At 43.5% G+C, this 144179-nt stretch overlaps 5 protein-coding genes and 2 pseudogenes across 13 annotated transcripts; 3 read left to right on the forward strand and 4 right to left on the reverse strand.

Moving 5' to 3' along the window:
• Positions 1-12436: 12436 nt before the first annotated feature.
• LOC129838147 (protein piccolo-like) lies at positions 12437-21733 on the reverse strand (annotated as a pseudogene).
• A 1691-nt stretch (positions 21734-23424) lies between these two features.
• On the forward strand, positions 23425-39517 carry LOC129838145 (dyslexia-associated protein KIAA0319-like). 7 transcript variants are annotated; one of them, XM_055904897.1, is made up of 18 exons: positions 23428-23871; positions 24885-24962; positions 25672-26330; positions 26993-27164; positions 27329-27391; positions 27521-27613; positions 32787-32919; positions 33292-33503; positions 33691-33856; positions 33966-34114; positions 34397-34548; positions 34681-34819; positions 34949-35108; positions 35273-35409; positions 35634-35756; positions 35865-35955; positions 37715-37806; positions 37896-39517. In XM_055904897.1, the coding sequence occupies exons 2-18, from the start codon at positions 24911-24913 to the stop codon at positions 38051-38053; spliced, it is 2751 nt and encodes a 916-aa protein (XP_055760872.1). In that variant the 5' UTR covers positions 23428-23871; positions 24885-24910; the 3' UTR covers positions 38054-39517. The 7 variants fall into 7 exon arrangements, with proteins under 7 accessions (XP_055760869.1, XP_055760870.1, XP_055760871.1 ...); XM_055904895.1 differs by having other exon boundaries at positions 23427-23871; positions 27329-27613; XM_055904896.1 differs by having other exon boundaries at positions 23427-23871; positions 34681-35108.
• A 302-nt stretch (positions 39518-39819) lies between these two features.
• Positions 39820-51278, reverse strand: LOC129838148 (succinate-semialdehyde dehydrogenase, mitochondrial-like). Of its 2 annotated transcripts, none has more exons than XM_055904899.1 (10): positions 50722-51278; positions 45553-45636; positions 45283-45453; positions 45036-45152; positions 44782-44925; positions 44487-44630; positions 44165-44323; positions 43876-44039; positions 43714-43772; positions 39820-43535 (listed from the first exon to the last, which is right to left on the reverse strand). In XM_055904899.1, exons 1-10 carry the CDS (start codon positions 51001-51003, stop codon positions 43324-43326), a joined length of 1536 nt encoding a protein of 511 aa, XP_055760874.1. In that variant the 5' UTR covers positions 51004-51278; the 3' UTR covers positions 39820-43323. The 2 variants fall into 2 exon arrangements, with proteins under 2 accessions (XP_055760874.1, XP_055760875.1); XM_055904900.1 differs by having other exon boundaries at positions 43390-43535; positions 43727-43772.
• A 10481-nt stretch (positions 51279-61759) lies between these two features.
• On the reverse strand, positions 61760-68779 carry LOC129838150 (protein DEK-like). The gene is made up of 12 exons (XM_055904903.1): positions 68582-68779; positions 67584-67752; positions 67258-67356; positions 66890-66999; positions 66672-66766; positions 64586-64706; positions 64089-64391; positions 63721-63903; positions 63402-63513; positions 63153-63295; positions 62993-63061; positions 61760-62810 (listed from the first exon to the last, which is right to left on the reverse strand). The coding sequence occupies exons 2-12, from the start codon at positions 67747-67749 to the stop codon at positions 62799-62801; spliced, it is 1413 nt and encodes a 470-aa protein (XP_055760878.1). The 5' UTR covers positions 67750-67752; positions 68582-68779; the 3' UTR covers positions 61760-62798.
• Positions 68780-71446: 2667 nt separating this feature from the next.
• LOC129837166 (solute carrier family 22 member 6-A-like) lies at positions 71447-76682 on the forward strand (annotated as a pseudogene).
• A 1493-nt stretch (positions 76683-78175) lies between these two features.
• On the forward strand, positions 78176-93736 carry LOC129838149 (potassium voltage-gated channel subfamily V member 1-like). 2 transcript variants are annotated; one of them, XM_055904902.1, is made up of 4 exons: positions 78176-78639; positions 81637-82660; positions 90156-90377; positions 91265-93736. In XM_055904902.1, the coding sequence occupies exons 2-4, from the start codon at positions 81673-81675 to the stop codon at positions 91273-91275; spliced, it is 1221 nt and encodes a 406-aa protein (XP_055760877.1). In that variant the 5' UTR covers positions 78176-78639; positions 81637-81672; the 3' UTR covers positions 91276-93736. The 2 variants fall into 2 exon arrangements, with proteins under 2 accessions (XP_055760877.1, XP_055760876.1); XM_055904901.1 differs by lacking the exon at positions 91265-93736 and having other exon boundaries at positions 78180-78639; positions 90156-91242.
• A 23739-nt stretch (positions 93737-117475) lies between these two features.
• LOC129838151 (GSK-3-binding protein-like) lies at positions 117476-118833 on the reverse strand. Its single transcript, XM_055904904.1, has one exon. It carries the CDS (start codon positions 118725-118727, stop codon positions 118245-118247), a length of 483 nt encoding a protein of 160 aa, XP_055760879.1. The 5' UTR covers positions 118728-118833; the 3' UTR covers positions 117476-118244.
• Positions 118834-144179: the final 25346 nt, after the last annotated feature.

Below are 144179 nucleotides of genomic sequence, written 5' to 3' on the forward strand. Positions count from 1 at the left end.
ACTGGAAGTCTACAGGAACAGTTAACATGCTAGCTGTTCCTGTTCATCTGACTCAGGAGAAGTAGACAAATGGCTTCATTGTCAAAATCTTGAACTATCCCTTTACTATGGAGTGAATTACAGTAATTGGAGCTAATTACCGTTTTTTCTGTATAGAAAATTCCACTTTGGAATGTATAAACAGTTCCAGTTTAACTTAAACAACCAAAAGATAGAAAGCATGCAGAAAAGATATTGAACTGGATATATTTTTTAAATAACACCAGAATTGAAAACTCCAAAAACTGGGCATTCAGGGCACATGCCTATTGATTTTGTCGTAATATTTGATCAAGGGAACACAGCATTAGCCATGGAAAAATGCATAGAATTTCAGGAAATTAGCTTTAAGACCGCAAAATTGTCTCTCAGCTCCAGGGATGGGGTCAATTCTAAAAATCATATTCTAATTAAATTCTCTCCCCCTGTAAATTCTATTTAATTCAATTCAAATTCCAGGTCAGTCTTTTAATTCAGAAATAATTCAATTAATCTGAATTCCAATGTTAGGTCAATTACAAGAATTCACTTCCCAATTCAGTATTATCCCGCAAAATTCCACAAATTTAAATGTAATTCCCTATGGCTTTCAGGTTGATCATGTCACTGTTCAGACAGCCTAGCTATACTGAACATATAGGAATACAGGTTGAAAATATTAAAAACAAATGATTGATACTATGTGCATAAAATCCATTAACTGGGAAATGTACAAATATAGAATTCCAATTCAGTTCAATTCCAAAGATGAAATGTTTCTACAATTCCAACTCAAAAAGTCCAAAGAGCCTAATTCCAATTCAATTCCATAACCTGAAGATTTTTTTAAAATGTTAATTTAATTTGGGGCAGCAGGTAGGCTAGTGGTTAGAGCATTGGGCCAGTAAGTGAAAGGTTGATGGATCAAATCCCCGAGCTGACAAGGTAAAAATCTGTCAATCTCCCCAGTTTCACCATATAGGCTGTCATTGTAAATAAGAATTTGTTCTTAACTGACTTGCCTAGTTAAATTAAATAATTTATATATACTTCGATTCTCCACTTCATGAGTGAATTGAATTTGAATTCCATTTTAAAGTTGAATTGACCTCAACCCTGCTCAGCTCCATGCCAAATTAATGTACATTTACTTCAAAAAGGCACATTTTCTCTCAGCTCATGGAAATGTGTAGAGTTGCAGAAAATGTGCCTTACGACAGCAACATTTTTTCTACACTGCCAAGATACCTTTCTTCCAATGAACTGTGGGGAGGTCAAAATAATGGAACTGTCCACCAAATGTTTTTATGTTGATTACTTCTACTTATCACGCATATGATGATAAGGCACCCTGCTCTTTGTGAACCCCTTACACACGTTATTTTAGTCACAGTTACATTGATTTCTGAAGACAATGATACTAAATTGTAGCCTTGAGACAGAACTCCAGTGCCTTTTCGCCGTATTAAAATAACCACATAAAGATTGTGCCTGGTGTGAGGGTGTTGCTTTCTCTGACTACTTTGTCGAACTAGTCTAGCTAACGATTGGTCCAATGGTCCAATTTATAGAAGGGGTAGAAGTTAGGAAGGAAGGACACTTTTAAACTATATTTTATGACGTCCTAAACCAGGCCTCATTCCTGAATAATCCAGTATAAGTCAGTAAGTATTAGGCCTGTTATGCTATAGCCGTCTCCACGATTTACGATGGAGCTGAGCGGCGACTAGTGTGGGCAGACTGGAGCTCCGACGTCACATGAAATAAAAAATGATTGATGTCAGCACACAAAGAATAGCCCGCAATTACAAATATCATCGTTAATTTTTTATAGAATGTTGTGTGACATAGGAGCTCCAGTCCGCTCACAGTAGTCGCCACTCAACCTCATCATAAATCGTGGAGTTGAGTTTAATCGGCTAGTTATACCGTGCATTTGGCAAATAGTAAAATCTCATTAATCAAATGTTCAGGGCAGAACAATGACAGCTGTTGCCTCTGTCATCATTAGTTCAGGAATTAACAGAGGTCCCTCCAAGGACAGGGCCATATACATATAAATCCTAGGTTTCTCTTCTGTTATCCTGCTCTCCTCTACCTCTTCTTTCCCCTCAGCTCTTCACTCCTTTATCACCTATCTCTTCATCCTCTTTCTTTCCTCTGCTCTCCTCATGGCTCTCATGTTCTCTCCTCTTTTCTCCCCTCTCTTCTAGACTCTCTCTTCCCATTCTCACTCAGGCAGTTCAGCTAACACTGTCCATGGTGCTGAAATCAACCTTGCCAACCATCTCAGTGCACTGCTCCCTAAGCGTGTGCGTGTGTGCAAGTGAGTGTACTCTCTGTCCGTGTCTGTACTGATGAAAAAACAAGTCAATGGCCATGTCTTCTTGACTATACTTATGCTACTATAATATACAACATGGGATAATAACACAATTAAGTTTATGATAATGACAGTCCATTGAAAGAACACAGTTTAACCTGTTAGCTAAATGTTCAGATTAGGAAAACATTTCATACACATTTTGGTGGGACATAGAATGTGCTATACAGCTCAAATGTATAGCTCTGTATTGTTGCATGGTTGTACAGTAAGCAAGGTCGCACTTAAGAATATACTTTTATATACTCTTCATTTTAAAGGGACTTCCTGGATAAAGAATCAAAGAAATCCAATCAAATACTGTTTAATACAGCAGGAAGTTTAATACAGTGTACATCAGCTAAGGGATGTGTCTATTGTCCCTGTTCTCAGCATTTATGGAGAGTGAACATCGCCTGACAAACCATCAGGAACTCATTATCATTGACTCCCTAAATACATTTACATAATGTGTCGCTAAACTAGGGCAATCTCATTTTAAGATGGATTGCATAATCCTACCCATTATACTGTCCACCCTAATCTAATGATCTTGTACCTGGGCCGTCTGGATTAGCTCAAATCAAAATGCAACATGATGTCCAGAGAGGTATCCTTAAATGTCCCCAGAGGGTCAGACTGTTTACCAACTCAGGACACATACTGGAATACCCTGTACAAGAAAACAGGTGACTGTCTTTGCAATCATGGCCATATAATCATTCTTATCTCGAAATTGACTAAATCACTTCTCACCTGACCTCTGTCTTTACTGTTTAAACCAATGTGTAGTGAGCATTTAGTTCAAAATTGAAGTCTAACTTACTTATGGAGTTCAATCCATTCATTTCAAAATGAGCCCACCATGTCAAACAAATACCACTATTTATTCAAGATAGTTGAATGTTTTATTTAATGATGACAGCCTTGGTAATAACATCAGACTTGGTGATAGGTAGATGGTTCAGTGCATTATATGACAAATCGTTTTCATTTATGGTAATTTACCATTTTCAAAAATAAGGAAATATGGGCAGCCATTTGTCTACGGTACATTTGACTGCTGGTGCCATTGACTGCCAGCATGGGTCCGATATCAACTTGCTAATGTAAGGACCACAATGGAAATAAGTTGCAAACTTGTTTGTGGTGATCTTTTTACATTACATTTAAGTCATTTAGCAGACGCTCTTATCCAGAGCGACTTACAAATGTTGTGTATCCACTTACACGGCTCAGTTGTGTTTTAAAATGGTCAATTAAATGAAACCAAATCAAAATGTGCTGCCTTAGAGCCACCAGATAAGTTTTTAGCTAGCTGAGAACCAGAACTAAAGTAATGACACTGCCCTGTACTGAGAAAATCCAAAGTTGCTTATCTGTCTACGACTAGCTGACCTCTGCTACACCTTTGACACAGAGAGAGATGAAATACCAGCTACAAGCATCTTTGGTGGAAGGATTAAATCAAATCCCACATTTCATATAAAATCCTTACCTAAGCTTTAGGGTGGGTGTGTTGCAATTCTATCTACTTTCTGATCTTTCAGTCCATCCTAAACCTCCTCTCTTCAAAGTTGTTATCTTGGCACCTCTAAACAATTATCCTTATTGACAGGTCCTGCTTATCAGGCCAAAATATGTCAGCTGGAAGATTAGATCTGCCTTCAACAGCTGATGGTGGGCAAATGTGGAAGGATCTACTGAGTATGTCTTAACATGTCAAGGTAGGCATGACAAGGAAGGGTAGGCAAGCAAGCCCCAACAATAAGACAGATATGTATGGTAGACTGAGGATAACATCAAAGGGGCCAGCTACCCCAACAAAAAGCCTTTATATTAGGAAGTGGGGCCTCTCTGAAATGAGATGTGTGTGTGAAGTCGTTTCAGCATTTCTGCTGCTGGCAACAATTTGCCCTTTGTTGATCCTTCTAGCTCTGATCACTCACACCTACAGTTCCAAAACATTTCCTCCCCCATTCCGCCAGTGTTTTGCCACTGCCACACCACTATAGCAGAGGGAAAAGCAAGGCCACTCTCCTCCTGCAGCTAGCCAGTGGTGCAATCTAATACAACCCCTTTATGACCCCAGTTCATTTTACACATATGCTCACTGACAAGGACTGAGCTCCAACAGGGGGGTTGAAAAGTCCCTTAATAACCTCTTAGGGTCTTCTATCACCTCTTTTGAAACTAAAATGTGATTACTATCGATCAGATACTTTTACACAGCATTCCCCTGAGAACAATATTACAGTCATATTAGTATGATTGACTGTGCATTAAAACAGGTCACAGAAGGTTACACTATCTTACAGTGTGCCCTAGGGCCATTACCTTCTGATTACAGCCTAGACTGGATGGATTGACTCAATTATACTGTACAGTAAGAACAGAGAAAGGTATGTCACCTCTTCTCATGTCTATGTTTCCAAATAAAACTCAGAATACTTCACAACTGTATCTGTTTCTCGAGTCCAAAAACACATCAGACATATTTATTGACACTTGTTAGCTTTAAGGGTGCAGAAATGTGCTCTACATGCACCCACTGAATGAGAGGCTGCCAGTGGTAGGAGAGGAAGTGCTTATGTGACCTCTTCCTGTGTACCCTTCCTGTGAATCAGCTACCCCTGGCCAAATCAGTAGGCTGGGTCAGAGAGGTTAACCAATGGGGCGCAAAGCTGCTGAGACAGGCACTTAAAAAAAAAGAAGATTTGACAGGATCAGTGGAAGGGGACAGAGGGGAGGTTATGGTTTGCTGTTACTGTAGAGCGGGGATTTAGGGGCGATTAATTATGAAAATCAGTTGGAGCGAGGGGGGAGAAAAGAGAAAAAGTGAGAGAGGAGGAAGAGGATGTGGACTACAATGAAAGGACAAAGAGGTGGTGACAGAGACATATTACAGGCATTTGTTTCTTCATTAGAGGCCTGTCTTTAGACTGCTGCAGTGGACAGGAATTAGAACTACATTTCTTCACAGCACTACATGAAGGAGGGAGGGACTGCTGAGTCCTGAAAGGAACAACCCAGTGCCTCATGAGACTGACCTTGAGAATGATGTTAAAGTAACAGCGAATATCAATTTATGATAACATATTACCAATATTAACCATTATAAGGCCCTAATCTCTGAAAAGGTGACACTATTTTTTTGCACTGAAACATGCAAAAAATCCCTGCTAGGGGGAAATGCAGGTTTGAACTAATTAAACAAATAATATGATCTAAACTGTAACGGCTGTCTAATGCCTCCTCCTCGGATCAGGAAAAGGAGTAAGGGTCGGACCAAAATGCAGCGTTTTATGTAGACATAATGAATTTAATAAATGAAAGACGAAACACGAAGAACACTTGAATTGATTACATAATAACAAACGACGTAGACTGACCTGAACAAGAACTTACATAAACATGAAGAACGCATGAAACAGGAACAGACTACCTAAACGAACGAACAAACGAAACAGTCCCGTGTGGTGCAAACAGACACAGACACAGGAACAATCACCCATAAACAAACAGTGAGAACAGCCTACCTTAATATGGTTCTCAATCAGAGGAAACGTCAAACACCTGCCTCTAATTGAGAACCATATCAGGCAACACATTTAACCCAACATAGAAACACATAGCATAGACTACCCACCCAGCTCACGTCCTGACCAACTAAACAAAGTAAAACAAAGGCAAATAAGGTCAGGAACGTGAAGGCTCTGGCTGCTCCTGTCTGGCGGAAGGCTCTGGCTGCTCCTGTCTGGCGGAAGGCTCTGGCTGCTCCTGTCTGGCGGAAGGCTCTGGCTGCTCCTGTCTGGCGGAAGGCTCTGGCTGCTCCTGTCTGGCGGACGGCTCTGGCTGCTCCTGTCTGGCGGACGGCTCTGGCTGCTCCTGTCTGGCGGACGGCTCTGGCTGCTCCTGTCTGGCGGACGGCTCCAGCGGCTCCTGTCTGGCGGATGGCTCTAGCGGCTCCTGTCTGGCAGACGGCTCTGAAGGCTCATGACAGACGGGCGGCTTTGAAGGCTCAGTACAGACGGGCGGCTTTGAAGGCTCAGTACAGACGGGCGGCTTTGAAGGCTCAGGACAGACGGGCAGTTCAGGCGGCGCTTGGCAGACGGACAGCTCAGACGGCGTTGGGCAGACGGGCAGTTCAGGCGCCGTTGGGCAGACGGGCAGTTCAGGCGCCGTTGGGCAGACGGGCAGTTCAGGCGCCGCTGGGCAGACGGCAGACTCTGGCCGGCTGAGGCGCACTGTAGGCCTGGTGCGTGGTGCCGGAACTGGAGGTACCGGGCTAAGGACACGCACCTTCAGGCTAGTGCGGGGAGCAGCAACAGGACGCACAGGACTCTGGAGACGCACAGGAGGTTTAGTGCGTGGTGTAGGCACTGGTGGTAATGGGGAGGAGACACGCACCATAGGGCTAGTGTGTGGAGGAGGAACAGGGCTCTGGAGACGCACAGGAGGCTTGGTGCGTGGTGCCGGCACTGGTGGTACTGGGCTGTGGCGGGGACGTGGCGCCGGATATACCGGACCATGCAGGCGTACTGGCTCCCTTGAGCACTGAGCCTGCCCAACCTTACCTGGTTGTATGCTCCCCGTCGCCCGACCAGTGCGGGGAGGTGGAATAACCCGCACTGGGCTGTGTATGCGAACCGGGGACACCATGCGTAAGGCTGGTGCCATGTATGCCGGCCCGAGGAGACGCACTGGTGGCCAGATGCGTTGGGCCGGCTTCATGACATCCGGCTCAATACTCAATCTAGCCCTGCCAGTGCGGGGAGGTGGAATAACCCGCACCGGGCTATGCACACGTACAGGAGACACCGTGCGCTCTACCGCATAACACGGTGTCTGCCCGTACTGTCGCTCTCCACGGTAAGCTCGGGGAGTTGGCGCAGGTCTCCTACCTGACTTCGCTACACTCCCTTGTAGCCCCCACCCCCCCAAGACATTTTTGGGCTTGACTCACAGGTTTCCAGCCTCGCTTTCCGTGCTGCCTTCTCATACCACCGCCTCTCGGCTTTAGCTGCCTCCAGCTCTTCACGAGGGCGGCGATATTCTCCTGGCTGTGCCCATGGACCTTTTCCGTCCAATATTTCCTCCCATGTCCATGAATCCTGCGATCGCTGTTGCTTTCTCCCACGCCACTTGGTCCTTTGTTGGTGGGTGATTCTGTAACGGCTGTCTAATGCCTCCTCCTCGGATGAGGAGAAGGAGTAAGGGTCGGACCAAAATGCAGCGTTGTATGTAGACATAATGAATTTAATAAATGAAAGACGAAACACGAAAAACACTTGAATTGATTACAAAATAACAAACGACGTAGACTGACCTGAACAAGAACTTACATAAACACGAAGAACGCATAAAACAGGAACATACTACCTAAACGAACAAACAAACGAAACAGTCCCGTGTGGTGCAAACAGACACAGGAACAATCACCCACAAACAAACAGTGAGAACAGCCTACCTTAATATGGTTCTCAATCAGAGGAAATGTCAAACACCTGCCTCTAATTGAGAACCATATCAGGCAACACATTTAACCCAACATAGAAACACATAACATAGACTACCCACCCAGCTCACGTCCTGACCAACTAAACAAAGTAAAACAAAGGCAAATAAGGTCAGGAACGTGACAAACGCAGCAAAAAAACAAAATTCCTCTCACTGTCAACTGTGTTTATTTTCAGCAAACTTAACATGTGTAAATATTTGTATGAACATAAAAAGATTCAACAACTGAGACATAAACTGAACAAGTTCCACAGACATGTGACTAACAGAAATTGAATAATGTGTCCCTGAACAAAGGGGGGTCAAAATCAAAAGTAACAGTCAGTATCTGGTGTGGCCACCAGCTGCATTAAGTACTGCTGTACATCTCCTCCTCATGGACTCCACCAGATTTGCCAGTTCTTGCTGTGAGATGTTACCCCACTCTTCCACCAAGGCACCTGCACGTTCCCGGACATTTCTGGGGGGAATGGCCCTAGCCCTCACCCTCCGATCTAACAGGTCCCAGATGTGCTCAATGGGATTGATATCCAGGCTCTTCACTGGCCATGGCAGAACACTGGTATTTCTGTCTCGCAGGAAATCACACACAGAACGAGCAATATGACTGGTGGAATTGTCATGCTGGAGGGTCATGTCAGGATGAGCCTGCAGGAAGTGTACCACATGAGGGAGGAGGATGTCTTCCCTGTAACGCACAGCGTTGAGATTGCCTGCAATGACAACCAGCTCAGCAAGATGATGCTGTGACCCACCGCCCCAGACCATGACGGACCCTCCACCTCCAAATCCTCTTTGTTATTGTTCAAGTGACGCGCTGCTGTAACTGACAAGCTGCCTTTCCAGAGTGCACGCTGATACTGTAACTAGTAACAGGCTGACTACACGGCTCGTGTCGTGTGCGCAAGCGTTGCAAAATACATTTAGAAATCTATGTTATTCAATTATTGCACCCACTGCAACAAGTGTCTGCGTTGCCAAGGGCTAAAAAATAAGTTATATTTCTGACACAGATCGTGCTGCAAGTCCTGCCTCTCCCATCTCCTCATTGATTTATAGAAGCAGGTACCCACGTGCCATCTCCTCATTGGTTATACCCACGTGGGTGACTGAAAGACTAATGAGGTCAGTGGCAGTAATGCACCTAATTTATGAAAGTTGCCAATCGCAATATAAAGTCAAGAGAAGAAAAAGCCTGGAAGGAGGAGAGATGACAAGAAACAATTCAATTGACCGTTTTATGTGTGGATTAATTGGTGGAATAGAGGGCCTTGTGCATTTCAGGTAAAATAACAACTTGTTTATATCCCAGGACAAATTAGCTAGCAACAGCAAGCTAGCTAAAAAGGACAAAGTAGCTAGCAAGTGCAAGCTAGCTAGCTAAGTTGCCATAAATGTTTAATGTTTTTTGACCTGTCCCCAAACTAATATAATTGGTTCAGAGTTTGGTGTGGGGGGACAAAATACATTTATGCATGATGGCACCTGGTTTGAGTTCCATGTGAGCCTTGGATAGAGCCACTAGTATTGCTCCAAACGCGCATCACTCATTCGCTTACAGCCAGTACTAATTCAACCCCCCCTCCCCTCCCAAACATTTATCATCGGATCTACACGAATCACGTAGGTCACCTATTTTGGATTCAAAACAGCGAATTTCGCCGAAAGGTGACTAGTTTGCATCCCTGAATAGGGCTGTATGTCACTTTGGTCAGGTTACAACCTTTAAAATAAAACAAATAGACATTAATAGACGTTTCAACCAGCTTTATTCTTCATTCCTAGAGACAGTATCATCACATGAGATAATGAGTGGGATGTCTAATAACACACAGAGGATTTTCACCTTTTCCAGGTCATCCTCTGTACGTCCCCAAAACAATAAACCTATTTTTGGCTACTGTCCCAGAATGCACCTGGCTGATTGACTGACAGGCTCTTTACTGATGATGTTAATGGAGAATGCGCTAGTACATTTATATACACCTAAGCTAACCCGCTGGCTGAAGCCACGCCAGTAACAAATCATTCCTCACGTTGACAGGTTGCCATCTCTCCTAATTTCCAGCAGACTGTGCCGACATATTTCCATTCGCTTCGGATTAAACAGCTGAGAAAATGAGCTCCCAATCAATTCTCCAAAGGAAAACACTGGGGCCCTGTTCACCCATTTCTCCCCCTCCAGAAGATACTACCATCCATCTAAAACAGACAAGAGGGTGCACTGGTCCTAGGGGGGATAACTCAGGAAACAACCTGAGCAGGAACAGAAAGCCACAGTAAACCGATACAACCGTGCGCAAGCACACACACATGTGCGCATACACACACAATCATACACATAATAGCACACCAAGCACACATACACACACTTACTCAAAAGCACAGACTCACACACTTTGTGAAGTAAGTCACCCTAACGCACACAATAACACAATAAATATATTATCAGCAATATAAACATGATCTATGGTTGTCAAAACAAATCATTAGCCATGCGACCAACCCCTCCCTAAAAATACATGAGTCAGCTGCTCTGTTTGCATACCCATTGATGCACATTATTGATAGCAAAATGTTCAAGGCATTTCAATGAGGGAGCATTCATTCTTGTGGTTATCAGTAATATAGTACGCCAAGAGAGGAGAAAAGCCTTAAAGAAACAGTCAAGACAGAACATTAGATACTAGATACCGTCAGTCTCAACCAGACTAGTGGCTCAGGAAATGGCATACATGTGGTCATGTTGTCACAAAAACATTTTGAAGTCTGTTTTGTGTCTGTATTTTCTCCCTTGTCTGATTCGTCAGCTTAATGCCACGATGGATACCATTGACAAAGCACACATTTCATGAATGAATGCACCACGCTTTCTCTCTCACAATGAGGGTGGCTCTGTTGAGGGTGGTGCTATCAGGGCTAGACAGGTGTTATTCATAGGGCTGTCTTTATCCCTAATGCGATAAAGGAGTTTATTTTTGGAGGTCATTTTCCTCCACAGTGTCTGGCGCAGTGAGTGGATCTGGAATATGGCCAGAGCTACCTCTAGTGGAGAGAAATCAGAACTAACTCTAGTGGAGAGAAACCAGAGCTACCTCTAGTGGAGAGAAATCAGAACTACCTCTAGTGGAGAGAAACCAGAACTACCTCTAGTGGAGAGAAATCAGAACTACCTCTAGTGGAGAGAAATCAGAACTACCTCTAGTGGAGAGAAACCAGAACTACCTCTAGTGGAGAGAAACCAGAACTACCTCTAGTGGAGAGAAACCAGAGCTACCTCTAGTGGAGAGAAACCAGAACTACCTCTAGTGGAGAGAAACCAGAACTACCTCTAGTGGAGAGAAATCAGAACTACCTCTAGTGGAGAGAAACAAGAACTACCTCTAGTGGAGAGAAACCAGAACTACCTCTAGTGGAGAGAAACCAGAACTACCTCTAGTGGAGAGAAACCAGAGCTACCTCTAGTGGAGAGAAATCAGAACTACCTCTAGTGGAGAGAAATCAGAGCTACCTCTAGTGGAGAGAAATCAGAACTACCTCTAGTGGAGAGAAATCAGAACTACCTCTAGTGGAGAGAAACCAGAACTACCTCTAGTGGAGAGAAACCAGAACTACCTCTAGTGGAGAGAAACCAGAACTACCTCTAGTGGAGAGAAACCAGAACTACCTCTAGTGGAGAGAAACCAGAACTACCTCTAGTGGAGAGAAATCAGAACTACCTCTAGTGGAGAGAAATCAGAACTACCTCTAGTGGAGAGAAACCAGAACTACCTCTAGTGGAGAGAAATCAGAACTACCTCTAGTGGAGAGAAACCAGAACTACCTCTAGTGGAGAGAAATCAGAACTACCTCTAGTGGAGAGAAATCAGAACTACCTCTAGTGGAGAGAAACCAGAACTACCTCTAGTGGAGAGAAATCAGAACTACCTCTAGTGGAGAGAAATCAGAACTACCTCTAGTGGAGAGAAACCAAAACTACCTCTAGTGGAGAGAAACCAGAACTACCTCTAGTGGAGAGAAATCAGAACTACCTCTAGTGGAGAGAAACCAGAACTACCTCTAGTGGAGAGAAATCAGAACTACCTCTAGTGGAGAGAAATCAGAACTAACTCTAGTGGAGAGAAATCAGAACTACCTCTAGTGGAAAGAAACCAGAACTACCTCTAGTGGAGAGAAACCAGAACTACCTCTAGTGGAGAGAAATCAGAACTACCTCTAGTGGAGAGAAATCAGAACTACCTCTAGTGGAGAGAAACCAGAACTACCTCTAGTGGAGAGAAATCAGAACTACCTCTAGTGGAGAGAAACCAGAACTACCTCTAGTGGAGAGAAATCAGAACTAACTTGTTTGGTATGGGGTTCTTCTGTGCTATTTTTACTGAATGGTTGGGTAAGGCTGTTAATACACAAGAAGTTCACTTTGTGAGTGCAAAATGGTATAGATCTGTTACAGTAACAGCAAGTTAATTAACTGTTCTCTAAAACAATACAGCCTTTGTGGTGGAATTATTGTAATCAAAAGGAGAGACTTCTAGATTTCTTCAAAAAAATCAATTTTATTATTTAATTAGTGCAGTAATGGAGCTGGTCGGTAACCACCCCTGGAGCTGATCACTGAGAACTCAATCAGCTGGTTTTAGCCACAGTATTTTATAGCAAAGTCCATCCTCCTTCAGTTTACATGACAAACAACAGATGTATGGAATGGGTCACAAGGTTAAGATTTGTATGAAAGATACTTATAATTCACAATAGACAGTATCTGCTGTAAAAACATGAGAACTCATTGTGTAGAGACCGGTGTCTGGCCCCCCAACTCCATACTGGAGCCATCTCCCCCTGGTACCCCAGTACAGAAACATTAACTCATGCTCTGGAATGCGGTATCACCCAAAGTCATCGTAAATCTTCCAGAGGCCCATCCTCAGTAGAACACACACAGATGAGCGTACTAACAACCCCTTATTCTGTTGCTTAAAACAACCATTTGATGCAATAAAAGTATTATAACACAATCTTGCATTTTGCTTACACCTTGCAAATTAAAATCACATAGAAAGTCATTTTAAAGTGGGTCAATACAAATACTTGTCTGGAACAAAATGAGTTTTTTGAAATTGGCTTGATGCTGCTTTGATGTTTAAAACAGTGATAGAAAATAACCAGATACTGTACCCTGGAGGGTAGCCAATAAAGTGTCTGCTTCCAAGTCCAGAGACAGTATGAATGTGCCCTTGAATAGGGTACATAACCTGTTGGCACAGACAAATATGTGGCTGGATAAATTAAAAGTGTGCCTTGGAACAGCAGCAGTTGCCAAACATAGAAATTGAAGTCATGAATCACTATTGATGCATTCATAATCCATAATCCTAGGACTAAATCTCGAAATCTCCCAATGTACATAAAGATGGGCAAATATTTCTATGCTGTTCCTGGTTGACATGACATGGACATCTAACAGGCAGTGGCTCGGGTGGTTGTTGTCCTTGATGATCTTTATGGCCTTCCTGTGACATCGGGTGGTGTAGGTGTCCTGGAGGGCAGGTAGTTTGCCCCCGGTGATGCGTTGTGCAGACCTCACTACCCTCTGGAGAGCCTTACGGTTGTGGGCGGAGCAGTTGGTACGGCTTCTATCTCAAGGCCATCAGACTGTTAAACAGCCACCACTAACATTTAGTGGCTGCTGCCAACATACTGACTCAACTCCAGCCACTTTAATAATGGGAATTGATGGAAATGTATGTAAAAATGTATCACTAGCCACTTTAAACAATGCCACTTAATATAATGTTTACATACCCTACATTACTCATCTCATATGTATATGTATATACTGTACTCTATATCATCTACTGCATCTTGCCATCTTTATGTAATACATGTATCACTAGCCACTTTAAACTATGCCACTTTATGTTTATATACCCTACAGTACTCATCTCATATGTATATACTGTACTTTATACCATCTACTGCATCTTGCCTATGCCGTTCTGTACCATCACTCATTCATATATCTTTATGTACATATTCTTTATCCCTTTACACTTGTGTGTATAAGGTAGTATTTGTGGAATTGTTAGGTTAGATTACTCGTTGGTTATTACTGCATTGTCGGAACTAGAAGCACAAGCATTTCGCTACCCTCGCATTAACATCTGCTAACCATGTGTATGTGACAAATACGATTTGATTTGATTTGATAACGGTTCCCTTTGTATCATTCAGGTGTTGCTTGACTGAGAAGTTTTATGACAAAGGTCCAGAGGAGACCCTTGTGGTCGCTGGTAAAGCGTTGACAGTCATCCAACCTCTTCAGGCCCACCAGGGTCATGCCATCTGGGCTGACCTTTGACCCCTCGCCGGCCTGCCTCAGGAAGATGTGGTCGAAGCGCAGGCGTGCGGGGAAAGGGAGGTCATTGTTGTCATTGGTGACACAGTCCCAGGTGTACCGGCAGTCTCCGGCTGGCCCAGGGACTCCCATACGTCACAGATGCTCTCAGGTAGACCGCCCTGGTTCTTCACCTGGAAACACACTCAGACACGTTGCAGACATACACACATGATGTACATGTCAAACACATCGCTCCCTCTCTCACTGTCTCACCTCCCAGTCCCTGAGGTTGGTGTCTACCCCAAAGATGACGCTGTGGTCCTGGGGCTGCTCCCTCATTGTCTTCCACACCGTCCTCAGCTGGTTCTGGCGTTCCAGGGATTGGGGCTTCATGATCTCCATGTGGGACGTCATCACACACAGCGGATGGCCAAGGAAAGAAACCTGGTCCATGACAGAGAGAGCAGAAAGACACTGAGTAGGGGCAGAATCATAACTTGAGATCTGCATGTGTAACTTGAATATCTGTGCACATTTTCTATTACTTAATGACATTTGATGGAATGAGAGATGACAGGAAAAGACAGAGCAAGGTACAGAGAGTGTTCTTACATTGGCCATAAGCATGTTTCTCCTCATCTCTGTGGGTAATTCACTATGCTACTCTCCAGAAGTTGAACTCTGGACTTCCTCAGCAGTATGGCAGTAAAATAGCTTCTGTCACTACCTGGGATGGACCATATCAACATAACACAGGAAGGATGACCATAAACACAGTCATATAAATACATAATTACAGTCATATAATCCACATCTGGCCAAAGAAAAGCTAGAAATTCTCTCAAATGACAAGACTTTATAATGACTGAAAAAGTATTTATAATGCTATTGCTTACCCGGCAACAGGTGATATGGCTTCAGAACCTGCTGTAAAACCTGGTAAATTGGTGAAATAACCTCTTGCAGTAGCACAATGTCAGGATGGTACCTTCAAGGGAGAAAGAACATGAGAAATCAACACAACGCTATTTCACTGCTTAAGATGTTGTTTAATGACTTGTAAACATATCATTTTGTTCTGTGACTTGACCCGACAGTTAATGAAAATAAATAACATTGTTTTTGATGGATAATAAAGGTTTATATGTATATGTGCAGTTTTAACAGGGAGGGTAAAAAGCATTTACTGCGTGACAAAAGTGAATTAGAAAATTGTGCCGAAGATGAATCTAGGACAGACTTCAAAAGCAATGGGCCAAAATCTCATTAACTGTGACGACTGTCTCCCTCCGATTAGTCACAGCTTCTCTCCACGCAGTGGGAGCTTGGGTTATGGGAATGACACACAAACTTCTCATCCTAAAAACTATATGACGAAATGTGTTGTGTGTTGATGTGACTCACTCGATCAGGTAGTCCAGTAGCCTTGAGAGACGTTCCTTGATATCGTTCAGGTCCAGGCCGTCTATGTTCCAGGTCAGAAGGGAACGTTTGTTTGGATCTCCCTTTTTCTTAGGTTTGTCCTCGTCTGGAGATGACTGTGATGACTGATCTGGCTGTTCTGGTGATGACTGTTGTGGAGATGACTGTTGTGGAGATGACTGATCTGGCTGATCTGGTGATGACTGTTGTGGAGATGACTGATCTGGTGATGACTGGTGTGGAGATGACTGATCTGGCTGATCTGGTGATGACTGTTGTGGAGATGACTGATCTGGTGATGACTGGTATGGAGATGACGGATCTGGCTGATCTGGTGAGGACTGTTGTGGAGATGACTGATCTGGTGATGACTGGTATGGAGATGACGGATCTGGCTGATCTGGTGATGACTGTTGTGGAGATGACTGATCTGGTGATGACTGGTATGGAGATGACGGATCTGGCTGATCTGGTGATGACTGTTGTGGAGATGACTGATCTGGTGATGACTGGTGTGGAGATGACTGATCTGGCTGATCTGGTGATGACTGGTGTGGAGATGACTGATCTGGCTGATCTGGTGATGACTGTTGTGGAGATGACTGATCTAGTGATGACTGGTGTGGAGATGACTGATCTGGCTGATCTAGTGATGACTGGTGTGGAGATGACTGATCTGGCTGATCTAGTGATGACTGGTGTGGAGATGACTGATCTGGCTGATCTGGTGATGATTGTTGTGGAGATAGCACTGAAAGGAGCGTGGCTGGGTTTTGATGCCCTGTAGATGGTTGGGCAGGGTTACGTTGTGCTAGTTTGGGTTGCTTTGGGATAGGTTTGCTCTGGTGTAGGTTTCTCTCGATTAGATTGCCCTAAGGGTGGGTCAGGTTGCACTGATAGGAATTGAGCTGGGTTAGATTCCTCTGATTGTGGTTGAACCAAGACAGACTGCAATTGGGTAAATGTTCCCATCTCTCCCTCCTTGTCCTCCATCTTCTCGGCACTCCTCTTTTTCTTTCCTCTCTTCTTTCTCCGCTTGGAATTTCCAGAGACTGTAACCTGTTGGAGGGAGTCACTCGTCTGGTTCTTATTGCCATCTGCTGGCCTGTTTATGTAGGTGTCATTAGAGGATCACAAGAGAGGAATTAGTTAATCAATTATGAATGGGAAAATAGACTGACTTTACAAACTGCCAGACACCTATAATAATATGGCCACTGATTTAGTAGATGCTTTCTTTTATCCAAAGTTATCTCTAACACTATTCAGTGTTGTATGTGGCTCGTGCAGGAATCAAACCCACCACAAACCAGGTGTTGTCACACTGTGCCCCTGTTGTGCCGAAAAGCTCCCCCTGACCGAATTTGCCCCTCCCCTCGCGTGAACGCGCACGCACTCAATTCTTCATTGCTGTGAATTGCTTGCTAGTTGAGATTTCTGATCACGTTAGACTGCGTTTCATTTGATTTTTTATGTAATTTTGATCACGGGGGAGGCACTAGTAATGTCTGCAGTTTTCGGTTTGGCTATTTATTTCAAGTGTATTAGTCTATAAATAAATCTCTTTGCCAAAATTCGTCATCTCTCCCATGTCATATTCGACTAGTAGTTGGTCTGAAATGTTTATTGCTTGCCTACATTATACTCCCTCCTCTATGTTTAATATAACACACATACATTAATTAATAATTTTGGTTGCCTATCCGGATGTGAAGTTTATTCTATAGAAAGTATTTGACTGATTTGTGCCGCAGAAAGTATTTGACTCTAGCCACAAAATTAAGGAAATTAGAAAGGGGGGAGGATTTTGGCAAGCCTATTTTCTTGCCTGCCCGAAATTCTCCCCCCCCCCCCTTTCTATCTTGGAACTGCAAGGCCTGACACACTTCAGAATAATTTTTGGTGACCTATCATGCCCTCTGATGTGTGCCATAGGAAGTATTAGACTAGTCACAAAAGGAAGTGGTTATTTCAGCAATAATAGTTTTCAGAGCCCTCTACTGTTCTCTCTACCCATCCCTCAATCCCCCATCCCATCGTTCTTTTCCCTCTTTACACTTTTTTCTGTTTTAGTTTTTAAGAACGTAGTTACAGTAGTAATAATAAAAAAATAATAACAATAAATCAAAAATGTGTAATCTGGGCGAAAAATAAAGTTCAAATATATAAGTCAACATGAGTGCATATCCATAATCACAGTAAACTGTTATAATAGAAAACAATATGATATTTTTTTATAAATGTATAAAAATATAATAAACAAAACTGCCTCTATAAAGAATCCTCTCCCCAATAGCTCCCTTCGCCCTCAATAGGTCACCCCCAGCACCTCCACCATCCCCATCAACCTCCCCCCACCTCTCAACCACAAAACACAATAATGACAATAATAATAGAAATTAAAATACAACAAAATATATACCAAGATATATATACACATACACACACATGTATAGTACATATACATAAACATATTCACAGGACACTCAACTTATCTCTTATCATTTTTCCTACATCAGATATGCAGGTGACATTTCCACTTGGATGACAGCACATAATCAGCAAGACGGAGATGCTCTTCATCCGAGGGAATGCCTGCCCATTCTCAGATGTTAGATCATCCCAGATGATCACATGTCATTTACATTCCAGCCCTTGTCAGATCCAGATTTGACTGCTTCAACTCACACCCTGCTGGAATCCCTGCATTCTCAGATTCCCCTCTGTTATTAATCTCTATATTGTAATCAATAAAGTGTTTCAAAATGCTGTACCTTTATTAACATATAATGTTCAGATCATTCCTGTGAGAGAAGGGGTGTAATATCTTCAGATGGGCGTGTGGTACCCTTCCTCACCCATGCCAACAAGATGTTACTTGTGGGGTATTTGCCTTGACAGTAAGTATTCGAGTATAAGTAATGTACAATTAACCTACTGGAAGTATACTGACTAAAAGGCAAAACAGAGCTGTCAAATTATATTATAGCTGTGTCGTTGTATACTTGCGAATTAGAATCTTAAGTGTAACATAATTTTGTTGGGGAAAACTGAAATGCCCATCAAACTTTTTTCCCCCGTTTGCTGAATGTGTTCTGAAAGAGGAGTCGATTGTCTTTTCAAATACGGACAAAGATTTTAACATCATGAGAGAAGAAATAGCAGTCACTCTCCTCCAAAACACTGGTATGTTCAATTTCTAATTTAATATAATTGTAGATAAAAAAAACATTTATATGGATTTTTCAAGGTCATCTTTGATCCAACTTCTGACTATATGGCCACTAAAACACATGTATTTAAATAATTATGTTACAAGAAACCTATACTATTCCCTTGTTCCCTGTTCCCTGTTTGCTCAGAAAAATACATGTAAGGATGTATAAACTACTTGACATTATGTTTTGCTAGAAGACCTGAGCCAACTGTGGGGAGGTGGACAATAATGAGGAAGACACTAACTGAGTAATTGCTTGTTCACTTCTAAAGGCACATTTTTACCAGTACGAATTTGTATAAGCAGTAACGTTTCTAGAGGTAGTATTATCTGCTTTGTCTGATAATGAAATGATTGTAACTCAAGAAAATGTATTTAATGTTTTAAATATATTAACATTTTTCATCATAAATTTCAGATTGGTTGTGACCGCTGCCCACGATGGTTCCACCAGTCCTGTATGAAAACCATCCCATCATTGGAGGATTATGTCTGCGCTGCCTGTCAGGACTAGGTTAGGCTTGAGTTCCAGGCGACGGTATCACCTGGAAAACTTTCCATAAAAAGTGGAATAAATGTTCAGTCGAACTGTTGCAGCTTTCCAATATTTGTTTATGTTATTTATTGTCTTTTTATATTTGATTTACTGTCATTTTATATCTTATTATGCAATTATCAAAATTAGAGGTTGACCGATATCAAGTTTTCATAACAATCGGTAATCGGCATTTTTTAAGAATGCCTTTCTTAAAATCAATACACAGAAGTATATTTTTCTAAGCCTGCATATTTAGTTAAAATAAATTCATGTTTGCAGGCAATATTAACTAGGGAAATTGTGTCACTTCTCTTGTGTTCATTGCACGCAGAGTCAGAGTATATGCAACAGTTTGGGCCACCTGGCTCGTTGCAAACTAATTTTACATAATTTTACATAATTATGACATAACATTGAAGGTTGTGCAATGTAACAGCAATATTTAGTCTTAGGGTTGCAGCCCGTTCAAGAAAATACGTAACGGTTCCGTATTTCACTGAAAAAATAAACGTTTCGTTTTCGAAATGAGTTTCTGGATTTAACCATATAAATGACCAACAGCTCGTCTTTCTGTGTTTATTATATTATAATTAAGTCTATGATTTGATAGAGCAGTCTGACTGAGCGGTGGTAGGCGGCAACAGGCTCGTAAGCATTCATTCAAACAGCACTTTACTGAGTTTGCCAGCAGCTCTTAGCAATGCTTGATCACAGCGCTGTTTATAACTTCAAGCCTATCAACTCCTGAGATTAGGCTGGCCAAACTATAGTGCCTATAAGAACATCCAATAGTCAAAGGTAAATTAAATACAAATGGTATAGAGAGAAATAGTCGATGCGTCATAATAACTACAACATAAAACTTCTTAACTGGGAATATTGAAGAACTGGGAATATTGAACCACCAGCTTTCATATGTTCTCATGTTCTGAGTAAGGAACTTAAACGTTAGCTTTTTACATGGCACACATTGCACTTTTACTTTCTTCTCCAACACTGTGTTTTTGCATTATTTAAACCAAATTGAGCATGTTTCATTATTTATTTGAGACTAAATAGATTTTATTTATGTATTATATTAAGTTAAAATAAGTGTTCATTGTTCATTCAGTATTGTTGTAATTGTCATTATTACAAATATATATATAAAAATCGGCCGATTAATCGGTATCGGCATCGGCTTTTTTTGGTCCTCCAATAATCGGTATCGGTAATGGCATTGAAAAATCATAATCGGTCAACCTCTAATCAAAATGTGTATTTCTTATTTAATGTTTGTTAACAAACTTAACTTTCTGTGATGTTTTTGTGTCATTGTGTGATAATATTTGTGTATTATCATTTTTTTCTTAAACATTACAAAATGTGATTCTGAAGCCAGGCCTTACAGTCCCAAGATAGAAGGGGGCGGAGGGCAGAATTTCGTCAGGCAAGAAAATAGCCTTGTCGAACCCCCTCCCGCTTCTAATTTCCTTCATTTTGTGGCTAGGGTCAAATACCTTCCGTGGCCCACATCAGAGTCAAATACTTTCTATGGAACAAACTTCACGTCAGGATAGGCAACCGAAATTATTAATTAATGTATGTGTGTTATATTAAACATAGAGGAGGGAGTAAAATGTAGGCAAGCAATAAACATTTCAGACCAACTACTAGTCGAATAAGACATGGGAGAGATGACGAACTTTGGCAAAGAGATTTATTTATAGACTAATACACTTGAAATAAATAGCCAAACCGAAAACTGCAGACATTACTAGTGCCTTCCCCGCGATAAAACTGACATAAAAAATCAAATGAAACGCAGCCGAACGTGATCAGACATCTCAACTAGCAAGCAATTCGCAGCAATGAAGAATTGAGTGCGTACGCGTTCACGTGATGGGGGGTGGGGGGGGGGCTTTTCAGCACAACACCCCCACCGAGCCTAGTATAACCTATCGTAAACAGATCTGGCTTGTCACTTACCTTTTCACTGAGTCTTGTTGCTTGTCCCCCATCTCTGTTCACCTTTTCACTTTTACACAGCCGTTTCCCCCACAGGTACAAATACAAACTGCATCCAGCTCCACTTACTCCCAACTGACAGAGCAGGCCTACAGGTCCTTTTCAAATAAGGTGACATGTAAGTTAGGCTGCTTACTTAAGCCTACATGCTATATAGTAATGCAGATGTTCAAATTCAGACTATAAAAATAAATACAACTATTTTCATGACGGACCGTGGATTGCAGTGGAAATTCAGTCTGGAAACGTTGGTTTCGATTCTTCGTAAATACGCCCCTCGAGAGAAACCATGGAGTCATTGGGTGAAACTGAAAGTGAACCGACAAGGGCCGGACAATAATAATAATAGGTGTTCTAATTTTTTGTTGTTGTTTCTTTTTTGGGGAGGGGGGGTTCTGTACCAACTCTGTTGATAGTCCTGTTTGAAAATCCAATAAATATATGGATAAAAAAGTAGTAAATTATAATAATAGGTATAATGGTGAGGATGTCTTAAATATCTTATATGCCTATACCCATAAGGTTCATTATTATCTTTGAACATTAAATTATTCTGTATACAGTACCAGTCAAACGTTTGGACACACCTACTCATTCAAGGGTTTTTCTTTATTTTAACTAATTCCCACATAGTAGAATAATAGTGAACACATCAAAACTAAAAAATAACACATATGGAATCATATAGTAACAAAAAAGGTGTTATATTTTATATTTGAGATTCTTCAAAGTAGCCACCCCTTGCCAAGATGACAGCTTTGCACACTCTTGGCATTTTCTCAACCAGCTTCATGAGGTAGTCACCTGGAATGCATTTCAATTGACAGGTGTGCCTTGTTAAAAGTTAATTTGTGGAATTTCTTTCCTTCTTAATGCATTTGAGTCAAACAGTTGTGTTGTGACAAGGTAGGGGTGGTATACAGAAGATAGCTCTATTTGGTAAAAAGCCAAGTCAATATTATGGCAAGAACAGTTCAAATAAGCAAATAGAAACGACAGTCCATCATTACTTTAAGACATGAAAATCAGTCAATCCGGAAAATTTCAAGAACTTTTAAAGTTTCTTCAAGTGCAGTCGCAAAAACCATGAAGTGCTATGATGAAACTGGCTCTCATGAGGACTGCCACAGGAAAGGAAGACCCAGAGTTACCTCTGCTGCAGAGGATAAGTTCATTAGAGTTACCAGCCTCAGAAATTGCAGCCCAAATAAATGCTTTACAGAGTTCAAGTAACAGACACATCTCAAAATCAACTGTTCAGAGGAGATTGCGTGAATCAGGCCTTCATGGTCAAATTGATCAAAAGAAACCACTACTAAAGGACACCAATAATAAGAAGAGACTTGCTTGGGCCAAGAAACACGAGCAATGGACAATAGACCGGTGGAAATCTGTCCTTTGGTCTGATGAGTCCAAATTTGAGATTTTTGGTTACAACCGCTGTGTCTTTGTGAGATTCTTTGGGAGCATTCTGCAGCGATATGCCATCCGATCTTGTTTGGGCTTAGTGGGACAATCATTTGCTTTTCAACAGGACAATGACCAAAAACACACCTCCAGGCTGTATAAGGGCTATTTGACCAAGAAAGAGAGTGATGGAGTTCTGCATCTGATGACCTGGCCTCCACAATCACCCGACCTTAACTAATTGCGATGGTTTGGGGTGAGTTGGACCGAAGAGTGAAGGTAAAGCAGCCAACATGTGCTCAGCATATGTGGGAACTCCTTCAAGACTGTTGGAAAATCATTCCAGGTGAAGCTGGTTGAGAGAATGTGCCAAGAGTGTGCAAAGCTGTCATTGAGGCAAATTTTATTTACTTTGAAGAATCGAAAATGTATTTTGATTTGTTTAACACTTTTTTGATTACTACATGATTCCATGTGTTATTTCATAGTTTTGATGTCTTCCCTATAAATCTACAATGTTGAAAATAATACAAATAAAGAAAAACCCTTGAATGAGTAGGTGTGTCCAAACTTTTGACTGGTATTATATATTGAAGATATGTCGCCCCCTTCCCCTGATATATCCAGCTGGCGACACTTCCTCCCCTTGCATGGAAGGCAAGCCACCGAGGCCAGTCAGGGATGGTGAGCAGCATGACATGAGCAGCTTTTCCCCGAATATCAGTGCGCACTAATTTTGCTCAGCTGCAGAGCAAATTGCCTCTCGAGACCTACCACCACCCAGTCGGCTGCGCCCAAAAGAGCTACAAAGGATGTCTACCGGTAACAGCAGCAGGGGAACAGTGGAGAAGGATGGTGCAGTAGCTGGCGTGAACAAGACTGTAGCAACCCAGCCGAGCTAGGCGTATTTCGACTGCACATTGTGTGAGCGCCGGGAATTTACACCCTCTCTACAAAATGCCAGCATAATTTGTCTTATCGACTGGAACAACGACTTTCACTTCTACCGCTATTTGGATACATTGTTGCACCCGTCATCCTTGGTGAGTGTCTCGCGTGTAGCTACATCTTTCGTAAGTGCTGTATGAGCAGTAATGGAGGGCTTTGAATAGTTGAACTGCTTAGCTTGCTCGGTAGTATCTATTTAAATTCGATATCTTGTTGTAGGCTACACATTCGAACCATGTTATCCCCTCAACAACCGTGAGGTTAGTAGGCTAATGACGTTGGCTTCTAGAATACTGTGTTGCAGACCCCAGTCTAGAAAACAGTTGGTTGCGTCATCATCAAATACCTCATGAAACCTTTTTTCTCCACCTTCCCTCAGTTGCTGTCCTTGGTGCTGGAACAGCGTTTTATAATACAAGGGATGTGGATGGAGAAAGTAAAGGAAATCAGCTTGTTGACTTTATTGGATGTAGTGTTTTAGTGCGACCACACATTACCAATATGTTAGATTTACTCATGATTAAGTAATTGGTTAATTCATTTGTTATTTAGAGAGCCTTCTATGGTGTCAGCTTATTCAGTGACTTTCTCAGCATGGTAGGACAGATAATGGGGATCATTCCTGAGTTCAAATTCAATGCTTTGTCCTGAGTTCAAATACAGTGACCAACAGTGACCCGTGATCTGTAGCCCTATATTAGAATCACACTTTATCCTAACCAATACCCTTAACAATTAGCTGAAACAACTTAAATATATGATCATTGTTTACCTACACAGTAAGCAGAAGCAACAAACCAGTAAGCACACAGTATAGTGACAGTAGTAACAGGTTCCCACCAGTAGAGTCCACCATGGAAGGTATGGGCAGAGAGCGGTGCTGTGTCATCCTTGCCAAGGTAGCATGTGGTTTTACACGGAGTCACACACGATCCACTCAACATGAGGCAGGAGGATACTGACAGTCATTCTCTGTGGGTAGGAGAGTCCATGTTGCTTTTGTGAGTGAGTATCAAAGTGGTCATTGGTAGATACAGTAGGTGATGTGTGATTATTATTAATATCTGGGACAATGAGTAATGTGTCTGTGATTTCTTCTGTGTTCCAGGTTTAAATCAGTCTGTCCGGTGCATCATGCAGACAGGAGCTCACCTGCTTCTCTGTCTCATCCTGCACTATATGGAAGGTTAGGGGACATCTTTAAAATTACATTCTTGTGAATGTACCTCATGTTAAATTCATATTTTTGCTGGGTGTTCTATGTTGTATACTTGTATTGTAGCATAAAGTTAACAAATAGAAGTCATGTTTGTATTGAGTTTCTGATTCCCATGTTGTCAAAAAGACAATGGTTTCACAAGAGATGCTTTCGGGGGTTAAAATGAACAATTAATAACAGGATAATGAACCCAAATGTGCCCTTTAAGTACCTCCAAAAAGCTTATTGATTCATTCTAAGAGTGGCAGTATATTTGGGTGATGTTTACCAGGATCTGCTTGTGCACTCAATATCCCCTTATGAGAGCAGCAGTAGAATTGCGTTTGCTGTTATTGAGTCCATTTGTTCATTAACGTAAACTCTCCACTGTGACACAAAGAAAGCAGCTGATGCCTTTTCCCTATCTTATCAGATGATATTGTTGAGCTAAGATGTGAGTTAGGTGGGGGTGAGATGTGAGCTAAGATGTGAGTATACCTAGGCTCACAGTATCAGCGAAGTGATCACTGAATAATTCATGCTAGTTTCCCTCCGTTTAATGGTTCCATCTGGTTGACGCCTTAGTGGAGCATGTTGGAAGGTGACTCTTTCTGATTTTATTGCTGACCTTTACTAAATATGAGCAAAGTATAAGCAAAAGCTGTTTTACCATATATCTCTGTGCTCTGTACCATAGCTGCAGAGGCGTCACAGTGCTGGCAGGGTGCGACCTACTCAGAGGCTGTGGTCTCCCCGGCCCTGAGGAGCAGCAATATCTTGCGGGTGCCAGACGTGTCATCTCTGGCGCAGTGTGCCGGGGCGTGTTGTGATGTGCCCGGTTGTAACCTGGCCTGGCTGTTTGAGCATTGCTGCTACATCCTCAGCTGCCAGCAGAGGGAGAACTGTCAGCCCAGACAGAGACCTGGAGCTGATTCCTATATGGCCTTCCTGCAGAGAGGACCCCCCCATTCCCTGCTGCTCCAGTCTCTGGTCAGGGGGGAGCCCTACCCCAGTCGCTGGAGGCCCCGACCCTCTGGGGACGTGGAGGCCCTGAAGGACCTAGCCCTGTTAGATGGGCCCCAGACGGATTTTGGTGACCCAGGTGGGATGGATTTGGAATACCCTGAGAGTGAACTTGGCCACGAGGATAACGGTGGGGATCTTCCAGATTGGCCTGCAGCATTGGAAGGGAGGGATGGTTTCAACCTATCGGAAAGTGAAGGCAGGTTAGAGGGGCTGAGATTTGCAACAGAAGGGGCTGAGGGTAGCCTGCCCAGTCCTTCCACTGGGGCGACAGTCAACCAGGGGGCACCCCCCGGTGAACCCACGCCTGGCGATACACCTGAAAACAAGAAAGTAAGTGTCAGATGGAACAATGGGCAGGAATCATGACGCAACAAGAAATGATGGCATGGAAAGGGTTGCAGGCAGTGTGAGGACCACATACATGTTTGTCAGGACATGATGGAAATGATACTGAGTTACATAGATGTTCTACGTTCCATTGATCCAATACAGTGATAAGGATTTAGGTAGCTCACAATTAGTGAACAAACTGGCCATGAAAAAGCAGTCTAAAATGAAGGCAGACAGTTGGAAATATCTCCTGTAAGGACAGCTGGAACATTTTAAATAGGCTTACTTCCCTGAGGTATGATAAACGGTCACCCAGCTGACAGTCTGCATATGTGTGTGTGTGTGTGTGTGTGTGTGTGTGTGTGTGTGTGTGTGTGTGTGTGTGTGTGTGTGTGTGTGTGTGTGTTATTACAGTGGCATTTTGCTGACTCAACTGTTCTGTAGTCACATTCACTCAGCGCACCTGACCTTCACGTATCCTTTGAGGATAGGACACACTGTAATCCACATAGCTTCTCTTGCTAATGTAGGCTTGTCAGCCATTCCCAGGAGGGGGATTTGGAGAGAGTGTTAATTTGTGAATGAGCCATACAGATTCTATATTAGAGAGTCTTCATTTACTAATACGAATAGTAATGTATTTTCTGTTGTTTTCATTGTAGGATAGTGAACTACAGAACACATCCTTGGCCAGCTCAGGGCCAACATTCACGCCCAAACCACAGAATGACAGTGTTCACTCCTCCCAACCGAGCCAAATAAGGACTTCCCATCCCAATAAAGCCCCATCTCATCTGTCCAGTACTGTACCCCTGACCACATCCACACAGACAGGTACTGCAATAGGTTTTTGTTCATTGGATTTTTTAAACCTTTATTCCTGATTGTAGGTAGTCTTTAATATTCTTTGTTCCCCCTGTTACATAACCTGTTTCTATCTCATATTTTCTTGTTTTATTCTCAATCTCTTGTCTCTGTATAATCTGACAATCCTGTAGAGCTAACGTTGCCCAGGGACACAGTGGAGCTGGTAGCCTCCGTTGGCCCAGAGCCCCAAACTGGTACAGTCACAAACACAAGGGTTTTTACAAGCATGATCGGAAGTTTATTTCCTGGATTAATTAGAAAGGGCACACAGCAGTCACACATTGCTGACAGTCCTAATGGATGGCATATCTCTTACCTTACAGCGGCGAGAAGGAACCACACCCCCAAAGCCGTCACCCTCCCAGTAACCGAGGTCGTGTCACTTCCTGCCAGCTCAACCATCATCAATGGCAGCCGTATGTATGAAATAGTTGGCTTTGGATGGTGACTACCCTTACCATAATTTTACTCTTTACTTTTAGAGTAGGCCTACTAAAGATAAATATATATATCAGATGAATGATCAGTCACAGCTCCGATGTACCATAAAACACACTAATATGAATACAAATACTACACACTGACTGTGTGTGGTTAATGTAAAAGTGTATTTTCAAACTGATAGATGCTGCAAACCTAAACTTAAAAGCAAGTGTTGTTAGTGCTTGTGTGTGTATATGTGATTGGCTATGTGGCTGAGTGCAAATTCATATGAGTAAATATCAATGATTCTCGACTTCTTCTGGCTGGGAGGGATATTGAAGAATCGTTTGGATTTGTAGTTGAGTCCTACTCGTTCCATCTGGCTGGCTGTTCTCTTCTGTCCCCTGCTAGACTCCCCTGAGGTACAGGTTGAGCTTCCTCATTCCATCTGGCTGGCTGTTCTCTTCTGTCCCCTGCCAGACTCCCCTGAGGTACAGGTTAAGCATCCTCATTCCATCTGGCTGGCTGTTCTCTTCTGTCCCCTGCCAGACTCCCCTGAGGTACAGGTTAAGCATCCTCATTCCATCTGGCTGGCTGTTCTCCTCTGTCCCCTGCCTGACTCCCCTGAGGTACAGGCTGAGCTTCCTCGTTCCATCTGGCTGGCTGTTCTCCTCTGTCCCCTGCCTGACTCCCCTGAGGTACAGGCTGGGCTTCCTCGTTCCATCTGGCTGGCTGTTCTCTTTTATCCCTTGCTGATAGACAATTTATCTGACGTACTGGCAGAGCCCCCTTCCATCTAGATGGCTGTTGTCTTCAGTCTGGGTTTTACCCCGTTGCAGCTTGAGGATCACTTTAGGCCTCTGCAGCTGGCTCTATTTCTTTTCCAGTTCTTTTCTTTTTATTTCTGTATTTTTTTTTTTTACTTCCAATCAAATCAAATGTATTTATATAGCCCTTCTTAGATCAGCTGATATCTCAAAGTGCTGTACAGAAACCCAGCTTAAAACCCCAAACAGCAAGCAATGCAGGTGTAGAAGCATGGTGGCTATGAAAAACTCCCATAGAAAAGCCGAAACCTAGAGAGAAACCAGGCTATGAGGGGTGGCCAATCCTCTTCTGGCTGTGCCGGGTGGAGATTATAACAGAACATGGCCAAGATGTTCAAATGACCCTAGCCCCCCGACACATAAACTACTGCAGCATAAATACTGGAGGCTGAGACAGGAGGGGTCAGGAGACACTGTGGCCCCATCCGATGATACCCCCAGACAGGGCCAAACAGGCAGGAAATAACCCCACCCACTTTGCCAAAGCACAGCCCCCACACCACTAGAGGGATATTTTCAACCACCAACTTACAATCCTGAGACAAGGCCGAGTATAGACCACAAAGATCGCCAACCCAGACAGGAAGTGTGACCGTAGCGTACGTGTAGGTATGTACGGCAGGACCAAATCGGAAAGATTGGTAAGAGCAAGCCCATGTAATGCTTTGTAGGTTAGCAGTAAAACCTTGAAATCAGCCCTTGCCTTAACAGGAAGCCAGTGTAGGGAGGCTAGCACTGGAGTAATATGATCACATTTTGGGGTTTTTGGTTCTAGTCAGGATTCTAGCAGCCGTATTTAGCACTAACTGAAGTTTATTTATTGCTTTATCCGGGTAGCCGGAAAGTAGAGTATTGCAGTATTCTAACCTAGAAGTAACAAAGCATGGATACACTTTTCTGCATTATTTTTGGACAGAAAATGTCTGATTTTTGCAATGTTACTTAGATGGAAAAAAAACCTGTCCTTGAAACAGTCTTGATATGTTCGTCAAAAGAGAGATCAGGATTATTTGAGACGACTGTACAACCATCAAGATTAATTGTCAGATTCAACAGAAGATCTCTTTGTTTCTTGGGACCTAGAACAAGAATCTATGTTTTGTCCGAGTTTAAAAGTAGAACGCTTGCTGCCATCCACTTCCTTATGTCTGAAACACAGGCTTCCAGCGAGGGCAATTTTGGGGCTTCACCATGTTTCATTGAAATGTGAAATGTGTGTCATCCGCATAGCAGTGAAAGTTAACATTACATTACAATCCAATACATTTTGGATTGTTCTTATTTTCCTCAATTAAGTTGGAAAAATAGGATGATCGAGCAGCAGTGAGGGCTCTTCGATACTGCACGGTACTGTCTTTCCAAGCTAGTCGGAAGACTTCCAGTTTGGTGTGGCGCCATTTCCGTTCCAATTTTCTGGAAGCTTGCTTCAGAGCTCGGGTATTTTCTGTATACCAGGGAGCTAGTTTCTTATGACAAATGTTTTTAGGGTTTCGACTGCATCTAGGGTATTGCGCAAGGTTAAATTGAGTTCATCAGTTAGGTGGTTAACTGATTTTTGTCCCCTGACATCCTTGGGTAGGCAGAGGGAGTCTGGAAGGGCATCAAGGTTGGGTTGTCTGAGAATTTATAGCACGACTTTTGATGATCCTTGGTTGGGGTCTGAGCAGATTATTTGTTGCGATTGCAAACGTAATAAAATGGTGGTCCGATAGTCCAGGATTATGAGGAAAATCATTAAGATCCACAACATTTATTCCATTGGACAAAACTAGGTCCAGAGTATGACTGTGGCAGTGAGTAGGTCCGGAGACATTTTGGACAAAACTCACTGAGTCGATGATGGCTCCGAAAGTCTTTTGGAGTGGGTCTGTGGACTTTTCCATGTGAATATTAAAGTCACCAAAAATGTGAATATTATCTACTATGACTACAAGGTCCAATAGGAATTCAGGCAACTCAGTGAGGAACGCTGTATATGGCCCAGAAGGCCTGTAAACAGTAGCTATAAAAAGTGATTGAATAGGCTGCATAAATTTCATGACTAGAAGCTCAAAAGACGAAAATGTTGCGGTTTTTTTTGTGAATTGAAATTTGCTATCGTAAATGTTAGCAACACCTCCGCCTTTGCGGGATGCACGGGGGATATGGTCACTAGTGTAACCAGGAGGTGAGGCCTCATTTTAACACAGTCAATTTATCAGGCTTAAGCCATGTTTCAGTCAGGCCAATCACATCAAGATTATGATCAGTGATTAGTTCATTGACTGTAACTGCCTTGGAAGTGAGGGATATAACATTATGTAGCTATTATGTATACTATTTTGAGATGTGAGGTATCACAATCTCTTTCAATAATGGCAGGAATGGAGGAGGTCTTTATTCTAGTGAGACACCGCCATGTTTAGTTTTGCCCAACCTAGGTCGAGGCACAGACACGGTCTCAATGGGGATAGCTGAGCTGACTACACTGACTGTGCTAGTGGCAGACTCCACTAAGCTGGCAGGCTGGCTAATAATAATGTTACTACTTAGCTTCGGCTGGTGGAGGTCCTGACGAACCATTTCCAGATAAAGCGTCCGGAGTGAAAAAAAGTTGAGTGAGGGAAAAACGCAAAATATAAACGGTAATTAAAAAGTAAAAACCGTAAAGTTGTCAGGTAGCAAAGTAAGGTTAGCAACAAAACGCACAGCAGCACGTAAACAAGTCTGCAAGTTGTGACCGGAAATGACACCAATCATCCAATCTTTTCATTTCTTTCTTTGTTAAGTTGCTCAGCTACTTCTCTGTCAGTGGGCAGGAAACATGGCCATGCACCTGACTGGCACTGCCCTCCACATGCTGCACAGCACTCTGGGACAGGACTGGACACTGTGAGACCCACTGGGACAGCTTAGGACATGACACAACTGTCTGAGATGAGCCTAGGCAACCAACCTTCCTCAGGATCATCCTGATTTCATTGGGGTTTCTGGGGTCAACAAGCAGGATCGACTCATATAGGACTTTAGCCTTTTGGGGCTTTGACGGGTGGTGCAGGTCACCAGTAGCACTGTGAGCGGCTTCGCCCTTTGAGCCAAGAGATGGAGCTGTGACTTTTCCCCTTGGAGACCAGAGATTTGACATGTAGGCCACTGTCACTTTGGACAAAGTGATTCTCCTCTGACTTAGACATATGAAATGTGGGGAAAATGTTGATTGAGGTTACAAGTTGAATTTACATTATTTCTTATAGCTACAATACATACTGTTTGCTTGACATTGAACGACTCTGTGAGGACTTATGGGCTATTCCTAATGAACATTAGAGCATATTGTACAGAATTTCTTTCAGGCCGAGCTAGCCTACTTTAACATAACATTAGGGTTGCATTTTAAAAGAAACAATGTCAAATACTGAAAAATGAGATACTAGAACAAAACATCCTAATAAGAGGGCAACAAAGAAGTGGCCATTTCCACCGTGGGGTGTATATTCTACTTCTAATCGCCTTATAAACGAACAATTGCTATATTATTGTAAACAAAATAATCTATCTGTTTCAGATATTGTGTAATTGAATAGTTTGCATATTATACTATATAGCTGGGGTGGCAGGTAGCCTAGTGGTTAAGAGCGTTGGGCCAGTAACCGAATCCCAGAGCCGACTAGGTGAAAAATATGTCGATGTGCCCTTGAGCAAGGCACTTAACCCTAGTTACTCCTGTATTTCGCACTGGATAAGAGTGTCTGCTAAATTACTAAAATGTAAATGTAAGACCATATTCATTCAATCGAGAAATGGTTTTCGTATCAGTGTGTTCTTTCTTTTCCAAGTTTGTAACAACCTCAATAAATAATTTGTTTTAGCTGTTGGGTTCATGTATTATCTAAATATTTATCATCATGACAGTAACCCAAAATGAAAAATGGAAAGGAGAAATGTTCCCCTGTGGATGTTGAGATGCTGCTGGACATGGTGTTGATGAATCAGTAGAGGGCAGTCTTCCTCTTGTCACTAGAGCAGTAGTATCAGACAGATGAATGAACATTACAGATCGAGGAGTTTAGTCTAATATCAAAATACTGGACTAAGAGCCATTAGGGGATGCACACAAATGCTCCAACATTTATTGATGTGAAACGTAAACAATGTTTCAATCGAGGGTGAAGATCTGTTTTGGGTCGTAACATTGTCTTACTGCTGTATTTAAATAACGTTAGCCAGTATTTCAATCTGTTGAAGAATTTGAGTCTGCAAGTCCTATCCAATTATTTGACTATGAATTCTATCAAGCACCCACCTAATGATATATTATGTTGTCCGTTTGTCCTATCTTGTGTTTGATGGTCCCTCGCAGAGAGTTCTGATGATGGAGTGATCATCAGCCATCACTGGGAGCAGGTTGGAGGTCCATCCATAGAGCTTGGAGCTTTCTCGGACACACAGATTCTCAACCTATCCAACCTTGCCCCTGGGGAGTACACGTTCAGGTATGGATAGGACCTCTGTGGCCTAGACTTGGGGTCCAATTTAATTTAATCTCAGTCAATTCAAGGATTGGAATTCAAACAATGAATGGAAGACACAATAGTTTGGGTATGCTGCTATACATACCATGAAACACAGGTCAGACTGCACTAATAATTACAGTATATGGTCTCTATTAATCATAGTTGGTGTTTAACCAACAGGAATACAGGACCAAAGGTTTTCTGCCTTTAGATAGTTATATCTATGAATGAAGCCTCATGGAAACGTGACATAGATACTGTGTAAGCCATTACCACCAATGTTTCCCCCACCACTACAATACAAGCGTACAAGATTAGCTGGATTCATCTTGAATTCATCTTTTTTTCCAGGTTGACCATTACAGATTCTGCCGGGTTGTCAGACTCCACCACGGCTACAGTGAAGGTTATTCAGCCAGTGGAGAATGACCGACTGCCCTACCCCAGCCATGACACCCTCACTCCCACCTCCAGCCCTGGCCTTGCTGCTACCCTGGCCCACAGACAGGGTGACCCTACTGCAGCCACCTCCTCTGTCACTACCGCTGCCACTCAGATGACAGGTAAATGACTAAAGGACAGTATTAAGATTATAACAGAGTACCAGATATGTTTTACACCATTGGATTGTCCTCAGGCAGTTTACCTCAGGCATTCCTTTACATTAGTCCACCTAGTAGTAAACCCAAGGGTATCAAAACATGCATAGGACATGTTTCAACAAATTATCTGTTTTGCTCTGTCCCATAGAGAACAAAAGCACCCCCATAGCTGAGGTCAAGGAGTCAAACGGAGCCCCTGTGGCTGTAGTAGGTCCTAACAGGCAGCTGACCCTCCCAGTGACCAGCGTTACCCTGGACGGAAGCAGCAGCACTGATGACCACGCCGTCACTAGCTACCACTGGGACACCATCAGGTACCAATGCTGTTCATATAGGTCAAAGGTTGTGTCCAGAAAAGTCTATAAAGATATGAAGAACAAGCTGAAGAGCTTTCTCATCATGTTTTTCTGTGTTGTTTTGTAGAGGTCCTCCAGGGTCAAGGACAGAGGGTTTGGACAAGCCTGTAGCCATAGTAACGGGCCTCAGAGCGGGCCGCTACACATTTAGTCTGACTGTGAGTGACCAGGAAGGGCTGACAGACAGTGCCTTTCTCACAGTCAGGGTTCAAGAGGGTAAGAAAACACAGGTTGGCATTTATTGGGATGACTCATGTACTAGAGGCAGCTCTGCAGAGTGGTCCCTAGCTGGCACAGCCACAAAGCAATAAAATGTGACTTTAAACCTAACCTTAACCACACTGCTAACCCTAATAATAATCAATGACAAACGTCAACCTGCTAAGAAAACACACAATGATTCAAACACAGCAAAACTGTTCAAAACAAGATGAGACATCATCACCCAGGCTGGTTGAGCATGATGGTACTCATCTATAGCCTGTTGTCCATCCTCAGCCAGAAGCCTTCCCCCTGTAGCACATGCCAGCGGCAGCCATACCCTCACCCTGCCCAACAACTCCCTGGTGCTCAGAGGCTCAGTGACGGATGGTGACCCAGCCGAGGTGCACTTCCTCTGGGTCCGGGACAGTCAGAGCCCTGCTGCTGGGGTGAGTGAGAGGAGTCTTGATACTTAGGTATACGGTAAATATAGTTTGAGCTTGTAATATGCTGTTAGCTATACTGGTAGGAAGTAGGAACTACTTTAAGGTAGGAACTACTCTGTCCTGTTGTTTCCCCAGGACGTGCTGTATGGTTCGGAGCAGCAGGCCTTCTTGTGCCTGGCCAACTTGGTGGAGGGCACCTATCTGTTCCAGCTGCATGTCACAGACACCCAGGGACGCAGCAGCACCGCCACAGCCACCGTGGAAGTGCGGCCAGGTAGATGTGTGTGTGTTCTCAGACTGTGTTTCCCCACGGACCATGACGAGCATGAGGAGGAAGAGCTGAACAGCACGTACAGCATATGTGTGTTCTGTCAGAGTGGGTATGTTCTCTGTGTGTCCACAGACCCTGGTGGTCGTGAGGAGGTGGAGGTGGAAATGTTGGTGGCGCTGGCCCAGGTGAGTGTGTCACAGAAGGACACGGTGCTCAGACAGTTGGCAGCACTGCTCCACGTCCTGGACAATGACATCCACCTCAGGGGCCTATGGGGACACTCAGATCTCAGGTACTGCCCAATGCAGCAAACGCATACAAAACATACATGGTTGTGTTTTTACACATTGTATTACTGCATTGTGTGTGTGTGTGTGTGTGTGTGTGTGTGTGTGTGTGTGTGTGTGTGTGTGTGTGTGTGTGTGTGTGTGTGTGTGTGTGTGTGTGTGTGTGTAGCACAGTGCTGAGGTTCTCAGTGCAGGGTCCTGAGAGGCCAGTGCCTGGTCCTAAACTGGCCAGTGTGCTGCGTGGTCAGCTGCTGAGGGAGAAGACTGACTACCTGCTCTTCAGAGTCCTTCGAGTGGATACAGTCAGTGAGTACCACAACACAGAACACCACATCTTACCTTATCATATCACATTATATCAAAGCCTGTTACAATGTTATAACAATATTATAGACCATCTCTGATTATATTACATGAGAGATTAAATTAGACTAGATCTCATCACTTGGTGAGTAAGAAAGCTGTCTGTCTTTGTCCTCTGCCGTGGTGTATGCTGATCCTGTTTGTGTATTGGTGTTCACCCCACACAGTGTGCTTGCTCCACTGCTCGGGCCGTGGGACGTGTGACCCAATCACCAAGGAGTGTGTCTGTGACCCCTTTTGGACGGAGAACGTCATTCGCAGGTTCTTTGGCGATGGAGAGAGCAACTGTGGTGAGCTATGTTCATTCATCGGTCCTGAGAGGATGACATAGTTTTTGCCCCGTCTGCTGTGAGATGCTACATTCACAGTTAGAGTCCTTTCTCTCTTCTGTTTGGCAGAGTGGCGGGTTCTCTACTTCATCCTGTCCTTCTTCATGGTCATTGTCTTCATCGTGACAGTCACCTGGGCGTGTGTGTACTGCTGCAAAAGGTGACTTTTCTTTTCTTGCTCAGACACACAGCAATGTCCTATAGAGATTTTATGATTAGCTGTTTGTTAAGGGCCCAGTGCAGTAAAACATGTGATTTCCTGTGATTTATATATACACTACCGTTCAAAGGTTTGGGGTCACTTAGAAATGTCCTTGTTTTTGAAAGAAAAGCAAATTTTTTGTCCATTAAAATAACATCAAATTGATCAGAAATACAGTGGAGACATTGTGAATGTTGTAAATGACTATTGTAGCTAGAAACGGCAGATTTTTTAAATGGAATATCTACATAGGCGTACAGAAGCCGATTATCAGCAACCATCAGTCCTGTGTTCCAATGGCACGTTGTGTTAGCTAATCCAATTTATAATTTTAAAAGGCTAATTGATCATTAGAAAACCCTTTTGCAATTAGGTTAGTACAGCTGAAAACTGTTGTTCTGATTAAAGAAGCAATAAAACTGGCCTTCTTTAGACTAGTTGAGTATCTGGAACATCAGCATTTGTGGGTTTGATTATAGGCTCAAAATAGCAAGAAACAAATAACTTTCTTCTGAAACTCATCAGTCTATTCTTGTTCTGGGAAATTAAGGCTATTCTATGCGAGAAATTGCCAAGAGACTGAAGATCTCGTACAACGCTGTGTACTACTTCCTTCACAGAACAGCGCAAACTGGCTCTAACCAGAATAGAAAGATGAGTGGGAGGCCCCGGTGCACAACTGAGCAAGAGGACAAGTACATTAGAGTGTCTAGTTTGAGAAAGTCGCCTCACAAGTCCTCAACTGGCAGCTTCATTAAATAGTCCCCACAAAAAACACCAGTCTCAACGCCAACAGTGAAGAGACGACTCCGGGATGCTGGCCTTCTAGGGAGAGTTGCAAAGAAAAAGCCATATCTCAGACTGGCCAATAAAAATAAAATATTAAGATGGGCAAAAGAACACAGACACTGGACAGAGGTACTCTGCCAAGAAGACCAGCATCCCGGAGTCGCCTCTTCACGGAAAAGCAGCCGACAAGTTCTCAGCATATGTGGGAACACCTTCAAGGCTGTTGGAAAAGCATTCCAGGTGAAGCTGGTTGAGAGAATGCCAAGTGTGCAAAGCTGTCATCAAGGCAAAAGGTGGCTACTTTGAAGAATCTTAAATATAAAATATATTTTGATTTGTTTAACACTTTTTTGGTTACTACATAATTCCATATGTGTTATTTCATAGTTGTGATGTCTTCACTATTATTCTACAATGTAGAAAATAGTAAAAATAAAGAAAAACCATGGAATGAGTTGGTGTGTCCAAACTTGACTGGTACTGTTTATATACAGTATTTCCACACTATGAGGTTGGAATAATACTGTGAAAATTATGATATTGCCATTTTAGTGTAAGAGCTGTTTGAAAAAACTGCCTGAAATTTCTGCCTGTTTTGGTTGGATGGGGTTTTGGCCTGCCTGGTGACATCGCCTGGTGGTAAATTAGTTAATAGACCAATAAGAAAGAGAGTTCCAAACCTATCTGCCAATAACAGCAAGTTTTCAGTTTCCCCCTCCCCACTCAGACCACTCCCAGACAGTCCTAGCAAAATTGTTGCTTGAGAAATGGTTATTAGCTAACAAGTAATTTTTTGTATCTTTTAGAATATTTTAATTGAAAACAATCACAGTAAGGTACTTAAATGTTACCTGGAAATTATTTGATATTGATATTTTTTTTATAGGCTTCATTGGAACTTTAATAGAAATGTGTTTTTTATGTTTAGGAGGAGTCGCACTAAGGTGAGGAAGAAAACCAAGTACACTATACTGGACAACATGGACGAACAGGAGAAAATGGAGCTAAGGCCCAAATACAGTAAGTGTCTGTTTTTTCAATCAACACATTTCAAACATTCCTGTTTTTGGTGACCCTGCCATGATCTACCCGGTCTGTTCCCTTCTCAGACATCAAACACAGGAGCACGGAGCACAACTCCAGCCTCATGATGTCTGAGTCAGAGCTGGACAGTGACCAGGACACCATCTTCAGCCGAGACCGACCGGTCCGGAGCAGAAACCGGACCAATGCTCAGGCTGCCCGCAACGGGAACACCTTCGGATGAGCAGGAACACACGGAACTGGGGTGGTTATCAGACAACATGAGTGAAACCCACTTTTGTGATTATAGCAGGGGTGCACAGCTCGAGTCCTCGAGTGCCATAGTGTCTGCTTGTTTTCGGTCTCGTCTTCTATTCAAATAATGGTTTCAACCAGGTGTGTACTTTCTATGACATTCATTGGACAACTCAGCACCAGGGAGATGTGAAAATCCAAGGGCTGTAGAATACTAGAGTTGGGCATCCCTGGATTCTGGGAACTAACAATAGCATTGAGTTTACATGCATACAGACTGTTTGAATGATTCGACACCAAGTATGAAGGTGCTCTTTGTGAGTAGCACAGTGAGGTTCTGTGGCCTCACATACTTCTACAGATAACCAGATTGGTGAATGTACATACAACTATCCATTATGCATACTAGTCTACCGACTACTACTGACCTTTAACTTTGCCTTGTTATCCAATAATGTTTTTTTTACTGTCTTTATTTGATAGGAGATGGAGACAAGCCCAACCCTGGTTGTGAGCGTCTGGCGCCTCTCCTGTAAATGATTTGTCAAAATGGCTTGAGTGCACGTTTGGGGAAAAGTCTCATAATTCTTATGTTTACTCCCCAAAGTCCATCTTGTGATGCTACTCGTGAATGATTTAATCAGAATCTAACTCAATTTCTCTGTGATCTCTCTCTATGAGTGTCTTGGACTTTGACACAATACAACACAGCATTTTACTGTATCTGAACTACTGTTTTGAGTTAGCGCCCTTGTCCTCCAAACTAGTTGTATAGTTTTGGTATCCTTCTCATTTTAAAGCTTTTTATGCTAAATAAGCATAATGGGTCTCATAAATGGGCCTGAAGAAACATAACCAGGCATTTCATGGGACAATCAGGTGCCAAACTCCACTATGCACCATAAGCCTGTGGCTGACAGAGACCCTGTTCTATCCAAGTACTTGGCAAAGCATCCTTTCTTCCTTCCCTTGGTAAGATCTATTATCTAACTTGAACATGGTGGGTGACATGCTTTCAATCAGTAATTCCTTTGTGTAATGATGGATGTTTTGCCTCCTGAATTCAGTGTCAGAGAATGTCTGCTTACATGAGTATAGTGCAAAATAATGATTGACAGGACAGTCAGGACACACAGTTTAAGAGTTAAGAAGAGGACTGTTGGATTTGATAAGTAACGTTACTATGCAGGACAGGTAGCCATTGATGGAATGGATAAAATACTTTAGACATTATAGCAACATCAGCATGTCCAATGGTTGCTTTACATTTTTTGTTCTCGTAAGCGACTGGGGAGATATTTCCCCAATATGGACGGAAACACTAATAGTCATGGATTTTTCCCATTACACCACCCAATTTTTGGTATATACTTTGGTTTACTTAACTAATTACAGCTACCAATGTTTTTACAGATAATATATTGCCGGAAATAAAACAAATGCATCAAATCAATGAACAGTGTACTGAATTCTGTGTAATTTTCTTTCCTGTCCAAAATGAATAGTAAGATGTAAGGCAGTGTTTCCCAACCCTGGTCCTCCAATTCCCTCGACAGCACACATTTTTATTGTAACCCTGGACAAGCACACCTGATTGAACTTGTCAACTAATCATCAAGCCCTCAATGAGTTGAATGAGGTGTGTTTGTCCAGGGATACAACAAAAGTGTGTACTGTTGGGAGTACTCGAGGACCAGGGTTGGGGAAACACTAATCTAATGTAAACCAAATTATGTTGTTCGACAAACAACAAAGTAACTCACAGTAATTTATTTTCTGAAAAACTCCAATAATATTTACAATAGTTAGAAATATATTTATTTTTTACAATAAGAATGTACAACTAGAAAACAGAATGTCAAATCATTCAAACGGCACAATGTTTGGCAAGAGACATTACTTCAGAGAACACAACATTTACAATTACAGGCTCAGATACAGCACGCAGTTTGTACCACCTGTCTGAATATCGTAAGGCATCTCTACTGTATAATATATTGTATGTGGGAAGACTAGTTACCAACGACAACGACAACACCATAACCTATAATGTAGTGGCATGGTCTACAATAGATGGTTTTTAAGTAGTTAGGACAGTTAAAAAAAACTATTTACAACAGAGGATGCTTAGCCCAACAATGGTTACCAAAATAGTGTTATTCATAATTTGTGACATATCTAATACAGCTGGCATCTGGATACAGCCAAGCTCCCTTTTCTAGAAAATAGCCGAAATATAAATAATCTTCCAATTAAACAGATGATGTCTCTTGTGCATATTAATAATCTCAACTATTTTCAATTGATGTGCTTATTAAATCTACCCAACTCTACACTAGGCTTCAAGTTACACAGTGCTCCTCATTGAGGGCCCAATCCTACATTGAGAACACACATTTGTTAATTTGTATCTCAACATATGATTCAGCACTAAAGGTCCAGATCGTTATGGGATACCACAGGTTGGAGAAGTGTATGGGGTTATGTCCAAATACTATTGTGGCGTCCTCTCCTCCTCTTTAAGGGACTACCCTTAAAGTTCCAATGCAGCTGTTTTTATCTCAACATCAAATAATATCTGGGTAGCAATTAAGTACCTTACTGTGATTTTGACCATTATAATTGAAAACAAAGAATCAAAAATAGCTTCTTAGCAAAGAGCAATTTCTCAAACAAGAATTTTGCTAAGACTGTCTGGGAGTGGTCTGAGTGAGGGGAAAACTGAAAATAAGTGGTTATTGGCAGAGAATTTACCATCTGGTGATGTCACCAGGCAGGCCAAAACTACATCCCACCAAAACAACCTGAAATTTCAGGCAGTCTTTCCAAACAGCTCTTAAACTAAAAGGGCATTATCACCATTTTCCAACCTCAGTGTAGAAATATACATATAAAAACATTGGAAATTCATGTTTAGACTGCACTGGGTCTTTAACTCTCCTTTTAACGGACCTGGAGAACTGGTTTGGGTTGTCACCATATTGCTTTCCCTTCACCAGTTCTTATAGGCCAGTGGTCAGAGAGGAGGAGGAGAGGAAACAATGTAGAGCATGGAACTTGAGACATGGATTTCTCGGCAGCTTCTTACACATCCACTTGAAGTCGGAAGTTTACATACACCTTAGCCAAATGCATTTAAACTCAGTTTTTCACAATTCCTGACATTTAATCCTAGTAAAAATCAGTTAGGATCACCACTTTATTTAAAGAATGTGAAATGTCAGAATAATAACAGAGAGAATTATTTATTTCAGCATTTATTTATTTCATCACATTCCCAGTGGGTCAGAAGTTTACATACACTCAATTTGTATTTGGTAGCATTGCCTTTAAATTGTTTAACTTGGGTCAAACTTTTCAGGTTGCCTTCCACAAGCTTTCCACAATAAGTTGGGTGAATTTTGGCCCATTCCTCCTGACAGAGCTGGTGTAACTGAGCCAGGTTTGCAGGCCTCCTTGCTCGCACACGCTTTTTCAGTTCTACCAACAAATGTTCTATGGCACAGGTGTCAAACTCATTCCACGGGGGGCCGAGTGTCTGCGGGTTTTCGCTCCTCCCTTGTACTTGATTGATGAATTACCATCACTAATTAGTTAGGAACTCCCCACACCTGGTTGTCTAGGGCTTTATTGAAAGGAAAAACCAAAAACCTGCAGACACTAGGCCCTCCGTGGAATGAGTTTGACACCCCTGTTCTATGGGATTGAGGTCAGGGCTTTGTGATGGCCACTCCAATACCTTGACTTTGTTGTCCTTAAGCCATTTTGCCACAACTTTGGAAGTATGCTTGGGGTCATTGTCCATTTGGAAGACCCATTTGCGACCAAGCTTTAACTTCCTGACTGATGTCTTGAGATGTTGCTTAAATATATCCACATAATTTTCCTTCCACATGATGCAATCTATTTTGTGAAGTGCACCAGCCCTCCTGCAGCAAAGCACCCCCACAACATGATGCTGCCACCGCTGTGCTTCACGGTTGGGATGGTGTTCTTCGTCTTGCAAGCATCCCCCTTTCCATCCAAACATAATGATGGTCATTATGGCCAAACAGTTATATTTTTGTTTCATCAGACCAGAGGACATTTCTCAAAAAAGTACGATCTTTGTCCCTATGTGTAGTTGCAAACCGTAGTTTGGCTTTTTTATGGCGGTTTTGGAGCAGTGGCTTCTTCCTTGCTGAGCGGCCTTTCAGGTTATGTCGATATAGGACTCATTTTACTGTGGATATAGATACTTTTGTACCTGTTTCCTCCAGCATCTTCACAAGGTCCTTTGCTGTTGTTCTGGGATTGATTTGCACTTTTGCACCAAAGTACGTTCATCTCCAGGAGACAGAACGCGTCACCTTCCTGAGCAGTATGACGGCTGCCTGGTCCCATGGTGTTTATACTTGCGTACTATTGTTTGTACAGATGAACGTGGTACCTTCAGGCGTTTGGAAATTGCTCCCAAGTGTGAACCAGACTTGTGGAGGACTATCATTTTTTTCTGAGGTCTTGGCCGATTTGTTTTGATTTTCCCATGATGTCAAGCAAAGAGGCACTGAAGGTAGGCCTTGAAATACATCCACAGGTACACCTCCAATTGACTCAAATGATGTCCATTAGCCTATCAGAAGCTTCTAAAGCCATGACATCATTTTCTGAAATTTTCCAAGCTGTTTAAAGGCTTAGTGTATGTAAACTTCTGACCCACTGGAATTGTGATACAGTGAATTATAAGTGAAATAGTCTGTCTGTAAACAATTATTGGAAAAATGACTTGTGTCATGCACAAAGTATATGTCCTAACCGACTTGCCAAAACTATAGTTTGTTAAAAGGAAATGTGTGGAGTGGTTGAAAAATGAGTTTTAATGACTCCAACCTAAGTGTATGTAAACTTCTGACTTCAACTGTATCTATGAACCATGGCGTTAGCGATAATAGTGCAACCACCAATGGCATTTTCAATACTATGAAAGGTTTTCCTATACTCCATACCAGCCTGCAGGACTCCCAGTTAAGTTGTACTGCATTAACATATGTTTAACATATTTCTTTCCCTGTATCTGAGCAATGAAGGCTCTCAATGACAACATATGCAGAGGATCAGAATCACAATCATTTGTGAAGGAATCATATTTGATGATTGTAATAATCCATTGTAGTTTTTTTAATGTGAAATATGAGTAAGTAACTGTTACTAGAGCCTAAGAATCCTCCCTTTTCCCAAAATCACCGCTTCCTACTTGGGGGGGGGGGGTGCAGTGGACCCTCAGGGGGTTAGCCCTCCAAAGCACATGTACTTGACGTCCAGGTACTCCTCGATGCCGTACTTGGAGCCCTCACGGCCCAGGCCCGATTGTTTGACCCCACCGAAGGAGGCCTCTGGGGTGGAGAAGAGACCCTCGTTGACCCCCACCATGCCTACCTCCAGATTCTCCGCCACCCGCCAGATCTGACTGACGTTCTGGGAAAAGAAGTACCCTGGGAGGGGGTGCGGGGTGGAGAAGAGCGTAGTTGAATGAAACTCATCAAATCAGATTCTGAGATAGACTTTCTATTGATATTAAATAATAGAATTAGTAAATCAGAATTATTCTATTATAGGTTTGAGGGATTTTCAGACATGACAGCAAGGGGCATACAATAATGTTTAGCTCACCTGCCAAACCCACATGAGATGCATTGGCAATGGCAAGTGCTTCCTCCTCTGTGCTAAACCTGTCAAAAGGAAAAGACAAACAACTTGAGTTAGCTTCCATTTTAGCATCCATCCACTCTTCAAATGTGATTGAGTTGTCTGATCTCTCCTAGCTCCACTGACCTGATGACGGGCAGGAGAGGACCGAAGGTTTCCTCTCTGGTACACAGCATGTCTGTGGTGACATCAGCCAGCAGAGTGGGCTGATGGAACGAGCCATCCAGACGCTTCCCCCCCCTTAGGACCTTGGCCCCCCGCGACACTGCATCCATTACCTGGTGCTCCACCTGGGAGAGACATAGGATATCATAAGGTTATGTAACATATCAGAATATAAACAACATCATGCAGATAATACAGTTATAGTATAGTTATAATACAAACACCCTTTTGACAGAAGGAACCAGGTTACCTTCTCAGAGGCATGGACGTTGATGAGGGGACCCTGGGTGGTGTTTGGGTCAGAGCCGTGGCCCAGACGGAGCTCTGCGTCCATGGCCTTCCCCAACTTCTCTATGAAGTGATCGTGGATCCTACTCTGGACCAGGAAGCGGTTGGAGCAGACGCATGTCTACGGGGGTCAAAGGGCACATTGAGGGACATGGAGGTTAGGCCACGACTTAAGACACCCCATTTTAGAATGACACACAACATTTCGATATGGTGTATTTCACAGTTTGAACAGCACAGTAGACACAAAATGATTTGTTTTGAGAGAACTCCTATTCCAGTACCTGTCCTGAGTTCCTGAACTTGGAGTTCATGGCTCCCGCCACAGCCTTGTCCACATCTGCACTGTCAAACACAATGAAAGGGGCATGGCCACCCAGCTCCATTGAAACCCTCTTGATGGTGTCGGCAGCGTGCTTCAAGAGAATCTGAGGATGAGGGTGGAGTTATCAGGAGGATCACAGGCCTTTTCATGGAAAAATTATTCACCTACAAGATTTAAGAGTAACATGAAATGTATATTGCATTTTCAGGATTGATTAAGCTAACTCTGAAGCCATTCTAGATCAGTGTCCATACCTTTCCAGTGGCAGTGGATCCAGTGAAGGAGACCTTCCCCACCAGGGGGTCTGTGCAGAGGACCGTCCCAACAGAGGGGGTCTTCTCTCTGGAGCAGGGAACCACGTTAAACACCCCCGCAGGGATCCCGGCCTGACTCGCCAGCTTTACACACACAAAAAGTAAACATATTAATTAGACAAAGGAAGTGTCTTACTATTGGGGACCCAGCCACAGTACACAGTGAGTGTTGTTGTGGGAACGGAAGCACTGACCTCAGCGAGCGCCAGGGCAGAGAGTGGTGTGTCCTCGGCAGGCTTCACCACGACGGTGCAGCCCGCGGCCAGGGCAGCACCCACTTTCCTGGTGATCATAGCACTGGGGAAGTTCCACTGTGTGTGAGGGGGGAGGAGGATAGGCTAGGTGTTACGCAGGAAGTGAAAAGCATTACGGAGGTAGCTCTCCAGGACCTAAGTTGGACATCCCTGACATATAGCAGATGGATGAAGCATTACGGCTCACCGGAGTGATGATTGAGGCCACGCCCACAGGCTGTTTTAGCAGAAGGATCTTACGGTCCTTGGCAGCCGAGGGCACAACATCCCCATAGACACGGCGCGCCTCCTCAGAGAACCATTCCAGGAAGCCAGCAGCGTAAGCAATCTCCCCCAGGGACTCCTTCATGGGCTTGCCCTAAGAGGTGCAGAACACACAAGTGGTTTACAACTCAGAACGAAATACAAATCATTACAAGGACAGCACCTGTGTTGCATCCAGCAAGACAATACTCACACACTCAAAGGTGATCAGCTTAGCAAGGTCCTCCTTGTTCAACGTCAACAGATCGTACCATTTCCGTAGAAGGACACTTCTTTCCTAAGGAAGAAAACATTAAATCAGATCATGGAATCAGTAAGTTGCATGATCCACAAGAATCTGGAAGACTCCATCTGGTCTTACTAGCGCTCCCTGAAACTAGCAGCTCCTGATAACAGAGATGGAACTTGATGCAACAATGTGTGCTGTGTATTGAGTGTATGAGGTGTTGATGGTGAGTGGTGACTCTGGCTGTAGCCTTTCCACTCACTCAGTCCCTCTCGCTCCGAAGCATAGCTACACATGCATGGCAGCAGAGCATTTATTTGCATGATGAAAATTGGACAGAGAGATTCGGAAAAGGGGGGGGATAAAAGGCAAGGGGGGGGGGTTATTGGCTGCATGGACTGAAGAAAACCAGTACAATGAGGCTATCTTTACCAGATCAAAGACAAAACTGGAGTGAACAGGATTCTCCCCGAACTACAGTATAAGATGTTCGAGTCAGACTTTGATATTCTATCACTTAGTGATGTATTAATATGGCAGTGAGTGAGTCGCGCTTAATAATTGCATAATCACTCATGGACTAGAGGGTGACCGATTAATCGGCATGGCAAGTTTTTGGCAAGTTTTCATAACAATCAGTAATCAGCATTTTTGAACTCCGATTATGGCCGATTACATTGCCCTCCACGAGGAGACTGCGTTGCAGTCTGACCACCTGTTACGCGAGTGCAGCAAGGAGCCAAGGTAAGTTGCTAGCTAGCATTAAACTTATCTTATAAAAAACAATCAATGTTAACATAATCACTAGTTAACTACACATGGTTGATGATATTACTAGTTTATCTAGCTTGTCCTGCGTTGCATATAATCAATGCGGTGCCTGTTCATTTATCATCGAATCACAGCCTACTTCGCCAAACGGGTGATGATTAAACAAAAGCGCATTCGCGAAAAAAGCACAATCGTAGCACCAATGTACCTAACCATAAACATCAATGCCTTTCTTAAAATCAATACACAAGTATATATTTTTTAAACCTGCATATTTAGTTAAAATAAATTCACGTTAGCAGGCAATATTAACTAGGGAAATTGTGTCACTTCTCTTGCATTCACTGTAAGCAGAGTCAGGGCCACCTGCAGCAGTTTGGGCCACCTGGCTCGTTGCGAACTATGTGAAGACCATTTCTTCCTAACAAAGACCATAATTCATTTGCCAGAATTTTACATAATTATGACATAACATTAAAGGTTGTGCAATGTAACAGCAATATTTAGACTTAGGGTTGCCACACATTCTATAAAATAAGGAACAGTTCCGTATTTCACTGAAAAAATAAACGTTTTGTTTTCAAAATGATAGTTTCCGGGTTTGACCATATTAATGACCAAAGGCTCGTATTTCTGTGTTTATTATATTATAATTAAGTCTATGATTTGATAGAGCAGTCTGACTGAGCGGTGGTAGGCAGCAGCAGGCTCGTAAGCATTCATTCAAACAGCACTTTTGTCACGTTCCTGACCTGTTTTCTCTTGTTTTGTATGTCTTTATTGGTCAGGGCGTGAGTGTTGGGTGGGTAGTCTATGTTTTGTATTTCTAGGTTGGTTTTTGTGTTCGGCCTGGTATGATTCTCAATTAGAGACAGGTGTGTATCGTTTGTCTCTAATTGAGAGTCATACTAAGGCAGCCAGGGTTTCACTGGGGGTTTGTGGGTGTTTGTTCCTGTGTCCACACATGGACGGTTGAAGGTTAGTCACGTTTGTTGTTTTGTAGTTTTGTAGTGTCTTGTTTGCTGTTTTCATTAAAAGATGGCTTATTTCCCTCAATCCGCATCTTGGTCCTATCCATGCTCCTCCTCGTCTAAGGGGGAGAACAACAATGACTGCCTTTACAGAAACACCCACCATAACAGGACCAAGCGGATTGAGGAGAGAGAAAAGGAACTAAAGCACTGGACACAGGAGGAATGGTCTTGGGAGATCATGGACGGAAAGGGACCCTGGGGAAGGGTTGGAGAGAATCGCCGCTCTCGGGAGGAGAGGAAGGCAGCCACAGCCCAGGAGCGCTGGTATGAGGAGGCAGCACATAGGAGAGGCTGGAAGCCCGAGAGGCTCACCCAAAAATTTCTTGGGGGGGGGGGCTAAAGGGGAGTGTGGCGAAGCCGGGTTGGATACCTGAGCCAACTCCCCGGGCTTGCCGTGGAGTAAGAGGGCGTCGTACTGGTCAGACACCGTGTTATGCGGTAAAGCGCACGGTGTCCCCAGTACGTGTGCTTAGCCCAGTGCGGGCTATTCCACCTTGCCGCACTGGGAGGGCTAGGTTGGGCATCGAGCCGAGTGCCATGAAGCCGGCCCAACGTATCTGGTCTCCAGTACGTCTCCTCGGGCCGGCGTACATGGTACCAGCCTTACAGGTGGTGTCCCCGGTTCGCCTGCATAGCCCAGTGCGGGCTATTCCACCTCGCCGCACTGGCAGGGCTACGGGGACCATTCAACCTGGTAGGGTTGGGGAGGCTCGGTGCTCAAGAGCACGTGTCCTCCTTCATGGTCCGGTATATCCGGCGCCACCTTCCCACCCCAGCTCAGTACCACCAGTGCCTACACCACGCACCAGGCTTCCAGTGCATCTCCAGAGCCCTGTTCCTCTTCCACGCACTCTCCCTATGGTGCGTGTCTCCAGCCCGGTACCTCCAGTTCCGGTACCACGCACCAGGCCTAGAGTGCGCCACGAGAGTCCAGTGTGCCCAGTTCCTGTTCCCCGCACTCGCCCTGAGGTGCGTGCCCTCAGCCCGGTACCTCCAGTTCCGGTACCACGCACCAGGCCTATAGTGCGTCTCAGTCAGCCAGAGCCGTCCTGCCATGACCTGCCAGAGCCGTCCAGCCAGGACCTGCCAGAGCCGTCCAGCCAGGACCTGCCAGAGCCGTCCAGCCAGGACCTGCCAGAGCCGTCCAGCCAGGACCTGCCAGAGCCGTCCAGCCAGGACCTGCCAGAGCCGTCCAGCCAGGACCTGCCAGAGCCGTCCAGCCAGGACCTGCCAGAGCCGTCCAGCCAGGTCCTGCCAGAGTCCCTCAGCCAGGACCTGCCGGAGTCCCTACGCCCGGACCGGTCGGAGTCCCTCAGCCCGGACCTGCCGGAGTCCCTCAGCCCGGACCTGCCGGAGTCCCTCAGCCCGGACCTGCCGGAGTCCCTCAGCCCGGACCTGCCGGAGTCCCTCAGCCCGGACCTGCCGGAGTCCCTCAGCCCGGACCTGCCGGAGTCCCTACGCCCGGACCTGCCGGAGTCCCTACGCCCGGACCTGCCGGAGTCCCTACGCCCGGACCTGCCGGAGTCCCTCAGCCAGGACCTGCCGGAGTCCCTCAGCCAGGACCTGCCGGAGTCCCTCAGCCAGGACCTGCCGGAGTCCCTCAGCCAGGACCTGCCGGAGTCCCTCAGCCAGGACCTGCCGGAGTCCCTCAGCCAGGACCTGCCGGAGTCCCTCAGCCAGGACCTGCCGGAGTCCCTCAGCCAGGACCTGCCGGAGTCCCTCAGCCAGGACCTGCCGCCCCTTATCCCGGTGCTGCCCCTTATCCCGGTGCTGCCCCTTATCCCGGTGCTGCCCCTTATCCCGGTGCTGCCCCTTCATTTAGGTGGTGTTAGTGGGAGGGTGGTCATTGGGAGGGGGATAAAGAAGCGGGGATTGATTATGGTGGGGTGGGGACCTCGCCCTCAGCCTGAGCCACCACCGTGGACAGACGCCCACCCAGACCCTCCCCTAGACTTTGTGCTGGTGCGCCCGGAGTTCGCACCTTAAGGGGGGGTTCTGTCACGTTCCTGACCTGTTTTCTCTTGTTTTGTATGTCTTTATTGGTCAGGGCGTGAGTGTTGGGTGGGTAGTCTATGTTTTGTATTTCTAGGTTGGTTTTTGTGTTCGGCCTGGTATGATTCTCAATTAGAGACAGGTGTGTATCGTTTGTCTCTAATTGAGAGTCATACTAAGGCAGCCAGGGTTTCACTGGGGGTTTGTGGGTGTTTGTTCCTGTGTCCACACATGGACGGTTGAAGGTTAGTCACGTTTGTTGTTTTGTAGTTTTGTAGTGTCTTGTTTGCTGTTTTCATTAAAAGATGGCTTATTTCCCTCAATCCGCATCTTGGTCCTATCCATGCTCCTCCTCGTCTAAGGGGGAGAACAACAATGACTGCCTTTACAACTTTCCTGCGTTTGCCAGCAGCTCTTCGCAATGCTTGAAGCACAGCTCTGTTAATGACTTTAAGCCTATCAACTCCAGAGTTTAGGCTGGCAATAAATACTATAGTGCATATAAAAACATCCAATAGTCAAAAGTACAGTTGAAGTCGGAAGTTTACATACACTTAGGTTGGAGTCAATAAAACTCGTTTTTCAACCACTCCACAAATTTCTTGTTAACAAACTATAGTTTTGGAAAATCGGTGCATTGCTGCAGGAGGGACTAGTACACTTCACAAAATAGATGGCATCATGAGGAAGGAAAATTATGTGGATATATTGAAGCAACATCTCAAGACATCAGTCAGGAAACCAAATTGAACAAAAATGAACATGTTTCATTATTTATTTGAGACTACATTGATTTTATTTATGTATTATATTAAGTTAAAATAAGTGTTCATTCAGTATTGTTGTAATTGTCATTATTACAAATATATATAAAAAATCGGCCGATTAATCTGTATCGGCTTTTTTCATGCCCCAATAATCGGTATCGGAGTTGAAAAATCATAATTGGTTGACCTCTATGATGGACAGTAAAATAACACCCCTGCAACCTGGAGTGGCTACTTTGCAGGCCAAGTAGTTCTTTGGCCAGGCTATTATAGAGTGTAGACTGCAGTACAGGCCCCAAAACAATGAACCCTGGGGTATAGGCTATGATGCTTGTAATAGATGTGCACTTTGACTGTCTCTATTTGGTTATTATATTCTGCCTAACATGCATGCCAGTCACAATAGTTAAGGAAAGCAGCTGTCACACTGTTGACTTCATGCAACTAGGAAATGTGGGGAAAGCGGTGGTGCAGATGAAGAAGGAAAACAATATCAATATGTTATTCAAAGAATTGTGGATCGTGAACTGTCAAGTCAACTGTCTTTCAGCATAATTAGAGTAGAGGCATACTTTCGCTGTGTGTTGTTTCCAGGAGTAGAATGCCTTGTAGGCTGCGTCGACAGCTAGTTTAGCTTCTGCTGGACCACAGTCTGCGACTTTCGCAATCTCTTCCCCCGTCGCTGGGTCCAGCACTGGGAAGGTAGATGGAGCATTGATCCATTGCCCGTTCACATAGCCCTGCGTTCGGAGAAGCTGAGCGGAAATGTCAAGGCTGTATTGCCGATGCATGACCAATGGTAGGCCGACCTGGCGGGGGAGACACCGACTTCTTAGGAGACAGAAACTACCCATAGCAGGAAAATAGCTTTGTCCACAAGAGGTTTCAATTGGAATGCTGTCTCGCTCTGTCAGTCAAAGAAAAACTGCTGCAGTGACTGGTGAATTTCAATAAGGTTGTAGTCCGTGGATAGATACGAGTTTGAACCAGTCTTGAATGCGATCAATTTAAACACGTGATCATGCACACACACAATACATTACTGACTAAGTTAAACCATAATTCGTGTACTCCTTCGCTCAAAATAGATACATTGTAACACACATGTCATTATCGAAAGCAGCAAAATGTATAGTGTAAGAAATTGAAATAGAGACTGGAAACTAGCAATAACTACACTTCAACATAAGCCATATATTATACAAAAACACACATACTCCTCATTTCTCTTGGATATATGCTGGACTTAAGACACCAACTATAGACACACATAATTCCCCTCCCCCATAATAACCACAGACACACCCAACCCATGGTTGGACCTCAGGACAAAGAACTCTCAGGAACCAATGGAACGTGGACACCAGGCCTGATCAGGACTACCCAAGACCCAGATCGACCAACCGGAAGGCCGGACTCGCAGATCTACCTACTTTGCTTGTTGTCTATATAGTACTGAACATTTCTGGAAACTGCCTCTTTCCCGGACGATTCACTAGGAGTCAGACTGGAAGAGCCTTGCTGCAAGATTTTACTAAGATATCTTTACATGTAATTAAACGGCCTTATTATAAAATTATCCACCTCGTCCTATTGTCTCCTCTTGTTCTCCTGTCAACAGTAAACGTTTTATTAACAGACTTGGTAAGCAGAGGATGGTCAAAACATATTTTAATTCGGCCCAATAGAAAATTCATAAGACAGGAGACGAGAGGGAGAAAGATTCCAGAGGAGAGGTGACCTTTGAGGGAGAATCGCGATTCAACCCACACAGGAAACTGATCAGAGAGCTCGAAACTAAAGAGGTGAGCAGAGACCCGTTTAACCGAAATCTGTATATTGTATTATAGCCAATATCTAAATTTAATGATCAGGAGTACTGTGGTGAGTGTGAATTGTTGCTAAATTTATGTGGAATTGTTTAGAATCTAAGGCATAGTGTAAGGATATCTGCGTTAAAAATGTATTCCAAGTAGTCTGATATACCAGTGAGGAATTGAATAGCGAACCTGAGTCTACTGGAGTTGGCATTCCAGCAGACAGAAGGCTATGCTGTATGTATTCCAAGTAGTCTGATAACAGTGAGGAATTAAATGAATTTTGTCTGAAATGTATTCCAAGTAGTCTGATATACCAGTGAGGAATTGAATAGCGAACCTGAGTCTACTGGAGTTGGCATTCCAGTAGACAGAAGGCTATGCGTGTTATTCTGAATGTATTCCAAGTAGTCTGATAACAGTGAGGAATTAAATGAATTTTGTCTAAAATGTATTCCAAGTAGTCTGATATACCAGTGAGGAATTGATGAAATTAAATGATGAAATATGAAATAAGTTGCATGAGCAGAACCGAGACTAGTCGATAACGCCAAATCAATCTGGGTGATTGAACGTTCCACGAGACCGAATGCTACTAATTAGCTATATGCTAAGTTCAGGCTGCAGTTCATAGTGACCGCCGAGTCAGAATCTGTGGGCCGCGTTGAAGCAGCCATTTGCGGCTGATGAGTTGACCTGCTTTTCCCCTCTTGTGCTGTTGGCAAATCCTTAAGGGTTAGAATTCATTTGAAAATTATTATAGAAGCGCGTGAATTACTAGTATATTGTCCCAAAAGGAAATTTCCGAAATGTTTTGGCAAAGTATTTAATTAATCGAAAAAGTTCAAATTAATCAGAAAAGTTAAAAGAAATAATATCTTTCGAATTAAAGACCTTATAGTTGCCATTCCAATTATATCAGGAGCGCCTAAATTCGTTAGTATATTGTCCCCAAAGGAAACTTCTGAAATATTTTGCCAAAGTATTTAATTAATTAAATTAGCGAAAAGCAACAATGTTTTTTATTAAAAGTACCTAAAACTGTCATTCCAATTATAACAGGAGCGCGTGAATATATTCGTATATTGTTTCAAAGAGATATAGCTGATATATTGTTGGAAAACGAAAATAATTCATCGAATACACGACAATAAAATCCTTTGTCCACGCGAGTCGGACACGAGACTGGGGGAAGAGAGGGGAAGAAAAATACATCGCTGGATTTGATCAGTAACGGGCTAAAGTATACAAAGATAATAATAGACCCAGACATAGCTTAACGACAAAATGACCACGACTATCGTCCCCAAACACAAATTCAACGAATATTTAGATCAGAGAATGAAAGACAGAGCAGGCGGGAAATTACACTAAAAACCCGTTAAAAAGATTTGGGAGGAAGTGAGACTGAGATGGACTCAAACAGGTTTTCTTAGTGGAGTCGCCCCATCAAAAGGGCAACTCCTCATTATGGAGAAAGAATTGGAGGAAGCAGTGAAGCAAGGGATAGAATGTGAAGTTGAGAAGAATAAGAGTCACTTATTTAAAAAAGAAGGGACAAAGCAAAGGGAAAAGGCACAGGATGAGATGAGAATAGGTTTATGGGCAATTGAGGAAATTAGGAAAGCTCTCCCTTACCGGAAACCTGATACGATGGGAGTGGTCACTGGAGCACCAACTGACACCAAAGAGGGCAGGCCCAATATTAATGATGGCCCACCTACCACCACAGCAACCCCATCGGCCCCCACCCATCTATACCCAGAACTGCCACAGGGAGAGAAAAAAGCACCACCTCCCTATTTTCAAAATCCATTCACTCAGCAATCACCTCCCCCCTTCCAGGGCATGTCTGACGAATATGCTCCATGGCCCTGAAGCTGCTCACCACTAACCTACACTCATCATTGACCTGGACTACTGAAGCATCAAAGGCTTTTGCACTCTTGAAAACAGATCTCTAAGTGGCAGTAGCCTTAACAGCACCTGACTAAAAAAAAAACAAGTTCCATCTGGATGTTTCTGAAAAGGAAGGATTTACATCATCCATCCTTTTCCAGAACCTAGAGGGGGAGAGAAGAGTGTTGAGGTATCACTCCTCCAAACTGGACTACATTGAAGAAGGACAAACCACATGCTCCAGGTATGTGGCTGCAGTGGCAAAAGCTATTGGAAAAACAGCCCACATGATAATGTGCCATCCATTGGAAATCCACACCCACCATGGGGTTGCAGCATATCTGATGAGCAAAGAATTCACGTTCAGCGCTGAAAGGAAAACGAAAATCCAGAATAAATGCACACAATCACACATCACATTTGTCAACACTGACAAAAACATGGCAGACGCACTCAATGCTGAAGGTCTACCCCACTCCTGTGCAGAAAGAGCTGCACAGGAACTGAAACGGAGACCTGACCTGGGGAATGAACCACTCACCAACACACACAGATATGGGGAAAGACAATGTGACTAATGGAAAAAGGTACCTGTTAGTTATGGTAGACAGGTTCTCTAAATGGGTTGAGGCAATACCAACAGCAGGGGAGGATGCAAAATAGGTCATTAAGTGGCTGCAAACCGAACTCGTGTGTTGTTTAATGACAAACGCTCCATGTACCAATAGGGTCGGATGTGTAAATGTCAACTGATTAATGTGTATTGTGTAATGACAAACGCTCCATGTACCAATAGGGTCGGATGTGTAAATGTCAACTGATTAATGGATGTTGTTTAATGATGGGGTTAGTGTACAGGTCACAATCTCATAAGTCTCGTGGAACGCGCCAATCAAATGTATGTGCAGGTTTGAAGTTGATTTGGGTTGAAGTCCTGCCCCTGGCGTTGCTGGCCATGATAGCCTCTCCAGGTGCAGGCACCCATCTCTCTCCTCATGAGACAATGGCTGGAGGAGTCATTCTGGGTTCACCAAGGAAGGGAGGTCATATGCCCGCCCTTGATGTACAACAAATTGTAATGTTTGATAATTGACGAAACTTTCTGCAGCTCTCTTCACACAGATTCATAAGGTCCAACGGGGAAGCAGAAGGGAGATCTGGCACACGGAAGGTAAAAATTGGTGACTGGGTGGGGTTAATGTCCACAAGAGAAAGTGGCTAGAACCCAGGTGGACTGGACAGTACGAAGTGAGGGAGGTTACTTCACACTCAGTCCAGGTCAAAGGTAAATCAGGCGCACCTTGGCACCACCTCACACATTGCACTCCAGCCCCAATCCCTTCTAGAACACTGACAGAAGTCAGAGCTGATTTAAACAGCTTAAATTCGATTCCAAATGAAGACATTTCTGACTCAGGTGATGCGGAATCAAACTCCGCCTCCCCTGATAAAGGAACCTCGCCCAGAGAGAGGGATATTTCTCCCTCCCTGGGCAAGGCTAGGGATATCTGGCCCCTTATTTGTGATATTCCTACTGACATTTGGGGTGTCCCTGGGCACTTTCACATGGTTAATAGAATAACTATAACCGGATCCCCATGGATATATGTCACGGACACTCTAGTCTAACTAGGTAATAATAGATTAAAAAATTAAAAAAATTAAAAATTTAGATAACAATAGTTAAAATAAGAAACTAATATGGCTCAAATTGAGAAGGTTGAATAAGAGTGGGTGGAGAGCTATGCAGAGAATGGACAGAAGATGGCAGTATTGCAGCACCCAATGGTCTCCCAGCCGACTGGTTGAATGCTGGTGACATAATTTTGTTTTTTGGAGTAAACATTAAGGTTAAGGGTTTCCGTGTACCCAGAGATAAGATATCTTAAAAGAATACACTCATATGGGAATAGGAGTTTTACTTTCTGAGTTTTATTTAGGCAAGGGACTTTGAGAAGATAAAGGGTTCTTTTGGTATGTCTAGATATGGAACACGAATGTAGGTGTAACATTTTGACCTGTTTTCTGTTTCCATTGCATTTTCCGGCGACTTGATCACTCGCGGGGAAATGTAGTGAGAATAATGAGATTGTGTCATTTGGGATACTAGTTTTGAGGTAAATTGATTATAATAGAGTTTATAACTCTTGACCATAAGGTAAGCATTTGTTTTGGCCATTAGAAGATAGAGATAGGTTAATTAAGGTTATGTTAGGACTTTAAAGATTGACACTATAAGACCTGTTGTTATTTTTAAATCCATGCAGATAAAGTCAAAACAGTGAGACACTTAGTTAATGTTGTAAAGGAACACATAGAAAAAGGCAGACAGATGGGTCTACCCCGCACTGTTGAGACCTTGAAGGTTTGAGAGCAGAGTGGGGAGGGTGGACCAGGAAATGAGCAAGGTAGGCTGTGAAATAAGATAGGAGAGAAAGGGGTTAACATATATAAGCAGCACAGATACATTTCAAAGTAGATAAGTCACTTGACAGAGAATTGGAAAAGAATAGATATGAATGTACGCCCAAGGGAGAATTGGAAATGCGGGGAATAAAAGGGACGTTCCTAGAATATGATGTACTAAGTTATTATTTAGAGTAGGTAAGGTTGATACCTGGCCAGAGCCAGGTATCAAACGAAGGAGGGTACATTGTGGACTAGGAAAGGATGGGGCCTATTGGATAATAAACTTATTTAAAATTAAACATTTATAGCTAAAAAAATAAAAAAATAATTAGGCATAGAAGTTAAATATATAATCAGAAAGAACAAATGAGGAACTGTTTGCTAACCAAACCTGTATGTCCAAGAGTTTATACATTGCAGGTGAATTAAGGGAGAAGGTGAATCACTCGACCTGGGGGCATATCGCACTTGGAGGGTGAGACACACCGACACTGCCGAATGATCACAGAGTTAAGGAGAAGAACTGTTGCTAATAAAGCTCAGGGGTCAACTCCTTAATGAAGAATTCCCTGACCCCGACCTTTCCTCACTGTGTTCGTTCATAGAAGTGAAAGTGTTGCTTGATCTCTGGCTGATGATGTGTTCTCTGAGAGAGGGTGGGGTTTTACAGGACTGCTTGTAGTCCTGAGCTGTCTGATAAGGATATGATGGGGAGGTTACCATCGCAGTGCTGCCGGAACCACCACCAGTTCCAACGGACCAGGGTTCAGCCGGCCTCCTCCACCACTTCAAGACCAAGTCCCACGCCATCACCTAAGCTCTCCAATCTGGTACAGATAATAAATATAAAAGACATCTCAGATAGTGAACATTTGGGGACTGAAACTGTTTGAGGAAAGGGAGAATATGTGTTTGGCCTACAAAACACTTAATAGAAAGGACTGTGTCGTATGTGGACATGCCAGACCTATTCTGGCTGCTCACCCATTTGTCCTAAGTAATGGGGAAGGTTGGATGTGCATATTGGAAAAGTTCGAGCCAAATTCAACCCTGTGTAAAACTCTGAGTCTTGTGTTCCCAGTGGTCCCTCCCCAGAAGGTACCGTGGGGAGTTAAGGCATATGGGGGATGTAACAGCTGTATCCCTGGCACAGGTAGCGGTATGGACTATGGAAGGCTCCCTGCTACTACCTGCATCACTAATACCACTAGGAACTAGAGGTGTTGCTGATGTATGGTGGATGTGTGGACCTGCCAGGCGGTTGACCCCATTTTTGAAAGGAAATTGTCGTTGCTCATGTGTTTTGGCCAGTCTGATACCACCGTTGCCTATTATGATAGCTAATCAACTTCTGGGAAGATACACAGGACACAGAGGCTTGGGACCAACCCAGGAGACGGCAGAAACGTGACGCTCCTTGGTCCGAGGGTACAGATAACATGCACACCAACCTGTTGGGGGTCCCAATAGGGGTCCCCCACGAATTCCAGACATTAACCAGGAATGATGGCCTGTGGCATCTGATGCCCATCCTTGGCCCAGCTATTGTTGATGTTAAAACAAAAGGTCTGGATCAATTATAAACACACCCACACAGGACTTACAGGGATGGCTGAACAATTGGATGCTGCCTCACAAACCAGTAGACACAATAGACTAACACTGGACATAAGTCTGGCCAACAAGGGAGGTGTAACAGTGTTGCACGTTTGTTCCTAACAATACTAGTCCGGATGGGAGCATTTCAAAAGCTCTGAGTGGGTTGGCAAGGTTATCAGTGGAGATGAAGGGTCTTGCAGGTGTGGAGGAGAGTGGACTGTTCCCCTGGCTGGGTGGTTGTTTTGGTAAGTACACTGCAATGATGATTACTGGATTTCTGACACTAGTTGTGGTTTTTCATTTCTGTGTTGCCTGTATCATACCTTGTTTGAAGAAGTTTGTTACAGATGTGTAAGGAGCCTCTAGTATGATGCCGTTGCTTGATGCTCCAGTTGGAGAGGCTGATACGAAAACGAGCTTCCGCAGGAGAGTGGGCTGACAGAGGAGGACCCTTGGTTTGGTGTAGTTGATGTTGAATGAATAAAAAGTGATGTTTGTCCTCCCTGTTGTGAAGGTTTGAAGTTCCCGGGTGGCGACGAGCCCACCTGGTACAGGTTGCATAGAGGGATGGACCTGAGGGTTTAACATATTCTCGTTTTTTGGTTTACTAATGTGTGGTTGGCCACTCCAGGGGTAGTTATTGGAGTGGTCTCCTTTTTGGTCCTTGCTCATTTACGACTCAACTTACATTGATGCTATTGGTGTCCCTAGGGGGTGCCAGATGAATATAAACTGGCGGACCAAGTGACAGCTGGGTTTGAATCATCATTTGGTTGGTGGTGTACAGTTAATAAAAAATGTGGACAGAATTAACTACATTCATTTTAATGTCCAGAAACTGGGCAATTGGACTCAACAAGGCTTCGAGGCGGTCCATGGACAATTGGCAGCTACGTCCCTGATGGCATTTCAAAATAGAATCGCGGTTGATATGATATTGGCTGAACGGGGGGGGGGGGGTCTGTGCAATGTTTGGTGCACAGTGTTGTACCTTCATTCCCAATAACACAGCTACGGATAGGAGTCTGACTGTAGCATTGGAGGGACTTCGTACCCTTAATGGTAAGATGAAACAGCATTCTGGAGTGGACACTACTATGTGGGACTTATGGATGGATGCCTTTGGTAAATATAAGACGCTGGTTTCCTCTATCCTAGTATCAATTTCTGTTTTTGCGGCCATTCTTGTAATAACTGCAGCCATAGACCCTAATCAGGAAAGGGCCCAAATGTTCCCATTGCTTGAGGATGGGGAAGCTGGACCTGTCTATCTATTTGAGGACTAAGATACTTCTATGTCACGTCTCTTGTGAGACGTGAGGAGAGGGAATCAAAAATTTGTCTTCTGACAAATTTTATCCCTTAGCTTTGTCTTTCCATACTTTTATGTCACGTCTCTTGTGAGACGTGAAGAGAGGGAATCAAAAATTTGTCTTCTGACAAATTTTATCCCTTAGCTTTGTCTTTCCATACTTTTATGTCACGTCTCTTGTGAGACGTGAAGAGAGGGGTTTTATCCCTTAGCTTTGTCTTTCCATACTTTTATGTCAGAGGGAATCAAAAATTTGTCTTCTGACAAATTTTATCCCTTAGCTTTGTCTTTCCATACTTTTATGTCACGTCTCTTGTGAGACGTGAAGAGAGGGAATCAAAAATTTGTCTTCTGACAAATTTTATCCCTTAGCTTTGTCTTTCCATACTTTTATGTCACGTCTCTTGTGAGACGTGAAGAGAGGGAATCAAAAATTTGTCTTCTGACAAATTTTATCCTTTAGCTTTGTCTTTTTATACTTTTATGTCACGTCTCTTGTGAGACGTGAAGAGAGGGATTTGTAAGAAATTGAAATAGAGACTGGAAACTAGCAATAACTACACTTCAACATAAGCCATATATTATACAAAAACACACATACTCCTCATTTCTCTTGGATATATGCTGGACTTAAGACACCAACTATAGACACACATAATTCCCCTCCCCCATAATAACCACAGACACACCCAACCCATGGTTGGACCTCAGGACAAAGAACTCTCAGGAACCAATGGAACGTGGACACCAGGCCTGATCAGGACTACCCAAGACCCAGATCGACCAACCGGAAGGCCGGACTCGCAGATCTACCTACTTTGCTTGTTGTCTATATAGTACTGAACATTTCTGGAAACTGCCTCTTTCCCGGACGATTCACTAGGAGTCAGACTGGAAGAGCCTTGCTGCAAGATTTTACTAAGATATCTTTACATGTAATTAAACGGCCTTATTATAAAATTATCCACCTCGTCCTATTGTCTCCTCTTGTTCTCCTGTCAACAGTAAACGTTTTATTAACAATAGGTACATGTATTCTTCGTATTGACTGCAAGTGCTACAATACGTTACAATGCAAAGAGTATCGAAGAAACTAGGCTAATTATAGTTATGAAATAAGCGAATGTATCGGTAAATAGTTTGTTACAACGTTACATCGTCTGTCTTTCCCATCGCCATTGATGTTTAGCTGGCCAATCCACGCGCTTGGATATCTTCTCTTGCGTCCAATAAGAGCCCGCAAACTATAACCAGCTTCCCTGAAATGTAGGCATGTGTACATTGCATCATTAGTAAAGTCTTAAATCTGTCAAAGTTCAGTCCTTTCAGTCTCAAGCCGACTTTAAAGGCGAAGCTGACTAATCTATAAATCACATTGCATCAACTACTCAATGGGCTTGTTCGACATTTCAGCAGACTGACGACTAATGATCTACAAATCACCTTGCATCATAAATAATGACTCGTTATTAATAATCAGACAGCCACAATTTACCAATGATACATTTAAGCAATAAGGCCCAATCAATATACCACGGCTAAGGGCTGTTCTTATGCATGACGCAACAGCAGAGCGCCTGGATACAGCCATTAGCCTTGGTATATTGGCCATATCACAAACCCCCGAGGAGCCTTATTGCTATTATAAACTGGTTACCAACGTAATTAGAGCAGTAAAAATGCATGTTTTGTCGTAGCTGTGGTATAGTCTTTTATAAACTGGGTGATTTGAGCCCTGAATTCTGATTGGCTGTACGACTGTATACCACGGGTATGACAAAACATTTATTTTTAATGCTCTAATTATGTTAATAACCCGTTTATAATAGCAATAAGGCTTCTCAGGGGTTAGTGATATGGCCAATATACCACGGCTAAGGGCTGTGTCCAGGCACTGCGCATAAGAACAGCCTTTAGCTGTGGTATTTTGACCTATACCACACCTCCTCGGCCTTATTGCTTAAATATGTCAGCCAATCAGGATTCTGGGCTCGAACCACCCCGTTTATAATTAAGCAATAAGGCCAGAGGGTGTGTGGTAAATGGCCAATATACCTCAGCTTAGAGCTGTTCTTAAGCACGACACAAGGCAGAGTGCCTGGACACAGCCCTTAGCCGTAGTATATTGGCAATATTCCACAAATCCCGAGGTGCCATATTGCTATTATCAACTGATTACCAACATAATTAGAGCAGTAAAAAAATGGTCATACCCGTGGTATTGTCTGATATACCACAGCTGTCAGCCAATCAGCATTCAGGGCTCGAACCACACAGTTTATAATACTGTTTTGATGCTCTTGAATGCAGCCAAAATTATTTAGTCCCTGCTATGCTATCTGGGATCCTTGGGACATCCCTAACCCCCATTGAAGTTTAAATGTAAAATGGTTAAGGTAGGAACGTCCCAAGGATTCCAGATCGTACTGACCAATATTGTTTGTAGCTTAGTCAGGCAGTCACAATTTACATGACATCAAGGTTTTGATGTGCCATAACAGGGCCAATATCTTAACTGTTTACCGCCTTAGTAACGAGTGTCTTTGCTTTAGTAAAACACTAGATAGACTAGTGTTCATTCAAAAATCTGATTTAATTTATATGCATAACATTGGAAGACAATTTCATTCAATGACACTTACTTTGTCAAAGGTATATTGACTAAAAAAATCCAACTCTTCATTGAGCAAGGTAACTACATAAATCAGATCATCCTGTACTGCATACAGAGACAAAATAAGGACAAAAACAGGATCTCATCAAAAGTAAATGATTCACAAATGTACACATTTACATATAAAAACATGAAGTCTTATAAATGCAATCAAGGAATATGTTTGAAGACTTGACCGTGACAATACTTTTCAAAACTCAATTGAAAAGCTTGCCATGCAAAACCATTTTACACAAAATGCCTAGGGGGAAGGGAAAAGGGGTGGAATCATTAGTCCAAAATGTTTTGCAACAGAAACCGTTTACTAAAAACAGAAAGTTTATTGGTCAAATTCCTGTAGGTCCCTCCCAGTTTGGTTCTAGTGAATACACCCCAGCATACATACATACATACCACTGCTGTGTTGCACATATAACAGCTTTATAGCATCAAAACCACAGAGGGAAAGATTTGAAATCCTCCACAGAAGACTAATGCAGTGGATAGCTATAGTGAGGGGCCTTATTCTATTTTGACTGGTCAAGTCAAGAAATACATTTAAAATCAACAGTGTGTGAATTCATGAATTGCCTGAGGACATGTTTCCATTTACAGTGACCAACCATGAATCTCTAAACACTGTTCGTTTAGCCTAAATACCCTTTGCTTGGGATCAGTAGAAAAACTGTAAAGTGTATTAACAAAGCACAGATTATTAACAAGCAATGACTCAAATGCATAAGTCGTAAGTAGCATGTTAAATATGACCTAAAGAGAAATGTACAGTAAAGTTGGAAATTACATAATACAGAAACAAAAACCTTTTGATTCAAATAAAAACAAACACATGAAGTAAAACTGGGGTTTGAGCAGTTCTAAGGTAGGCACATTGTTTTGATTATCCTTTTCCAGCATTGGAACGTTCACACAGTTATGTCACAAGGACCATTTTCATGTCCTTTAGGAAATCAGCTGCAACAAACAAAACAAAACAGACGGTTATACAAAGAAATCAGTCTGCCAACAGATAAAACAAGTGAAAAGCATTCACACACATACAATTTTTTGTGGGTAATGACTGACAGACTTGAGTAGTCTAGAAGGCAAGCACAGTGCTGCTATTCCAGAACACCAAGGGAGGACAGGTAACTCACAATTTTTACTGTCTGCTTGACATAGTCCTTTCTGCTGGTCAGGTCATAGTCTGGGTATGTGTCGTACACCTGGGAGAGAGAAGTTGTTGCGTTAGACTTTTACAGGTAAGCCAACCATCATTGTGATATGAAATCAGAGATGTTTGAGAAGCAAACATGCCTTCTGGCAGATCTTCTTCATGGTCATCTCCTCCAGGTTGGCGTCTTTCAGCAGCCTCTTCACCGTCTCCTTTAGCTGCTCATCTGTCGGAGGCTTCTTGATCATCTTGATCAACGGCTCATCGTCGTCCGAGCTGTCGAGTGCTGCCATTTAGGGAAACAAGCAGAGAAAACATAACAATAAGCATTAGGCTACAGGTTGCCAATGACGTATGAAACGTGCTATAAAAGTTAATCTACAGATTCTTACCATTTCCCTTGTTGGCAGTCTTTTTCTGTTTGTTACTGCTGCTGTCTGCTTTCTTGGACTTAGCTGCTGGCTTGGCCGGTGCTGCCCTCTTAGCTGCCGGTTTCTTTTTTGTCTGAGGACAAATCAATCCATGAGTTCATTCCATTAGGTCAAGATAAAAAAAAGACAAAATGGGTAAAAACCCTATCCAGATATTATAGACATTATCTGTTACATACAAATATGGACACAAACCCAAACTGTTGACTTTTATATTCACAAGACTTGCTGTGAGTTTAGCAAATCCAGAATCTGGGAGAGATTGACAGAAGAGTCTCACCTCAACTTCACTCTCGCCGTCTTTCTCATCCTCATCTTCATCATCCTTGTCTGAATCAGACTCAGACAGGTCGGAGTCTTCCACTTTTGTTTTCTTTTTGGCAGGTGCTGCCTTCTTTGCTGGTTGCGCACGCTTCCTGGAAGGTGTTCTCTTGCCCTTGGCTGCTGGATTTGACTTGGGATCCTGATTGGTAGGAGAAGGGACTTCTGTGATTAATCTTTGAGTGACAGAACAGGCTGACCGTTCCCTTTTACAGTTCTAGAATATTTATACAGTGGCACTAGTATCGTCCAAGACCAAATAAGGGAAATCTCAATTTCCAATGGACAATACCTATCAGTTTACATTACAACATTTCAGTTCCTCACCTCATCGTCGTAGTCTTCAGATTCATCGGTATCGTCATCGGTCGTCACCTTTTCCCTCTTTCCCGATTTCCCGCTCTTCTTTTCAGCGTCCGACTCGTCTTGTTCTACTTTGACTCCTTGATCGTCGTCCTCATCCTCATCGTCATCACTGCTAGAATCAGTGACGATAGCTTTGGACTTGCTCTCTGCTTTGACCTTCCGGGGGCTGCTGGATGTACTCCTGGCCTTAGCCTTGGTCTTGCTCTTAGAGTCTTTGGTTGAGATATTCTTCTTAGACTTCTTCTTTCTCTTTGAGATCACAGGCTGCAGATGGGAAGGATAGAATTATAGTTTTTGAAGACCTCATTGGTGAACACAGTTCAGTTTTGTATTCTATTTGACAAGACAACAAACTCAAGAAATGTGTACCTAGCTAAAGAACAAAGACCAGTCACTCACATGAAAATGACTGTTAAGGACAGTTTATTTGAAAAATAAAGAGAAGACCTGTAACTCACCTTTCCTGATATTCTGGGACTCATGAGGAAAGTCATGATCCTGTCGATGAGGACTGACTGGTTTCCACCCTTCTCCAGGTCCAACACTTTACAGATGGTCCTCAACCGTACGCATGTTATCCTGAATCAGTACACACAATTACGAGTCATTAGTTTGCTTGTTTATAATAATGGAGTAAGTTTGATCCACAATCACAACAATATTTCTGATAATGTTTAAACATGTTACTTCATTAAAGCCGTTAGAAGCACCTTATGTGGGGAACAATCTTAAAAAGGTTCTTAAAATTGGATGTGTTGGTGCCTCTAGGGAAATTCAGAAAGCTGATTGAGGACCTTTTTACTGATGAATGTGTTTATTTCTTATGACCTTGTTTTTCTTTCTGGTTGCATTTTATTTTGATGGCTGTATTTTCTGTAATTTATGTAATTCAGGACTCATCTGTAAGAGACATTGATCTCAGTATGACTCCCTGATAAAATAAAAAGGTAAAAAATATACAGTACCAGTCAAAAGTTTGGACACACCTACTCATTCAAGGGTTTTTCTTTATTTGTACTATTTTCTACATTGTAGAATAATAGTTAAGACATCAAAACGATGAAATAACACATATGGAATCATGTATTAACCCCCCCCCCCCCTATAAAAATGTGTTTTAAATTTGATTCTTCAAAGTAGCCACCCTTTGCCTTGACAGTTTTGCACACTCTTGGCATTCTCAACCAGCTTCACCTGGAATACTTTTCCAACAGTCCTGAAGGAGTTCCGACATATGCTGAGCACTTGTTGGCTGCTTTTCCTTCACTCTGCGGACCAACTCATCGCAATTGGGTTGAGGTCAAGCGATTGTGGAGGCTAGGTCATCTGATGCTGCACCCCATCACTCTCATTCTTGGTCAAATAGCCCTTACACAGCCTGGACGTCATTGTCCTGTTGAAAAACAAATGATAGTGGGACTAAGCCCAAACCAGATTGGATGGTGTATCGCTGCAGAATGCTGTAGTAGCTATGCTGGTTAAGTGTGCCTTGAATTCTAAATAAAATCACAGACAGTGTCACCAGCAGAGCACCCCCACACCACCTCCTCCATGCTTCACAGTGGGAACCACACCATAAAGAGATGATCAATTCACCTACTCTGCATCTCACAAAGACACGGTGGTGTTGACTCATCAGACCAAAGGACAGATTTCCACTGGTCTAATGTTCATTGCTCGTGTTTCTTGGCCCAAGCAAGTCTCTTCTTATCTTGGCCCAAGCAAGTCTCTTCTTATTGGTGTCCTTTAGTAGTGGTTTCTTTGCAGCAATTGGGACCATGAAGGCCCGTATCGCGCAGTCTGAACAGTTGATGTTGAGATGTGTCTGTTACTTGAATTCTGAAGCATTTATTTGGGCTGCAATTTCTGAGGTGTAGTTAACTAACGAACTTATCCTCTGCAACAGAGCTAACTCTGGATCTTCCTTTCCTGTGGCGGTCCTCATGGGAGCCAGTTTCATGATAGCGCTTGATGGTTTTTGCGACTGCACTTGAAGAAACTTTCAAACTCTTAAAGTAATGATGGACTGTCGTTTCTCTTTGCTTATTTGAGCTGTTCTTGCCATAATATGGACTTGGTCTTTTACCAAATAGGGCTATCTTCTGTATACCACCCCTACCATGTCACACACAACTGATTTGCTCAAATGCATGAAGGAAAGAAATTCCACAAATTACTTTTTAACAAGGCACACCTGTTAATTGAAATGCATTCCAGGTGACTACCTCATGAAGCTGGTTGAGAGAATGCCAAGAGTGTGAAAAGCTTTCATCAAGGCAAAGGGTGGCTACTTTAAAAAATCTCATATATTTTGATTTGTTTAACACTTTTTTGGTTACAACATGATTCCATGTGTCATTTTACAATGTAGAAAATAGTACAAATAAAGAAAAAACGTTGAATGAGTAGGTGTCCAAACTTTAGACTGACACTGTATGTAGGTGTGTGTGTGTGTGTATATATATATATATATATATATACATACACACACACACACACTGTTGTTTCATAAGTCCTAATTGAGCAACCCCCTCTGCTTCTTACTTCATCATCCTCTCCTTCTTCTTTATATAGGGATCACTGTCAACCTCGAACGGGAAGCCATTGAACAGCCGCATGTTTTTCCTCATTGTGGCAATCTGAGGAGGGAACCATCAACAATGACAACTGACTAAGAACAACAACTCTAGAGTTGTTTTACCCACACAGGGGTGTCCATTGTGACATTACTCAACCTTTTAAAAAGTGTAAGATACACTTACCTTACCTGGCATATCAAAGAGAATTGTATGAAGCGGTTTCAGATCTGGAACCTTCAGCTTCCCGAGGTGGTGGTTCACACGCACAATGTCTCCTAATTTATCTCCGCCACCTGAGAGGGAGTGAAAAAATTGGGCTTGTACTGTTAAATAATGAGCTGACTACTGAGGGCAAAATGGTGGTGGGAGCATGATATGGGATCCCAGCGGGGCTGGTACATGATACAGTTGCATCCCAATACAGACTACGAGAATGATGAGAACTTATTTACAGGCTTCATTCTGTCTCATGTCAACAAAACTTTGGAAAAGTTCTCTGCGCTCATCTATTGCCTTTGGTGATAGACATGTCCGAGGATGCTCCATCTTACCATTTTCAACTTTCAGCACCTTCGCAGGTTTCGCAACCTGGAAATCAAGTCTTTGCACCGTCTTTTTCTCCCTCTTCCCTTCAACTATTTGAGATAGAGCTGCAAGAAGAACATAACTGGTCAAATAGAATTCAGTGCTGCTGGCTTCTTCAACTGTAGCAAACCAGACCTCTGTGCATGCAATAACTAACAAGTTGGACCCATGCAAAGCTGAGGAAGGTAAAGGAGGGATGATATCTAGCTAGATACCTGTACTAAACTATAAATTAACAGTGTAGGCCTATATTGAGCAAAACGGGTTCATAAACATCGTTGACTTATCATACTTATGTCTCTACTCATTTCATTCCGTGGTTGTCGGGCCTTATATGGTGAGTCGGCCAGGTCTTCAACATTTGGTCCTTTCTCTACCTCATCCGACAGGGGACAAACCTCCATATTTTCATCCATTGCTTCAGTCATGTCAGTGCACTTTGTAACATCTGCTGACATTCCCTGTTTTGGGAAGAAAGAGGTTTCCCCATCAGTTTAGCCAGATATCCCTGGAGAAGCACCGGACTATAGTCCCTCCTTTTTATGTGAATTATATTAACTACAACATTAAGCTAACGTTATCTAGTCAACAACTTTCCATCGCACTTAATGTCATGTCCGAGAACATTGTTAGCTAGATAGTTTTTGTTCAATTGCATTGTTTGTGCTTGCTACCCACTTATAATCTGAAATTAGCTATGTAACGTTACCTAGTTAGTTACAATTACAATCAATCACAATTTACCCACCACCAGATAGTTGTCATTATTAGTATACATAGCTAGCCAGCTACAACAGTACATTCAACCTTGTGGAGTTAAATTTTTTGCGGTGTGGCGCCCGGAGACATGATTTGGCGCGCAGGTTTGTTTTGAACACAGAGAGCTAACGTTAGCCAGCTAGCCAACTAACGTTACGTACAATACGCCATGTCTCAAAGTTCACCACCACACAGACTGAAAACTAGTTATCTCGATATTTGTTAACCTGTTGAATTGACAATGGTGGTGTTTAAGTAGAAACCGATCTACGGGAGAACTAACTAGTAAAGTCAATAACGTTACATTCCCGCTGATGCTGCCTGACTTGGCTAGCTAACGTTACCGCGGTTAGCCCAGTCTTCTTGTCAACGTAGCAGCCAGTCAGGCAGCTGTTTTTAGCTACTGAATGCATCTAAAAACGGAATATTTATATTTGTTTCATCGCTATAATTATACTTAATATGACAATTCTGGCTCATTCGAAATCTATAGCCAGCTATTACAGTATGCCAATATATTCAATACTTTACCTTGTCACCAAAACAGAATTGGATTAGGTTCCAAATGGCGGGCTTGTTGCAGTGTGGGCGTCAATGGGCAATCATTTAGATGACGTACTACACAACATTAGAAATTAGTCAATCATGACTAACTAAACCCCACAATATTAGAAATTAGCCAATTAGGACTAATCTAACATCCAACGTTGTATTTCCGTGGTTTTATTGGTCGATTGGATAATACACTCAATGAGGGGATTCGATTAGCTGTCCCGAGTTACCCCGGTGGCAGGAGTTTAAAGCGGGTGAAAAAATGCACGGGCTCAAAATGTGCGTTCAGAACAACTGGTTACTCGGAGAGAAAAAAAGGGGTTCCAACTGGGGAAAATCGATTTGAATGGTCTGCCAACTCGGAATTCCAACTCAGGAACTCGGACGTCTTTCTAGAGCTCCGACTTTCCGACCTGAATATCACTGACGTCATGATTCGACCTTATATTTTTCCGAGTTCCCAGTTACTTTGAACCGGACATAAGCACATAGAGTAATGAGTACATTGTGGGTTTTTTTGTTTGTTTTTTTTACATGCAAAAGTGATTGCTTTTGATAAAAACGCTTTATCTTCCATCCCACTGAAAACTAGTTTGAAAATTCGAATACGTCGTTACAATATTTTATGGAAAATAGTAATGTTTATGTTTCTGGACGATGCATCATGCTGCCTTGTTAAACTTCTTGAGAATACAGGGGGTGCTGTTTCGCATTAGCATAATTGCCTCTACAGATTAAACTGCCTCTTATTCAATTATTGCTGTTACTATATGCATATAACCATATACCATTGGATAGAAAACAAGCTATGGTTTCTAAAACCGTTCCAATTTCGTCTCTGAGTGAAACACAGGTCATTTCACAGCACTTTCCCTGAGCCAGAAGAAGATTGCAAGATGTGTATGCTCGCTTCAACGCTCTGCCTATATATGGTCATGCCACCTATGACCCGAAACACACTTCATTCGTCTTCCTCTGGGTGTCAGGAAAACGTCAGAGGAGAAATTTTTTGTTTATCTTGTACTGACGTGAAATAAGACCTATTTCTTTAGCGTGACCGACAACTTCCGGTTTTCTCAGACGCGCGTCTTAGAGCTGCCATTGTCTTTTGTTATGCTGACGTTACGGATGAAAACTATCTCCGTCTCGAAGTTTGTTTGATACATGTGACCATATCACCGTAATGTATGTTTTTTCAATATAGTTTAATCAGATTATTAGAATTTTTTCGGGAGTTTTGCCGTGTTCCGTTCTTTGAGTTTTTTAACTTTGGACAGGGACCGTGCCAGTCGACCAGTACCCAGGCTAAATGAAGAGGGGAAGTTGCCATTGTGAATGGATTGAACGACTCATCAGGACTAAGGACACCTTGATCAACATTCTGATGAAAGATCAGCAATAGTAAGAACCAATTTACGATGTTATTTCATATATCTGTCGTGCATGTGAACTGGTCGGGCGCGTCCAGCTGGTTCTGGCTGGCCTGGTTATGCTAATTTAGCGCTACATTTTGTTTTCGCTATAAAACATTTAAAAAACCTGAAATATTGTTTGGATTCACCAGATGTTGGGCTTTCAATGTCTGTACGCTGTGTATTTTTTCTGAGATGTTTTAAGACAAGTAATTAGTTATATAACGTTGGTCTCTGTAATTGTTCTAGCTGCATCAGCACTATATCAGATTGCAGCTGCAATGTAGAACTGTGATTTATACCTGAAAAATGCACATTTAAAAAAAAAAAACTATGCTATACCATAAATATGTTATCAGACTGTCATCTTATGAATTTGTTTGTTGGTTAGTGGCTATCAATATCTTAGTTTAGCCGAATTGGTGATAGCACCTGATGGAGTAAGAAACTGTTGGAGTAAGAAAATGGTGTCTTTTGCTAACGTGTTTAGCTAATAGATTTACATATTGTGTCTTCCCTGTAAAACATTTAAAAAATCTGAAATGGTGGTTTTATTCACAAGATCTGTGTCTTTCATTGGGTGTCTTGGACTTGTGATTTAATGATATTTAGATGCTACTATTTAATTGTGACGCTATGCTAGCGATGCTAATCAGTGTGGGGGAGGTGGGGGGTGCTCCCGGATCCGGGTTAGGTACTCTGTAGAGGTTTTAACATAACCTAGTTGCGCAGATTACTGTTCGAGTTGAGATTTGCGCTCCTCCCTCACGGCTTTTGCCCGTTCGTGTGCAACGCGGCTCAGGTTAATATAACTCCCTCAGAGTTACATTTTGGCATGTCAATTAATCAGAAGAAACCGATCAACGGGATACGCTGTACAGTACTTTCTGCTGCTACCAACTTTACTTTGTTGTGCAGGAAAACAGCGGGGGCAAGGGACTCACCTGGTAAAGGTAGGCCTAAAACTAACGAGGCGACTGTTGCATTTGGGCTATTTCACAATATTAGTGCTTTTTCAGAATGGGATTTTTTCATTCTATCCCACACTAGGCTGAGTGTATTATGGAAAGGCCGGGTTGCTTTCCTGGCTTAAAATATAGGTTTATTTATGTGACTGGAAATAAAATATTTAACCTTTAAAAAAATGTATCATCTTTGATGCACGGTACACTCTTTATGATTTGTATGCTACACTCTTTACGGTTAGCAAAAAGCAGGTGCCATAACCACATGGTACCATCAAAATACATCTCTGACCAGGAGTAAAAAGACAATCTCCATCAAAGTTGACAGGTTCCACTCAGACAACCATTCTGCCAATGCTATAAATGCCAAGTTTTCATCTGTCACCACATCATTACCTACACTACACCTGTCAGACCGACCTAGATTTTTGCCAGCTATGCCACTCCCTACTGTTGAACCATGGGAAATGCACAGGAGACTACTCTCCGTTCCAACCAGAAAAACCCCTTCATCAGTGGCAGATTCACTGCTGAAGAGTAATCCTCTGAGCATTGACCAGCTACGGCCAGTCTTGCTCACGCCCCTTCTGGTAAAGGCGTGTGAAGGTTTTGTTGTTGAATGGGCAACACAGGATATCCAAAAGAACATCTCCAAACAACAGTTTGGCTGCCTCAACGGACACTCAATCACCCACTCCCTATACAGAACAGCAAACACCAGAGGCACCTCCAGCACATTGGTACTGATGGACTACAGCACGGCCTTTGATCTTGTGGATCACACCATTGCAATGAAACACCTTTTGCAATTATCTGTCCGACCAGAGACCATGCCATGAATTTGAAACTTCCATTCCGGCCGTAGTCAGGTTAGAATCTCATGGGATCTTGTATCTCAGGCCTCAAGAACTTTCCTGTGGCCTCCCCCAGGGCACACGGCTTGGTCCAAATGTATTTGTGGCTCATGTCAATGGCGCAGGTGTCAAGAGAATTTTGTTCTCAATGTTCATAAACTGAACTTCAATTCATTACTCAGTCTGTAACCCAGGATTTGTAAGATACTGGTTGAATGAAACAGAGGGCCCAGCTATGATAGTCAAAATGTTTATTCACGGGCGCGCTGGTTAGTTGTACAAAACCATTCATTTTATACTAGCTCCTTACGCACATACTCTTGCACACAAACAGAATTCATACGCACATACATTTACACACAAACAGTAGGTGTCCTACGCACATACTGTCCTGCTACCCAGCCGACAAAGATTAGGGGAGTCCGTGAGACTCATTCCCCGTCCTCCCTCAAGATAGGGAGACCCTGGGAAGTACTCTGTGGCCCCCCAGCCAAGGTCGGCACTGAATCTTGCTCAGACAGTCTGTTTTTAAGATGCTATAATAGACATTTTGTTTTACTGACTAAAACTACACACATCATTAATTATAACTTTATGATTCTAGTCAATTTCATACAATTATATGGTTTCAGGGTGGAGTATTCTCATCATTCATTTAAACATATAGATTCCAACCAGCAGGTAAGGGTGCTCTTGAGCGGCTAGATGTTCTTTACCATTCGGCAATCAGATTTTCCACCAATGCTCCTTATAGGACACATCACTGGACTCTATACTCTTCTGTACACTGGTCATCTCTGTATACCCGTCGCAAGACCCACTGGTTGATGCTTATTTATAAAATCCTCTTAGGCCTCACTCCCCCCTAACTGAGATATCTACTGCAGGCCTTATCCTCCACATACACCTGTCCCCAAAGCACACACATCCATAGGTCGCTTCTCTTTTCAGTTCGCTGCAGCTAGCGACTGGAACAGGCTGCAAACAAACACTCAAACTGGGCAGTTTTATCTCAATCTCTTCATTCAAAGACTAAATTATGGATACTCTTACTGACAGTTGTGGCTGCTTTGCATGATCTATTGTTGTCTCTACCTTCTTGCCCTTTGTGCTATTGTCTGTGCCCAATAATGTTTGTACCATGTTTTGTGCTGCTACCATGTTGTGTTGCTACCATGTTGTTGTCATGTTCTGTTGCTGCCTTGGTATGTTGTCTTAGGTCTCTCTTTATGTAGTGTTGTGTTGTCTCTCTCGTCGTAATGTGTGTTTTGTCCTATATTTGTTTTTATTTTTAATCCCAGCCCCCATCCCCGCAGAAGCCCTTTTGCTTTTGGTAGGCCGCCATTGTAATTAAGAATTTGTTCTTAACTGACTTGCCTAGTTAAATAAAATAAAAAATCAGAGGGTACCCTATCCAACTCCTCCTTTGTGGATGAGCTGAACCTTATAGAATCAAGACACATGACACTTCCAAAATACATCAGGGCCTCTACCAACTAACCGACTGGTCAGAACAAAACAAGATGAATCTCAACCAATGAAGTGCAATGTCATGTACACCTGTTTCAGTCACAATCCTGATCCTCCCTCTGCCATTATCCATCTCCGGCCACACACTTGAGGTGGTGTCCAGCGCTATGCATACAATGACCTGGGCTTGCAGTCCTTGGAGTCCGGTCGCACCTATCTCTGCAGATCCTTTTCCCAGAAGCTTGCAAAATCCCAGGATTACAACAAATAGCTGCCTCAGAAGAAAGGCCATGTCAGTGGCAGATCTACCTGATCCAATCACAAACTGCAACTTAATTTGATAAAATTAAAACAGAAATACCTTATTTAGGTAAGTATTCAGACCCTTTGCTATGAGACTTGAAATTGAGCTCAGATGCATCCTGTTTCCATTTATCATCCTTGAGATGTTTCTACAACTGGATTGGACTCCACCAGTGGTAAATTCAATTGATTGGACATGATTTGTAAAGGCACACACCTGTCTATATAAGGTCCCACAGTTGACAGTGCATGTCAGAGCAAAAACCAAGTCATGAGGTCGAAGGAATTGTCCGTTGAGCCCCGAGACAGGATTGTTGAGACACAGATCTGGGGAATGTTAAAAACAAATTCTGCAGCATTGAAGATCCCCAAAAACACAGTGGCCTCCATCATTCTTAAATGGAAGAAGTTTGGAACCACCAAGACTCTTCCTAGAGCTGGCCACTCGGCCAAACTGAGCAATCGGGGGAGAAGGGCCTTGGTCAGGGAGGTGACTCTGACAGAGCTCCAGAGTTCCTCTGTGGAGATGGGAGAAGCTTGCAGAAGGACAACCATCTCTGCAGCACTCAACCAATCAGGCCTTTATGGTAGAGTGGCCAGATGGAAGCCACTCCTCAGTAAAAGGCACATGAAAACCTTCCTGGAGTTTGCTAAAAGGCACCTAAAGGACTCACAGACCATGAGAAACAAGATTCTCTGGTTCGATGAAACCAAGATTGAACTCTTTGGCCTGAATGCTAAGCGTCACGTCTGGAGGAAACCTGGCACCATACCTACGGTGAAGCGTGGTGGTGTTTGCATCCAATTTTGAGGATGTTTTTCAGTGGCAAGGACTGGGAGACTAGTCAGGATCGAAGGAAAGATGAACAGAGCAAAGTACAGAGAGAGATCCTTGATGAAACCCCAGTTTGAGGTCCTGAGCAGGTTAAAGGTTCACCTTCCAACAGGACAACGACCCTAAGCACACAGCCAAGACAACGCAGGAGTGGCTTCGGGACAAATCTCCCCTTCCAACCTGACAGAGCTTGAGAGGATCTGCAGAGAAGAATGGGAGAAAATACAGGTGTGCCAAGCTTGTAGCGTCATACCCAAGAAGGCTTGAGGCTGTAATCGCTGCCTACGGTGAAATAATAAAAAACTGTTTTTGCTTTGTCATTATGTGGTATTGTGTGTAGATTGAGGGGGGAAAAACAATTCAATGCATTTTAGAATAAGGCTGTAACGTAACAAAATGTGGAAAAGAAAAGGTCTGAATACTTTCCGAATGCACTGTATCTGAGATATTGTGAGATTAGGCATGTATGGCGCTTTTATTATGAAAAGAAGCAATCCATTTCCTGATTATCAAAAGCAACTAAATTCTCTCCTCTTTCCTTTCCTCCTCATCAGTTTAACCTGGTGTGTGAAAGCAAATGTGTGAGTGAGGCATCACAGTCTATCTACATGACCGGCCTCCTAATAGGGTCCCTGGTGTTTGGTCCTATAGCAGACAGGTAAAACACACAATCCACTTATAAATTGTCACGAGTTTAGTGAAGAGGTCACCCCAAAAATGTGAAATACCCCCGCAGGTTTGGTTGTCGCTTCGCCATCCTCGTTTCCCTGCCAATCCAGTTGCTGTTTGGAGTGGCCGTTGCCTTCTCCCCCCGAGATCTATGTCTACATTGTCCTTCGGTTCGTGGTCGGCATGACAATATCAGGCAATGCTATGAACACGTTTGTGCTAGGTGGGGCAATACTCCCAGGTTGTCTCTTACCACATAAACTCCAATCTCTAATCTCAATTAGCCAAAATATAACACCTTGTACTGTCTACAATCATCAAACAGTGTTTGACTATTGAGCGAGCTGACAGCCCCAAACCTTTGTAGTGTGTGATTTGTTATTTTCCTATTTTGAAGGGGCTGGGTAGACCAGTACACTTCCGAAGGCTGTTTCCAGTTATGCAAATGCTCAAACACCTACCCAATCTGGGTTTATACTGTGTAGCATTCAAATGTTTTATCTTTGGCATATTTCGCCAGAACTTTTTTTTTTTTTTATTGAATATCCAAAACATACAATATACTTGCAGTGAAGCTGCTCAACAACTACATCATACCAGTCATCCAACAGACTTCCATTCAGAGCGACACACAGAAAGAAGCATCCAGGGTCGATGCCCTGCTCAAGGGCACGTTGACAGATCTCCCACCAGGCCAAAAAATGTGAACCTGAACCCTCCAAGATCCCCCCCCACAGTTCCCCAATAGCTGTCCCTCAACCATTTGAGACACAATTAATTCCATTCCCCACCCCCAAGAACCCCCCCCCCCAATTTTCCTGAACGTGGTGTAGTTGGCATTATATTCTGAAACATACCTGTTGGTGGTATGTATTTCTGTCTTATTTTGACCCTTAGACCTTCCAGTATTGGTGACAGTCATTGCAGTGACTGGAACGTTTGCTATAGCAGCCTCTTTCACTATTGTCTATGTATATACTGCTGAACTCTATCCCACCGTTGTAAGGTTAGTTAAATTCCCAATGTATACTGTTTATTACAGCAGAATAATATCCTCATTCTTCATACTGTGTATGTCAAATTTTCTCCTCATCCTCTTTTGTATACATTTATTGCCATATCCTTCTTCATGTCATCCTTGCAGACAGAATGGTGTGGGTCTGAACTCCATGTGTGCCCGTGGGGTGGGCATCCTGGCCCCTCTGATGCATCTGCTAGATGTGTACCACCAGGCCCTGTCCATGCTCATCTGTGGCCTCCTGCCCTTCATCGGCTGGGGCTGTGCGTTCTACTGCCAGAGACCCTCAATACTGAGCTCCAAGACTACATAGACCCACTCGTGGAGAAGACAATGTGGGTAACCCCTCTGTTTTATACATTTCAGCTGTCTATATTTGAATTGTGAAGTATGTGAATTGAATCAAGCACCATACTTATGGATTTTTACTTGTTGATGTTGGAACATCAGAGAGCGTGACTATTGAAAACGGACTCGATGAGGAGGAGAAACCAACTGAATTGAGGAGCTCAAAATTCTGATCACTGTCTGGTCCATACTCTCTGGAGGTGTGAGTTAGTTATTACTCTAAAATATCTCTTATTTTTTGTAAATGATACCACCTTTTGGGACTGATATTTTTTTAAATGAATGAATAATACAAAATGATTGTTGTGCATAAAATAAAACGGACCAATCCCAATTTGAATATTGTTGATAACTCTCACGAACAGCAGATGGATGTGTATAAAATAAAACGGACCCATCACAAATTAAACTTGGTGATAAAATAAAACGGACCCATCACAATATTGATTTTGTGATACCTCTCATGAACAGAAGATGGTGCCAAGTAACTTATCAATGGGAGAAATGGTACAGATATTACAGTGCCTCTGGAAACTGCCACCAAATTGCTTAGATAAATGTTAGTGGGACTGCAGATAAATTAAAAAGTCTCAATCGAACAATAGTATACTATTGATATATTAACTCTGTAGCCATATGAACTTGAAACTATCATTTTTCGTAGACACTTTACAGATAAACCTGGATCCTGATGTCCTGCATGTCACATACATTTACATTTTAGTCATTTATCCAGAGCGACTTACAGTAGAGTGCATACATTTTACATACTGAGACAAGGATATCCCTACCGGCCAAACCCTCCCTAACCCGGACGACGCTATGCCAATTGTGCGTCGCCCCACGGACCTCCCGGTTGCGGCCGGCTGCGACAGAGCCTGGGCGCGAACCCAGCCCAGCCTGGGCGCGAACCCAGAGACTCTGGTGGCGCAGCTAGCACTGCGATGCAGTGCCCTAGACCACTGCGCCACCCGGGAGACATAGGACCCATTGTATCCTATTTTATACATATTCTTTCCATGCACATGGGTGAACAATGTGAGAAATGTCACATATAGATGGACAGTAATTGCATGTCTGGAGAGCTGTGGATGTGCAGTCACGGCAGACCAAGCCTGTCTCAACGCTTCCATAATTGCCATGGGAAGTGAAGAAAAGATCCGAGGGCTCTCTGGGGTCAACGGAAGGTGAACTGTGACAAGTAGAAACGAAATGGGAATTCAGGAACCTACCTTTTAAAAATAGTGTCCTGGATCTGTACAAATAGATGTGGATATTTTAAGAACCTAGATGTGGATATTTTAAGTACCAAAATCCTACAAAAAAGTACTTTGAAGTTTCTCCCCTGCTTTGGCTTCCTCTTATTGAACAAGGAAGGAAAATAAATCTCATTACAGAACTGAAATGGCAGGTAAAAATTAAATTGAGGACCCTTGGCTTTGTCTGATTCAAAGCATATGGTTGGGGGACTTTTGCAAATACAAATGAGATCAGAACATACAATGGTGCATGTAGATGAGCCCTTTTTCAGAGACATGTTTGAATGGACAAAAATATGTGTTAAAGTTAGAAAACCTTTGAGATGGGACACATTTTTTGATGGAACAATTTTGTGAAATTGTCTAAAATGCAATCTCTCTGGAAATATCCATCTGCATATTGTAATATCATTGGACCCATAAGACATTTGCATGCGCTACATTCAGAAAAACGCCCCTCCTTGCGTGTGCTCGTTGCTACCCAACATTTTTAAACGGCACCGCGAGCCAAGAGGGTTAGTACAATCCGGAATCCTTGGGACGTCCATACCATAACATTATCCCCTACCATTAACCCTAACCATTTTTTATTTCAACTTTAAAGGGGTAGGGACGTCCAAAGGATCCACGATAGCAAGGACAGAGCCAAGATGGTCTAGTGCGCGGTGCGCATCTGAGGTCATAGCGCTGTCTGAAACGCACGGAGTTTTGTCATGTTTTCTTCGAATAACTGGAGCTCTTTTTCATTTCTGCTCGCAAGAAGATAAGAATCATGACCAACACTCGTGTCAAAACACATAACTGACTGTTTTACGCAGAGTATAAAAAATAACTTGGCTAATGGAGAGGATGGAAAACTCAACCATCCCTTTTATCAAGATGGAAACTCTCAATATATAGCCAGGTAAGACCAATCTTCTTCGCCCTTATGTTAAATTGGCTAAGTTATATTAGTTGGGCTAGTTTCGTGGCTACTACTGTAGTTTTGTGGTGCACTTGGTACAGTATGGGCTAATTTTTCAGAGATGGTTCATTCCAGTAACCTACTATCTCTGACAACAAAACAATTTAATGCAAAACATGTTAATACTTTATTTCAATCTAATAAATATTTGACAGCAACTTGTATATTTATTCATGATTCATATAATAACCAGAATATCGACAGCTATTTTTCATTCGAAACACATGTGTTGCTCTTTTATTACATAATCCAAACTGCTCACCTCCTAGGCTTACAAAATGTAGGTAGTTATTTTATTTGCGAGTGAAATTAAAACCATGAATACCTTTCATTTTCATTATGATGTTGTGCCAGTAAAATAGTATTGTTATTGTGTAATAGGATGCCAGTTTAAAATGTCTAGACACCCCCATTTATCCTGCCTTTTCTGTCATGTATGCTCATCAAATATCTTCTGCAATGATCCATTAAAAATCCCTTATTTTCTCATTATACAGTTGAAGTCGGAAGTTTACATACACCTCAGCCAAATACATTTTTACTCAGTTTTTCACAATTCCTGACATTTAATCCGAGTAAAAATTCCCTGTCTTAGGTCAGTTAGGATCACCACTTTATTTTAAGAATGTGAAATGTCAGAATAATAGTAGAGAATGATTTATTTCAGATTACATTTTTTTCATCACATTCCCAGTGGGTCAGAAGTTTACATACACTCAATTAGTATTTGGTAGCATTGCCTTAAACAATTTGAACTTGGGTCAATTGTTTCAGGTAGCCTTCCACAAGCTTAGGCCTCCTTGCTCGCACACGCTTTTTGAGTTCTGCCCACACATTTTCTATAGGATTGAGGTCAGGGCTTTGTGATGGCCACTCCAATACCTTGATTTTGTTGTCCTTATGCCACAACTATGGAAGTATGCTTGGGGTCATTGTCCATTTGTGACCAAGCTTTAACTTCCTGACTGATGTCTTGAGATGTTGCTTCAATATATCCACATAGTTTTCCTACCTCATGATGCCATCTATTTTGTGAAGTGCACCAGTCCCTCCTGCAGCAAAGCACCCCCACGACATGACGCTGCCACCCCCGTGCTTCACGGTTGGGATGGTGTTCTTCAGCCTGCAAGCCGCCCCCTTTTTCCTCCAAACATAATGAAGGTCATTATGGCCAAACAGTTCTATTTTTGTTTCATCAGACCAGAGGACATTTCTAAAAAAGTATGATCTTTGTCCCCATGTGCAGCAAACCGTAGTCTGGCTTTTTTATTGAGTTTTTGGAGCAGTGGCTTCTTCCTTGCTGAGTGGCCTTTCAGGTTATGTCAATATAGGACTCGTTTTACTGTGGATGTAGATACTTTTGTACCTGTTTCTTCCAGAAACTTCACAGGGTCCTTTGCTGTTGTTCTGGGATTGATTTGCACTTTTCGCACCAAAGTATGTTCATCTCTAGGAGACGGAACGCGTCTCCTTCCTGAGTGGTATGATGGCTGTGTGGTCCCATGGTGTTCATACTTGCGTACCATTGTTTGTACAGATGAACGTGGTACCTTCAGGCGTTTGGAAATTGCTCCCAAGGATGAACCAGACTTGTGGACATCTACAAAAAAAAATCTGAGGTCTTGGCTGAATTCTTTTGATTTTCCCATGATGTCAAGCAAAGAGGCACCGAGTTTGAAGTTAGGCCTTGAAATACATCCACAAGTACACCTCCAATTGACTCAAATGATGTCAATTAGTCTATCAGAATCTTCTAACACCATGACATAATTTTCTGGAATTTTCCAAGCTGTTTAACGGCACAGTCAACTTAGTGTATGTAAACTTCTGACCCACTGGAATTGTGATGCAGTGAAATAATCTGTCTGTAAACAATTGTTTGAAAAATTACTGTGTCATGCACAAAGTAGATGTCCTAGCAGACTTGCCAAAACTATAGTTTGTTAACAAGAAATTTGTGGAGTGGTTGAAAAACGAGTTTTAATGACTCCAACCTAAGTGTTTGTAAACTTCTGACTTCACACAGCCAGTTAGAGACATTAGAAACATGTAGAGTAAACATAACCAGAATATCTCCATACCCAGACATTTGTTTGGTAGGACAATTTAAGCTTTTAGTTTAAATAGCAATTCACATTTTGCCCCTTTTGGATTTGTTATTGTTATTATATCAATTGGTGTAGCTTAGGCATTATCTTCCTCCTCTCACTTAAAATGGAGGAAAATCTTTCACCACTTTTACACACAGGGCATGTTTTCAGTATATGGTAGTGCCTTTCAATCATGACAGGTGAGCACATTTTACAGTGTCTGTGTTCTTGCCAACAGATCAACTGCTCTGATATCCATTTTTCAGGATTTATCTTTTAAATATGTGCGACTTAAAAGGACCACCATGACGTTGTTAGATAGCAGATAGAGTTAACAAAGGGAATTAATGATTACAGGAATATGAACATTAATTCTATAAATATTTTAGCTGGCCTACCTAATTAATATCTCCACAAAGAGCTTTGAAGAAGCAGGACACGGCCAGAGGCTCTTTCCCTGTCTTCCCATCTTTCTCTCTCCCTCTCACTCATCTGATGTCAGACACAATGCTCTTGGTAGGAGCAGCCAAGGAAATGTGGATTCCTTCATTCAGGGAGCAGAGGGAGTTTAACTGAGGATTAGGGATAACTAATGGCTGCTTCTAGCCAAGCTGTACAATGTATTCCCTTGCCACATGGCTAATAGGCTACACAGGGGATGGAACAAGCAGGGACAGAGTAGAGAATTGCTCTTGGAATTAGTATGAAGATTCTACCTTACATGTTAACTGTTTTCTATGTGGTCTCAATTGGATTTGGTGCCAGTCATTATTTTGAACCTGAACAAATGTCGACCTCAGTGTTTACCTTTTCCTTGATACCCAGCTGCACTCCTGGTGCCCTTCAGGTTTTCCCCTCCACCCCAGGCAGGCCTGTGCCCGCCATGATGAGCAGCTCATCCAGCCCAGCTGAGTTCTACAGGGACAGGACCTCCCTCCTGTCCATGGACTCCAGTGTCTTCTACAGCGAGCCCCCTCTTGTCTGTGGCGACCCACTGGACTTCTTCACCATCAACGTGGGAGGTAGCCGCTACGTTCTCTCGCAGGAGCTACTGGCATCCCACCCAGAAACCCGTCTGGGCAAGCTGGCCCTGTCCACACGGGACTCTGCCCTGGAGCTCTGTGACGACGCTGACTTCCTGGAGAATGAGTTCTTCTTCGACCGCAGCTCACAGACCTTCCAGTATGTGATTAACTTCTACTGCACAGGCCACCTGCATGTCAGGGAGGAGCTTTGCGTGCTCTCCTTCTTCCAGGAGATTGAGTACTGGGGCATCGACGAGCTCTGCATCGACCCCTGCTGTCGGGAACGCTACTACCGCCGCAAGGAGCTCAAGGAGAGCCTGGACATGCGGAACGAGGCTGAGACTGACGAAAGCCAAGACGACGACTTCAACGGCGCTGCGTGCCCAGATCTCCGGCAGCACCTGTGGGACCTGCTGGAGAAGCCCGAGTCTTCACGAGCGGCACGCGCCTTCGGCACGCTGTCCATCATCTTCGTGGCGGTGTCCATTGTCAACATTGTGCTCATCTCGCTGGACCTGGGGAATGTGTGTGGGAACGGGATCGGTGACGAGAGCGGGGGCAATGATGGGGGTACACCTTTCTTCGTGGACGCACTGGAATATGTGTGCGTGGTGTGGTTCACCGGCGAGCTGGTGTTGCGCTTCGTCTGTGTACGCGACAAGTGCCGCTTCACCCGTAGTGTTCCCAATGTGATCGACCTGCTAGCCATCCTGCCCTTCTATGTGACTCTGGCAGTTGAAAGTCTGCACGGTGTCTCTACAGAGCTGGAGAACATGGGCCGCGTGGTGCAGGTGCTCAGGCTCATGAGGTCCCTCCGCATGCTCAAACTAGGACGCCACTCCACAGGTAATGTAGTCGTCTATCCAAACATACAGTATACGCAGCCATTTTAATCCTGTCATGATTCCTAAACCTGATGCCGCTACCTATCATTTGTCACGCCAAGCTGCAGTAGTCCAGGATGTCAAATTGTCCAGGATGTCAGATTGTCCAGGATCTCAAAGTTGATTTTGAAGGTAGCAATCCAGTTGAGATACATCATTATTTTCAAAGGATATATCACTTATTTATTTCTTCCAGCAACTCATTAGGTGATTTGTAGATGTGTGTAAAAAGTACAGCAGAGTAGTCAGACAAGATGGCTGGTGTTACTTGTACAACAGTGTGTCGTTGTAGTCTGTAGGCCAAAAATTCTGAAGAATCTGTTGAAACTATAAGAATAGAAAGAGTCAGAACTTTTGAAACATCACAGCACAGTGGAAAAAATACATGGCAGCTAGAAATCAGAACTGGATGGTCTTCAGAGATAGATGGGAGGGGTTGAGGGTAGCTGAAGGCTGGGACAAAAGATAACTCATGTAAAATGTACTGTCCTTGAAATGTAAGTAGTTTGTCTTAAGCTGGAAGTGGAAGCCTATGTATTGTTGTCCATTAGTTTACTCCAATTAGGAGAGGGTGGTGGGGGAAAATAATAAAGGAAATATGTTTTACAAAAAATATATTAAAAATTATATACACAGTACCAGTCAAAAGTTTGGACACACCTACTCATTCCAGGAATTTTCTTTATTGTTACTATTGTCTACATTGTAGAATAATATTGACCAAGTCCATATTATGGCAAGAACAGCTCAAATAAGCAAAGAAAAATGACCGCCCATCATTACTTTAAGACATGAAGGTCAGTCAATCCGGAAAAGTTCAAGAACTTCCAAATGCAGTTGCAAAAACCATCCAGCGCTATGATGGAGAACCGCCACAGGAAAGGAAGACGCAGAGTTACCTATACTGCAGAGGATAAGGTCATTATAGTTACCAGCCTCAGAAATTGCAGCCCAAATAAATGCTTCACAGAGTTCAAGTAACAGACGCATCTCAATATCAACTGTTCAGAGGAGACTGCGTGAATAGGGCCTTCATGGTCAAATTGCTGCAAAGAAACCACTATTAAAGGACACCAATAATAATAAGAGACTTGCTAGGGCCAAGAAACACGAGCAATGAACATTAGACCGGTGGAAATCTGTTCCAAATTGGAGATTTTTGGTTCCAACCGCCGTGTCTTTGTGAGACGCAGAGTGGGTGAACGGATGATCTCTGCATGTGTGGTTCCCCTCATGAAGCATGGAGGAGGAGGTGTGGTGCTGTGGGGGTGCTTTGCTAGTGACACTGTCTGTGATTTATTTAGAAGGCACACTTAACCAGCATGGCTACCACAGCATTCTCCAGCGATACGCCATTCCATCTTGTTTGGGCTTAGTCCCACTATCATTTGTTTTTCAACAGGACAATGACCCAACATACCTCCAGGCTGTGTAAGGGCTATTTGACCAAGAAGGAGAGTGATGGAGTGCTGCATCAGATGACCTGGCCTCCACTATCAACCGACCTCAACCCAGTTGAGATGGTTTGGGATGAGTTGGAACACAGAGTGAAGGAAAAGCAGCCAACAAGTGCTCAGCATATGTGGGAACCCCTTCAAGACTTTTGGAAAAGCATTCCAGGTGAAGCTGGTTGAGAGAATGCAAAGGGTGGCTACTTTTGAAGAATTTAAAATCTAAAATATATTTAGATTAAAAAAAAAAATTTGGTTACTACATGATTCCTTATGTGTTATTTCATAGTTTTGATGTCTTCACTATTATTCTACAATGTAAAAAATAAAGAAAAACCCTTGAATGAGTAGGTGTGTCCAAACTTTTTACTGTACTGTGTATTTACAAAAAAAATATATATGCAGGATTGGAAATGATGCCGACAATTACATTGATAGAAGCCCACACACAATCTATCTGCAATATTAAAGCTGATCTAGTATATATATATATAAAGAGAGAGCCCAAATTAGGCGAGAAACTCTCCAGTTGGAGATGTGTAAAATTGAGGCAGAAAAAGAGGAAAGGCGAGAACAGCGGCAGATGGAGTTAAAAATGCGCCAGATGGAACTGGAGGCAGAGACAGCGAGGCTAGCCTTCGTGCCTGCAGTGACTGTTAGTGAGCCGTCCTCACCAACTAAAGATTCCAACACTTTTGACATTAGTAGGCAGATTGCCTTAGTACCTTTGTTCAGAGAGTCAGAGGTTGACTCCTATTTTTGTGTATTTGAACGAATAGCCGTAGCATTGAAGTGGCCTAAAGAGGTATGGTGCCTATTACTTCAGTGTAAATTAACTGGTAAAGCCCAAGAGATTTTGTCAGCGCTACCTCTTGAAGACAGTTTAAATTATGAAGTGGTCAAAGCTACTGTTCTTCGCGCATATGAGCTTGTGCCTGAGGCATACCGACAGAGATTTAGGTCTCATAAGAAGTCTTCTAGTAAGACTTATGTGGAATTTGCTAGAGAGAAGGGAAATCTGTTTGATAAATGGCATGCTGCTAGTAAGGTAACTGATTTCAACTCTCTCCGGGAGTTAATTTTGTTGGAAGAGTTTAAAAATTGCTTACCTGAACGCATTGTAGTGTACCTAAACGAACAGAAAGTATCCTCCCTGTCAGAAGCGTCTGTGTTGGCAGACGAGTTTGTGTTGACGCACAAGAGTGTGTTTTCGGCTCATACTGAGAGTAGAGTTACGGAATTGCCTACTTATAGCCCTAGTCGGCCAGCAGTATATCAAGCACGCCAGAAAAATGAGCGTCCCTGTTTCTATTGTCATAAGTGGGAACTCGTCCGGGATCTTTGTCTTTATTGACACCCATACCGCTTATGCAAATTGTTGTAGTGGTATAGTTCAGTGTTGAGCGCTGTAGCTGAAGTAGCATTAGTGTTTGCTATTTTTGTTGACTCTTGTGTGGTAGTTCAAGATGGCTACTTTTGATTTGAAGTCCTTTTTGGATAACCCTTCGTGGGAGGTTTTTGATAGGTGTCGTAGAGTGGATTTAGTGACCTTGGCTGACCATTATTCAGTATTGATTCCACAGAATGTAGTTAAAGCGGAGGTTAAACAATTAGTGTTGAATGTTTTGTTGGAAGAACAGGTGCTTGTATTTCCGCTACCTGAGCCTACTACCCCTGTAGGGGATGTTGCTGCTCCTCTAAGCCCAGTGGTGTCTGAGGGTGAGGCTAAAGCTCCAGCCACATTGCCCCGTTTTGATCCACTCTCCCCACAGTCAACCGGTGATACCAGGAGGGATGTCCGGTCAATACAGTTCCAACTGGAGGCGGAAGAGAGAGCTCAATCTTTTTTGTAAATGCCTTCTGTCTGTAGATCGCTTGTGTGTTTTGCATCTACATGTCACTTTGTCCCCACCTGTGAGTATTGTTTTGGTTATGGTGTTTGAGTGTTTGTTTAATGGTGGGAAAAGGGGGTAACCAGACAAGTCGCCCTTGGGCTACACTACCCGTAGTTAAATATTGTTAAAAACACTAGTTAGAACTGGGCGGACCACCCCCTGTATTTTTGGTTAGTTAGTTAGCTGTTTGTGAAGTAGGCTAGTCTAGCTTAGGGGTGTTTTTGAATTATTATTCTTTCATTCCTTGGGTCCCGCTCAGCCCCTTTTCCTGCTCCCCCCATTACCGTGTGTTTGTAAATAAACCTTGAGTGTTTGACGGTAGTAATTTAGTTGTCTGTGGTTATTTTTGTTCTCACTGTTACGTTGTCACTATAATAATTTGCATGAGTTGTGTTACGGGTCCCATTACCATCCCCCCTAGACTGTGGGGCCAGAGGGATTCGTAACATAAAATGCACATTTGTGGCCTGCTGGAGGTCATTTTGCAGGGCGCTGGCAGTGCACCTCCTTGCACAAAGGCGGAGTTAGCGGTCCTGCTGCTGGGTTGTTGCCCTCCTACGGCCTCCTCCACGTCTCCTGATGTACTGGCCTGTCTCCTGGTAGCGCCTGCATGCTCTGGACACTACGCTGACAGACACAGCAAACCTTTTTGCCACAGTTCGCATTGATGTGCCATCCTGGATGAACTGCACTACCTGAGCCACTTGTGTGGGTTGTAGACTCCGTCTCATGCTACCACTAGAGTGAGAGCACCGCCAGCATTCAAAAGTGACCAAAACATCAGCCAGGAAGCATAGGAACTGAGAAGTGGTCTGTGGTCACCACCTGCAGAATCACTCCTGTTTTGGGGGGTGTCTTGCTAATTGCCTATAATTTCCACCTTTTGTCTATTCCATTTGCACAACAGCATGTGACATTTATTGTCAATCAGTGTTGCTTCCTAAGTGGACAGTTTGATTTCACAGAAGTGTGATTGACTTGAGGTTACATTGTGTTGTTTAAGTGTTCCCTTTATTTTTTTTAGCAGTGTATATATACAGTTGAAGTCAGAAGTTTACATACACTTAGGTTGGAGTCATTAACTAGTTTTTCAACCACTCAGCAAATTTATTGTTAACAAACTATAGTTTTGGCAAGTCGGTTAGGACATTACTTTGTGCATGACACAAGTCATTTTTCCAACAATTGTTACAGACAGATTATTTCACTTATTTACTGTATCACAATTCCAGTGGGTCAGAAGTTTACATACACTAAGTTGACTGTGCCTTTTAAACAGCTTAGAAAATGATGTCATGGCTTTAGAAGATTCTAATAGACTAATTGAAATAATTTGAGTCAATTAGAGGTCTACCTGTGGATTTATTTCAAGTCATACCTTCAAACTCAGTGCCTCTTTGCTTGACATCATGGGATAATCAAAAGAAATCAGCCAAGACCTCAGAAAAAAAATTGTGGACCTCCACAAGTCTAATTCATCCTTGGGAGCAATTTCAAACGCCTGAAGGTACCACCTTCATCTGTACAAACAATAGTACGCAAGTATAAACACCATGGGACCACACAGCCATCATACCACTCAGGAAAGAGACACGTTCTGTCTCCTAGAGATGAATGTACTTCGGTGCAAGGAAGACCGCCATTAAAAAAGCCAAACTACGGTTTGCAACTGCACATGGGGACAAAGATTGTACTTTTTTGAGAAATATCCTTTGGTCTGATGAAACAAAAATAGAACTGTTTGGCTATAATGACCATTGCAATGTTTGGAGGAAAAAGGGGGATGCTTGCAAGCCGAAGAACACCATCCCAACCGTGAAGTACGGGGGTGGAAGCATCATGTTGTGGGGGTGCTTTGCTGCAGGAGGGACTGGTGCACTTCACAAAATAGATGGCATCATGAGGTAGGAAAAGTATGTGGATGTATTGAAGTAACATCTCAAGACATCAGTCAGGAAGTTAAAGCTGGGTCGCAAATGAGTCTTCCAAATGGACAATGACCCCAAGCATACTTCCAAAGTTGTGGCAAAATGGCTTAAGGACAACAAAGTCAAGGTATTGGAGTGGCCATCACAAAGCCCTGACCTCAATTAAAATACAAAATTTGTGGGCAGAACTGAAAAAGCGTGTGCGAGCAAGGAGGCTTAAAAAAGTGACTCAGTTACACCAGCTCTGTCAGGAGGAATGGGCCAAAATTCACCCAAATTATTGTGGGAAGCTTGTGGATGGCTACCCAAAACATTTGACCCAAGTTATACAATTTAAAAGCAATGCTACCAAATACTAATTGAGTATGTATAAACTTCTGACCCACTGGGAATGTGATAAAAGCGGAAATTATTCTCTCTACTATTATTCTGACATCTCACACTTTTAAAATAAAGTGGTGATCCTAACTGACTTAAGACAGGGAATTTTTACTAGGATTAAATGTCAAGAATTGTGAAACTGAGTTTAAATGTATTTGGCTAAGGTGTATGTCAACTTCCGACTTCAACTGTGTATGTGATATGTTGTAATCCAATTCTTAGTTTTTCTGTGATTAAACTAGCTTCTGACCCAGGAGAGATTATACTGTGAAGTCTCTTGGAGTCTGAGATTTTTCAAGGTAATAGAAAGCCTGGGGTGGAACTAAATAGCAAGAGTGAGAAAGGGAATGAGACGGGCTAGGAGAAGGAGAAAAAATATTCATTCATATTTCCTCAGGAGATTGAGGGAAGGGGTCTGACAGATGAGAGAATGCTCCTGAGTCCATTTGTGTGTGTCTGTGTACGTTTGCGTCCGTGCACGTGAATGGCTTGGATGTTACTGATTTTGGCGAGGGATGAGAGCCCTGGTTTGGGATGTAGGCTGTGAGGCCATGCATAATGAAGGGAGATGATGTTACCACACCAAAAGAGAAGATCAGAGGGGAGGAAGTAGACCAGAGACCGTGACAGATACAGAGCCAGCACGTCACATCTTGTCCTTTCAATGAAGAAAAAAGAAAAGACGATGAGAGATCAACTTTGTCTTTGATCTAGGATGCACTGACACACTAGGCCATCATTACACTTTTATAGAATTATGGGATGTATTACGAATCTTTGTTGGCATCCATGACTGCAATTGTACCATATTCCCTCTAGTATGCTACTTCAACAAATAGGTAAGTATGTCATGTTGCGTCAGGAAAAGAGAGAAAAATAGATTTCTCACTCTGGGTGATAGCTGTTAATAAAACAGATTATTTTAGGGGGAAAATGTGGATTTACAGGGCATGTTCTCCACTTTGTCTACATGCTGGTATATCTTGATATCCCTGAGGAGTCTATGACATTTGTTCAGTTTAAGTCCCATGGTCTGACTAAAATTACTTGAAAATATAAAGGCATGAGTGTTCTTGTCATGTGTGTGACAATATGTCTGTCTGACAATATCCTGAACAAAGGTGCATCCCGATAACTGTATCATTTTCTAAACAAAGATGCGTTTGCTTTACTGTTTGGTTTATAGACAACTTCCAAAGAACCAAATGTACTAGCTAGGTCTCATTTTGATCCCATATAGTGTTTCAGTACACAAAAAGAACATTACAAAGTATACTTACTTGGCAAACTTAACCAAATATTTATTTTCTACTTCAAGAGTTTGGAGAGCTTACAAGCAATATCGGTGTGTGAATAGTCCTACCACCCGCGCAGTTGTGCATATTTAGAGTTTTGCACTTATTTTAACTGCCAGCTTGCTGTTCCAATTCCAATCATTTTTTATATTAGCTGTTTGTGGAATACAGTGTATAATTTGAATAGATGCACTATAGTACCTTCATGTTAGGCAAGTGAAAAGATATTAAGACTTTTAAGAGTTTATTATTCAGTTAATTATTCTACACTTGAAAGTATGCACCTGCCACACTCTGTAAGATTTGCGTACCATCAAAGAGTGTACACTTTCAGAATGGTCTTCCAACAGATGGCATCATTTGAACGCATCAGTGCAGACAGCCGTCAGACTATCTAACGTTAGACAATGCACTTTCAGGTGTACGACCTGAATAAGTAATCTGGCATTTAATCTCCTTACAAGATGTATAATTGACCCCAGCCCTCTGTATCCCTGTGTCCCCCAGGCCTCAAGTCCCTGGGCCTGACCATCACCCAGTGCTACGAGGAGGTGGGTCTCTTGCTCCTCTTCCTCTCCGTGGGCATCTCCATCTTCGCCACGGTGGAGTTCTCCCTGGAGCATGACATCCCCGGTACCACCTTCAGCAGCGTGCCGTGTGCCTGGTGGTGGGCCACCACCTCCATGACCACGGTGGGCTATGGAGACATCCGCCCCGACACCACCCTGGGTAAGGTGCTGGCCTTTCTTTGCATCTTGTCTGGCATCCTGATCTTGGCACTGCCCATCGCTATCATCAACGACCGCTTCTCTGCCTGCTACTTGACTCTCAAGATGAAGGAGGCGGCGCTGCGGCACGGGGAGGTGCTCAAGAGGCTGGCGCGGGGTTCACTGGGTGACTCGGAGGTGGGTGGGGCAGCAAGGGGAGGAGGGGTGAACCTGAGGGATGTTTACGCCATGAGTGTGATGGAGATGCTGAGGCTGCAAGGGAGTGAGAGGGCCAGCACACGTAGTAGTGGAGGGGTTGAGCTCTGGTGGTAGTGTGGACGATGGAGCACAAGAGCGGCTGTGGAGAAAAAGATATGGAAAAGTTAAGTCATTGGGTTAAAGATGGAATCCGCAGTAGGGGGAAACACCACTGGCTGCCCCACCACTGTTATTGTTTTTGTTTCTGAGCCGAGGAGCGTCGCGAAGCATGGTAAAAATGTAAATCGGTTCATACTGTGCTCTTTTATCACACGTACAATGATGTCAGAGGGGTAAAAACTGTGCAAACTGACGTGGTTGTTTCACCATTAAGGATTTCAGCTTTAAGAACACCATCAGAATATGACAATGTGTACAATGTATAGGACATATCTAAAGGAAGATGAGGGGACAACTTTCATGGCTAACCTTTTTCAGTGTTGTGTTCTGACAACTATTGCATGTTCTGTCTCCTCTGTATGTATCACATAGACAAGATGTACAGTATAGACTGAATGATGTTATATTGTGTTTGATATTTTAAAACTTATTGAAAGATGCAGTATGTTGTGGTGTATAGAACAGCACAACATGGTTTCACTGGAGAGCAATAAACACATTTGCCTTCACCCCTGTCTCTGTTTCCTGCAGGGTCACAGTGAAATACCAAAAGGGCTCTGGGAGGAGGAGTCTCCGAGTCAAGTCACGACAGGCTGTATGCAGAGCATACACACACATGAATATCCTGAACTGGTTAAAACATTATTTCCACCCAACAACCCCAGCAGTGGTAGATTAGCAATGACATGCACTGCTGCAGCAGACCCTAACCTTGGCAGTTCTAGGAAATATAATCACGCTCTAAAAAGAAAAGGTTAATGGAAGATCTTTTAGGTGTTCTTCAAATTGAAACTGTGGGGGAACTTAAAAGAACCCTTTAAAAGGCTTCTTCAAAGAAACCCCTTTTAATGGGTCCTCAAATAACCTTTTGGGGTTACCCCCCCCATTATTATTAATCAGCATAACAATAACACAATATTTTAGTTGTCAGTGTTTTATGATTTTAGTGGCAAAACAGAATTCAAAAGCCAAATATGACGTAAACTCCCAGCAGAGCTCCAAGTTCAGTGGCGAGACTTTTCCAAGTCTAGCCCACCTGTGGAAAAAAGTCAGGTACTTCTGCTTCTATCTCCTTCCCTCCCTTCAGCCTTTCTATTTGTGTCAAATGCGGAGAGATCATCCAGCTCATTTACAGTCGGAATCTCACTTGTGGAGTTGTGCTTTGACACAGTCGATGTACTCCCAAATGGTGTGCCAGTGTAAATGATTTTGTTGGTAAGAGGAGAGGTCGTGACTGACAATCCACAGGGCACAAACTGGTTAAATCAACGTTGTTTCAACATAATTTGTCAACGTACTGTGACGTAGAATCTATGTGGAAAATACATTGAATTTGAAAAAAGTAATCAAAAATAAATTGTTGTTTTGAGGGTAAAAGGTTTGTGAAATTTCCACAACAGGATTGTTATCATGGTAACCAATTTTCAACATAGACAAACCTTGTAAAAAAAAAAAGATGTTGAATTTGTACCTTTTGAAACAATGTCAGGTCTTCAACATAATAACCACTATAAGAAAAAAACAATAGGCTGGGCAGAACCTCCTAATGGAGAGTTGCTCTATCTACAGCTATCATTTTGGTCTCCAATCCAAGTTTCTTTTTACCAAGCCCTGCTTAGCGTTGATATTTGTCACTGACTATTACCAATGTGCTATCATGACAATGATTGTTGATAAATCTTCACTTAATAGATTCAGTGTTGCTATCAAAGTCATTCCACATGGTAGGTTTAACAGAGCAAGGGAAATGTGACCATACTTTATCACTCATATAACATCAGTGATGCTATTGAGGCCTGTATAGCATTTGGGAAGTCATCAACCGCTATTGTTTAAACTAAAAATAGACAATACATATAGGCCTAGTGTTTCAAGCTGTGGTTGAGTTCAAATGGAATTTTGATAATACTATATATTGGATTCAGGTCTGTGGAGATCTTCACAATTGCTCTAATAATCTGTTCAGAATCTCAAACAGCTCCGACCACTTACACCATGTAATAATCTCAATTGCAATCCAGGTCATTTGGTTGTGCTAGTATATGAAGCACAGTGATAACACATTAAGTTGTTGTATAAATGAATACACAAAATATCTACCCTTGTATTTCCATTTGAACTTTGTTGTGCTTTTAAAGGGTTGAAAGCACAGTACAACACAATACAACTTGCTTTCAGAGTAGAATATTTTCTCTATGTAGCACTAAAACAAATTGTTTTTCTCACATTTCTCCCCTGCAGTCACCTATAAATACTGTAAATTATATACTGTACATACATAGGGATTATACTGTATTTAAGCATGTAGGGAAAAGATTTCCAGACCATAGGCTTTTTAGCCTATTCCAAGAGACTCCTTCAATGCTTTCCCAAACATTCTCAAGAAAGTATTGTTTTTACTCCTGACAGTCACAGAAAATCATTTGGCCCCTTAGATTTCCAAACATGGTTATTGGGCCACAGGGCCAGCCCCTTATCTCTTGGACACGTAGGAGTCCCTGATGTTATGGCCAACCTGCACAGATGTCAATGCATTATGGGCCGGTCCACATATGAGGACAGTCTAAATATTCATCAGCAGTCTGAGACATTGGGCATACAGCACTGAAGTAGTGAAGTAGTGGATTGCATGCATATTGTAAACCTACATGGTATGGCAGCCATTTTGAGATAAGATGCAGAAGAAAATTGATGTATAGTGAAGCCTTTCCCTACCATTTCTGGCCAAACAAACAAAATAGCGGTAGTTCACAGCAGTAGTTCTCACTTGGCAGAACACATTTTTTATATTTTCATTATGACACCTTGTTTTACCACGAGGGACCTCTGGCCTACTTATTTGTCTAGACCAGTGGTTCCCAACCTTTTTTAACCTTAGCACACATTGATGGGATGTAAAATTCTTTGGCACACATAAAATTTCCCTATTCATTTATTTAGTGGTAATGACCTGCATCTCATCTGAGCCATACTGCAAATCATCTATTTTCTGTGACATAAAAAGCAATATATATATATATATATATACACTGCTCAAAAAAATAAAGGGAACACTTAAACAACACAATGTAACTCCAAGTCAATCACACTTCTGTGAAATCAAACTGCACATTTGTGGCCTGCTGGAGGTCATTTTGCAGGGCGCTGGCAGTGCACCTCCTTGCACAAAGGCGGAGTTAGCGGTCCTGCTGCTGGGTTGTTGCCCTCCTACGGCCTCCTCCACGTCTCCTGATGTACTGGCCTGTCTCCTGGTAGCGCCTGCATGCTCTGGACACTACGCTGACAGACACAGCAAACCTTTTTGCCACAGTTCGCATTGATGTGCCATCCTGGATGAACTGCACTACCTGAGTCACTTGTGTGGGTTGTAGACTCCGTCTCATGCTACCACTAGAGTGAGAGCACCACCAGCATTCAAAAGTGACCAAAACATCAGCCAGGAAGCATAGGAACTGAGAAGTGGTCTGTGGTCACCACCTGCAGAATCACTCCTGTTTTGAGGGGTGTCTTGCTAATTGCCTATAATTTCCACCTTTTGTCTATTCCATTTGCACAACAGCATGTGAAATTTATTGTCAATCAGTGTTGCTTCCTAAGTGGACAGTTTGATTTCACAGAAGTGTGATTGACTTGGAGTTACATTGTGTTGTTTAAGTGTTCCCTTTATTTTTTTGAGCAGTGTATATAGGTTAAATAGGGTTTATTTGAAATATTTATGTAGTTTTGATAATTCCTTTATTATGAATTTCATTTTAGTTTAGAAGGGTTTGGGCTACAGATGAGCGTTTTTCTGCATGGCAAATGTGCAACCACGGACATAAAGCCATGCTCCGTTTATTTTTATGGCAGAGGCTGTGGTATAGCTAAGCACAGAGCCATAATAAATATCAGACTTACCTGTGCTAATGTTTAACCCAGATGAAGCAAAGTTATACAAATGACTTTGCTCGTGATGCGCACCCCTCAAACAGCCTGAGAAACAAGTTAGGATACAGATTCCATTTAATGTATTATCTGACTGGCACTAGTGCTTCTGAGTCACAATCCCATGTGCATTCCACATGTCATGTTTAGCCTATAATTGACTGTTACATTTTTTTTCAATAATAGGAAAAGTTTCAAGGCACATCTGAGAGTTCCTGGAGGTACACCAGTGTGCTGTGGTACACGGGTTGAGAACCACCTGTCTAGTCGAGAGAATCAAGGACAATAATCCACATCCATCTCCAGAGTGCATCTCAGTACACTCATTCAATATTATTGGAGGGATTGTATCATTTATACAATGTTCTATCCTCTGTATTTGTATTTGGGGAATAAATGACAAATAGAACTGGCATCAACCCCAGGAAAACGTTTTATGTTGGCAGGAGAGTAATCAACATGAGAGTCATAATAGTCCTTTTGATGCTGCATCAGATGAGTCCCGTTTGAACAGGCCCTGTGAGTTTTTATAAAACACACATGAAACTTAAATAATAAGGGAGTCAATCAGACAAAGCGCACCAATCAGCATGCTCTCTAGTGAGGCTATTGGAATATAATTAATTTGCATGTTTTTGATCTACAGGGATGAGAGCACTACCCATGTCCCAGCTGGACAAGTACCTTTCAAACAATCTGGGAAAAAACGTGTGTGTGTGTGTGTGTGTGTGTGTGTGTGTGTGTGTGTGTGTGTGTGTGTGTGTGTGTGTGTGTGTGTGTGTGTGTGTGTGTGTGTGTGTGTGTGTGTGTGTGTGTGTGTGTGCGCGTGCGTGCGTGCGTGCGTGTGTGTTTTTGTGGATTTATTTGAACTATCCTTGTGGGCCCCATGATGAAAAATGCTATTTTAGGCTTAGGAATTAGGTTTAGAGATAGTGTTAAAATTAGGGTTAGGGTCAGAATTAAGGTTAGGTTTAGGGTTAAGAGTTAGGGTTAAGTATAGTTTTAGGGTTAGGGGTTTGGGGTTAAGATTAGTCTTAGGTTTAAGGTTAGTGTTATGGTTAGGTTAAGGGTTAAGTTTAGGGAAAATAAGATTTGGGATTAGAATCAATTATTTGGTCCCCACAAGGATAGCAAAACAAAACTGTGGGTGTGTGTGTGTGTGCGTGTGTGTGTGAGAAAGAGAGAGTGTGTGTTGACAGTGATCAGACACCATCCAGACCAGGCATGTCATAACAGTTTTTCCTTCGGATGCTTTATGGGTTGAACTGTTTATTTTACTGCATCCTTTTCCTGGATTCTTTTTAGAGGATAAATCTCTTGGGTTTTACAAGAAGCCTCAGTACAAGTTACTTACACTAAACGGACATACAACACTCAACTTATGTTACCTTTTAAAAGTGTAACTATCGAACATAGCCAATAGGCACTGTTTTGTTTCTCATGCAAGATGGTAATCGAGAGAATATAAACTGTTTTAGTTTGAATGCTAGTTGTGTCTAAGTACTTGGACCCCAAACTCAATTCCTATTTCATGGCTCTGGAAGCAGATTCACTTTATTAACAGTTCTTTCCCTGGGGTAAATCTTTCTGCCTGAGAGAAACGGTTAGGCATCCTGCAGCCTTGCAGCTGTTTAACATACAGCAGGTTTAGTCAGGAAACACTGATAGTGAATATAGTTTACACTACTGATGACAATATCATACTTTGCTAAAATGTATGTGAAATGTATGTCAAGATGTTTAAGTTTCTATAAAAAAAAAGATTCCATTTGATAAACAACCCTGCCTTCTCTGCTTTTCCTTTCCCTGTATATCTCTGGCATCTTCTCTCTCACTCGTTCTTACTATTTTAAGATGACCGTAGAGTGGTTCAAGGAGGGATATTGTTGCTTGGACTGGCAGAAGGACATGGGCTGGGCTATGTAGTACATCTTCTTTTAGGGGTATGGGGTGAAAGAGACATGAGAAGAGATTGACCTGTAATTTCTGGTAGTATTTCACAAATAGGTCAGAGTAGCAGAGGACAGATGTGAGTATTCAGTGTGTGTGAGATCAATAGGATATTTATGTTTTACCCCCATTTCCTCCCTCCCATTCATCTCTCATTTTGCTGAACTAAAGCCCTGTCGGAAATAGGACACACAATCTACTGTAGGTGAGTAAAGAAACAATGTTAAAGCAAAAGGGCTTTGTTACACCATTGTTTATGACCTGTGTTGTCGTTTATGAACATTGTTGACATTGGCAACCAACTGTTTCATCAATGTCATTTGAAGCGAATCGGGATTGCAACTTCACGGTGAGTACAGAGCCTCAATCTGAAGCAGGATGGTGCCGAAGTCAAAATGAGGGCCAGGCATTCCCAGGGGCAGAGAGAGAACAAAACACGCCATGAGGCAAAACCACTGCTGGGACACTCAGGGAGAGAACACCGGGCCAAGAGCACTGAAAGTTATGGAGTAACGTCCTGCTATAGCTTCAAAACTATCCTCACGTTCTAATAGTATGGTTATAAAAGAATGGACTTGCAGAACCCAGCTCTTTTTTTTAACCTTTATTTATCTAGTCAAGTCAGTTAAGAACAAATTCTTATTTTCAATGACGGCCTAGGAACAGTGAGTTAACTGCCTTGTTCAGGAGCAGAACGACAGATTTTTACTTTGTCAACTCAGGGATTCAATCTCGCAACCCTCCGGTTACTAGTCCAACACTCTAACCATTAGGCTACCTGCCACCCCAATACCGAGCATGTTGCTTATTGCTGTGGGTATTTCAAGTGTCTCGTGTGTGTAGATATCTGGTCCTCCCCCATCGCTGAGGCCCTGAGCACAAGTCTTTCATCCCAAACTTCAAACGTAGTCTCATTAAACCCTTACGTCACACAGTCCTCAAGGAAGCACAGTGCCCATTTCGGAAGCAGAATAGAGAATCGATCCCCCTTGCTTTTCAGGGTCCCATAGTTCATTAGGATCGGCAGTTAACTCTCATGGTACGTCTTTAGTAGTGTCTTTCGTAGTGAAGTTCCAGTGCCATGCTCTATAAATTATCAGCAAAATGCTTGTTAAGATGATGGCCTCTGACTGTTATAATCAGTGTTTAACCATTTGGAAGTTGTCTGACTAAAGCTGCATGGATTTTATTTGGGGGGGGGGGGGGATGCTATTACAACAGTCAATTATAAGTATTCTTAGAATAAGTTAACTGCTATTCAGTACTGAGGTTATAAGTAGTGGTCTACATTGACGTGGTGCACAGAGAGAATGGCATGCAGCATTAGTGTATTCTCCTCAAGCTCCACCCACCTGTCTGACCTCTGAACCCAACAGAGAATATCCTTCGCTTCGTCCTTGGAAGAATACACCCTTCCTGTCTAATGCAACTGGGTTAATGAGCTGGGAACACTAGCACCTGGAATTATATACATCCCCCATTTCCCCTAGCCTACAGTAACACTCAAATTAGACTAAATTGGTGTGATATCACTAGCGCAGTGCTTGCTTTAGACTTCTGGTCTATTATTCATGGCGTTGTTATTGTTAATTTGCAATGTTTCTGTTTGGTTCACTTCTTTCATATTTCCTGGTTCCAATGTAAATGTAGTGAACACCTACAGTTGAAGTTGGAAGTATACATACACTTAGGTTGGAGTTATTAAAACTCGTTTTTCAACCACTCTACACATTTTTTGTTAACAAAGCCGGTTAGGACATGTACTTTGTGCATGACACAAGTAATTTTTCCAACAATTGTTTACAGACAGATTATTTCACTGTATCACAATTCCAGTGGGTCAGAAGTTTACATACACTAAGTTGACTGTGCCTTTAAACAGCTTGGAAGATTCCAGAAAATTATATCATGGCTTTAGAAGCTTCTGATAGGCTAATTGACATAAGTCAATTGGAGGTGACCTGTGGATGAATTTTCCATTAACATATATTTTTAACCTCACGCTTGATGTTAAGGAAATCCCCAAGTTATGGAAATCTGCTTTTGTACTGCCTCTCCTGAAAGGTGGAGATCCTTCGCTACTTAACATCTATCGACCCATAGCAAAATTATCTGTACAGTCTAAGGTACTGGAGTCCTTAGTTAGTAGGCAGCTAAAGACCTACTTCCAAGAAAACAACATCTTAAATGGAATGCAATCAGGTTTTAGGTCTGGCCACAACACTGTTTCAGCAACATTGAAAGTTTTAAAAGACATCCACTGTGCTCTTGATAAGAAGTTACATTGTGTGTCTGTCTTTATTGATTTGTCGAAGGATTTTGATACTGTGGACCATGCTGTGTCAGTGCAAAGGTTAAAATGTTGTGGAATTACTGGTCATGCTCTAGATTGGTTTATAAATTACCTATCAAATCGTATACAATGTGTAATGGTGGATGGTGTTCGGCGGTCGACGTCACCGGCTTTCTAGTCACCATCGATCCACTTTTCAGTTTTGTTTTGTTTTGTCTGTATTATACACACCTGGTTTCAATTTCCCCATCATGTTCCCTATTTAACCCTCTGGCTTTCATTTCTGTTTGTCCGTGATTGTTTGTGCGTTAGGTGTTGTATTTGATACGTGTTCGTATCTGTTTATGTTCCATTTGTGGAATTGTGCATTTATTTTGAGTAAAACTCTGTGGTTTCGCTCAACGCCTGTGTCCTGCGTTTGACTCCAAGTATTCTCCGCACACAACCCTGACAGAATCACGGACCTATTTCAAATGGAGTCAGCAGGCGCAGCCAGTCCTTCTCTCCCCGTAGAGGAGCAGGTTCAACAGCACGCGACTATGTTGCATAGTTTAGGGACAGCCATGGATAGCGTGCTACAAACTATGGAAAGATGGGAGAGAGGAGGTCTCCCGATAAATCATAACCCAGCACCCGCACCTCAACCTACACCACCATCCATCCCTCCACCGGTCGGAACCAGTGGAATTCGGCTCTCGCTCCCGGGAGCGTATGACGGAACAGCAGCCGGGTGTCAGGGTTTCCTCCTACAGCTGGAGCTATACCTGGCATCTGTTCATCCGTCCCCATCGGGACATGAGAGGGTGGGCGCTCTCATCTCCTGTCTGACTGGTAAAGCCCTGGAGTGGGCCAACGCCATCTGGGGAAGAGAGGGATCTACCCTGGATGATTATGATGACTTCTCTCGCCGCTTCCGGGCCGTCTTTGACCATCCACCGGAGGGGAGAGCGGCGGGAGAGCGATTGTTCCATCTCAGGCAGGGGATGAGGAGCGCTCAAGATTTCGCTTTGGACTTCCGTACTCTGGCTGCTGGTGCGGGATGGAATGAGCGGGCCCTGATCGACCACTACAGGTGTAGTCTACGAGAGGACGTTCGTAGGGAGCTAGCCTGCAGGGACACCACTCTCAACCTGGACCAGCTGGTGGACTTATCCATCCGGCTGGATAACCTGTTGGCCTCCCGCGGGCGTCTAGATCGGGGTCCGCCCATTCCTTTACCCAGCTCCTTGGATCCAACCCCTATGGAGTTGGGAGGGGCTGCTAGGAGGGAGACCGGAGGGGGAACCACTCCATGTACCAACTGTGGACGCAGAGGGCACACTGCTGTCCGGTGCTGGGGTGTTTCTCCTGGAAGTCGAGGTAGCAGGCGGAGCACTGGTGGGTCGTCTCAGGTGAGCAGAAACATAACTCACCCAGAGTCTTCTGTTGCACTCATGTGGTTATCTATAGAATTTCCTGGGTTTTCCCCACATTCCCAGCATAAGGCGCTAGTAGATTCCGGCGCAGCTGGGAACTTTATTGACCGCTCTTTGGCTCATAGCTTAGGGATCCCTATTATTCCTGTTGATGTTCCCTTCCCTGTACATGCCCTAGATAGTCGTCCTTTGGGGTCGGGGCTGGTTGGGGAGGTCACAGTGCCCATCGCTATGAGAACGCGGGAGGATCACGAGGAGAGAATTAGTTTCTTCCTGATCGACTCTCCTGCGTTTCCTGTTGTGTTGGGTCTTCCCTGGTTGGCCTCTCATGATCCGATTATTTCGTGTCAACAGAGGGCTCTCAAGGGATGGTCCTGTCAGTGTTCAGGGAGGTGTGTAGGTTTTTCCTTAGGTGCCACTACGGTGGAAAGTCCAAACCAGGTTTCCACCATGCACATTCCTCCCGAATATGCCGATTTGGCACTCGCCTTCTGTAAGAAGAAGGCGACTCAATTACCACCCCATCGACCGGGGGATTGTGTGATAGATCTCTTGGTAGACGCTAAACTTCCCAGGAGTCACGTGTATCCCCTGTCACAGGAAGAGACGGTGGCTATGGAGACATATGTCACCGAATCTCTGGGACAGGGATACATTCGGCCTTCCATCTCACCTGTCTCCTCGAGTTTCTTTTTTGTGAAGAAGAAGGATGGAGGTTTGCGCCCGTGTAATGATTATCGCGGATTAAATAAGATCACGGTAAAATACAGTTACCCGCTACCACTTATAGCAAGTATGACCGAGTCATTACACGGGGCGCGCTTCTTCACAAAATTGGACCTCAGGAGCGCTTACAACCTGGTGCGTATCAAGGGGGGAGATGAGTGGAAGACAGCATTTAGCACCACTTCTGGGCATTATGAGTACCTCGTCATGCCGTACGGGTTAATGAATGCTCCATCAGTCTTCCAATCCTTTGTGGATGAGACTTTTAGGGACCTGCACGGGCAGGGTGTAGTGGTGTATATCGATGACATTCTAATATATTCCGCTGCACGCGCCGAGCATGTGTCCCTAGTGCGCAGGGTGCTTGGTCGACTGTTGGAGCATGACCTGTACGTCAAGGCTGAGAAATGTCTGTTCTTCCAACAGTCCATCTCCTTCCTAGGGTACCGCTTTTCAGCGTCAGGGGTAGAGATGGAGAATGACCGCATTTCAGCCGTGCGTAATTGGCCGACTCCAACCACGGTATAGGAGGTGCAGCGGTTTTCAGGGTTTGCCAACTACTACCGGAGATTTATCCGGGGTTTTGGTCAGGTAGCGGCTCCCATTACCTCACTGCTGAAGGGAGGACCGGTGAGACTGCAGTGAACAGCTGGAGCGGACAGGGCGTTTGGTCACCTGAAGGCTCTGTTTACCTCAGCTCCCGTGCTGGCTCATCCTGATCCTTCCTTAGCATTCATGGTTGAGGTGGACGCGTCCGAGGCGGGGATAGGGGCTGTGCTGTCTCAGCGTTCGGGTACGCCACTAAAGCTCCGCCCCTGTGCATTCTTTTCGAAGAAGCTCAGCCCGGCGGAGCGAAACTATGATGTGGGGGACCGGGAGTTGCTGGCTGTTGTCATGGCTCTGAAAGCGTGGAGACACTGGCTTGAGGGGGCTAGACACCCTTTTCTCATTTGGACTGACCACTGCAATCTGGAGTACATACGGGCAGCGAGGAGAATGAACCCTCGTCAGGCAAGGTGGGCCATGTTTTTCACCCGTTTTGATTTCACCCTTTCCTACAAACCAGGTTCCCAGAACGTTAAGGCAGACGCACTGTCCCGGCTGTATGATACAGAGGAGAGGTCCTCAGATCCCACTCCCATCATTCCAGCCTCTCGCCTGGTGGCACCGGTGGTATGGGAGGTGGACGCGGACATCGAACGGGCGTCACGTTCAGAGCCCATTCCACCTGACTGTCCCGCTGGGCGTATGTACGTTCCGTTTGATGTCCGCGATCGTTTGATCTGTTGGGCTCATACGTCATCCTCCTCTGGTCATCCTGGTATCGGTCGGACGGTGCGATGCCTTTCTGGGAAGTACTGGTGGCCCACTTTAGCTAAGGACGTGCGGGTTTATGTTTCCTCCTGTTCGGTATGTGCACAGTGCAAGGCACCTAGACATCTGCCCAGAGGGAAATTACAACCCCTTCCCGTTCCACAGCGACCATGGTCACACCTATCGGTGGATTTTGTGACGGATCTTCCCCCGTCGCGGGGTAACACCACGATCCTGGTCGTTGTGGATCGGTTTTCTAAGTCCTGCCGTCTCCTTCCTTTGCCCGGTCTTCCTACGGCTCTACAAACTGCGGAGGCTCTGTTCACCCATGTATTCCGGCACTACGGGGTGCCTGAGGATATAGTTTCTGATCGGGGTCCCCAATTTACGTCTAGAGTCTGGAGGGCGTTTATGGAACGCCTGGGGATCTCGGTCAGCCTTACCTCAGGTTTCCACCCCGAGAGCAACGGGCAGGTGGAAAGAGTAAACCAGGATGTGGGTAGGTTTCTGAGGTCCTATTGCCAGGACCGGCCGGGGGAGTGGGCAGCTTACATCCCCTGGGCCGAGATGGCCCAAAACTCCCTCCGCCACTCCTCTACCAACCTATCACCTTTTCAGTGTGTGCTAGGTTACCAGCCGGTCCTGGCACCATGGCATCAGAGCCAGATTGACGCTCCTGCGGTGGATGAATGGTTTCGGCACTCAGAGGAAACTTGGAACGCTGCCCACGTACGGCTACAACGGGCCATCAGGAGACAAAAGGCGAGTGCCGACCGCCACCGCAGTGAGGCCCCCGTGTATGCACCGGGGGATCGGGTCTGGCTCTCGACCCGAAACCTGCCCCTTCACCTGCCCTGCCGGAAGCTGGGTCCGCGGTTTGTGGGGCCATTTAAAGTCCTGAGGAGACTGAACGAGGTTTGTTATAGGTTACAACTCCCCCCTGATTACCGTATTAATCCCTCGTTCCATGTGTCTCTCCTCAGGCCGGTGGTGGCTGGTCCGCTCCAGCAGTCTGAGGTTCGGGAGGTCCCTCCGCCCCCTCTTGACATCGAGGGGGTCCCGGCGTATACCGTAAGGGTCATCATGGATTCTAGACGTCGGGCGAGGGGCCTTCAGTACCTCGTGGAGTGGGAGGGGTACGGTCCGGAGGAGAGATGCTGGGTACCGGTGGAGGACATTCTAGATCCATCCATGTTACAAGAGTTTCACCGTCTCCACCCGGATCGCCCTGCACCTCGCCCTCCGGGTCGTCCCCGAGGCCGGTGTCGTCGCGCTGCTGGAGCCGCGCGTCAGGGGAGGGGTACTGTCACGACTTCCGCCGAAGTCGGCCCTTCTCCTTGTTCGGGTGGTGTTCGGCGGTCGACGTCACCGGCTTTCTAGTCACCATCGATCCACTTTTCAGTTTCGTTTTGTTTTGTCTGTATTATACACACCTGGTTTCAATTTCCCCATCATGTTCCCTATTTAACCCTCTGGCTTTCATTTCTGTTTGTCCGTGATTGTTTGTGCGTTAGGTGTTGTATTTGATACGTGTTCGTATCTGTTTATGTTCCATTTGTGGAATTGTGCATTTATTTTGAGTAAAACTCTGTGGTATTCTCCGCACACAACCCTGACATCTGAGTCCATAGGTGTGCTCAAGTGTTCCGCGAGGTTCTCTTTTGGGCCCACTGTTGTTCATTTTGCATATCAACAACATTGGGGATCTTATTGAAACAGCGGATGTTCATTTTTTATGCAGATGATACTGTTCTTTATTCAAGTGGTAGTAGTTTATCTTTAGCTTTTGAAAATGCCCAAAGAGCATGATTTAAAGCTGGAGCTGGTTCGGGTAAAACAAAATGCATGGTATTTTCAAATGCCAGGCATGTTACTAATCATGTCATTGCTACATTGGCTGGACATACTATAGAGCAAGTTAAAGTGTACAAATATTTGGGTGGGTGGGTTGATGTAGAGAACTTGATTGGTTTGGTTTTTATTATCGGCATAAGGCTTGTTTTTCTTTTGAGGCCAGGAAGGAGCTGGTACGATGTACATAACTGGTGGTTTTAGATTTGAGTGATGTTATATATATGCAGGCCTCAACCACTACCGTGAGAGCACTTGATTCAGTGTATCATGCAGCCCTCAGCCACTACCCTGAGAGCACTTGATTCAGTGTATCATGCAGCCCTCAGGTTCATTACAAATCAGAAACGTCTAACACATCATTGTGATCTCTACAGCGCTGTTGGCTGGTCGTCATTGACCTTGCATAAGCTTAAACACTGGTATACACTGAATTATAAGGCCATATTGGGTAAAATACCATTTTATCTCTGTTCTTTTTTAGTCAGGTCGGTAAATAAATATAAATTACGGTCCCATTCTCATTTGCTTCTAACAGTACCAAAAATTAGAACAGGTCATGGTAGAAATAGTTTTAGTTACTTAGCTCCGTGGTCCTGGAATTCTCTCCTGATTATTAAAAAATTTGATGATCTAATTCCGGTGGTGGAGTTTAAACATTTGATCGATGTATAAATCACAGAAGAGTGTAATTGTCTTTAGGACAGATGTTTTTAGTCAAGACTTTCGTGTTTTTTATGTAAAATGTTTTTGTTGTACTGTATGTGTGTTTATAGTTTTGTTTAATGTTGTGTTAGTGTATGTAAGTTGTTTTGTCTGAAACATTGTTCCCCCTGCTGTTATTGGACCAGGTCTCTCTTGGAAAAGAGATGTTATCTCAATGAGAAAAACCTGTATAAATAAAGGTAAAATAACCTCAGTGCCTCTTTGCTTGACATCATGGGAAAATCAAAAGAAATCAGCCAAGACCTCAGAAAAAAATGGTTCATCCTTGGGAGCAATTTCCAAATGCCTGAAGGTACCACGTTCATCTGTACAAACAATAGTACGCAAGTATAACCACCATTGGACTACGCAGCCATCATACCGCTTGGAAGGAGACGCGTTCTGTCACCTAGAGATGAACGTACTTTGGTGCGAAAAGTGCAAATCAATCCCTGAACAACAGCAAAGGACCTTGTGAAGATGTTGGAGGAAACAGGTACAAAAGTATCTATATCCACAGTAAAACGAGTCCTATATTGACATAACCTGAAAGGCTGCTCAGCAAGGAAGAAGCCAAACTGCCATAAAAAAGCCAGACTACAGTTTGCAACTGCACATAGGGACAAAGATCGTACTTTTTGGAGAAATGTCCTCTGGTCTGATGAAACAAAAATAGAACTGTTTGGCCATAACAGTTCTGTTTGGAAGAAAAAGGAGGAGGCTTGCAAGCCGAAGAACACCATCCCAACCGTGAAGCACGGGGGTGGCAGTATCATGTTGTGGGGGTGCTTTCCTGCAGGAGGGACTGGTGCAATTCACAAAATAGATGGCATCATGAGGTAGGAAAATTATATGGATATATTGAAGCAACATCTCAAGACATCAGTCGGGAGTTAAAGCTTGGTCGCAAATGGGTCTTCCAAATGGACGATGACCCCAAGCATACTTCCAAAGTTGTGGCAAAATGGCTTAAGGATAACAAAGTCAAGGTATTGGAGTGGCCATCACAAAGCCCTGACCTCAATCCTGTATAAAATTTGTGGGCAGAACTGAAAAAGCGTGTGTGAGCAAGGAGGCCTACAAACCTGACTCAGTTACACCAGCTCTGTCAGGAGGAATGGGCCAAAATTCACCCAACTTATTGTGGGAAGCTTGTGGATGGATACCCAAAACGTTTGACCCAAGTTAAACAATTTAAAGGCAATGCTACCAAATAATAATTGAGTGTATGTAAACTTTTGACCCACTGGGAATGTGATGGAAAAAATGTAATCTGAAATAAATCATTCTCTCTGCTATTATTCTGACATTTCACATTCTTAAATTAAAGTGGTGATCCTAACTGACCTAAGACAGGGAATCTTTACTAGGATTAAATGTCAGTAATTGAGAAAAACTGAGTTTAAATATATTTGGCTAAGGTGTATGTAAACTTCCAACTTCAACTGTACGCAGAAAGACAAAATACGTAATTATACTGAACAAAAATATAAACGCCACATGCAACAATTTCAACGATTGGGAGCCAGGCCCACCCACTGCGGAGCCAGGCCCGGCCAATCAGAATTAGTCTTCCCCCACAAAAGGGATTTATTACAGATAGAAATAGTCCTCAGTTTCATCAGCTTTCCAGGTGGCTGGTCTCAGACGATCCCGCAGGTGAAGAAGCCGGATGTGGAGGTCCTAGGCTGACATGGTTACACGTGGTCTGCGGTTGTTAGGTCGGTTGGTCGTACTGCCAAATTCTCTAAAACGACATTGGAGGTGGCTTATGGTAGAGAAATTAATATTAAATTCTCTAGCAACAGCTCTGGTGGACATGCCTGCAGTCAGCATGCCAATTGCACGCTCCCTCAAAACCTGAGACTTCTTTTGTCACGTTCTGACCCTAGTTATTGTGTTAATCCTTTGTTTTTTGGTCAGGACGTGAGCTGGGTGGGCATTCTATGTGTTGTGTTTATATGTTGGGTTTAATGTGTTGCCTGATATGGTTCTCAATTAGAGGCAGGTGTTTGACGTTTCCTCTGATTGAGAACCATATTTAAGGTAGGCTGTTCTCACTGTTTGTTTGTGGGTGATTGTCTTCCGTGTCTGTATGTATGTTCGTACCACACGGGACTGTAGCGTTGGTTTGTAGTCTGTACCTGTTCGTGCGTTCTTCGTGTATTTGTAAGTTCTCATGTTTTAGGTCAGTCTACGTTGTTTATTTGTTTTGTAGTTTGTTAAAGAGTTTTCGTGTTTCGTCGTTCTGTTAATAAATATTCTTTATGTCTTCACAACCCGCTGCATTTTGGTCTGATCCCTACTCCTCCTCTTCAGACGAAGAGGAGGAGAGAAACCGTTACATCTTTGGCATTGTGTTGTGTGACAAAACTGCATATTTTAGAGTGGCCTTTTATTGTCCCCAGCACAAGGTGCACCTGTGTAAGGATCATGCTGTTTAATCAGCTTATTGATATGCCACACAAATCAAGTGGATGGATTATCTTGGCAAAGGATAAATGCTCAATAACAGGGATGTAAACAAATGGGTGCACAAAATTGGAGAGAAATAAGCTTTTTGTGCATATAGAAATATTCTGGAATATTTTATTTCACCTCATGAAACATGGGACCAACACTTTACTTGTTGTGTTTATATTTTTGTTCGGAATACATTGGGTTGAGTAACACTACTTTTAATGCTTTAATTTACAAGCGCGGAGGCAATGTTTTCAGTCCAGTTGGGAGGACTAAAAACTGACACAAGTCAAGATGTGAGCGATTAAAACACACATATTAAGGGCTCTTATGTTACTTTATGGCTCAATACTAGAACAGCACTCTCGGTTGAACTAAAGTGTGGTGGAGGAAAAATGCATGAGAGTGCCACATGGAGCTTGAATGAGCGATTAGCATACAGTTTCTCCTTTCTGTGTCAGTGGGTGGGATATGTAATCCATCTATGATCATGTCAACGGAAAACTCTAAAACACAAGTGGGGATGGATAGAATGCCAGTTGACATTTAAAATGAGAGTAGATTAAAAACACTGTTTATTTGATAAAGCACTTTGGATTAAGTTGCCTTAATATTGATATACAGTGCATTCGGAAAGTATTCAGACCCCTTCACCTTTCCACATTTTGTTACAGCCTTATTCTAAAATGGATTAAATTAAAAAAATGTTTGTCATCAATCTACACACAATACCCCATAATGACAAAGAAAAAACACGCTTTTATGCATTTTTGCAAACTTATTCAATTTTTTTTAAAGAAATACCTTGTTCAGACCCTTTGCTATTAGACTCGAAATTGAGCTCAGGTGCATCCTGTTTCCATTGATCATCCTTGAGATGTTTATACAACTTGATTGGAGTCCACCTGTGGTAAATTCAATTGATTGGACATGATTTGGAAAGGCACACATCTGTCTATATAAGGTCCCACAGTTCACAGTGCATGTCAGAGCAAAACCAAGCCATGAGGTTGAAGGAATTGTCCGTAGAGCTCCGAGACAGGATTGTGACAAGGCACAGATCTGGGGAATGTTACAAAAAAAATTCTGCAGCATTGAAGGTCCGCAAGAATACAGTGGCCTCCATCATTCTTAAATGGAAGAAGTTTGGAACCACCAAGACACTTCCTAGAGCTGGCCACCCGGCCAAACTGAGACATCGGGGAGGTGACCAAGAACCCGATGGTCACTCAGACAGAGTTCCAGAGTTACTCTGTGGAGATGGGAGAAACTTCCAGAAGGACAACCGTCTCTGCAGCACACCACCAATTAGGCCTTTATGGTAGAGTGGCCAGATGGAAGCCACTCCTCAGTAAAAGGCACATGACAGCCTGCTTGGAGTTTGCCAAAAGGCACCAAAATGACTCTCAGACCATGAGAAACAAGATTCTCTGGTCTGATGAAACTAAGATTGAACTCTTTGACCTGAATGCCAAGCGTCACATCTGGAGGAAACCTGGCACCAGCCCTACGGTGAAACATGCTCGTGGCAGCATCATGCTGTGGGGATGTTTTCAGCGGCAGAGACTGGGAGACTAGTCAGGATCGAGGGAAAGATGAACAGAGCAAAGTACAGAGAGATCCTTGATGAAAATCTGCTTCAGAGCGCTCAGGACCTCAGACTTGGGAAAAGATTCACCTTCCAACAGGACAACGACCCTAAGCACACAGCCAAGACAATGCAGGAGTGGCTTCGGGACAAGTCTCTGAATGTCCTTGAGTGGCCCAGCCAGAGCCCAGACTTGAACCTGATCGAACATCTCTGAAGAGACCTGAAAATAGCTGTGCAGCGACACTCCCCATCCAACCTGACAGAGTTTGAGAGGATCTGCAGAGAAGAATGAGAGAAACTCTCCAAATACAGATGTGCCAAGCTTGTAGCGTCATACCCAAAAAGATTAGAGGCTGTAATTGCTGCCAAAAGTCCTCAAACAAAATACTGAGTAGTGTCTGAATACTTACGTAAATGTGCTATTTCTGTTTTTATTTTGTATAAATTTGCTATCATTTCTAAAAACTTTTTAAAACTTTGTCATTATGGGGAATTGTGTGTAGAAACTATTTGATACATTTTAGAATGACAGTGTAGCAAGGTCAAGGGGTCTGAATACTTCCGAATGCACTCTGTTTTTATTGGAACAGCTTTTTTAAAGTGTGAATTAAGTGAGGAGGATTTTTCTGTCTTTCACTTTTCCTCTTGTAAATTGACTATTTTTAGTATTTTTATTTAACTAGGCAAGTCAGTTCAGAACACATTTTTATTTACAATTATGGCCTACCTCAGCCAACCCTAACGACACTGGGCCAATTGTGCACCACCCTATGGAACTCCCAATCACAGCTGTTTGTGATACAGCCTGGAATCAAACCAGGGTCTGTAGTGATGCCTCTTGTTTGATACCTTCATCATTCCTAAACGATGAGTGAAAATCCTTTCAATCAAGTCATGGTGAACCAATCAGAGGTGGGATTATTCCTTGTGGAAACTATGAGCTTTGATCACCTGATGTCTGAATGAGTGTCACTCCATTTCGTGTTTTGGCATCTTTTGATCCCTAGACCTCAATGGAGATTCAGTCCAGTATACATTGACTTAAAAAATTTCATCACAGTGTGATTTCTGGATAATCAGTTATGACAATGTTCCCCAGTCATGTATGACCGGAAAATGCTAGTGTAGTACTCATACTTTTCCCAAGCTTCATTTTTTATTTTTTTATTTATTTAACTAGGCAGGTCAGTTAAGAACAAATTCTTATTTACAATGACGGCCTACCAAAAGGCAAAAGGCTTCCTGCGGGGAAGGGGGCTTGTATTTTTTAAAACGTGTTTAAAAATATGAATCATTGTCAGGGGTCTGAATAAAATCAGAGAGCACTGTATGTAGTATTCAAACATTCAAGTCATGGTGAACCAGTCAGAGATAGTATTATTCCTTATGGAAACATTGCATTGATCACATGATGTCTGAATGAGTGTCACCAGGTGTCATCTCCACACTCCAACAGCATCATAATACAAAACTAATTGTCAGTTTAGAGTGTGTCTCTGTTGATTAATCCTCACAATGTATGCATTGACACATCCAACCTGTACATTTCTAGAATTAGCTTACCCTCTTCAAATCCTAACCATATTGGAGGGTAAATGCTAAACAGACCTTTACTGTCCAACTAGGGGCAACTTCTTCCCTCTCCATGTTTGCTTGTCTTTCTCTCTTTTCCAGTTGTTCAGCGACAGACATAAGACTACAATGAAAATGTCAGCCTGAGAAAACCAGCTTCCAACGTAAGTGACACTAATTAGTTATCGTGTGAAACATTTTCTTCAAAGTGACAACTGGATTTTAAATATCATCCAAAATATTTTGCTGAGAGCCTCTAGGGCCCACACATTTTGGGAAGGGATTTAAAAAGGGATGCTAAAAAGACTAAAGAGAGAGAGAGAGAGAAAGAGAGAGAGTAAAGCAAAATGACTACAACACATTGTAGTCTGAAGGAATGACTCACACCCTGATTTTAATCCAACATCATATGAATTGCAGACTCAGTCTTGTACTGAAGCTAAATGTTCATATTTATCCAGTGCCAGAGTTGGCTCAAAGGCTAAATATACGCACCTCAAAGAGATGGCATAAATATTTTCCATGCTTAAGCGATGTTGCAAGGATATTGAATGCCAAATAGCTAGCTTAAATGCTAAATATATATTTCATCCTACACCAAAAAGATTTCTAGGGGCTACAAGTCAGCTTTTGTTAACTTTGTACGCCTATGGATCTAACTGGTTTTCTGTTCAAATTTCAACATGGACTGGTAAGGACTAGCCTTGTATGACCATCCATATCTAGCCAGCGTATATTCTGTTTAAGTTCTCAAATCAGGATGGTCGTGCGAGGCTAGGTAAAGATACACAGACGTCACTCCACTCTTCATTCTGAGTGAGTGGAGATGGAGAGAGAGGGAGAAAGAAAGAAAGATAGCGAGAGAGTGAGCGAGAGTGACAAGTGTCTGCAGGTTTTTGTTTTTTCCTTTCAATTAAGACCTAGACAACCAGATGAAGGGAGTTCCTTACTAATTAGTGACCTTAATTCATCAATCAAGTACAAGGGCGGAGCAAAAACCCTCAGACACGCGGCCCTCCGTGGAATGAGTTTGACACGTGTCATACAGTAAGGCTCAGACAGGGCTGCATAACAAACCAATGGCTGGTGTGCCATTGGTTTGGCACCTGTCTGTGTCTAGAACGATTGCAGTATACAACAATCATACCAATCAAATATGAATAGACTTCCTATGAAGCCTTTTCTCTCCCAGCTGATATGAAGTGGAATTTGGTAGACCAGCCCCCTGTTTTGCTGGGGAACTTCTCCAGACATGAGACATGGTAATGAGGTTAATGAACCCTGTCTTTTATTACGTTAAACCAACGTTTTGTTGCTGCTTGTTCCAGTAACACATGCAGGTGTGTTCTAACTTTTTCCTTCCAAATGCCAAGCTTGTATCTGATCAAGGCGAGAGGAGAGATGGGTGGCACATCACACTGGCACCTGATTAGGTGTGGGTATTTCTGTCCTGAAAGCACATTCCAAATAAAGGTTAAGGTACAATAGGTAAAAGTGTAACCTACCATTATCTTAAAAGAGATTGGATGCCATTTAAATTACTTCAGCCCCACTCTTCTAACCCTCTCTGATTTTATTTGGTAATTGTAGGGAAGAATGTCGGACAAAGAGCTTGTCCTTATGTATAAAATGATATAGGATTCAATGTTTGTGACATTGAAAGCAATAGCAACAGCAAGGTTTCCAGGATCTGGCATATCCTGAGGGAGTGGCACTGGCACACTTGGTTTTCTCTTTATAAACATCGTTTAAAATGTTAAGGCTCTACGAAGGTTTGAAATTAAACTTATCTATATGACAAATTACTTATAGTATTGTTTGTGGTTGAAATTGGTGGACATTTCAACTTCATAGCCGTTTACACTAGCTGTGAATTCCCATATGTGTATACGGAAGTCCATTTGTTTACATCATCTTATTCTTTGAGGTTATTGATTTATTTGGAAGCCAAAATTACTCAAATATTCACAGGCAAAAAAAAAGTAATTTGATGTTTTCCACGTCCTAGTCGTATACTGCCATCTGGTGTGTTTTCCTCAATAGCACACATTGTGTACTGAAAATTAAAGTGGTGGCTATCGTTATAGTTTTATCCACATGGGGTCATCAACGGATTCAAACCAACAGAATGAACACAAGGTCGATTTCTGTTTCAACATGAAGATAGTAAACGTCTTCTCACTGTCAACTGCGTTTATTTTCAGCACACTTAACATGTGTAAATATTTGTATGAACATAACAAGATTCAACAACTGAGACATAAACTGAACAAGTTCCACAGACATGTGACTAACAGAAATAAAATAATGTCCCTGAACAAAGGGGGGGGGGGGGGTCAAAATCATTAGTGACAGTCAGTATCAGGTGTGGCCACGAGCTGCATTAAGTACTGCATTGCATCTCCTCCTCATGGACTGCACCAGATTTGACAGTAATATCTGGTGAGGATCTGCCTTACAACAGGCTTACAAGCCCTCAGTCCAGCCTCTCTCAGCCTATTGCGGACAGTCTGAGCACTGATGGAGGGATTGTGCGTTCCTGGTGTAACTCGGGCAGTTGTTGTTGCCATCCTGTACCTGTCCCGCAGGTGCGATGTTCGGATGTACCGATCCTGTGCAGGTGTTGTTACACGTGGTCTGCCACTGCAAGGACTATCAGCTGTCCGTTCTGTCTCCCTGTAGCGCTGTCTTTGGCGTCTCACAGTACGGACATTGCAATTTATTGCCCTGGCCACATCTGCAGTCCTCATGCCTCCTTGCAGCATGCCTAAGGCACGTTCACACAGATGAGCAGGGACCCGGGGCATCTTTCTTTTGGTGTTTTTCAAAGTCAATAAAAGGCCTCTTTAGTGTCCTAAGTTTCATAACTGTGACCTTAATTGCCTACCGACTGTAAACTGTTAATGTCTTAACAACCGTTCCACAGGTGCATGTTCATTAATTGTTTATGATTCATTGAACAAGCTTGGGAAACAGTGTTTAAACCCTTTACAATGAAGATCTGTGAAGTTATTTGGATTTTTACGAATTATCTTTGAAAGACAGGGTCCTGAAAAAGGGACGTTTCTTTTTTTGCTGAGTTTATATGGCTATGCCTACTTCTTATAATGTGCTCACCAAACAGGTTTATATAGAGGAGACATTTTTTGTAGAATAAATACAGGTACAGTTGAAGTTGGATGTTCACATACGCCTAAGCCAAATACATTTAAACTCAGTTTTTCACAATTTCTGACATTTAATCCAACTAAAAATTCCCTGTCTTATGTCAGTTAGGAATAATAGAGAGAATGATTTATTTCAGCTTTTATTTCTTTCATCACATTCCCAGTGGGTCAGAAGTTTACATACACTCAATTTGTATTTGGTAGCATTGCCTTTAAATTGCTTAACTTGGGTCAAATGTTTTGGGTAGCCTTCCACAAGCTTCCCACAATAAGTTGGGTGAATTTTGGCCCATTCCTCCTGACAGAGCTGGTGTAACTGAGTCAGGTTTGTAGGCCTCCTTGCTCGCACACGCTTTTTCAGTTCTGCCCACAAATTTTATATAGGATTGAGGTCAGGGCTTTGTGATGGCCACTCCAATACCTTGACTTTGTTGTCCTTAAGCCATTTTGCCACAACTTTGGAAGTATGCTTGGGGTCATTGTCCATTTGGAAGACCCATTTGCGACCAAGCTTTAACTTCCTGACTGATGTCTTGAGATGTTGCTTCAATATATCCACATACTTTCTCTACCTCATGATGCCATCTATTTTGTGAAGTGCACCAGTCCCTCCTACAGCAAAGCACCCCCACAACATGATGCTGCCACCTCCGTGCTTCACAGTTGGGTTGGTGTTCTTCGGCTTGCAAGCCTCCACCTCTTTCCTCTAAACGTAACGATGGTCATTATGGCCAAACAGTTATATTTTTGTTTCATCAGAGGACATTTCTCCAAAAAGTACGATCTTTGTCCCCATGTGCAGTTGCAAACTGTAGTCTGGCTGTTTTATGGCGGTTTTGGAGCAGTGGCTTCTTCCTTGCTGAGCAGCCTTTCAGGTTATGTCGATATAGGACTCGTTTTACTGTGGATATAGATACTTTTGTACCAGTTTCCTCAAATCTTCACAAGGTCCTTTGCTGTTGTTCAGGGATTGATTTGCACTTTTTGCACCAAAGTACGTTCATCTCTAGGAGACAGAACGTGTCTCTTTCCTGAGCGGTATGACAGCTGCGTGATCCCATGGTGTTTATACTTGCCTACTATTGTTTGTACAGATGAACGTGGTACCTTCAGGCTTTTGGAAATTACTCCCAAGGATGAACCAGAGTTGTGGAGGTCTACAATTCTTTTCTGAGGTCTTGGCTGATTTCTTTTGATTTTCCCATGATGTCAAGCAAAGAGGCACCAAGTTTGAAGGTAGGCCTTGAAATACATCCACAGGTACACCTCCAATTAACTCAAATTATGTCAATTAGCCTATCAGAAGCTTCTAAAGCCATGACATCATTTTCTGGAATTTTCCAAGCTGTTTAAAGGCACAGTCAACTTAGTGTATGTAATATTCTGACCCACTGGAATTGTGATACAGTGAAATAATCTGTAAACAATTGTTGGAAAAATGACTTGTGTCATGCACAAAGTAGATGTCCTAACAGACTTGCCAAAACTATAGTTTGATAAGAAATTTGTGGAGTGGTTGAAAAATGAGTTTTAATGACTCCAACATAAGTGTATGTAAACTTCCGACTTCAGCTGTAGGTGTGGACATGGATCTGATTTTGGGTCACACCATAGTCTAGAAAGAGGGAATATTGCAACATTTTCCTAATGTAGCCTACTTCAGAACAACTCTATTGTGTCATATAGAAAGTAATAAGGTTTTGGGTCAACAGTGGTGGTTCTCTTCTTCAATTCATATGTTGGCATCTTTTGATCCCTAGACCTCTATGGAGATTCACTTGGGTATTCTTTGACATAACAGGGTGTGATTTCTGGATAATCAGTTATGAGAATGTTCCCCAGTAAAATACAACCAAAACATGACACCATCTATTCTTTCTTTGCATGAACATCTGTTATTGTGACCATAAATGATAATGAGGTGTAGCTGAACATCCAGTATAAAATGAATGGGGGAGGAGACACTTCAACAATTTATTGGCCCTCACACTGGCTATATAGTAAAGAGAAGAGCAAAACAAGTTTTCCACAAACTCTCGTCGACCAGTGTAGTGTAGGCCACTGGGGGCAAACCCAGGAACATAACACTGTAGAAAATGGACATCTGTCCTTTCCAACAGTGACCACACACACAGGCAGGGCCCAACATTTTCCCCGAAAAACATATTGAACAGGGGTTAAATGTTTTTGAGCATTAATTGATGGAATAAATAAAGCAGTACATTTAAAATGGGGAAAGTGTAATCAGCTATGAAACTACACTGAAAAAAAATATAAACACAACATGTAAAGTGTTGGTCCCATGTTGTTTGAGCTGAAATAAAAGATTGCAGAAATATTCCACACTCATGAAAAGTTTATTTCTCCCCAAAAAATTGCACACATGTTTACATCCCTGTTAGTGAGAATTTCTCATTTTGCCAAGATAATCTGACAGGTGTGGCATATAAAGAAGCTGATTAAACAGCATGATCATTACACAGATGCACATTGCACTGGGGACAATAAAAGGCCACTAACATGTGCAGTTTTGTTACACAACACAATGTCACAGATGTCTCAAGTTTTGAGGGAACATGCAATTGGCATGCTGACTGCAGGAATGCAGACCAGAGCTGTTACCAGAGAATGTAATGTTAATTAATGTACTATAAGCCACCTCCAACGTTGTTTAGAGAATTTGGCAGTACATTCAACCAGCCTCACAACTGCAGACCATGTATAACCATGCCAGCCCAGGACCTTCACATCCAGGATTGTCTGAGACCAGCCACCCTGACGAAGCTGTGGGTTTGCGCAACCTAATAATTTCTGCAAACTGACAGAAACCATCCCAGGGAAGCTCGTCTGTGTGATCTTTGTCCTCACAAGGGTTTTCACCTGGCGATAGTTTAGAGTCGTAACCGACTTCAGTGGGCAAATGCTCACCTTCGATGGCCACTGACAAGCTGGAGAAGTGTGCTCTCCACGGATGAATTCCGGTTTCAACTGCACGGAGCAGATATCAGCGTGTATGGTGTAGTGTGTGCGATTGGTTTGCTGATGTCAACGTTGTGAACAGAGTGCCCCATGGTGGTAGTGGGGTTATGGCATGGGCAGGCATAAACTACCGACAACGAACACAATTGCATTTTATCGATGCCAATTTGAATGCACTGAGATACCGTGACGAAATCCAGAGGCACATTGTCATGCCATTCGTCCGCCGCCATCGCCTCGTGTTTCAGCATTACAATGCATGGTTCCTTGTCGCAAGGATCTACGTGTTTCCTGGAAGCTGAAAATGTCCCAGTTCTTTCATGGCCTGCATACTTACCAGACATGTCACCCATCGATAATTTGGGATGCTCTGACTTGACGAGTAGAACAGCTTATTCCAGTTCCCGCCAATATCCGACTTCGCACAGCCATTGAAGAGAAAGGAGCAGGACAGAATTTCCACAGGCCACAATCAACTCAATGCGAAGGAGATGTCGCGTTCCATGAGTCAAATGGTGATCACACCAGATACTGACTGGTATTCTGATCCACACCCCTAATTATTTCAATGTATATGTGACCAACAAATGCATATGTGAAATCCATAGAATGGGACAAATGTACTGATTACCTTATGAACGCATTAAAATATTTGAAATTGTTGCATGTTTATATTTTTGTTCATTGTACATACGGCAGCGTTTTGTGTAGTATGTCGACAGGCTTCCCAAATACTGTAGTTACTTGCTATATTTTACTGGAACCTTTATCTGATGGCGAAAAACACACACAAAATTGAAAAACACCGTGTTTATTTTAAGACAAAGGCCTGAATACTCAGGAACATTATAAAATACTTCGTTGCGAAGTGGTCATGGTAAATCACTTGACACAGACAATGGGGGAAATGAAACACATCCGTATGCCAATATGAAGAAAAAAAAATACACCGCCCCCAGCCAGTTCGAAAAGACATTTAGTCAGAACCATTTGAAATGTCGCCTGCCTCCGTCTCTTACACGGTTTGGTAGCTGGTTGTCGATCCCGTTCCTTCTGCGTAAAGGAAATACAAAGCTGCCGTCGAAGCAGTCACAGTGCTGCCTTGCTGGGGGTTCGGAATTAACCCTGGTATGAGTGTGGCGCTAGCCTAGAATGCTAACTAGTAACGTAAGACCTTAGATTTGAAACGACCCGATTCAAACTAAAGAACCAAAACAGGCAATGTTGGCGGCCTGAGATTAGAGTTGTAAACAATGTCAACGTAAAGCTTTCACTTGGTTTACATAACTAGCTACTAACTAAGCCAACGAAGTGTGAAAAGGAGTCCCCACCCATAAACAAAAATCTAACGAACCATCAAGATGAAGTGAGTTAAACAAACATGGCTAACGTTAACTAGCTAACTCATTGGCTAAATGAAAAACCTAAATTAGCGGTCACAAAGTAGACATGCTAACGACGTTACCACCATGACATTTAATCGTTCTCAACATGTATAGTCTAGCTATGTCAGCAAAATAGTTTTGTCCGTAAAATATCATTAATGAATACATTGTCCGCAACATCAGCATTGCAGATTGTCCGAAATATCTCCACACTCCGTCGTAGAGAACTGCAGCCGCCTGACTGCTTCTTTGATTAGATTCCCAGACAATATTAATTCCTGAAGTAACTGATGTGGGTCGTCCTTCTCGACAGCTGCGTTGATCCCCTTTCGGTCCCAACGTTTGAAATTGTCCCACTCCTGGTTACTTGAGCCAGGGAAGCTGTATGGACTAGCTCTGTTACTACGTTGCCTCCGGTTTCGAAGCCGTATGCAGCACCCGGTACGTTTTTGCAGGGCCACGCCATTGTTTGCTTGTTTGATGATGTTGTTACTGCTGCAGTTGCTGGTGAGACCGTGGAGACATGACATCGTCTTTTGATTAGCACTATTGTTGTGAAGCTGCAGCGCCTCACCGATTTTCGTGACCAAAGCGTCCACTTCTTTTGAATCGACGGTAACAGACTGCTCCAAGAGGATGTAGTCCTCCTTTCGACAAGGCATTTTGTTGTATTTTGTGTGTTTCTTGGCTGTAATTTCGAAATGAATGGGAGCGTAGCTCAGTTCCTTCCTCTCACCACGTTGCTCGGCAGAAAAGCAAGTAAGCGAACAACCCTCGATATTTTGTAAACAATGGATGACGTATGATCCGGAATGTACCATTTCCAATGTGGGTGCAATCATCATTCAAATTATTTCAAATAGTGAGAATCATCATTTCTATTATTTTCTGTACAAAGTATTAATTGATTTATTTCATTATAGAATTCCTTATTATGTATGACATATTTTCTGAACACAACTCTGACTATTCATATCTTATTTAAAGACCTGCACGATTCCCCTGATTTTATTCAGTCTTGGCACATCTAGCCAACTGGACATAATACATAACTCGTAACTGTCTAGCTATATTATGTGGGTCAAATAAACTATGTTTTTACAATAACACCAAATTGTCATACATATCTGACTTATTTTTTGTAGCAAATTGCTATACTCCACAACCCATGAAATCAAAAACCTTTGACTTATAAGTATTTTATCTCAATTAGCTATCATTCAATTGTTTTCATGCAATATTATTTTAAATATCATCCCTCCACTCTAAAATGCTTCATATTTCAAATGTTTGACAAAGATTTGCTGGATTGTTGAAATAACCATAACTGATTAATGTTCGGATTATATAAATAACAATTATTACATTATGGTAATAAACGATGATATTTGTTTTAAGCATTATATGTGCAGATGTACATGTCAATGCATCAGAATGCACGAACTATAATGCGCAAAACGTGCTGTGTGCGTTTGATTTACAACAGTGGTTAGAACATGGAGTGCATTTCTGATTTCTCTGAATCGTACTGAACTCGGACGCTCCAGTCAAAGAGCGCCCTCATGACCATATAAGGGGCGACTATCGTGTTCACGTGGTGCGTGTCTGTACTACAGCCTGTCCCTAGACCTGCTGCTGCGTTGCATTTTCAAGTCATTCGAGTACGTGGTATATTTCCTTAACACTTCACAGGGCTTAAAATAAAGTCATTATAGTGAATGGGTTTCATTTATATGTGAAATATGTTTATTAGGTTCAGAGTACAATACCGATTTCCTCATTCTCTTCCGCTATGACTGAGACATTTAGTAAACAGATGGCTGATCAACAACAATTCCTGTTTGTCTGTGGTCTGTACTAGCAGCTGCTTGTGTTCCTGTTTCAGGGATGTTCCCATTTTACTAGTATGACTCTATCCTTGTCGGAGAGGGGAGGGGAACTGGTGAAACAGTGTATTGAGTGTACGTATCTATTCATTTGACTTTGATAGGACTTGGAGCTCTGCCAAAGCTGGGGGTCATTGGGTTTCTTCCTTCCATTGAGTATGTGCTGACACCATATAAGGCTCTTCCGAGTATTGCATCCACTGAAAAACAATAGAAGAATTATTACATTGTTCAACATAAATAAACCCTGAGCTAACAGTCAAGTTACTCACCCGAGTTTGACAATGAGATCCTGTCCTATGGGACATACAGTTCAGAGATTACATGACAGACAGAGCCCTTTGTAATGTGTCGGATTTGGGCTGAAACTCAGCAAAAATATATAGTTGACTTCACTAAATATTTGTTAGAGTTGAACTTGATGGATATGTAATATGATGCTCTCAGAGATCTTGTATTAGAATAATTGACCTTTATCATATATATATCTTTGATTCAGTAAAAGAGGAGCATCCTCTACTGTTAACTAATATTTAAAAAATTCAAGGAATAATTTGACCCTCTGGTGTGTTTACCATGAACTGAACTTCATCTACGACTTCATCTAAAGTGCAATTCGCTATCCAGCTCCCTATCACATGGCAATGTTTGCATCGTGAACATGATGCAGTGAGTGACATTGGCTGTAGGACTCACTTGGCAGAGCTGCAGTGCATGCTGTTACTTGAGAGAAAGCAACGCTCTGCACCTGCCAGCCAATCATAAAGCTCTCTCACCATATGAGATTGATCAACAAAGATTACATGCTGTCAGCCCATAAACTTTTCAGGAGCATAGTGACCTTAATTCACCTGATGTTCCTGTAATTTACAGGCTATCAATCTGTCAAGAGTTACATCAGTGTCAAGAGTCACATAACAGCCTCATAATACTAATGGGTTGTGAAAGTAGATTCATGGCTGTAAATTCCAGTGCTGCACAACTTCTGTTCACAGTTGTAGTCCAGGTACCTTTTATTTACCACACCCTTTTGTCTGATTAGAAATAATGGCACACCCTTAATATTGAAGGCCATTCAAAAAGGTATCATAATACACACCCATGTTCTGAAGTACTATTCATGTTTTATCTCAAATGGCTATCAGTGGGTATTCTAACTCTGATGAGGAGGAGGGAGTGTCAGAGTCAACTTCACATTCATTTGTCACTGCTGTGAGTACCATCAACAACCTGAACTCCCAGTTTGCCCAAAAGACAGCCAAACACGAAGTCCCACTTTTGCCTATAAACAGCATAGCTTGTTTTCCACCCTTAATTTAGGTCCTTAAATGTCATGTCTAATTTAGTTAGGGAGAATGCATGCGCTGTGTCAGTGATTAAGGGATCCTGCTCAGAGGCGGTGGATAGTTTGCTTGGCATGCTGTTGCTCCATGGTGCAACCATCAACTGGGTCCCCGTAGAGAGTCAGTTCTAGGAACCTGCCCCATGGAGAAACAGACAGAGTGTTGGACAAAATCTGAGACCCTGTGTGCTAACATAACTTCATCAGTTGATGACTCAGTAATGCATATAGATGTGTGGCAGTAATTGGGATGGATGCTTGTACTAGATAGGTGGTGATTGAAATGAGATGTGATTGAAGGAAGGGATTAACAATGAGTCACTACTTAATTACAAGGTGTTGTAATTAACAATATTTTAAAATACTTTAAACAGTTTCTTACCCCGAAAGATGTCCACAGAATGATTGGGGAAACTATGTGGATCTTAAATGGCTGACACTGAAATAGCATGCTAATAGTAGTAGCTAATTCCAGGTCTATGTACTCTTAGTAATTCAGACTAAAGTTAGCTATTGCAGGCACGGAACTACAGCCAACTTTCAATGTCAGAAAACTATTTAAGAATATTGACATTTAAGCGACCATATGGACCTTCCTTTAAAAGGATAGTTCAACCAACTGACAAATGTAGGCTACCTAATATTATGGGTAATTAGCACAATATTGTGTTGCCATTAAACTTGGTTTGAAGTTACTTTGATTTAATTTAGGCATACTATTTGGAGCATTCTTACAGAGCTCCTGCTTCTTCTATTACTTTGCATTAAACCATTCTAATGATATACTGTGGGTATGATATCTAAAACATATGTTTTGTAAATATCTGTATTAAAGTAAACAGAGAGCATTGTTTGACCTTATCATTTCTTCCCTTTGCATAATATTCAATACACAGCACCACCAAATGACCCCATACAGGTTTGTACTGTACATCCTGTACCACTGAGAGTTGTGTAACCCGTCTGCCTTTGGATTTCTGCCTTTCAAAGTCATGTAAGGTGAAAGTACAGTAAGAGACATTTGGGAGGGGCCTGCTCTGTAATGCTGTCCTCTGCAATGAGGACAATAATGGGCATGGACAGGTTTATTTTGAAATGCTACAAAGGAGCAAGAGGTAAACACAAGCACTATAGCACTAATACTATTACTACTACTGCTACTACTACTAATGTTAGTAATAATAACACAAGTAAAACTGAAGTATAAAAGAAGGTTCATACATGCCACTCAAGTATTCTATAAACAGAGAAAGAGGAGAATGGTAGATTAGAACATTAATTAGATTAGAACATACCAGAACATGCTGTATTTATAGAACAGATATAAAAAAACATAGACTAAACATAGAAATAAAGGACTTGAGGGTCATATTCCAGAACGTGTGGGCTGCGGTAAAATAATCTACTTCAAAGTGTGAGATAAGGATTTGAGAAGTGTTATTGTATAAAGGTTAAGAGCCACCATTACCACACATTTCAGTTGAAGGCATTCAGTTGTACAAGTGACAAGTTATCCCCCTTTCCCTTTCATTTATAATACTTTATCAATGCCTTTTTGTCTTTCATTGTTGTCAAAGCACAAAGCATGCTACTGCCAAGTAATCTAGGCGATAATCCTTGTGCTTCACAGTAAACTTGTAAACATAGGGAGAGTGTGTGAGAGTTCCTGTGAGTAGATTCGTAGTCCTATCCTCTTTGCGGTGGGCTAGCTGAGATTAGCTAGACATTTTCCCACTTCCTGCTAATGCTAGTGAGGCGTTTCCTTGGTACACAACCAAACACACTGAACAAAGTGCTAAAGGCATGAAAAAGCCTTGAGTTGTTTGCACAACTTTAACAAAGCTTCATTTTGTGACCCCTTTACTTAATTCTGCGTATGTAATTATTTCAATTTTACAGGAACTGCACATAGTTTTATTCAATAGAATTTATATGGATTAAGGATTTGAAAGTAGAGAATTGAAAACTTAAACTGATTCTAACAACTCTTCCTCAAAAGATGATCTAAAAAATGGCCCAATCTGCTCTTCCCAACTCCCAAGGACAACAGACCTGTGCTCTAATACTGTGATTGAATTAATCTAATTTCTCTCCTTTCCTTTTGTCCCATTGATTGATGGATTAGTTGGATATGTTTCCATTATTGTTTTCACATATTGCCTCTTGCTGATTTGGAGAAGTGGTCATCATGAAGGAAAGCAGATAAGGAAACGATGCACTTTAAACCAATTTAGATGCAGCCAGGGGTTTGGAAAACCTTGAGCACAGTGAACAAGAAGACATCTTGTTAGAACAAGCCTATTCAAGGATGTAACTCTACCTACTCTGGCCAACATGGAGCATATGGAGATAGTGAACCAAACACATGGGTTTGCTATTTAAATGCCTGCATAGCGTTTACTGTTTTTATTGACCTCCCAATGCTTCACACTGAGCAAGCATAATCCCTGTGTGTTTGTGTTCATTTTGTTTTTATGCAGGGTGTTTGTGCATCAACCGTGCATGTGTGTGGGGGGGTGGGGGTGTTTGCGTGTTTAATCAGGCTCTCAGATCAGTGGATCAGGGTCACAGGAGGGGTTTCTAGTTGCTATGAAACAACAACACATCAGGATATTAATTTAGTATTGTAACGGCTGTCGCTCTCCTCATCCTCAGACGAGGAGAGGAGAGAAGGATCATCAGACCAAAATGCAGCTTCAGGGAAATAAGCCATCTTTATTATGAATACGACGATGGCAACACAAAACACAAAACACTTTCAACTTTACAAAACAAGAAAACGAAGTCAACGAAACCTGAACATAAACTTACATTACTACACGTAAACTCACGGACAGGAAACAGACGACATCGAAACGAAAACGAACAGCCAAACAGTCCCGTATGGTACATACATTACACGACACAGGAGACAATCACCCACCAACAAACAGTGAGAACGCCCTACCTAAATATGACTCTTAATTAGAGGAAAATGCAAACCACCTGCCTCTAATCAAGAGCCATACCAGGCAACCCAAAACCAACATAGAAACAGATAACATAGACTGCCCACCCAAAACACATGCCCTGACCATAAACACATAAAAAACAACATAAAACAGGTCAGGACCGTTACAGAACCCCCCCCCCAAGGTGCGAACGCCGGGCGCACCAGCACAAAGTCCAGGGGAGGGTCTGGGTGGGCAGTTGACCACGGTGGTGGCTCCGGCTCAGGACGCTGTCCCCACACCACCATAGTCACTCCCTGCTTCTGTCTTCCCCTCCCAATGACCACCCTAAAACTCACATCCCCTAAATAAACGGCCAGCACCAGGAGAAAGGGCAGCACCGGGACAAGGGGCAGCACCGGGACAAGGGGCAGCACCGGGACAAGGGGCAGCACCAGGATAAGGGGCAGCACCAGGATAAGGGGCAGCACCAGGATAAAGACCAGCACCGGGATAAGGGGCAGCACCGGGATAAGGGGCAGCACCGGAACAAGGGGCAGCACCGGGATAAGGGGCAGCACCGGGATAAGGGGCAGCACCGGGACAAGGGGCAGCACCGGGACAAGGGGCAACACCGGGACAAGGGGCAGGTCCCGGCTGATATACTCTGGCAGGTCTATGCAGGCTGACGGCTCTCGACGCTCATGGCAGGCTGACGGCTCTCGACGCTCATGGCTCTCTGACGGCTCTGGCTGCTCATGGCTCTCTGACGGCTCTGGCTGCTCATGGCTCTCTGACGGCTCTGGCTGCTCATGGCTCTCTGACGGCTCTGGCTGCTCATGGCTCGCTGGCGGCTCTGGCAGATCCTGTCTGGTTGGCGGCTCTGGCAGATCCTGTCTGGTTGGCGGCTCTGGCAGATCCTGTCTGGTTGGCGGCTCTGGCAGATCCTGTCTGGCTGACGGCTCTAGCGGCTCCTGTCTGGTTGGCGGCTCTGGCGGATCCTGTCTGGTTGGCGGCTCTGGCAGATCCTGTCTGGTTGGCGGCTCTGGCAGATCCTGTCTGGTTGGCGGCTCTGGCAGATCCTGTCTGGTTGGCGGCTCTGGCAGATCCTGTCTGGTTGGCGGCTCTGGCAGATCCTGTCTGGTTGGCGGCTCTGGCAGATCCTGTCTGGCTGACGGCTCTGTAGGCTCATGGCAGACGGGCGGCTTTGCAGGCTCATGGCAGACGGATGGCTCAGACGGCGCTGGGGAGACGGATGGCTCAGATGGCGCTGGGGAGACGGATGGCTCAGATGGCGCTGGGGAGACGGATGGCTCTGGCCGGATACGGCGCACTGTAGACCTGGTGCGTGGTGCCGGAACTGGAGGCACCGTGCTAAGGATAAGCACCTTCCTACTAGTGCGGGGAGCAGGGACAGGGCACACTGTACTCTCAAAGCCTACTCTATCCCTGATGCGAGGTACCGTCACTGGTGACACCGGGCTGAGGACAAGCACATCAGGATTAGTAGGGGGAGAAGATACAGTGTGTTCAGGGCTCTGGAGACGCACAGGAGGCTTAGTGCGTGGTGCCGGAACTGGAGGCACCGAACTGGATACACGCACTACAGAGAGAGTGCGTGGAGGAGGAACTGGGCTCAGGAGACGCACTGGTAGCCTAGTGCGTAGTGTAGGCACTGTAGGTACTAGGCTGGGGCGGGGAGGTGGCGCCGGAAATACCGGACCGTGGAGGCGTACTGGCACTCTTGAGCATTGAGCCTGCCCAACCTTACCTGGTTGAATACTCCCGGTTGCCCGACCAGTGCGGGGAGGTGGAATAACCCGCACCGGGCTATGTAGGCGAACCGGGGAAACCATGCGTAAGGCAGGTGCCATGTATGCCGGCCCGAGGAGACGCACTGGAGACCAGACGCGTTGAGCCGGCCTCATGACACCTGGCTCAATACCCAATCTAGCCCTACCAGTGCGGGGAGGTGGAATAACCCGCACTGGGCTATGCACTCGTACAGGAGACACCGTGCGCTCTACTGCGTAACACGGCGCCTGCCCGTACTCCCGCTCTCCACGGTAAGCCTGAGAAGTGGGCGCAGGTCTCCTACCTGCCCTAGGCCCACTACCTCCTAGCCCCCCCCCAAGAAATTTTTGGGAATTACTTACGGGCTTTTTGGGCTTCCGTGCCAGACGCGTTCCCTCATAGCTCCGGTTCCTCTCTCCGGTAGCCTCTGCTCTCCCCAGTGCCTCCAGCTGCTCCCATGGCTTTTCGGGCTTCCAGCCACGTCTCCTTGCTGCCTCCTCAAACCACCGCTCCTGGGCTTTAGCTGCCTCCCTCTCTTCCTGAGAGCGGCGATTCTCTCCTGCCTTAGCCCAGGGACCTTCTCCATTCATTATCTGCTCCCAAGTCCAGAAATCCTTGTTTTCCTGTCGAGCTTTCCCTTGCCGCTTGGTCTTAGCGTGGTGGGTGATTCTGTAACGGCTGTCGCTCTCCTCATCCTCAGACGAGGAGAGGAGAGAAGGATCATCAGACCAAAATGCAGCTTCAGGGAAATAAGCCATCTTTATTATGAATACGACGATGGCAACACGAAACACAAAACACTTTCAACTTTACAAAACAAGAAAACGAAGTCAACGAAACCTGAACATAAACTTACATAACTACACGTAAACTCACGGACAGGAAACAGACGACATCGAAACGAAAACGAACAGCCAAACAGTCCCGTATGGTACATACATTACACGACACAGGAGACAATCACCCACCAACAAACAGTGAGAACGCCCTACCTAAATATGACTCTTAATTAGAGGAAAATGCAAACCACCTGCCTCTAATCAAGAGCCATACCAGGCAACCCAAAACCAACATAGAAACAGATAACATAGACTGCCCACCCAAAACACATGCCCTGACCATAAACACATAAAAAACAACATAAAACAGGTCAGGACCGTTACAAGTATCAATTCCAGGGCTGTTTGTGAGAGCGGCTGTTTGTGTCTGTGTGTGTCATAGGGTAAATCCATTTGAATTCAGTCCGTTTTTGACATAACCCCTTTTAATTTGAATGGAACCTTCCATACATATTTGCTCAGAAAGTAACTTTTTGGACCTGAATGCCAAAACATTCAAGAGATAAAAGTGCTCGAAGTTGACACCTTTTGCATACCCCATCATACCATGAGACATCCATGTCTTAATCACTGGAAAAGATAAATGGTTGAGATTTATATAATTTAAAAGCTTACAAACAGGGTTGTCAAACTATTTTATAATTTCTTGAAGAAAATAATCTGAGGTGTTGTGCCCGCCATCGGTTGAAACACAACATGCTCTTGAATACAGGGTGGGTAACATGTTTTGGCTAATAAATGTACTAAAATGTGAATAAAATGGCAATGCCAACTTTCAAATGCTACCACAAAAATGGTTGGAGGTCCACATATCATATAATCAGATCATTTTGACTGTCACGCCCTGGCCTTAGTATTCTTTGTTTTCTTTATTATTTTAGTTAGGTCAGGGTGTGACATGGGGAATGTTTGTGTTTTGTCGGTTTTGGGTGGTTATATGGTAAAGGGGGTGTTGGGTGTAGTGTTGTCACGCCCTGGCCTTAGTATTCTTTGTTTTCTTTATTATTTTAGTTAGGTCAGGGTGTGACATGGGGAATGTTTGTGTTTTGTTGGTTTTGGGTGTTTTTATGGTAAAGGGGTTGTTGGGTATAGTATATGGGTTTGTGTTGAGTACATGTGTCTAGTGTTGTCTATGTATGTTTAGTTGTCTAGGAGAGTCTATGGTTACCTGAATGAGTTCCCAATTAGAGACAGCTGATTTCGGTTGTCTCTGATTGGGAGCCTTATTTAGGGTAGCCATAGGCTTTCATTTGTTGTGAGTAATTGTCTATGTCAGAACGTTTGTAGCCTGTTGTATGTGCACGACGTTTATTAGCTTCACGGTCGTTTGTTGTTTTGTTAGTTTGTATTAAGTGTTTCGTGTTTATTTTTCGTCATCTTTAAAATAAAAGAAGATGGCTTATTTTCCTAAAGCTGCGTTTTGGTCCATCAATCCTCCACACGATCGTGACAGAACTACTCACCATTACAGGACCAAGCGGCATGGAAAGCGGCAACAGGACCCACCTACACAGGATTCGTGGACATGGGAGGAGATACTGGATGGTAAGGGGCCGTGGGCACAACCGGGAGAATATCGCCTTCCTCGTGAAGAGCTGGAGGCAGCTAAAGCCGAGAGGAGGCGATATGAGGAGGCAGCACGGAGACAAGGCTGGAAGCCCGTGAGTACAACCCAAAAATTTCTTGGGGGGGGCCTTAAAGGGAGTGTGGCGAAGTCAGGTAGGAAACCTGCGCCTACTCCCTGTACTTACCGTGGAGAGCGAGAGTACGGGCAGACACCGTGTTACGCAGTAGAGCGCACGGTGTCTCCTGTACGCGTGCATAGCCCGGTTCGGTACATTTCAGCTCCACGTATCGGCCGGGCTAGACTGAGCGTTGAGCCGTATGTCATGAAGCCGGCCCAACGCATCTGGTCACCAGTGCGTCTCCTCGGGCCGGCGTACATGGCACCAGCCTTACGCATGGTGTCCCCGGTTCGCCTACATAGGCCGGTGCGGGTTATTCCACCTCCCCGCACTGGTCAGGCGACGGGGAGCATACAACCAGGTAAGGTTGGGCAGGCTCGGCGCTCAAGGGAGCCAGTACGCCTGCACGGTCCGGTATTTCCAGCGCCACCTCCCCGCCCCAACCCAGTACCACCAGTGCCTCCTCCACGCACTAGCTATATGGTGCGTGTCTCCAGCCCTTTACCACCAGTGTCTAAACCACGCACCAAGCCTCCTGTGTGTCCCCAGAGTCCTGTGCGTCCTGTTGCTGCTCCCCGCACTAGCCCTGAGATGCGTGTCCCCAGCCCGGTGCCACCAGTCCCGGCACCACGCACCAGGCCTACAGTGCGCCTCAGCCGGCAGGAGTCTGCCGTCTGCACAGCGATGACTGAACTGCCCGTCTGCCAAGCGCCATCTGAGCCATCCGTCTCCCCAGCGCCATCTGAGCCATCCGTCTCCCCAGCGCCATCTGAGCCATCCGTCTCCCCAGCGCCATCTGAGCCATCCGTCTGCCATGAGCCTGCAAAGCCGCCCGTCTGCCATGAGCCTGCAAAGCCGCCCGTCTGCCATGAGCCTACTGAGCCTTCCGCCAGACAGGAGCCGCTAGAGCCGCCAGCCAGACAGGAGCCGCTAGAGCCGTCCGTCAGACAGGAGCCGCTAGAGCCGTCCGTCAGACAGGATCCGCCAGAGCCGCCAACCAGACAGGATCCGCCAGAGCCGCCAACCAGACAGGATCCGCCAGAGCCGCCAACCAGACAGGATCCGCCAGAGCCGCCAACCAGACAGGATCCGCCAGAGCCGCCAACCAGACAGGATCCGCCAGAGCCGCCAACCAGACAGGATCCGCCAGAGCCGCCAACCAGACAGGATCCGCCAGAGCCGCCAACCAGACAGGATCCGCCAGAGCCGCCAACCAGACAGGATCCGCCAGAGCCGCCAACCAGACAGGATCCGCCAGAGCCGCCAACCAGACAGGATCCGCCAGAGCCGCCAACCAGACAGGATCCGCCAGAGCCGCCAACCAGACAGGATCCGCCAGAGCCGCCAACCAGACAGGATCCGCCAGAGCCGCCAACCAGACAGGATCCGCCAGAGCCGCCAACCAGACAGGATCCGCCAGAGCCGCCAACCAGACAGGATCCGCCAGAGCCGCCAACCAGACAGGATCTGCCAGAGCCGCCAACCAGACAGGATCTGCCAGAGCCGCCAACCAGACAGGATCTGCCAGAGCCGCCAGCCAGACAGGATCTGCCAGAGCCGCCAGCCAGACAGGATCTGCCAGAGCCGCCAGCCAGACAGGATCTGCCAGAGCCGCCAGCCAGCCATGAGCAGCCAGATCCGTCAGCCAGCCATGAGCAGCCAGATCCGTCAGCCAGCCATGAGCAGCCAGATCCGTCAGCTAGCCTTGAGCAGCCAGATCCGTCAGCTAGCCTTGAGCAGCCAGATCCGTCAGCTAGCCATGAGCAGCCAGATCCGTCAGCCAGCCATGAGCAGCCAGATCCGTCAGCCAGCCATGAGCAGCCAGATCCGTCAGCCAGCCATGAGCAGCCAGATCCGTCAGCCAGCCATGAGCAGCCAGATCCGTCAGCCAGCCATGAGCAGCCAGATCCGTCAGCCAGCCATGAGCAGCCAGATCCGTCAGCCAGCCATGAGCAGCCAGATCCGTCAGCCAGCCATGAGCAGCCAGATCCGTCAGCTAGCCATGAGCAGCCAGATCCGTCAGCCAGCCATGAGCAGCCAGATCCGTCAGCCAGCCATGAGCAGCCAGATCCGTCAGCCAGCCATGAGCAGCCAGATCCGTCAGCCAGCCATGAGCAGCCAGATCCGTCAGCCAGCCATGAGCAGCCAGATCTGTCAGCCAGCCATGGGCCGTCCCTCAGTCCGGAGCTGCAGTCCCTCAGTCCGGAGCTGCCATTCCTCAGTCCGGAGCTGCCATTCCTCAGTCCGGAGCTGCCATTCCTCAGTCCGGAGCTGCCCCTTATCCTGGTACTGCCCCTGACCCTGGTACTGCCCCTGACCCTGGTACTGCCCCTGACCCTGGTACTGCCCCTGACCCTGGTACTGCCCCTGACCCTGGTACTGCCCCTGACCCTGGTACTGCCCCTTACCCTGGTACTGCCCCTTACCCTGGTACTGCCCCTTAGTCCGGAGCTGCCCCTTAGTCCGGAACTGCCCCTTAATGCAATGGGGTTAATGTGGAGGGGGGTCATTTGGAGGAAGCCTAGGAGGTGGTTAGGGACTGTGGTGACGTGGGGACCACAACCAGAGCCGGAGCCGCCACCGTGGATGGAAGCCCACCCAGACCCTCCCCTAGACTGTGTAATGGTGCGCCCGGAGTTCGCACCTTAAGGGGGGGGTTATGTCACGCCCTGGCCTTAGTATTCTTTGTTTTCTTTATTATTTTAGTTAGGTCAGGGTGTGACATGGGGAATGTTTGTGTTTTGTTGGTTTTGGGTGTTTTTATGGTAAAGGGGTTGTTGGGTATAGTATATGGGTTTGTGTTGAGTACATGTGTCTAGTGTTGTCTATGTATGTTTAGTTGTCTAGGAGAGTCTATGGTTACCTGAATGAGTTCCCAATTAGAGACAGCTGATTTCGGTTGTCTCTGATTGGGAGCCTTATTTAGGGTAGCCATAGGCTTTCATTTGTTGTGAGTAGTTGTCTATGTCAGAACGTTTGTAGCCTGTTGTATGTGCACGACGTTTATTAGCTTCACGATCGTTTGTTGTTTTGTTAGTTTGTATTAAGTGTTTCGTGTTTATTTTTCGTCATCTTTAAAATAAAAGAAGATGGCTTATTTTCCTAAAGCTGCGTTTTGGTCCATCAATCCTCCACACGATCGTGACAAGTGTATGGGTTTGTGTTGAGTGAATGTGTCTATGGTTGAGTGTAGGTTCTAGGAAAGTCTATGGTTGCCTGAATTGGGTCTCAATTAGAGACAGCTGGTTATTGTTGTCTCTGATTGGGAGCCATATTTAAGGCAACCATAGGCTTTAGCTGTTTGTGGGGAATTGTCTATGTCGAAGTGTTTTGTGTCAGCACTTATGTTTGATACCTTCACGGTCGTTTGTTTGTTGTTTTGTTTTTCCCTTCTTTAAATAAAAGGAAGATGTACTTTCCACGCGCTGCGCCTTGGTCCTCTCTCAGTCCCTTTGACGATCGTGACATTGACTTGAATGGGAATATCTGTTTTTAATTATACTGTTAATCCTCCATAGAAAACCTATTGAAATCATAGAAATATAGATAATAGAATAGACTTGACCATTTAAGTCAGGGGTGTCAAACAAATTTTTCACTAGAGAAGGAAACAGAGATTTTACGGAAAAAGATCAGGGTGCCTTGTGAGGATCAGGCGACGAGTGGCTAATCTGCCTTTACCTTCCAATCTGCTAGCTAACGTTAAATCGCTGGGAAAATAAATGGGACGAACTGAAAGCATGTATATCTTACCAACGGGACATTAAAAATGGTAATATCTTATGTTTCTCCGAGTCGTAGCTGAATGACGACATTAAGAACATACAGCTGTCGAGTTATACACTTCGGCAGTATGGAATAACAGCCTCTGGTAAGACACAGGGCGGGGACCTATGCATATATGTAAACAACAGCTGGTGCACGATACCTAAGGAAGTCTCAGGGTTTTGCTTGCCTGAGGTAGAGTATCTCATGATAAGCTGTAGACCACACTATCTACCTAGAGAGTTTTCATCTGTATTTTTCATAGCTGTCTATCACCACAGACCGATGCTGGCACTAAAACCGCACTCAATGAGCTGTATACCGCCATAAGCAAAGAGGAAAACGCTCATCCAGAGACGGCGCTCCTAGTGGCCGGGGACTTTAATGCAGGGAAACATAAATCAGTTTCACCTCATTTCTATCAGCATGTTAAATATGCAACCAGAGAGAAAAATTCTATACCACCTTTACTCCACACACAGAGACGCATACAAGCTCTCTCTCGCCCTCCATTTGGCAAATCTGACCATAATTCTATCCTCCTGATTCCTGCTTACAAGCAGGAAGCACCAGTGACTCGGTCTATAAAAAAGTGGTCAGATGAAGCAGATGCAGGACTGTTTTGCTAGCACAGACTGGAATATGCTCCGGGATTCTGCCGATAGCACACCACATCAATCACTGGCTTTATCAATAAGTGCATCGAGGACGTCGTCTCCACAGTGACTGTACGTACACTACCGTTCAAATGTTTGGGGTCACTTAGAAATGTCCTTGTTTTTGAAAGAAAAGCACATTTTTTTGTCCATTAAAATAACATCAAATTGATCAGAAATACCATGTAGACATTGTTATTTTTTTTGACCTTGATTTATCTAGGCAAGTCAGTTAAGAACAAATCCTTATTTTCAATGACGGCCTAGGAATAGTGGGTTAACTGCCTTGTTCAGGGGCAGAACGACATATTTCTACCATGTCAGCTCGGGGATTCGATCTTGCAACCTTCCGGTTCTAAACACTAGACTACCTGCCGCCCCAATGTTGTAAATGTCTATTGTAGCTGGAAACGGCAGATTTTTTATGGAATATCTACATAGGCATACAGAGGCCCATTATCAGCAATCATCACTCCTGTGTTCCAAAGGCACTTTGTGTTAGCTAATCCAAGTTTATCATTTTAAAAGGCTAACTGATCATTAGAAAACCCTTTTGCAATTATGCTAGCACAGCTGAAAACTGTTGTGTTGATTAAAGAAGCAATAAAACTGGCCTTCTTTAGACTAGTTGTGTATCTGGAGCATCAGCATTTGTGGGTTCGATTACAGGCTCAAAATGGCCAAAATCAAAGACTTTTCTCCTGAAACTCGTCAGTCTATTCTTGTTCTGAGAAATGAAGGCTATTCCATGCGAGAAATTGCCAAGAAACTGAAGATCTCGTACAATGGTGTGTACTACTCCCTTTACAGAACAACACAAACTGGCCCTAACCAGAATAGAAAGAGGAGTGTGAAGCCCCAGTGCACAACTGAGCAAGAGGACAAGTACATTAGATTGTCTAGTTTGAGAAACAGACGCCTCACAAGTCCTCAACTGGTAGCTTCATTAAATAGTACCCGCAAAACACCAGTCTGAATGTCAACAGTGAAGAGGCGACTCCGGGATGCTGGCCTTCTAGGCAGAGTTCCAGAGAAAAAGCCGTACTCAGACTGGCCAATAAAAATAAAAGATTAAGATGAGCAAAAGAACACAGACACTGGACAGAGGAAGATTGGGAAAAAAGTGTTATGGACAGACGGATCTAAGTTTGAGGTGTTCGGATCACAAAGAAGAACATTTGTGATACGCAGAAAAAAATTAAAGATGCTGGAGGATGGCTTGACGCCATCTGTCAAGCATGGTGGAGGCAATGTGATGGCCTGGGGGTGCTTTGTTGGTGGTAAAGTGGGAGATTTGGACAGCGTAAAAGGGATCTTGAAGAAGCAAGGCTAACATCAATTTTACAACGCTATACCATACCCTGTGGACGGCCCTTAATTGGAGCCAATTTCTTTCTTCAACAGGACAATGACCCAAAGCACAGCTCCAAACTATGCAAGATTTTTTAGGGAAGAAGCAGTCAGCTGGTATTCTGTCTATAATGGAGTAGCCAGCACAGTCACCGGATCTCAACCCTATTGAGCTGTTGTGGGAGCAGCTTGACTATATGGTACGTAAGAATTGTCCATCAAGCCAATCCAATTTGTGGGAGGTGCTTCAGGAAGCATGGGGTGAAATCTCTTCAGATTACCTCAATAAATTGGCAACTAGAATGCCAAAGGTCTGAGAGGCTGTAGTTGCTGCAAATGGAGGATTCTTTGATGAAAGCAAAGTTTGAAGGACACAATTATTATTTCAATTAAAAATCATTATTTATAACCTTGTCTTGACTATATTTCCTATTCATCTTGCAACTAATTTCATGTATTTTTTCATGGAAAACAAGGACATTTCTAAGTGACCCCAAACTTCTGAATGGTAGTGTACATACCCCAACCAGAAGCCATGGATTACAGGCAACATTCAAACTGAGCTATGGGAAGAGCTGCCGCTTTCAAGGAGCGGGACTCTAACCTGGAAGCTTCTAAGAAATCACGCTATGCCCTCCGAGGAGCCATCAAACAGGCAAAGCATCAATACAGGACTAAGATTGAATTGTACTACACCGGCTCCGATGCTCATCGGATGTGGCAGGGCTTGCAAACTATTACAGACTACAAAAGGAAGCGCAGCCGAGAGCTGCCCAGTGACACGAGCCTACCAGACGAGCTAAATAACTAATAATGGCGGCATGAGTGAAGGAGGCTTTGTTGCGAAATAGGAAGCCGATTCTAGATTTCATTTTGGATTGGAGATGCTTAATGTGAGACTGGAAGGAGAGTTTACGGTCTAACCAGACACCTAGGTATTTGTAGTTGTTCACATATTCTAGGTCAGAAACGTCCAGAGTAGTGATGCTAGTCGGGCGGGAGGGTGCGGGCAGCAATCGATTGAAGAGCATGCACTTAGTTTTACTAGCATTTAAAAGCAGTTGGAGGCCATGGAAGGAGTGTTGTATGGCGTTGAAGTTTGTTTGGAGGTGTCCAAAGAAGGGCCAGATGTATACCGAATAGTGTCGTCTGCGTAGAGGTGGATCAGAGAGTCACCAGCAGCAAGAGCGACATCATTGATATATACAGAGAAAAGATTTGGCCCGAGAATTGAACCCTGTGGCACCTCCATAGAGACTGCCAGGGGTCCGGACAACAGGCCCTCCGATTTGACACACTGAACTCTATCTGAGAAGTAGTTGGTGAACCAGGCGAGGCAGTCATTTGAGAAGCCAAGGCTATTGAGTCTGCCGATAAGAATGCAGTGATTGACAGAGTCGAAAGCCTTGGCCAGGTCGATGAAGACGGCTGCACAGTACTGTCTTTTATCGATGGCGGTTATGATATCGTTTAGGACTTTGAGCTTGGCTGAGGTGCACCCATTACCAGCTCGGAAACCAGATTGCATAGTGGAGAAGGTACGGTGAAATTTTAAATGGTCGGTGAGATTTTAGAAAGGCAGGGCAGGATGGATATAGGTGGTATGCAGACAGCTAGTCTGTGGTGGTATGTAGACAGCTAGTCTGTGGTGGTATGTAGACAGCTACGAAAAATACAGATGAAAACTCTCTAGGTAGATAGTGTGGTCTACAGCTTATCATGAGATACTCTACCTCAGGCGAGCAAAACCTCTAGACTTCCTTAAATATCGTGCACCAGCTGTTATTTACAAAATACATAGTCCGCCTCCCCCTTGTCTTACCAGACGCCGCTGTTCTATCCTGCCGATACAGCGTATAACCAGCCAGCTGTATGTTGATAATGTTGTCGTTCAGCCACGACTTCGTGAAGCATAAGATATTACATGTCCCGTTGGTAGTTTAGTCTTCCGCGTAGGTCATCGATTTTATTTTCCAATGACTGCACGTTTGCGAGCAGAATGGAAAGCAGTGGGGGTTTATTCGATCGCCTACGAATTCTCAGAAGACAGCCTGCTCTCTGGCCCCTTTTTCTCCGCCTTCTCTTCACGCAAATGACGGGGATCTGGGCCTGTTCTCGGGAAAGCAGTATGTCGTTCACGTCGGGCTCATTAAAGGAAAAAAAATGATTCTGACAGTTAGTGGTGAGTAATCGCAGTTCTGATGTCCAGAAGTTATTTTCGGTCATAAGAGACGGCAGCAGCAACATTATGTAAAAAATAAGTAAAGAAATAAGTTACAAACAACTCAAAGAAACAAATAAAAAAACACAAATGTCAGCCTTCTTCTCCGGCGCCATCTGTGATATGGGACTGATGCCCATTCCTGCTATAGCCATTGCTTTGTTTTGCACATTTGTTTTTGGCGGGCCACACTTGTCACACTCATTTACTATTTCTAAGAATCCCCCCCTCCCTTTTCCCCCTCCCCTCTCTCCCCTCCCACCCTTCCCAGGCCCCCGTGTCGTAGTGAAGGCCAGGTTTGTGTTGTTGGCCGGCAGGAGCACGTGTTTCAGTGAATGCACCGATTACCCTCTGATGCTGGCCCGCTGCCAATTGGCAATGTTTACTCTGCGGAGAGTCTCCGCCCTCCAGTCCTGCTCCTGCTTTCACTCTGTCCTGCTTCTTCACCATATCTTATTATCTAACTGTCACACAGTTTCTCTCTCTCTCTCTAATCCCATCTCTTTAATGTGCCTCTCTCCAGTACAAAGGGCAGCAGTGACCGTAGCAGTGAGAGGAGAATGCTACCTTAGGAATGGCTGTTGTTATCGATGAGCTTTCTGTCTACACCTAGCATTGAAGGTGGATTGGGGCCCACACTCAGTAAGATCATGCTGACCATTGCCAGAGGAAACAGTTTGTTCCTCGAATACACTGGTCCAAACCTCCATGTTGTCTCTGTAGGAAAACACATCAGGTAAACATGACCCATCACCCAAACAAACAGGCCCAACAAGGAGAGAAGTGGTATTGAACTTCAGAGTAAATAGAGCCATCTGTTTTGAAATAGGGGACCCTGGTTCAAGGCTATTTCAGTCGTTTGACCGTCTGGGCTCTTTTTTTCTAAGTATAGCCATTGGTACACAGCTGGCTTTGAGTGAGACATTTTCAACAATATGGCCGTGGGGCCGGTGGGATGGGTCAAGCTTCACCCAGTTTTAGACCCACAAGGCGGTGAGTTATGACAGCGCTTGTTGGTACATAAATCTATCATGGCCACTGTATTCTGCTGAAGAGCACCTTTAGCACAGATTGTAAAGTGCCTGGTGAATGATGTCCACCATGTTGTCTGACTAAAGGTTATGGAACTGAGTCCAAACAGACTCTGAAGCAGAGCACAAACAGCGAAAGCTTTATCGTGTCGGGACGAGGGCAGACATTTTCTGTTTTTCTAGAAACTCCCACCTACACCTCCCCCTTCTTTTTCTCTCTGCTTGTTGCCACATGGAGCTCTGCTGGTCTCCTTAACAACGGTAGAACATTCAAGAAAAAAATATATAATGGACAGAACTGTACACAGCCCCTATCCAGTGGCCCCAATAATAAAGTGTTACACAACATATTCATATCTAATCTGCTATTATGTGACGTGGGGAACAGAAAACAAAAAACAATCATGTATTAAAGTGAACATGTTGACATGTTACACATGGTATCCTAAATCTTACCAATCTGACCTACCTAAATCTTACCAATGTTTTGCTCGTATGATACTATGTTTACACACTGCCAAAAGGCACCACCAGTAATCAGATGAATATATCTTGAGACCAGTGGTTAGAAGAGGAAAGCTACAACAAACAGCCTCCTCCTCCCCTCCCTCCTCTTCCCTGTCTCCATTGTTTTTCATAGCGATTGTCCGGAGGGTATCAGGTTCACTGCTGTACAAATCCATCTTGGTATGTGTTTACATGTAGACACACACAGAGAGAAATCTCTGAAGAGTTGTAGTAAATATTGACACGTTTCTTGGCTCCACCCTCTCACCTTAAGGAAATCTACCCGAAGAGATACTGTTTCCTTGTGATTGGCTACTTTTCTTACCTGTGATTCAATTGGTTTAGATTTTAGTTGCTTTCTCAACAACTGCAGGGTGCACGCATATAGATGTCTGCACGCATAGAGATAGATGGAGGACTCATCTTTATATCTCTGGCATTACAGCGTCTGTGACAGCATGGGCAGTGCAATTGAGGCTACAATCCATAGGGATCCCCACCCAGTTGACCACTTTAAAATGGAGCAAGCATGGTGGAAGCTCTCAATGGTGCACCCCATGCTAAAATGGCCTTTTGCCCACTAGAGTCCTCTATCATTGTCTATGGGTGCATGCTGCATGTGCTGTGGTCATGCCACACCTTTAGGAGAACACCAACCCTTTTCTCTGAACTGCAAGTCACAGCTGTTTGTGTTTGTGTGTGTGTGTGTCCGTGCACATGTGTCTATGTGTGTGAAGTGGCATAAGATCACTTCAATTCAGCCCAGTTGGGTTGAAAGCTGACCAAACTGGTGGTATACTGTCAGGGTACGTCACACCAACAGACAGACACACACAATCACATTTTCTCTCGCATACCACAAGGGTGAAACGTAAAGGTCAGATTCTATATACTTTCTGCTTGCACAAGTCTTGCATCTGAAACTATTTGTGGATCTCAGTCAATGAAATCAAAACTGAAATGATTTAATTTCCTTTATAGCCTGTCATTCAGTCATAATGTGCCTAACATTATTACTGTCATAATGTGCCTCAATGCAAATATAATGAGTCATCGCAATATCAATAGTTATGGTATCATAGTACATCTACAGGAAATAAATATAACTGACACCTGTTTTGAACCACTAGAGGGCAGTGCCTATTTATTGAATGGACTCAACACAGTTGTAGTAGTGCATGTTTATCTTGAGATATTGATTCACCTGCTATTCTCATAAGATAAAATGTCTTCTCGCTAATCCCATCTCTTTAATGTGTCAACGTTTCCATGGATCTGATTAGAATTAGAATTGCAAACATAACAGTGTGAATAATTTGTGAGAATTTGTAAATAATCGTCTTTCAACTGTGTGAACCGTTATTGACAACAGCACTGTTATCAGTTATCACAGCCAGACAAACATATTAACAGACTGATAAACATATCGCCCGGGGGATGTTGTGATGAACATATTCAGCCATTCAGCATGCTGTATGGCCCGTGCAGGAATGTTGGGTCATCAATACAGACTCTGGGAATGTCCACGTCTAGGCCCCATCTCTACCACAGGCGGTTGGTGGCACCTTAATTGGGGAGGACGGGCTCGTGGTAGTGGCTGGAGCAGAATCTGTGTAATGGTATCAAATACATCAAACACATGATCTCCAGTTGTTTGATTCCATCCATTCGCTCCGTTCCAGCCATTATTATGAGCTATCCTCCCCTTAGCAGCCCCCTGTGATCTCCACCCATGTTCTGTGTGAAGTATTTGCTACTGTGGTTTTCCTAGAATCACACCTATGACCCCAGGCAGGAGAGGGTTGGGTTAGGGCCATGACTTATTATATAACACAGTAGCAGTGTGGGACACTGGTCCCAGATCCCTCCTCTTAGTGGGAGAGAGTATGGATAGTATGTGTTGTTCAGCCCGCCATGGCTCTCTACCTTTTTTATTTCTTTTTATTTCAACTTTATTTAACTAGGCAAGTCAGTTAAGAACAAAATCTTATTTACATTGACAGCCTACCAAAAGGCAAAAGGCCTCCTGCGGGGACGGGGGCCTGGGATAAAAAAATTAATAATAATAAATACAATATAAATATAGATCAAAACACACATCACAACAAGAGAGACAACACAACACTAAATAAAGAGAGACCTAAGACAACAACATAGCAAGGCAGTAACACATGACACACAGCATGGTAGCAACACAACATAACAACAACATGGTAGCAACACAACATGGTAGCAGCACAAAACATGGTACAAACATTATTGGGCACAGTCAACAGCACAAAGGACAAGAAGGTAGAGACAACAATGCATCACACAAAGCAGTAACTGTCAGTAAGAGTGTCCGTGACTGAGTCTACCTAACGTGTTGTGTGTGAGTGGATGAATGTTAAAGATTCCAGCCACCCAAGCCATAGACTGTTCTCTCTGCTTCTGCATGGCAAGCAGTACCGGTGCATCAAGTCTGACACCAATAAACTCCTGAACAACTTCTATTCCCAAGCCATAAGACTGCTAAATACAGTTGAAGTCGGAAGTTTACATACACTTATGTTGGAGTCATTAAAACTCGTTTTCAACCACTCCACAAATTGACACAAGTAATTTTTCCAACAATTGTTTACAGACAGATTATTTCAGTTCACTGTATCACAATTCCAATGGGTCAGAAGTTTACATACACTAAGTTGACTGCGCCTTTAAACAGCTTGGAAAATTCCAGAAAATGATGTGATGGCTTTAGAAGCTTCTGATAGGCTAATTGACATAATTTGAGTCAATTGGAGGTGTACCTGTGGATGTATTTCAAGGCCTACCTCCAAACTCAGTGCCTCTTTGCTTGACATCATGGGAAAATCAAAAGAAATCAGCCAAGACCTCAGAAAAAAAAATCATCTGATTCATCCTTGGGAGCAAATTACAAACAATTGTACGCAAGTATAAACACCATGGGACCACGCAGTCGTCATACCGCTCAAGAAGGAGACGCGTTCTGTCTCCTAGAGATGAACGTACTTTGGTGCGAAAGTGAAAATCAATCCCAGAACAACAGCAAAGGACCTTGTGAAGATGCTGGAGGAAACAGGTACAAAAGTATCTATATCCACAGTAAAACGAGTCCTATATCGATATAACCTGAAATGCCGCTCAGCAAGGAAGCAGCCACTGCTCCAAAACCGCCATAAAAAAAGCCAGACTACGGTTTGCAACTTCACATTGGGACAAAGATCGTACTTTTTGGAGAAATGTCCTCTGGTCTGATGAAACAAAAATAGAACTGTTTGGCCATAATGGAAAAAAGGGGAGGCTTGCAAGCCAAAGATCACCATCCCAACCGTGAAGCACGGGGGTGGCAGCATCATGTTGTGGGGGTGCTTTGCTGCAGGAGGGACTGGTGCACTTCACAAAATAGATGGCATCATGAGGTAGGAAAATTATGTGGATATATTGAAGCAACATCTTAAGACATCAGTCAGGAAGTTAAAGCTTTGTCGCAAATTGGTCTTCCAAATGCACAATGACAAGCATACTTCCAAAGTTAAGGACAACAAAGTCAAGGTATTGGAGTGGCCATCACAAAGCCCTGATCTCAATCCTATAGAAGATGTGTGGGCATAACTTAAAAAGCGTGTGTGAGCAAGGAGGCCTACAAACCTGACTCAGTTACACCAGCTCTGTCAGGAGGAATGTGGCAAAATTCACCCAACTTATTGTGGGAAGCTTGTAGAAGGCTACCTGAAAAACGTTTGACCCAAGTTAAAAAATGTAAAGGCAATGCTACCAAATACTAATTGAGTGTATGTAAACTTCTGACCCATTGGGAATGTGATGAAAGAAATAAAAGCTGAAGTAAATCATTCTCTCTACTATTATTCTGACATTTCACATTATTAAAATAAAGTGGTGATCCTAACTGACCTAAAACAGGGGATTTTTACTAGGATTAAATGTGAGAAATTGTGAAAAACTGAGTTTATATGTATTTGGATAAGGTGTATGTAAACTTCTGACTTCAACTGTAGCTAACAAAATGGCTGCACAGACTATCACTTTATGCACACTCACAAGACTCTATTAATTTGCTCACACACACACATATACTCTCTACACACAGAGAAACTATACATATCTACCTCTATTTAACCTTTCTTTAACTAGGTAAGTCAATTAAATTAAGAACAAATTCATATTTTACAATGACGGCCTACCACAATCAACCCTTCTCTAACCCAGATGACGCTGGGCCAATCGTAGCGCCGTTACAACTGACCCTGTATATAGCTTACTTACTTTCTTGTGTAATTCATATTTCTATTTCCCGTGTTTTGTTGTTCTACCTTGTTATTTTTAGTATTACATTGTTATTGATTACTGCATTGTTGGGTTTAGAGGTTGCCAGAAATGCATTTCACTGTACTTGTGCACGTGACATGAAACTTAATGTTTGGTGTGTTTGTGTTTAATCCCAGGTCTTTATGTCACTGCTGGTGGGGTGTGTTTGAGTTGACCCCCTCCCCGCCTTTATGTCACTGCTGGTGTGGTGTGTTTGAGTTTACCCCCAGGCCTTTATGTCACTGCTGGTGTGGTGTGTTTGAGTTTACCCCCAGGCCTTTCTGTCACTGCTGGTGTGGTGTGTTTGAGTTTACCCCCAGGCCTTTATGTCACTGCTGGTGTGGTGTGTTTGAGTTTACCCCCAGGCCTTTCTGTCACTGCTGGTGTGGTGTGTTTGAGTTTACCCCCAGGCCTTTATGTCACTGCTGGTGTGGTGTGTTTGAGTTTACCCCCAGGCCTTTATGTCACTGCTGGTGTGGTGTGTTTGAGTTTACCCCCAGGCCTTTATGTCACTGCTGGTGTGGTGTTTGAGTTTACCCCCAGGGCTTTCTGTCACTGCTGGTGTGGTGTGTGCCTATGTGTTGGTTTATGTTAGAGGGTCTCATGCTCTATTGTTTGTGCTCTTGTCCGTGTGTGTGACTGTGTGTGTTTGTCTGAGTGAATGAGTGTGTTTGAGCGGAGGCCTTGCAATGTGTCGGCTGTGGTTTACGGGTGTGTCCCTGATCGGCTGCATAGCTGGAGGCAGCCTCGTCTAAATATTAACAACATAAATAACCAGTAGCATCCATGACATCCGTCTCACGTCAGATCACCTCTCTTCAATCAGCACCATCAGAAATCGACACACACACACACACACACACATCAGGTACTCAAAGCTCTATGGACTGCTGTGTTATGTAGCAGTGTATCTGTTTTAAGACTGAATAGTTTGCATTTTAGTTCTATTTATTTTTCCCCTTCAGCATGAGAGAGACTAGGGGTCCAGTAACAATGTGTATGTGCTGAGTCTTTAGAGACCCTTTGTAAAAATGCTTCAGTAATAGTCTCTTTCTTACTTTGGAGAACAACAGTGGAAGTGTTCTCGTCTTTTTCGTTTCTTTCATATCTACTATATTCACCGTTTGTGCGTGATGTACTGGCCGGTTGTATTTTTAATCCACACCGCCCAGCAAAATAACACAGGAATCAGGATTATCTGGGGAATCTCAGTTTAGAATCACATCTCATCATCTTCAGAGAGCGCTTAACAGGGTCGCGCCGCTCGAGTGTGTAAGAATTGATCGCCCTGGCGTATGATACTGATAGGTTGGGAAAGCGAACACAACACAATTGGGCGTGCCGGCTGATGAATCATGAGGATTTGTATAACAGAGGGTCATGTTGCTTTACACTTCATGTGACAAATTCTGCCTGATTTCCCCTTTGTTTCCCTCAATGTGTCACATCGGCAACCATCCATATCTGTTTTGTTTGGATGGGAAGACCCAGGAGGAAGTCAGTGAGCACCGATATCATCCCTTGTACCCCTCACCCCTCTCTCTACCACAAATTTGCTGTCTCTCCCTCTCTATCATCTCTCTTCTTCTCTCTTTGTGTCTGTCTCGGTCTCTCAGTCTATATTTTTCTTAAGAGCTCAAATTATTCTCCTAATGTGTGCCACACTGGCTCCACTGTACAATGACAGGCAACCCCCTGGAATAACATTCTACTGGGGAGGTTTTGTCAGCTCTCAGGCTTCAATAGGCCACGGTCACCCCAAGGTGTTCCACTACACAC

Source organism: Salvelinus fontinalis, chromosome 38, assembly GCF_029448725.1.
Source record: "Salvelinus fontinalis isolate EN_2023a chromosome 38, ASM2944872v1, whole genome shotgun sequence".
NCBI classification, from domain to species: domain Eukaryota; kingdom Metazoa; phylum Chordata; class Actinopteri; order Salmoniformes; family Salmonidae; genus Salvelinus; species Salvelinus fontinalis.

Bases quoted from the DNA above. Each gene is read 5' to 3' on its own strand.
- LOC129838148 (XM_055904899.1), bottom strand. From the start codon at position 51,003: ATGGGTAGTTTCTGTCTCCTAAGAAGTCGGTGTCTCCCCCGCCAGGTC. The intron at 45,454-45,552 runs GTGAGTATTGTC...TGCACCTCTTAG, and splicing joins AGCTGATCACCTTTGAGTGT to GGCAAGCCCATGAAGGAGTC. The intron at 44,324-44,486 runs GTACTGGAATAG...TGACCCCCGTAG, and splicing joins AGTTCAGGAACTCAGGACAG to ACATGCGTCTGCTCCAACCG.
- LOC129838145 (XM_055904891.1), top strand. From the start codon at position 24,911: ATGCAGACAGGAGCTCACCTGCTTCTCTGTCTCATCCTGCACTATATG. The intron at 32,920-33,291 runs GTATGGATAGGA...CTTTTTTTCCAG, and splicing joins CCTGGGGAGTACACGTTCAG to GTTGACCATTACAGATTCTG. The intron at 35,757-35,864 runs GTGAGCTATGTT...TCTGTTTGGCAG, and splicing joins CGATGGAGAGAGCAACTGTG to AGTGGCGGGTTCTCTACTTC.
- LOC129838149 (XM_055904901.1), top strand. From the start codon at position 81,673: ATGATGAGCAGCTCATCCAGCCCAGCTGAGTTCTACAGGGACAGGACC. The intron at 82,661-90,155 runs GTAATGTAGTCG...TGTGTCCCCCAG, and splicing joins ACTAGGACGCCACTCCACAG to GCCTCAAGTCCCTGGGCCTG.
- LOC129838151 (XM_055904904.1), bottom strand. From the start codon at position 118,727: ATGCCTTGTCGAAAGGAGGACTACATCCTCTTGGAGCAGTCTGTTACC.
- LOC129838150 (XM_055904903.1), bottom strand. From the start codon at position 67,749: ATGTCAGCAGATGTTACAAAGTGCACTGACATGACTGAAGCAATGGAT. The intron at 67,357-67,583 runs GTATGATAAGTC...TTCTTCTTGCAG, and splicing joins TGAAATGAGTAGAGACATAA to CTCTATCTCAAATAGTTGAA. The intron at 67,000-67,257 runs GTAAGATGGAGC...ACTCCCTCTCAG, and splicing joins GGTGCTGAAAGTTGAAAATG to GTGGCGGAGATAAATTAGGA.